Here is a 144,179-nt window from a genome sequence, read left to right on the forward strand (position 1 = left end):
GCAGCTGTGCCAGGGCCTCACTGCTCTCTGAGTAGAGTTTCCTCTTAACAGCCATTCTGAATTCCCCCTCTCTTAGTTCTTTCTTGCATTCAGAACAAGAATTATGTCTTTGTTGCATTTTCATGGGAATACATTGCACTTCCATGTGTGTTTCTGGTCAGGAATCTGGAGACAGTACTCAGAACACCTCTGAGTGTGCAGCACAGAAATTCTTTCACCTCACATCATCCATCACTGTCTGAAAGCTAAACATCTAATCTGAGTCATTGGTGGTCACCTGTGATGGTCAGACAGACTCAGAGACCAGTTCACCTCATCTCAAAACAGTTGTCTTACCACAGCTAAGGTTAATTGCCCTTCATGCTATTAACTGAACCTAACACAACTTTTAGCAAGAACTGAATTGGGATATGTTTGATCCTCTACAGGTTCATGATTTTGATAGGAATGCTTGAACATCATCTGATAACAGTGTTATAATCTTTGTCGAGTTCAGGTGGTGGAAATGAAAACATGGTATTGCTCTACATTTGTAATGAGTGAATGTAATGTTCCAAAAGACGATGAAGTGGTGCAGGCTTTTAGACTAAGAAGCTTGTAAAGTAAATAGTACAGGCTTGTAAAGTAAATAATGCTGGCTCTGACGCTGATTTATGTTGCCCATCTCTAAAATTTTTATCCTGATTATATGACATAGTTATTGGCTTCAGGCTGTTTGAAGACTTTGGTTCAAAGCGATACAAAACCAAACAAAAACAGAAGGAGAGATAGAAGGAGAAGCAGTTACCCGGTAGAACATCACCATATCACTTGCTGCTAAGTTTGTTCATTTTCTACCTGGAATGCACATTTTCATGACAAGCATGCTAAAGAAGAAGCTGTCTTCAAATGAGCATTTAGGGCCATATTCTTACAGCGCTGTTCCTCATTCTCCTGCCACTTCCCTTAAAGAAAATGAGATAGTTCACAGAAGTGTGTGCTTCACACTGCAGAAGAGGATGAGGAATATAAAGCTCTTTTCTTACTATGTTGTATGCATTCATTAGGGGTGAACAAATGATGAAAGGAAACCTCTTCAGCTTGTAAGAGGTGTCAAGAAGTAATACAGAAGTGGTGTAGCAGTTTGGGGTTTTTTTTTGGCTGAGGCCAGAGAACGAATGTGTGAAGTTATGTTTTTTCTGACACCACAGCAGCAGGGAACAGCACCGTACAACTAAATTACAGACTTACCACTACTTGAAGAAACTGTGGTGTTTTAAAACACTAATCAACCAGTCCTAAGGCAGCAAGTGGATATATTCTTCCATGAAGGGCAATGAAGTTAAACAAATCTAAGCAACAAGACTGACAACCTCCTTCTGTTAATGAGATCAGCTTCTTTGGCAGATAATTCCTTCCTGGTGACTCTATGGCTCTATGATACGCGCGGATCCCGCCGTGCCGGCAGCCCGCAGGGGTCGCTGCTCCCTGGGAAATAAGCGCAGCCCGGCCCTCAGCAGCCGCGCCCGCTGCACCCAAATCGGCCGCTACTTGGGCGACGGCGGCGCCCAGTCGCGGGCAGAGACAGCGTTCGCTGTTTATCCCGGGAGGGCTTCCTTGTGCATCAGCTAATTGGGCAGGTTATCGGCTGTCCTCGCTATTTAGGATTCAATCTTTATTATTATTAAATTATTTTAATTTTTATTATTATTTTTAATATTGAAAGCATATCAGCGTTTGTTTGTCGTACAGAAGCCGCGCAAGGAGAAGGCGGCGGGGGGCGAGGGGGTTTGTCAGTCTTTCCGAAACTCTCTGCTGCAAGCGGCAATTGCGCTGCTACAGGGAGAATTTTCCTCCCATCGCTCCGAGCTGCAACTTCAGTCACGAAGCGAGAGTTACCCGAAACACTTGAAAAACACGCACACATCCATCTCTACTGTTATAATGCGTAACTTCAGAGTAGTGAGAATGTCGTAGTGCCGAGCAGTGCTAGAGAGGGGCACGGGCGTCTGCCTGTCTCTTCTGGGACCCGTGAGCGAGCTCCGAGGGAACCGGGACAACTAAATACCTCCAGCACTTGCTTGGAGGGCATCCATCCTCTGTAAGCTCTCACCCTCTGAGTTTTACTTCGTTTGAGAGCGGCCAGGCAGGGGCTATCGGGGGGGAGCAGCGCGGAGACCCTGCTCGCCTCCGTCCTTCCTCTCGGTGCTGTCGGGACGGTGCCCCCCGCGCGGGCGGAGGGGCCGGGGGCGGACCGGGTCGTGCCGTCGGCAGGGCGTGATGGAGGGAGGGAGAGGGAGAGAGACGGAGGGAGGGGCTGCGCCCCGCCGCACACACCGCCCCTCGCCCGGCACAGCGGCACTGGGGACCCGGCGGCGGAGCGGCGGTACGCAGCGCCCACTCGGACGGGGAGGGCGCCCGCGGACAGGTAGGCAGCGGCGGCCCGGCCCTCCCGCAGGTGCGGAGCGGAGCGGTGCGGGCGTTAGACTGGCCGAGGCGCGTACTGAAGTGCCTCCGGTGCGCGGTGCCACCGCTATGCGCCGGGAGCAGGCGGCATCCCGTGCGCTGCGGTTGTGGGGTGAGCCGGGTCGTGGAGGGGCTCTGGTGCTCGGAGATGGGTTCTAACTCTCTCCCGAGTGGACGCTTCAGGGTGCGGTGCGAATTAGTAAGAAGAGCACCACGCTTCTCAGAATTCAGGCACACGCTCATGTGAGCGAAAGGGTGGTGATTTGTTTGTAAGGGTCATTGTAGTTTTCGTGGGAAGTTTCTGACAGTCCTGTACAGGGACTGAAACTGTGGCATCCACTGAGAGACGGAGGTGTTTGGCTATGTATGTAAATAAGCATGACCTGCACGTAGAAATGAGCACATCTGCTTAGCAGCTTGACTTCTTTCCAGCGTATGTCTTTCAGCACGAGCTGCCCAGAAAAAATGTTGTGTGGTGTCCTGTACATATTTTCCCTTGGCTGCATTCATAGCAGTGTAAATATTTCCTTTTTTTTCTTTTTTTTTTTTTTCTTCCTGTTTTGTTTGTTTGTTTCAGCCAAGAAACAGACGCAATCTAGAAATACAGGCACAAGTCAATTAGGGGAAAAAAACAACAAAAAAATCCACCCCAAAACAGCTGCTTTTCATAGAATGAGCCAGGAGTGCAGCCTTATTTGTAATCTTATGAATTACTTAAATGTTGCAGCCAATCACTGAGTATTTTCCTGTAGTCGAAGCAGACATGTAATCCCAATATCATTTAGATGCTCTGAAGTTTTTATTGGGTACCAACTTCTGATTACACAGTAATTAAATCCTCTGTTTTGGATATGCTTTCTCAGGTTTGTAACTAAGCTTTGGCAGCAGCAGTTTAGAAAGCAGATTAACATAATGACTCTATTTAGGAAAAGTGTTTTTATCCGGAAACTTAGAAGGAAAAAGTCTGGAGAGTGACGTTTATTTCCCAATAGATAAATTGCAGGCTGATGCTGGAGAGCTTTCTCAGACTGAGCAGAATGTCTGATAGGAGACTGAAATTGAAAGCTGGATTCAGGATCCAGTTTCCTTGTCAACACCCCTAAATGGCACTTGTGCTCAATAGCACAGTAAGGGAGGAAAGCATACATGATTATCTCTGTGTCTTTGATATGCAGCAGGGTGCAACTGGCCGAGCCAGAGTCAGAACTTAGGAGAATGGCAAACTGGATGGGTGAAAAAAAAAGGTGTTGGTTGAGATTCTGTGGTCCTGCAGATGAAACGCAATGATAAACGAGAACTAATATCATGTCAGAAATACCAGCTGGGCAGGTGTGCTCAGGAGTTTTTAATAATCTGGACAAACAATGCAATTTAGGCCTGTGTTCCTATTTGTTTATTCATATAACTCATGTGCCTGTACAGCTTTGGAACACAGAACCTCAACTTGTACAATCTATTTAATTTTTTCTTGCAAACGCAATTGCAATCACCATATGTCCTTGTCACACAAACAAATCTAAATGCAGATCGCTCCCACAGGAGGTAGATCAGTTGCATCATGTTAATATTGATTGTTAATAATGCTGTGCAGACTGCTCAACTTTGCATTTGACTTCTTCAGGTGATGTATTTGTTAGTCTGTAGTGTTATGGGTTTAAAGGTCTCTGGTAGGAGATGAGCACAGAGCTGGGAGTGAGTTTCCTGTGTCTTGCTTGCTAGTTCACATCACAATCTTGCAGAAGAAAAAAAGAAAATAAAATAAATCCCAGCTGCTTGCTGCTCAGTGACCTGTGTTGGTTGTGTCTGTTTAATTTTCCTGGAAGTCACCTTCCAGAGTTGCACTGTTCTCTAGAGGCAAAGCTGTGCTTACCAGTTTTGGCTCTCCAAAGCAGTACCAGTACCAGTACTGAAGCCATGCTGCCTTAGCACAAGTGATGTGGTTTCATCCCTTTGTGCCCCCTAAGTTTTGCCTTTAGCTGCTATAGCTGCAGCATGTGCGGCTAACGTGCATGCCTGAGCAGCAGCTGGGAGTGTGGTTTGTGTCTTCAGGTGCCCATGGGTCTCAGTGTTGAGCAAGCAGCCTTCTGTCTTGTAGACTAGCAGAGAAGTTTGGCTGATGAGCAGTCCACCAGCAGCCTTCGTAAATGTGTTTTCCACAAAAGGGCGTATTGTGCTATGTGGGAGCGTGCACCCAGGGAAGCAAAGGCACTTCAACAAGAGCAGTTAACTCAGCTATGCAAAGAGCACAGGAACTACCCATTAATGTACTTAAGTTTGATTAACATCTAATGGAGTTTGGAGTGTGTTTACTGCAGCTGGTGAAGGTCCCTTGAATTTACATTCAGATTACTTGGCAGCAGTTGCACCCTGTCTCCACATACCTATTTGTTGTCTAAGCACTTCTACTTCTCATTAGGGAAAGTAAGTGGCATTTGAGGAAGGAAAAAAATGGACAGATTATCTTCCTACAATTTTAGTCAAGATTAGGGTAGGTTGATTCTTACATGGAAAGTGCTGTGACACAGATGTAATCCAATGCATTATTATTATTTAAAACAGAATCTAGTACAGAACAATAAAAATCCAATGTGAGTCTCTCTTTAGGTATGGGGTGGTAAGGAGTAGTGATATTACAGTCAAGGTTCTCACACCCTTGTTCTCATTAAGCAGTGCCTTACTTGATGAATGAATGACACCTGTGCTACTGCAATCAAGTAAATAGAAGCTGTGTAACTGCATTATTTTTTTCATCTATTACAAGAATCTCTATCTTGCTATTCCAAATGTTTTCTTATGAAAAACGCATGCATGATCTGAAGCCATCTGTCAGAAAAATGGGAGGGGTGTTCTGGGCAGAGATTGCCTTTACTAGAATAGCTTTATTGATTGTGTCAGCATTCCTGTTAATTAATTAACCCATTTAAGCTGTCTGATCTTTAATTGATGTTTTGCTTCTGTAAGGATTTGTGGTTCATTCCTCTGGATGTATACATTAGGTTTATATTAAAATATAGACAGTCAGCTCTTTATGTCTTATCTGTGTTTTGTATCTGGTTGTCAGAGAAATTAGCCCATAGTCAGGAATGAAGTACTAATTCTGGGCCTTTTTAATGTACAAAACAATGGAAGAATATAGATTGGGAACTAAAAAGTGTAATTTTAAATTTGACATTGACATGTATGACCTCAGAGAACGTGTTGAATCTTTTTTTTCTTTCTTCTGCTGCAAAAGATCACTGCTTCTATGGCTATCAAATTATTTTTGGATATTCCAAATTGCAGGCTAATACTTGCAAAGTTACTTGAATATGAAGACCCAGTATGAAATTATATTTAAAGCAGAAACACTAGCACTGCTAACAGCTGTGGGCTATATGGCTCCAATAACAGGAACTGTACAACAACACAAAAACAATAGCAAAAGTGATGTTGCCTTTTACAGTCTGAGATCTAAGACAAAAGACAACAAAACTGAAGGAAGGACAATGAAATCATGAGAACAGCTGTCAGCCACAGTCAGATTATTATTCACAAAGTAATGAAAATGTGTAAAGGGATTAAAGTTAGTTTTTTCAAGTAGCAGTTCCTTCTAAGTGGAGATCTTCAAACAGGAGAGTGCTCAAAACTATTTATCTGAAGCGACAGAGCATTAACATGAAGGCTGGTACCATGGTTGTGCCAAAGAAGGGGTCAGCATTTTATGTAGCACAAGAATTGATGGGCATGGGGAAGGCATGAATTTTAAGAACAAGAAGCAATTGAGAAAGCATTTCTGTGAGTTATACAACATCTTCTTATGTGGAAATAGGGAAACATTCATTGTAGAAGGTTACTGAAGTTGTATGAAAAAGTATTAGTCAAATTTCTGATCCACCAAAAAAGGCTGCAGAGGTCAAGTGGATGTCAGAATGCATGATATTTTTTGAGTGGATGGAGAGCTGTAATTTGGACACTTGCAGGAGTCACCCAGAAAATTTCAGTTCTGAGCATCGGAGTACTTAGTGAATTACTTATGTCAAAGATGATTCACCAGTTATGATTAAGTAAAAGTAAGTAAAATAGCTGGAGACTGTATAGTGGCTCAGGAGTCATGGCTTTACGGAGAGAGGCAGAAGATGTTATCAGCCTGATCTGGAGAAGACCAGCAGAGCTTTGTGGTGCAGGTGCAGGTGTTTAGCCCTGTGATAGCACGATCTGTACTTGACCTACTGGTGTCTAACAAGGGCATTGCAGCTCTAGGAGGTTACGCCTGAAACAGTGAGGGAGAATGCTGAGAGCTGGGAGGCCTGCTCAAGGCATCTGAAGAAAGAAACATGAACAAGAGAGTGATAATATGGCTTTAGGGTCACTGACACATCTCTGAGCAACAGCAGGGTGAAATATGAAACCCAGAGTTAGCAGTGGTTATTTTGCTTTAAAGGACCCCAAAGGAAAGAAAAATGAACTGGACAGGAAACAGTAAGCAAGCTGGTAGTTTGTTGTTCCATGCATGCTCCCGCATCTTTTGGAAAGAAGCCATTGCTTTTTAAAGTTTTGCATACACTGCAAGCATTATGCTATGAGTTATTGCTGTGCTCTGCTTATCTCCTTCGGGGTAGATTCCTTAACCCCTCTTCAAAGCTAGTAGTACTGTTTTCTGTGACAGTATGAAACAAATAAGTGCAGCACAGAATTCTTCAAAGAAAGGAGGATGTAGTTTGTGGTATTTTCATGTTAGCCCTGTGAGAAGATTTTGCATGAATGAAAACTAAACCAGCTGTGTACAGTCTCAGTGAGTCTGGCATGTTCACGGCATCTTTTGAAGTTTCTTTTAGACTGTAATCTTGCTTATGTTATATTTTTCAGGGAATCTAGAGGTTTTGTATAACACGTAGTAACGCTGCCACCTAAGTTACTCAGATTTACTTTGTAGCATTATTTTGATATAAATTTTATCTTGTGGGCATTTTTCAAAGGCACGGGATTAAAATATTCAAAAAGAGATAGCTGTGACTTGGAGTTTTCCCTGTCTCCGGCAGTTATTTCAAACAAAACAGTCATCTAACAAAAGGGATCAGGTAAAGTCATGATGAGATCCTTATCCATAGTTTGCGGTCTCTGTGCAGTGTGATGCTGCTCACTGGCTGTGCTCTGCTGCAGTGCTAGCCCAGGGTGTGGGAGCTATCTGAGAGCTTCTCAGTCCTGGCTCAGCCTGTTTGCTGGGACTTCACATGGGGTGACAGCATGAGCTCAAGTAAGGCATATGCTGCAGTCTTGTTGTGGTGTGCAGTTGAGACATGTTCATAATTCATATCTAAAGATCAGGGCTAAAGGGTGCATCTGCCTTGTGTCATAGATGCAGGCAGGAACAATGAGGTTGTTAGCTGGTGGAACAAAGGGAAGGAATTTGCAGCTGTGACTCTGTGCTCATCTCCTAAACTGGATTTCAGGGGGATCCCACTGCTGTGGTGGCATAATAGGAGCTCACATACTGCAAAGGTGAACTAAATCAAATTTATTCATATGTTTTCACTTTGTTGGCCTCATTCAGATCTCTTGCACCATGACAGTCTGCTTCTTACTGGCCGCTTCAGTCTGGTTTTGATTCGTGCATAACGATTTAGGTCATGACTGTTTTTTTGTTACTTGCCCCTTTCTTTATGTGTGGAAGTTTTAGTTGATTTGGATGAGAGCTTTTGAATCCTTATTTTTAAAGTTGCAGAATTGCTAAACTGATTAACTGCAGGAGTGAAAGAGTCTTCATCACGAGGCTCTGCCAAAAAGAGACCCAAAGTGAACGTTTTGTGTGAAAGCATGCCTTGCAGTTTAAGCCCAGAGTGACAATAATTGTAACACAACACTGTTCATGTGACAGCTAGACAAAGAGGCCATTATGCATGGCTGGCTGGCATCAGATCCTCCCAAAGCCAATAGTCAAACTAAGCTTGGTAGCCTTGAGAATGTGAATATACTGGAAGCAGTTGCATGTTAAAAAAGAAGAAAGAGACATGTATGTGTGTGTGCGTACATGTGCGTGCCAAGGTCTGGTTAAACTGTACTGCAAAATGACATAACCGGTTTGTGAGAAAAAAAGAGAGAGAAAAAAGAGAGAAAAGAGAGAGAAAAAAAAGAGAGAAAAAAAAGTGGTGTAGAACTGAGAACAAACATGGTGGGAATCAGAGAAAATCCAGAGCTCAAACAGGTCTTTCAGCTGCTTTGCCCTGTGCTACGAGGTTGCTTACTACAGTGCACTTCAGAGCATGCATAATTGAGTTTCAGTTTCCTCTGAAGTGTTTGCAAAATTTTGTACAGCTCTAGTCTGTGTCAACACATACATGTTGTGGTTGGTAGAAGCTATGCATAAATAATGCTCATCTGTGTTTGTGGGAAGCATTTGTCTGGTGACTTAAAAATCCTCTTGAAAGTGTTCAAGACCAGCGGCAAGAATCAGAATAGTTGGTAAATGAAGAAATGCCCTTGACAACTTGTGAGCTGCAACAGCCTTGGCCCCAGAGGCAGCATACTTGCCTCAGCCATAGTAAATCTACTTAAAAAATAGGATACAGCAGCCAGTGTGGAAAGCTATTCAATTAGGCTTGTGCTTGTTTAAAAACAACTGTTCTGCCTGTGGAGCCCTGAGGTCTGGATTGTCTTCTCTAGCACACAGAAGGTGGAACATGATGCCAGCCAGACATGCTGGGGAGATGCGTTGCAGAGGTACTTCTGCCTCATTCCCTATGTACTGCCATACACCACCATTTTGTTTTGAGTTCTGATTGAGAACTCTACTAATAAACTGGTCTTTGATGCTTGCTCTTAGGCACCTACCTTGAGGGAAACATGATTTATAGAGTGGTCTTTGCCTGTTTGTTGGTATATTGGTACTAGTATAAAACCAAAGCACTATGAATTCGATATCTTTAATTTCCTGAAACTTTCAAATATGTGTTTCTCATTTATGACTAATAAATTTTTTTAATACAGAAATTCAAAACACAGAGAAATTCTGTCTTCTGATGTTTTGTTTTGCTTGGACTGTCACATCATTCCTACTTTGTTTCCACTTTCCCAGTGAATATTTTACTTCAGAAAAGCTTTTGAAGTACTAAGAGAAACAGAAAGCATTTTTTTTTTTTTTTCCCAACTTGTAACGGAGTTGCATTAAATAATACATCTTATTTATTTAGTGGTCTGTTATTAGGTTTTTCTGTGGAGTGTTTTTTGTCAATTCAATTGGAGGAGGCTATTAGCAAAATTGCTTATGCCTGTATTAAGAGTTTTATGTCAGCAGAAGTAAGCTGAAGAGGTTTAGGCTGCACTTTGTGTTTGGGGTACAAATGATAAATCAGAAAACATGATGTATCAATAGCTGTATTTTAATGAATAAGTGCCTGGGGAGCTGATGATTTTGCTTGCACTTAAACCAATGAGGATCCATTCCATATGTGCTCGCCCTGTGCACTCCATAGCAATGACTGTCAGGAGTTCTTGCAGGATCTGTATGGAGTCAGCACTTTTGCTCACACATTATTTTTTTCCCCAAGCTACTTGTGATTGAGGATCAAAATTAGAGAGCTTAATGATTTACTCTGCATTTTGTATGTGAATAAAAATCCCAGCTAATTTTGACCTGTTGCTTGGATGTTTTCTGCTGGTTGCTGCTTCTTTCTTTAAACTTTAGTGTACATGAAGGATACTAAAGAGTGTAATTGTTCCTGGTGAAATACTAAGAAATGTTTGTTTGAGGGAGCAACGTTGGCATAGTTAGTCTCCTGACCAGCTTCTTCTACCAGTATTTAAGATATGCATTGTAGTAAATGTTTTTAATAGAAAATAATATAGTGGGGATACAGCCCAGCTGTATTCAAGAGCATCCAAATTGCTGGTCTAAGATGTCCTTCCCACTGATAAAAGAATACTTCTGGAATAAGGGATCTCTGAGTGAGTCAAATGAATAAATTATTTTTGAGAGAAAAGCTGTGCTAGACAGGATACAAATATGTATATTTTCTCTTTCTTTTTTTTTTTTTTTTTTTTTTTTTTTTCCTCTTTCAAGAAAAAAGATCAGTGCTTCACAATTTTTTAAAAGCTTTTTAGGGGTATGCCAGCCTGCAAAGGATCCGGGCTTTCCTACTCTCCTGGAAGCACTATGGAAATGATGCTTGTGATGTCTGTCTGTGCTGCCACTAAAGGATGTAGGCCACAGCTATTTTACTGTAGTGCATTTTAATTATCCATATAATTACTTTTTTTGTGCATAAAAGTCTCTTCAATTATAATGTCACTGCTAATGTCTTAAGAGCGCGCATCACAAGAAACAGGAAATTGTCCTTTAGAAAAAGGACAGCAAAGCATGCAGCCTCTTAGAGACTGAAATCTGTTTTCTCATGTGGACTTTAGTCTCAGTGAGAGGAAACTGCTTACAGATACTAACATTTGAATTTGTACAAATGAACTCATGTCCAAAGCATGTTTTTCTGTTTAGATCACATCTGCTTGTACCGTGTTTATTTTTGAGGCCAGAGAAGACAAAGACATTTGAGTATTTTAAAAATTATGAGAATGGCATAATGCTGAAATGGTGCTGTATGATCCTTCCCTGTCACATACAGTTTAGTATAGGTGTCTCTGTTTCTCACAGCATAAACTGCCATGATTCTGCTCAATGCCGTCAGGTTCTACTCATCCTTTTGGTATTTTCTGTTGCACTGGAAGTCTCTAAATTACTGTACTTGGTGATTCTTATTTCACTATATATATATATATCAAGACATGCACATATGTAAGTATATATAGATATAAAATTATACAATATATATAAAATACAAACTTGTTCTTTACATGAACAACCATAAGCCAAACTTTTGTTTCATCAAGCTGTTCTCTTATGTGTGCTTTTCTTTGTCAGAGTTTAAGACAAGATTATCACTGAGAAAAATAAATGAAAAAGCAGACAGATAAGAGGACATTATCAGTCTCTTCAGAAATGACCAAATAATATATGTTGCTATGATTGTACTTATTATGATATACTTGGTTGTGATGATCATTGTTGTAATTGAGCAGTCCAGATAGCAAAATGATTGTTCCAAGTACCAATTAAGAAATAGTTTCTTCTGGCACCTGTGGCCAGATTGGTGCTGCTGCTGCTCTGTGCCTGGGGTTGCCTTCCTGGCATGGACTGAAAGAAAGAAAAAGCACTGAAGACTACAGTTTCCCAGTGCTGTGTTTACGAGCAGAACTAGAAGCCAAAATCCAGCCCCCTTGGCCTGCTCAGACTGTGCTAAGTTCTCCACAGAGCTGGAAGTGGATGGCCTGTACAGGCAGCGCACTCATCAGTGACACCCAGCCTGCAGGGCCGTGTTGCAAACTGTGGCCCTGCTCTGTGCCTGGCACTGGTGGCGGCCCTCCCTCATTGACTCCACAATCAAGAGAAATCTGAGAAAAATCAGTTCAGTCCCCTCTGCCCCTGCACCCTCACCATGGGCAGCACTGGGGCTGTTGGTCCAGAGCTCCCTTTCACCCGCAGCGCTTCCTGCCATGCCATAGCACTGCCCAGGCCCATAATGCATAAGAGTGGGTGACCCGAGCAAACCCTGTGGGGAGACAGAAGCCCTGTTGTCTGTTTGCAGAGCAGTTGCTCAGAAGCTGGTGTACAGCTGTGGCCAGGCTTGTTTGGAAGCGAAGAGTAACTCGATCTTTTAATCTTTTTTCTTTTTTTTTTTTTTTTTTTTTTTTTTTTTTTTTTTTTTTCCTTTTTCCTCCAGACTGATATTGTAAATAACAACTGTTGCTGAAGAATGTCTGCCAGAGAGTCTGAAGTGCATATTCGAAACTGAGGAGTAGATGTCATGAAAAATTATGCTATCTGCAAACATATGTGTTTTGAATTTTGTTTCCCTTCTTCTCAAATAAAAGGTCCGAGAGAAGAGGCTGAGGGCCTGATGTTCCCACTTGCACCAAATAAACAGCCATTGCTCAAGTGAAATCAGTGGTGGCAGGGGTAGCTGAGGTGAAGTGTGCAAACACACATCCTCCTGCTTTGCTTGGGTAATGTGCTGTTGTGTGTGTGAGCATATGGAGATCCAGCGCTGCCTCTACACACAGGACAACTAGTCTCTTAACGGATTACTAATTTTTCTTTTAGGGAAAAGATGAATTGACAGGTCAGTGATGAACTCTACTGAGAAGGCATAGCATCATTAATGCCCCCTGTGCTTCAAAGTCACTTTGGATCCAGAGCACTAGGTATTGTAAATGTTCCTCTACAGGTATGCTGTGGAGCTTCACCACTTTAAGACAGAAGATAGCTGTGAATAGAAGTGCATTTCACTTGTTCTGGGCGAGCTACCTAAACCGTGAACTCACAAAAGAATGCACTTTAAATTATTGAGTAAAAAGACTGGTTGACTAGGAGTTGTAAAGCAAACCAAAATCATTGCAAGGGACATAGTTCTTCACTGTAAGTATTCCTGTTGCTCTCTGTAGAATTTTCCATTTTCCATCTTTATAACCCACTTCAGAGAGCCAGGAGACCTGGTTACATGTCTGAAAAGATACTGTTCTGCAAGTTTAATATACTCTTAAGATGTGCTCCATTCTTTCTTTCTTGATGCTAGTTTACATCAATTTGCATCATGTATGTATAACAACAGCAAGAAGTTGAACCTCAAAGGATGCAGTGATTGCATCCCAGGTAGTAAGTGAGCATCAAAAGAAGCAGTGATTTGAATAAACACCCCAATCTGCTGCTCTTGTTGTTATCACTAAGAGTAAAAATATTTTCTTTTTCTTTGAAGATTGTCAAGCTCTCTATGCAAACCCCACCCGTTTTCAAGATGACTTCTATTTTGATGGTGAATCAACTTCAGCAAATGGATTTTTGTTTAGTTTGGTTTGCTAAAGTAGTATTGGGATCCAGGGAGGAAATGCCCTTTCTCCTCTGGCAGTGGCAGAAGATGTAATTGATAGCTTTCTGCCTCTTGTTATTCATTAGGAATTTTTTGGAATGAAATAGAAGTCCGCTGCAGTCACTCCAAAATGTTTAGTGGCATTCAGAAATATCTCTGGAGGCTGCATGTTAAGATGTACTTGAAGCTTCCTCTTCCTCTCCCATGGGAGTCTCTTACTAGACTTCTAAAAATTGCTTTCTGCTGTATTGCTTATCTCTTGAGAAATACCTAAGTTTTAGTACATGAAGCTTTTTTCTTAGGCATGTATGTGTATTTTTCTTCATGGTAGTTTACAAAAGGAATGCCCATGGGAAAAATAAATGAAAAAACAGACAGATAACAAGGCATTATCAGCTTCTACTGACATGACCCAAATCTATTAAAAAAAACAACAAAACTGTCATGAAACTCTGTGTGAGAATACGTTGTGAAAATCTAAGACCCCAAAATCTGTCTTTTATGATTATAAGAATGATGCTACAGCTAAGGTAAGCACAATGTGGCAAAATAGTGAACTGGGAGCACTGAATCCTAAGGGTACACTGACAACATGGATAAGGACACCCTTCTATTTTCCACTCTGCTGTTGACTTGTTTTATGAAATTAAATAGAAAATCTAGATGGGAATCTTAACACTTTACACATATACTGTGGCTCTTGATAGTAGCCTTATGAACAAAACGCCTTGCAGTACTGGAAAAAATGTTGTAGCTCTTGAAGAGAGTTATCTTGAAAAAATTATAGTATGTGAGATAATTTAATGGCATGTACCTAGAAGTAAGTGTGCTTAAGTAAATGAAATCCTATCTTTTGTTAAATTAAAGAGGTTAAGAGAGATAGCACTTCTATTTGGCACTATTTGCAAGAGTCATATAAGAGACTCCTAAGGTGGGGAACCATTCAGGAACTTACTAGAACATCTTATAGCCTGGAGCAGCCTCAGGCTTCTGAGAGCACAGCAAAGACCTTCAGATAGTGAGAGAACATCTGCCCTGGCTCATCTCACCAGGCGGGGAGTAGTCTTTCCAAAAACTGGTCATTCCTGGAGGGAGTAAATCTGAGTGTCTCAGTCTGCTCTCCAGAGAGAAGAAAGATTTATTCATGGATTAGTTCACAAGGCAGCTGATAGATTGGGTTGGACAAAGTGCCTATCTTTTGCCTCAGCTTATAGTAGGCAGCTTTACTTTAGCTTTTAACACAAGGGCATCCTTCTGCCTTTGAGGAGCGGATGCAATGGATATCAGTAGAGTTTTCATTCTTCCATGTGTTCCTACCTTTCTTTTCAGTCTCTAGAGCGGTACAGGAAAATCAGTACAGAAAGTCAAATGATCCTTTGCTCCTTTCTGTATGAAGTGGAATAAAAGAAGTAATTTCAAGCAATTTGACAGGTGGGCTGTCCATCTCCCTTGCTAACAATAGCAACATTTATTTATGTGCATTTAGTAAAATGGTGTGAAGTTGAAAAAGAACAGTTAGTCAAGGGAATATGCCTTAGCAAGTTCAGAGTCATTTTGCTACTACATCAAGACTGATTTGAATCACATGGATTTTAGATCCAACAGGAGATCAGCTTGTAGTACAAACAGTGCAATAATGGTCATGCTCCAGCTGCATATGGGTTTTTCTCCAGGTGTAATTACCATGAATCTGAGTCTTCAGTCATCAGAAGTCAGCTGTCAGCATCATGCAGTGTATTTCCATGGGCTTCTTCCCAGCATTGGTGTGTCTCCTCTCATTGCCTGCTCTTAAATGGGCTTTGGTTTTCCCCACCTGTGAAGTTGCAGGCTGATTTGCTACTCCTATACAAAGCACTTGGTTAAGCTGCCTGGGTGTTCCCTACTGCAGCCAGTGAAGTGGTCTGGCAGGTGACAGTGGCTTTGAGCTGTTGGGCTTGTCAGGATCTCAGGGAACAAGTAGAGTTAGTTAAGGTTTCATCCCCAGTTTCTACACTGATCAGAATCACTGTCCATGTCATTGCTGTCCTACCCAGATGCTCCCTGTCTGTGACTGTCCAGTCCCTCTGCAAATTCTGCACTGTTTTTTACTGTTCTATCAGCTGGCTGCTCATCTGTTAGCAAACTTAAAAGCATATGTATTACTTAGTATGAAATTTTGGCCTGTCTGTTTCTATGGATTGTTTAATTAATTAATGAGAGATGACATTCCTGCATTCAGGTGACCATCACATTTCTTTCTGAACATTGTGAATGCATTATATTTCTATTAAAAAAAACAAAACAAAACAAAACACAACTCTTTTTTTTCTTTTTCCTGATGAATGTCTGAACCAAAGCCAGTGTTCCTGTAATTTTAACTGAGTGGCAGCAGGAGATGTAACAGAGATGCTGCTAACACCACTTGGGCTATAACTTATAAGTCTACTTACAAAGTTTGCTTGTTTTCTGGCACAATCTCTGGCACATTCGCTCCAGTCAATCACAGTAAAGTGGCTAATAACAGATGTGGCAATTAAGCTGAAGAATTCTGTCTCTCTTTTAATTTTTATTACAGAGAATAACAAAGTACCTCATTAAACCCACCACCACAGAGGTTTTTTGAATTTGGCATACAAATCTCTGCAAAAATTAGATCTCTGAATAGGATGCCTTGTCACTAAAGGTGGTTTATCAGAGAATGCTATCGACAAACCATTTTCGTAATGACAAATATGTGCTCATGCTACTGTTGTCCTTTTGAAACCCATACTGTAAAGAGGTACAGATTTAAAGAATGCAACATGTGTCCTAAAGGATAACAATTTGAGGGATTTGGGACCTTGTGCTCAAGTTAATAAAAATGCAGTCTTGATTCTTCTAGCTTCAAATTACACTGCTTCTGGCTGGAATTAGCAGCAGACATTTTTAGGAAGGTTTCAGATAACCTGGAACCAAAGTAAATTAACATATTTTAATAAGAAAAATTATCTTAAAAAATATTAATTAAAATCAAAAAGGTCTTCTTTTGATTGCTAGAGCTTCTAAGGCACTTCCCTTCATTAGTTTCTTTTAATGATGAACCAGGCACTCTTTTCAAAGGAGTCTGGTTCATCATTAAAATAAATGAATTTAAGAATTTAATGATTTGGGATGTCTTCAGAATTGAGGTGAGAGGAAACTGAAATTGATATTAATCACTACTGGAAACTTTTTGATATGAAATGACTCATTATCAAAGTGTTTTTATGCATAAAGTGCACAGCTGTTTACTTTGTCATTCAGGGGAAGAACATGTTTTGTTACTACCAATCACTATTGTTGGTAGCATTTTAATTGCCCCAAGGTGGTATTTATTCTTTAATAAAGAGCACCTTGTTTTTTAGCTTCAGCTATGGAACTAGAAGTATACGGAACCTGTGCAAGTCTGTGTGTATTTATCTGTGTGTATACACAGGCACCAGTGTTCACAAATGTGTGCACACTAAAACTTACAGAATAGAGATCCCTTCTATGCCCTCCCTCAGGCAACTGACAAGCTGAATTTATCTCCAGGAATATATTTTCTTCTCTTTTGACAATCTGGGAGACTAAGCACTAAAACTGTGTGACTGCAAACATGTTTGTTTGTTTGTTTGTTTGTTTGTTTGTTTTAAGTTTGCAATGCTTTTTGTTTGTTTATTTTAAGAATGAAGTGTTGAGTTTAGGTGTCTTGAATGCCCAGCTGTTTCATAACTGCTTGCTTATATGTCTGCAGATATTACACGCCAGATGGGACACTAATCCAGGTTGTCACCCTGTAACATCAAGGAGCAGTGGAAGTCAAATAAGTTAGTAAGCAAAGGACAGAGATTCTTTAAATAGAAGGTTCACAGATACAAGCACTATTTTCATAACTGCTTTTTTAACTGGAGAACAGGCAATGAAGTAGAGCAACCGCCACTATAAATGGACATAATGTGATCACATGACAGCATCTCATTAGGGACTTCAGATGTAGTAAATTAGCTGTAGTGGAGGAAAATAAGTGAGAAGTGAAATGACTGGTTGGGAAAATGGGTCTGGTCTTGCATATGTTAGTTTATAGATTCTGTTCCATTTATTCTGTCCAGTAGCTACTCCAAAAGAGCTCACACTGTTGATCTTAACATGTTCCTCGCTCTGTAAAATGGCCTCAGCAGTTTATCCTGTAGTGTCACTGAAAGCTCTTTAGAGCGGAATTGCCTTTGACTTCAAGATAACGTGATTTGCTCCTTTAACTATGGTTTTGTTAAATAGAATTATCTAGGCTCTTTTGGTTTGCATTATAGTCTTCAATTTTCCCCTTTGAGGAAAGAATGGAGGAGTGCTGTGTCCATTCTAACTCTTGCAGAGCCAAAATAAAAGATAGAAGAAAATGAATGAATGAAATGTGAGCTAAATGTGGGTTCCCCATTCTTCTCTCAGGATGTTTTAGGTTTGCACTGTTGTGAGAAGGGAGATCTTATGCAGTGAATCATGGACACTTTGAACTGGATCGCTGAAGGTGGAAGACAAAACCTAGTAAATAATGCACTGAAATGTTCCAGAGCTACTCAGACTGTTAAAATGAGATGACAGTTTTTTGTTTGTTTGTTTGTTTGTTTTTCTTTGAAAATTAAAGACTTACAACAATTTCTTGTTAGCAACAAGAAATGAGTATGTTTATACATATGATGTTCGTAAAGAAGGAGTCCAGTGAAAGGCTGTCTGAAGTGTGGGGAACTGCAGACTGAAGATTTTTGTCAGTGCTGACAGAGGCTGTGTCTGGGAAGGAGAAGAATCTGATGTATGTGGAAGTGTATGTGGAAAAAGAGAATGTGCATGTAATTGGGGAAGGAAAAAACAGAGGAGGTCTTTGAAGAGAGCTGATACAAGAAAGCAAAAGACTTTTATAGAAGGGCAGACACATTTGAAATGGATCCTGAATGAATAGGAAGCCAAAGGGATTGTCTGGGTCCTGTGGTTGTACTCTTTTATGCACTAGCAAAATGTTGGATACAGTGTCTGGAAGGCTGGTGCTTGAGATAATAGGAAAATAAAGTTCACAAAAGCTACGGTCAAGAGAGGGTAAAACTATGAATGAGAGTTTCCGCATAAGTGGAACCAGGGAATTGGTTTATTTAGGCAACCACAGGATTGTCCCAGGCAACTTGTCAGCAACCACAAAGTTTTCACAGTTGCATCCATGAATATAACATCCTTAGGAAAAAAAAAGTATCAGATCTCAGATGATGTTATCTGATTATGGGACGGTGCTAAACATTCAGTATAGATTTCTTACCAAATTTTTCTGTTAAAATAGAGCTTTCATACATGGCAGCAACATCTAGCCTGAGAAATAGTTTTCCCTAAACACATGCATCTAAGCTCTCTAGCCTTCACCTGTACAATTAAACAACACTGGGATTAATACACAGACTGATGATCCAGTGAGGACTACATTTTTTGATAAAAAGTAGGAAAAGGGAGGGGAAAAGACTGGATATGGTTTCTAGACCAAGTCCTGGACTGTATTGCCTTTCTTTAAAAGTATGGTATCTGCTTTCATTACTACTATCCATCAGCAGCTATCCTGGGAAGGATGCCCAGTGCTGACAGGTGCCATCTGTGTACAGACCGAAAGCCACTGGTGCATCGCTGCATAGCCCCGTGCCTGCTGGCCCTTCAGGCTTGTGCCTGGTGCCTGTCCCCAGACCACAACGGTTCCCTGTGCTGGTGGCCTTGTCCCAGCTGGGGGGAAGGCACCAGCTAGATCCTTGCTCTTGCACATTCCTCTGTCCAGTCACTGTTTACTTCCAAAATGTGGCTGGTGGCTTTCCCCAGGAGCAGCTGGCCAGCCCTGGGGCCGTCAGCAGCTGTGGAGAGGGACTGGAAGGGAGGACAACCGTGAACCTCTGTGCAGACCACAAACAGCTGCACTAGCTTGCACAGAAACAGTAATGTCTGAAAATCCACAGAAAACTTAGCAGAAAGATATGGCAATTGAAGCTGGTCTTTCTAAAGCCAGCCTTCTGCATGCCCTTCACTTGGAAGCGTAGACTACTCTTAGCCTTGAGTTCTTCCCTGGTAAAAAGCCATGGGTTGTGATTACCCAAAAATTTGAGCCTGAGATAATGCTACTATCGAGTATGGACACAGACTGTGAACATTTCTCAATTTATTTATTATTATTATTATTATTATTATTTTCATCTATTTACCAAACTGGTTAGGTATAAATTATTCTCAGAAGTAATTTCCTTTTCTCTGTCCTTCCTCATCTCACATACAGCTTCTTTAACCATCTCTTACTCTTGTTACATTATTTGGCATGGGGTGAAAGAATATTAAACATCTTGAGGAGCTTGTGTTTCTATCTATCTATCTATCTATCTATCTATCTATCTATCTATCTATCTATCTATCTATCTATCTATCTATCTATCTATCTTAAATAGGAGCTGAATGTTAATAAATCATTCTTCAGTGATACCCAGACTAAAAACAGATACAAAGTACACCTTCTTGATGTAATTTTATATAGTCCACTTAATGCTTCTTGTGTAAAAGAAGTTCTGTCAGGATTTATGCTCTAGCTACAGTTCATCATCTGAAGTTGCACTTTTCAGATACTTTGTCTTGGATTCTAGACAGCCTTAATAAAGACAACTGTCTTTATTGGGTATTTTTTCATCCAGTTGAAAAATAGCTGGACAGCACTTTTAGCTGAAAGATTTATTTGTTAACAGTTCATCTGTGCAGCTTCTTGTGTGAATAATCTTCAGACATGCTCCATATGCTAATCACACATGTGCAACAGGTAACAATGATCACGACTTTGCATGCTCAAGATCTATATTGTTATATTCCTGAAAATAATGTAAAATCCTTTAATGTCAACAGTGCTCTAGTTTAGTGCACAATGACATACAGTGAAAGGACCCCATGCTTGTGATGTTTGGCAGCCTGCCCCATAGGAATAATAATGAGTCCATCTGCAAAGGATCTGGCGTGATGGCATTTGTTCTTTTCTGTGCCTCCTTGCCCCATGCAAACTTGACTTCCACTGAACTTTATTTTCCTCTCCTTTTAACACGGGTATGTGGGAGGAGAGGGGATTGATAAATGGATATGCCATCCTTAACAGTTTAGTTCTTGTGGTTCTTTTGTCTATATAGTGAAAATGCTGCATAATTTTAAGTGAATTTGGTGGTCCAAAGAGAACCTTATTTTTTTTTCCAGAATCCAGAAATTTTAATTTTATCTTCTACAGTAAGAATATATCTTGAAAAAGATACTGATGAGTGACTTGCAGCAAAGTACTGAGTCCCATAAAATGCAGTTCATGATAGTGATGGAATAGCTCTGTTTTGGGCTTGTACAGAAGGTGAAGCTGGGCAGGAAATGCTGCAGTTTCCAGTTGTCTGGGACTCTGCTGAAACACTGGGAAAGCATAGCTAATATAGAGCTGAAAGCTATCTGAGAGTTGAGGATTTCTGAATCTTCCAATCTGCATATTACCTTCTTTTGTTCTTTTAATTCCAGTTTGACAATTACATTGAATCATAGTATAATGGAAAGGCTTGGGACCTAAAAGCCCACTCAGCCCCAACCCCATGCCATTGCAGGGCTGCTGCCACCAGCTCATCTGCCCAGGGCCCCATCCAGCCTGGCTTTGAGTGTCCCCAGGGATGGGGCACCACAGCTTATCTGGGCAGCTGTGCCAGGGCCTCACCCTCTGAGTAAAAAGTTTCCTCCTAACACCTGATCTCCTAAGTCTCCGCTCTTTTTGTTTAAAACCATTCCCCATTGTACTGTATCAGAGAAAAATTCTGTCTTCAGGATACCCTGTTCTTCACTGAAAGAGAACTATGGGATATTGTTCATTGCCTTGTAGGCAATTGACATAAATGACTGCCATCCCAAGGGACTTCTGTTGTGAAAGAGTTTGCAGATGAGTAAATGAGTGTGAAGCTGAATCCTGGAGGGACTGTTGCTTTGGTGTACTAAGATGTGAAATCAGAAAATTAATATCTTCTCTTGTGGAGTGAGCTTAGTGATTGGATTGCTGCATTTTATGGCTAGTCATATACTTGGCATACTCAGCAAGCAAGTCGATAGTTGGTATATTGTTGAAGTGGCTTGAAGAACACACTTGTCTCTGCATTAACATTTTAAAGAAGCACAAGGTGAGAGGGTTATGTTTTTTAACCTGCACCAAGACAGGGCCTTGTCATCTCTAAACGTCAGGGTGTGAAAGAGACATTCAGTTTAGGCTCTTCTTGAATTATCATGTAGCAAAGTGTCCAAATTCCACATGTTCTGTCAAGAAAAATCTCAGCTTTGAAGATGAATGGTAGTTCGGTCTCTTCTGTGCTCCCCTAACTAGCAATGATGTCTTTGGAGTGACATATTTTGAGCATTCAAGAAGAGATGGTCCCTTACAGTGAGACAGTGAGATTGTTGTTTCGTTTTGTTTTTAAGTTTCCTTTTCCCAGCCATGTAGGGCCAATGTGATAATGTTGCTATTCAGGTTAGTTCGTATTTATTTTATGAGTGAGGTTTCATGTGACATTATCCAACTGATTTCCAAAGGATAACCGCTTCCTGCTCTTCCATCTATTAATTTTCTAAGGCAATCAATGAAAGCAATCAGATTTTCTTCACAGAAGTTAACATGGGACTAATCATTATTGACAAGATTAGGTCAGGCTCGATTTTGCATCATGTGACATCAGTTGTATAAGAGATGATTTTATAAACAAATTGTGGATCTGGTAGAGGATCTGAAACTTGGGAGTGAGAATATAAGGGTATCAGAAACACTAAATAGGAACCGAAGAACCAAAAAATTCACAAGAGGATCTTTACAAAATGTATTTATCTCATTTGGAGCTGCAATTGCTACATGCTGGTAGCAGTCTGTTATGGGCCTCTTGCTTTTTTCATGGCCCGGAGATCATAAGGACAGAGCTATCAGCAACAGGATCTATGTAGTTTACAAATTCAGTCTGAGAGTTGATCTGCGATGGACAGAATGAAAATTTTTCAAAATAGGATTTGCTGTACACACAGGATAATGCAGAGTAAGTGCAATTTAAAACAACACACTGAAGTGCAGCCCAGAGAACACTGTTTAACATACCCATGCTGCGCCACTGTGAAGACAGACATACGTGTTGGAGAATTTTACAGATATCATGACAGAGTATAGAAAGATCTTAATGTCCCGAAGTTCATCCTCTAAATAAATTGCATTTTTTATATTGCAGTGGTAAAAATGCTTTTGCAACGCTAATGAGAAAGCTGACTCAGCATTTCCCTCAGTCTTGGGGCCATTATGTCATGTTAGCAACTGTGTCATCGTATTCTTTGTTGCCAATGCAGTTCTAATCCTGCTTGATTCACCAGTAGTGTTTGATTTTGCTGACCATAAAAAATTTGTTAACAGCCTTGAGCAACCTTCAGTTTTTGCTTTGCACTGCTTTATCTTCCCCTTCTCCCCCAGTTCCACCCATTTACCTTTTGTGCAGACCAGTCTAAGGGATAGCTGTGTCCTCTGTGTTATGGCTCTGCTCGGAGAAGGCAGAGAAACTCATCTGAAATCACATCTCAGCTTTCAGTAGTCAGAGGAAAATAATTTGTTTTTCTTTTTTTGTTGTTACTTATTCTAGTTTTGATCCTGCACTGTGTAGGAAATCATTAATAAAACAGAATGTGTGCAGCGTATCAACACTACTGGTATTTACAGAGAAAGTGCCTAAATATCTCAGATGTCAGCACTTGTTAACTTTGATATGCCATATAAATACAGGCTTTTTCATTTGCCTGCTGGTGGGATTAAAGTAATTCATGTAGTTGCTCACATTAAAAGTGTTTCAGGTGAGTATCTATAATTTTGGGGAGTATATCTTTAGGATACACCCGTTATTCCATCTTAAAAATGATCTTGTTAGTAATTACAGTATGCCTCGGGATGTTCCATTCATTAAGATGACTATCACTGATGGCTATTAATATCTTGATTTGATACAGTAGACATATCATGAGCTAAACTCATTTTAAATTATTTTATTTAATAGGAGTACAGAAGTAAATGGGAGTAATCTACGGATGCTTCATGCAGCTAGATTGCTTTCTAGTTCACATTTTAAAACTGTGTGACTGTATTAAAGCCCATGGAAACAGAGGTATATCTGATCTAAACAGACTGTGACCTCATTGCACAGGACTTACCTTAAAGATCCCTCTTGAATGCAAGTGAAGTTGGCTTTTACTCCAAGTTTTAGGATAATCAGATTTTGAAGTTTTCTGTAGATGCCTGGTAGAAAGTGTTTATGTTCTGGGGACATGAATTACACAATATTGTGTAGTAGGCCAGAGGAGCTTTCAGTTTTAGTGTTTGTTATTATTTCCCTCTCACTTCTACTAATCAATGATTTACAGAGATGAGGCATCCTGTAGCATGGACATTTTTATTGCTTAAATCAAGGTACAATGTATATGGATGGTGAGAACAGTGATGAATTATTGGCTGAGATGGTTTAAGCAAAATGTAAGAAGAAAATGGAATTTCTGAAAAGGGTATCTCAGTGCTAACTGCAGACATCAAGAGTTAAATCAGTCATCTGCGTTTTTTATTGCTAATATAAACACTTTAGCAATGCTAATCAGTGGTGCTGATTTTCTGTTTTGATTTTCCTTAATAATTAAGCAAAAGATTGGGAATGCAATCAAGTTTTACACTAGGGGGTTCATGCAAATGTTTGTTTTTTTTTTTAATTTTATTTTATTAATTTTATACTTTGTTAAATGTATCCAAAAGTAAAATTACTGAAGTTGAAAAGAAGAAGAAGAAAAAAAAAAAGAAATACAATTTATAGTCTGCATAATCAAAGTGACTATTTCAAATGAGGGAAATCACCACTTTGTTGAAATTATTAACTGAAAATACAGCTGCTTTTATTTCTTTTTAAACAAGTGCACATTGGCTACTCCGCTATGCAGAGAAACTGTTGTAGACTATGAAATGCTCTTCAGCAGCAGCCATGATTTTTCAAGAGAGGTTTAGAAAAATGGGATCATCTCTGTGTTCTCAAATATCCTAAATATAGTATTGTCTTTCTGTGAGCTTTTTTGTGTCAATTTCAGAAGAGGGTCTTGTAAAGTAAGACTATTTCACCTCCTCATTTTCATGGATTTGTAGCTTTTTTTTCTCTTAAAATAAGTTATTGGTGTGTTTTGCTCTTATCTGTTCCATAATATTTAGAATAATAAATGTCTGTTTTCAGTTATTTTACTTTGTTGGAAGTATTTGTAATATTTGAAAGGAAGTACATCAAGCAGAAGTTACTTTCTTATTTTCTTATTATCCTGCAGATTAGACTCAATTATCTCTTTTTATTTTTATTTATTTTTGGTATGATCTCAGGTGCAATATTGTGTTAAAATTTGTTCAAAAATTAAGGTGTAAGGTCAAAGGTTTCCCAGAAGAGGAAGCAGGGTAGTTAGAGCCATTACAGATTACATTCTGCCAGCTTTCATTCTGGCATTTATGAATTCAAGGTAAATCAAATTCTGAATGTTTTGGTGTGCAAATTAAAACTGTGTTCTTGAAATCTGAGATAGACTCTGTGAAAGTACTGGGATAATCTTTTAGACTTTTATGTTATAAGGGCAATTCATTTTTGAGCAGAATGCTTTTTCTGTTTGGGAATTGTACAACTGGTAATGGAGAGGATATTTATGCAGACTATGCAGTAACACTAGAATAGAATGTGATGCTGTCTTTTAACAATTTGAAGCAAAGTGATCAAAACTCTTCCCCTGATGAATTAATTTGCTTGCATAGGAATTGTTGGTTAGTTAGTAAAGGGCACTGTAACATTTTTTGCAAATCATGAACTAACATGGCACCTACTCGTAGTGTTGTCTAACATCTTGAAGAACTAATAAAAAAATGTATGACAGCTTTCCCTATCCTCTGTGCGGAGGTGTTTTGTGGATGAGCACAAATCAAGGAAGCACCAGGTGCAGAGATGCAGACTTTCCTGAGTGGACACTGGGCACTGCCCCCTTGCTGGCCCAGCTTCTCAGTGCTTGGGCATCCTTAGAGAGGCTGTATTGTGAAACTGGTTCCTAATTTCGGGATACGAAATCACATCGACTGAAGCTGCTTAAGGTGCTTTATCTGTGGTTTTGAGAAAGTTGGTGCTGCTGTCCATCAATGGCGTAGCACAAGCCACTTTTTTGAGTAAGTCAAGTTCAGGCTTTTTGATCCATACCTTTAATGAGGGTATTTTTATTTTTGTGGTCTTCAGGAGGCTCTAGTCTTTCCTTTAAATTACAGCTATCTGTATCTGTTATCTGGCAGGGACAACCACCATGAAACGGTCTGAGCCTCACTGACTGCAATTTGGTGATGGGTTAGTACTGCTTGCCAGCTGGCTGCCCAGCCACTTGCAGAAACTACTCCATTTGTCTTCTTCTACCAAAATGGACATGTATTTACTGCTGCTGGGCAGGCATCACATGTTTCTTGAAGTACCCATTGGTTTGCACGTTGACTTGATTATGTATTTCCAAGTAAAATGAATAATTAGTTCTGTCTCTTTTATCATTTCTACAATATTCTTCATAAATCATAAATATGTATACATTTTTACAGGCTACCTTTTCGAAAAGATGGTTCTTCATTTGAACTCCCTTTGTGGATTCCCTGTTATACTCCTGTACCATTGGCTGGGGACAACTTTATCTTTGAATCTTGAAGATCCAAATGTGTGTAGCCACTGGGAAAGGTAATAGTTTCTTTAACAGAAAACTTGATACAAATGCTGATTCTAATAATGCTAGTGTGTTTTATGTAACACGTTTTAAATGATTTAAAGCTTTCAATCAAATAATGAACTCAGAATAAAATTTTATGCTAACACAAGGGCCCAGTAAGTTCAGGGTAAGTAAAGGCTTTCATGCTGGGATGAAATGCAGCCATCTTTGTGGTAGTAGTAAGAATGCAAAAACCATGACAGTTGCACAGGCAAAGTTACAGAACCATCCAGGGACAAGAAAGGAATCAAGAAAAAGCTTTCTTTGATTTAAGTGAAAAGAAGCTTTTACATATGCAAAATGTAATTAGCCATATTGGAGTTTGGCCAAATTTGATTATGCTGATTCTTTCCTTTTCAACATTCTTGGAATCTAAATTAAGATTTGTTGTTTAATTTTTTTTGATGAGGTTCATAAATTTGTAACATACAGCTATAAATTCATCCATTTCGTTAATCAATTTGTTCACCAATTTCATGTTAATTGCAAGTAGAATGCTCACAGTGGGTAGGAGAGGTTGAACTGCAAGCATTTGTTGTACTTTTCTTGAGTGAAGATTATAGTAGTGAAACCAGGCCTGACTGTCTCACTGATATTATTTTATTAAGGCCATGGCTGATCAGCTATTTCCTGAGATAGTGCAAGTGTTCATTTCAAAACATAAGTATTGTCTTCACTGGAGGTAAGTTGTTTTTTATACTGGAAATGCTGCTGAGCCACTGTACATTTATGTGCAAATTGGTATGGCTAAGTCTTTGCAGAGACAGTTGAAACTTTTATTTAATTTTTTATAAAGTCTGCATATAAAAAAAATGCACTTAAGGTCTTTCCTCAGCATCTCAGCTTGTGTTAAGCAAGGGTAGGAGCAGATACTTTGCATGAGATCTGGTGTATACAAAATTTAGTTTATGAAGCAGTTGTCATGTCTGTCTACAACATTCAGATACAAGTTGAGGTTGTTACTTGATGCTACTCCACTCCTTTACTTTCTATTTATATCCATAAAAGAGGTTTTCAGTGAACATATATAGTAGTGAAAACAAAATGGCAAAAACCAGTCGTGTTTACAGAGCATAACGCGTTTTAAAATGATGAAAGTCTGCAGAAGAAAAAATATTCATCAAGCACATCCAGCTTTTGAATGAATACAGCTACAGCAGAGTAAAGCCCCCAGATATAAGTTTGTTGCTGCTGCTGTCACTGGCAGCACTATAAATCTATCAGCCCTGTTTTAAAACAGTCTTCACAGATGAGCTCTGATCACACCAAGAATGGATGAGCTGGATGTGGTGTTCAGCAGCAAGCAGGCACAGACATTTTGTCAGGCTTTGTCTTACAGCTGGACGAATTAGAGATGCTTGCCTTTTTAGGGCATAGCAAAAACAGGCAGCAAGTTCTGGGCAGTGAAGAGTGAATGGATCTGGATGTGTTTTCTCTCAGTATAGGTGATGACAGCAGTAGGAGGAGATTGTGGTTGTTACCCTGTAGTAGGTGCTGAGGGGTCAGAGGTGGCGTGAGTGAAATCCAGATGGGCTGTTCACTCAGCAAGTGTTTTGACTGCTCCTGGGAACCAGTGCTACAAGAGGGAGAGACCACGCATTCCCATATTTTCTAACCCTTTTACGCAACCAGGGACTGACAGGCTGCCAGCACAAACAGTCTGCACAAGAGTTTTCTGGGGTGATTCAATATTTTTCACTTCTGCAGCAGAGATCTCTTCCTCTGGCCCCGCTGACAACTCTGGAGGGTCTGGATTTCAGAGCACAGATTCATTTGTAGGACACCACACTCATAATTTGGCAGAAAACAGTACAAGAACTCCAGCAAAATGCTTCTGAAAAAAAGTTTCTCCGTTCAAAGTTAAACAGAAAACAAGCAAACGAAAAGTGTGGACTTAAATATAATTTCTGACTGCTGAACAGACTTGGTTGCCACAATTGTTTTATTTGTTTCAAAAATTATTAACTCTGTGTATTTCTGTAATAACACCCACCTTCATATCGAAGTAAATTCTTTCCACTACTGTGTCAGTGTTTTATTGCTTTTTAACTTGAATTTTCTGGTGAGTTCATTTGCATGTGAATATTTTTTTTAATTATTTTTTTTTTTACCATTATATTATATATAATATATTATATTATTTTTTTGAGGATTTTTTGATAAATATCTTATTACTACATTAAAAGGGAAATTAAGAACTACTGGCTTTTAGATTGGTGATAAAAGTGGTAGCAGACTACTTGTAGGTCATTGGTAACAGATAGATATTAGGCTGAAACTGACTATGCATTTTTGCTTGTGAGGTTATATGGTGAACTATTTTAGCAGACACTCCTCACTGGAATGCAAAAACATTTATGTCAGGGTCATGGTTGTCTGTATGCTATGAATGTGTGAGCCTCCAGGAGCTACAGAGTATGCTTAAACATATGACTTCTTATCACTTTTATCTACAAGCTACTTGTCAGGACTTTATAAAAGAATTAAATCAGACTGTACTGGAAAACACTTGCTCAATAATGTTTGCCTTCTCTCTGTCTCTCCGCAGTTATTCAGTTACAGTGCAAGAGTCATATCCACATCCTTTTGATCAGATTTACTACACCAGTTGTACTGACATCCTAAACTGGTTTAAGTGCACACGACACAGGTGATGTATAATTGCTAATATGTCAAAATGTTGGTATTGTATGTATTTGCAAAGATCTTATGTCTGTTGAAATAAAGCATTATATAGTGACTTATTTGTGTAATACATAAGGTATCTGATAACCGAAAAATGCCTAGTCCAAGCAAAGCTACATAGATTTTATTAGCAGGTCAGGGGTCAGGGTATAGCATCCTGTAGATATCTAATAGAAAAAGAACAGGTTAGAAAAAAGAAGTATGCAGTACATTAAATTAATTTCTGCAGATCCTGACAGATGTATTTGTTCCAAAATATCTTGAGGCACCTTGCTGCTTTGAACCTTGTTTTCTGGGGAAAATGTATGTTGCTTGAAAGGGAAGTAGAAGTACCATGCAATGATATCTAGAAGTCATCTGGCCCAATTCTTCTGCTCAAGCAGAGCCACCTAGAACAGGTTGTCCTGCACTACATCCTGATGGCTTTTGAATATCTCTAAGGAGCAATTCCAGATACCTTAAAGTGCATTAACCAGTACTTAACTAGTGCAGTGTCTCTGTCCCTGTAGAAATCAACTCACTCTTGTAAAGATAAACACCAAAATCTTTACCTTGGAAGCTGATTCTGTTAGTGATACAGCAAATGGATTTGTTTTGCTAGTCTTTAATGTTCTTTGGGGTGCTAGTAGTGAAGGTTGTGATACTCCTGTTTGTGCATTGCTTAAGTAGTTAGAATGCTACTAGAAAACTGCTGTCTGGTCACCCATGGAAATAAGTTTTTCTGGGGGAACCACAAAGACTCTTGAACAGCAGATAAATACTTCTTGGAGTGTTGTTTTTTTTTTTCCTTTTACTAGAGGCTGTAGATTTTTGAAGAAAAATAACAATATAAATTGTTCAGTTTTCTAACTGAAATGTATGCAACAACCATTCATTCTTTCCTTTAGAATCAGCTACCGTACTGCCTACAGACATGGTGAAAAAACGATGTACAGGCGTAAATCCCAGTGCTGCCCTGGATTTTATGAAAGCCGGGAAATGTGTGTCCGTAAGTCTAGGTTTCTTATTTGCTTTGATAGTCTGTGTGGTTATTGCCTTGCTTGCTCCCTTTTGGTGGGTGACTTATTGGAGGTGAGGTGCCAGAGCATCAGTTATTCGGAGACAGTCTGGTGAATATGCTGTCATTTGCTATATTGTGTATGTGCCTATACTTTTATTTATCTTAGGGAACAGAATGGGAAGGCACTGTATGGGAAAACAGCTAACTCCATTCCTTAGTTTCCAACTGTTCCTAGTAGTGCCTCCTCCAGCCAAGACCTGGACAGACTGGCCTACGCAGCCCTGAGCAAGTCCCTGGCCAAGGTCACCACCATGTCCATTACCTCCAGCCTAACCTCCTGCATTATGCTGCTTTACCTAGTGTTTATATCTCAAGATTGTGAGAAATGGAGACTCATTCATTGCTTTATCATCTCCCTTACTGCTGCAATGACAGTGGTGAACTTCCTCCAGTGTTTGGAGGAGCAAAGCCTCCTCCAGCAAAACCTGCAAAATCATGGATGATGAGAGATATGTTTTTGCCACTGGATTTTGCTGCCAAGCTTAGGAGAACACAGTGCAGCAGATAAGTCTTTAGTCTGAAAATTAGATAAAAGTATGTACTCTGAATTTATGTATTCAACATAAATGTGAGTTTCTTAATTTGTTCTGTCTGATTCATATTTAAAATTACGTAAGAATTAAAATTCTCCTGTGGAGCTAACTTTGCATTTATTTGATTCTGCAATCATTGACCATGAATGAGCATGAGGGTCCTTCACTCCTCGTGATCACCAGTTGGAGTGAGAACTCAGGGAAAATGGAGGAGCTCAGTATTTAAAAGAGTAAGGCAAACATTTTGTGCTTTACGTTGTTTCAGCTAGTTTTTTTCACTTACATGTTCTGGAGTAGATGTTACCTTCATACAGTGTGATATGGCTGGTTGTTCATTTTAACTTGGAAAGTACGTGCAGTGATTCTAACTGGAATCAGCTTGTAAGGAATAGTCACATGAGGAAGACTCTTCTGCTGTGTCACTGAAGCAGAAATATCACTGTCAAAAAACCAACACCAATTGTTTCTCCAGAAGAAAATGATGACCCTATTGAAAAACACACACACAGAGTTCTCTTTTTTGTATGTAAAGACAAAAGAGAATAAGACAAAAGTGTTGTATCTCCTGTCACTGCTGTCCCACAATGCAGGCAGGATTTATGTTAGAGTTGTTTCCATAGTGTGGATTATTTTTTTACTTTGGGGAGGATGTAGAGTGCATTTGTAAAACAGTAAAATGTGCTGTTGATAAATTGTTCTGTATTTGCTCCTTTATTTGACTTCCCAATTTAAAAAGCTCAATTAGAAAATTCTACTGGTAGATGATTTGGGTATTAGTCAACACTCCACTGCATACAGTGATGAACGGAAATCCTCTGGCTTCCTTTTAGAAATACTAATTGGGAATTTACAGCATGAACACTCATGATTTGCTATTCCTCTAGAGTAACTGCTTACTAATGGTAGTGCTAATGCACTGCTTATTATGGGAAGAAAATTGCTTATCACTGTATAAAGCCATTATAAAAATGTGGTAGTCTACAGTGCTGAAGGCTCTAGATGTTGTATTCACATAGGAAGAGAATGACCAACAGTCAGACAAAAGCACAGTCTGAATTTTATGTGTTATACATACATACTTTTCAGAATCTTTCTGAGTCCAGACTGAATAGATTAATTTGAATTAATCTTAGGTTAAGATTTCTGTGGAGTTGTGACTCTAGCTTTAATACTAGTTCCTGAACACTTTCAGTAGATGAGACTTGTGGCTTCCTATCTCCTCAAACAATCTTTGATCCAGTAAGAAATGTGATTTTCAGAAGGCACTTACAGATGACTTCCCTAAAGTCTGTAGTGAAGCTGTCTTTAACTGGTACTGTAGGAGCAGGATCAGCATCTGCTTAGAGTACCAAACATACAGAAGTGATAAATAAGCTGCAAAAAAAAAAGTCTGATAAGCAACTCAGATATCCATTCTTATGTTGTTTCTGAGTTTGTGGAAATGGTAAGATATTCACAACACTATTACTAAGCAGTAAAGTAACACCAAAAGTCAGCCTCCATCTGTAACCTGTGGAAGCTTTTTTGGAACCTCTTGAGAAAGCTCAGTATTTTAAATTATGTTAGCAAATGTCACAAAACTGTTCTTTCTATGTAACATCACCCTTTAGTAGTTGTGCCACCTAAACGTGCTTTCAGGTGGATAGAAGTCCAGTATTTTTACTTAAATTCTGGCACTGCGTTAGGCATCAGTATTAGAATGTCTATGAGCAGGAGGATATCAGCACTTCTGCTGTTGCACTGTTCTGTGAACTCATTGCATAACTTCTGTTAAAAAAGGAGACGGAGTTTCTGATTTCTGGCTTCACTACTGACAGCTGCAGAAGGGCAAGCCAACTGTAGCTTTTTTTTGCTTTTTTTTTTTTTTTCCCCCTTTATTTATTTATTTTAATGATTGCCGTGCATTTTTCAGTATATTTTCATAAGTGTCCTTCAGATATAGCATGAAAGTAGTTCATGGGTAGACCTGTTGGACTTCCTGCAGTGATCTGAATTCTGCAGGCAGATTCAAAGGTAGATTCGTTTTATTAAGTTCTATAAAGCAGTTCACTCTTAGACTTTAAAACTCCATGCTAGGCAGTGAAAAGACTTAGTCTTTTATTTATTCCAAATAATTTACTGTTTCTTTTTTCCTGATATTACGTGCTGTCAAGATTTGTCATGTGGATGCTAGGCCGGGCTCCACACTGGGATGGTTTTACAAAAAGCATAATCATCTCTTTTTTTTACATTTACAAAATCCATCCAATTTTTTACCATCTTTCTGAAATGAAGGAGTTCAGGCATTATGATATCTGCTGATTTGTTGTGTGTTGACAAAGTAGATTAATCCTTGCAGCATTTTGGTAGCATGAGCATTAACTTTACATACAGTTTCTATGGTGTAACAGATTCCTAAGAATACTAAAGAAGGATTAAGCCTGTTGAATTTCCATAAGGCAGGAAATGGAAAATGGGGAGAATTAAGAATCTGTCTTGATGTATGTAGCTGAATACCACTCACCTTAACAAAAAAAGCAGACATCAAGCACGGGAAAAAAGAGTTGACCAAAACGTATGTTCCAGCATGCAGTGTAGAAGGGAGGACTTCATTTGAAAATGCACATTTATAATGCAGTTTAAAACGTACAGGTGTTTCATCTTGCGCAGAAAGTGCTGATGGACCATACTTTAATTAAGGTAAAGGAAGTAAAAGTTAATTTTTGTGCAATATCTAAGAGTTCTTTTCCATTTAGAGTATAAATTATTTATGCACTCAAACATCACTCTCAACATTTTGAGAACTTTAACAGGTAAAGAAGCTTATTTTTTCTCAAAAGATGGGATGTAGCTCTTCAAATTATTTTTTCTGAACACTGTAGGTATCCAAATATAGTTAGAATGGTATTAGCAGAAATGGCAAAGCATGGAGTCATGCATTTGTTATGACTTCTTTTGTTGGAAATCATTTCTGTGAATAAATAATATGCAGATGCACTTAACACCAAAAGTAGACCTCATTCAATTATCACTCTGTTTGTTCTAACATTAATTCTCCTTGAAGTTGATCAGAATTTCTCTTAATAGGAGATTTCAGATATGAAATCAGGTGTGACTTCAGGGAACTGTTTATTTGATTATGTGACTCATTTGTTTGAAAGCTGGAAGTCTAATCTGGGGGCTGTAGTGGATTCTCCTGCTCATTTACCGATGTGCACAATTGCAATCAAAATATTTCAAGCTTTTGTTCATTTTAATAGATTTATATCTGTCTTTTTAAAGGGAATAAATGACAGATATAAAAATGCATGCATGAACTTTAATTAAAGGCAAGAATAGTCTTTTTCACATCCTATTATTGGAAATACCTTTCTATCTTTTTACATTAGGTATTGCAATGCACAGCTGTCTAAATGTTGTCAGTGGTGACTTTTGATTAAATAATTACATAGCAATTTCTTAATCATAGAGAACAGAATCATAAAATGCTATTCAGAAATTTGAAGTTTTATGTTCCACTCTTCACATATGCTCCAACTCAGAAGTGGTATGAGACACTAGAGTTACTCCTCTCAGCTGTGACACTTAAAGTAGTAGCAGCAGCAGTCTGCATCTTCACTGCAGGTGGTACGCTGGAGCCCATGAGCATATATGTAGGTGTTTGAACTGCAATCTTCTCTTGAGCTGAACACTATCTCCCTGATATCTTTGGTATCAGTATGAGCCATGTGATAAATATTAGCTCCCTTGGTATAAGCATCCCTTCCAATACTGTGTTGAAGCCCTCGCCTCACTTCATTTTCATCTTGCTGTAATTGTGGTGTTGATGGTCTTTGTACTTAAGACAAATCTTTCCAATTTGATTCATGTTGCTGAGTTTCCTCAGCAGGGCGCTTTTATTTGGCTGGTGTCAGAAACACAAGTGAGCCAGGAAGAGAACTTGAGAAGCCAGGTGACCCTCTGTCTGGGGAACTGGGCAGGATATTTTACGGATGCTTTAAGTTGGCTGATGATGCTATGTAGTCAGGAAAAGCAAATCTTCCTCCTGTGCTTAAGAAAATGTAAAGATGTGATCTGCTGAAATATAGATAGGAGTTCGACAAGGCAAAATTTTAGGGACGATTTTGAAAGAAACAATAAGACATAGAAGCATGGGCAAAATAAGATGAAAAAGCAAATAAGCAACTGCAATCTCTGATTGCTTTTCATATGATAACTGATTTTTGCTTAGAAAGGAAAAAGGCATGACTTAGGCAATTTACTGCTGTCAGTGAATTTTTGCTTCTTTGCACTGCTCAGTTTCAAAGAGATTCAGAATATGTTTTTCATTAGCTTTTGCACATAAGTGTTTTTTTACAGCTTGTGTAACAGAAATCAGAAAATTCTCTCTGTTCCTGATGCCACTTAGGCCTTTTCAGCTTGTTTGCTAGTACTCTTTACATTGCTTGTGCCTTGCACATTTTTCAGATCATGCAGTAAATCGTAGTTCTCTTGTCCACGTATTCATTGCAAAAATTTTGGTATAGACAATCTCTTAGGAATGTAATCTATAGTTCTGTTAACAAGAATCAGTCAGACTAGTTAGTGTATACAGAATAATTCTTTTGGTTACAGAATAGGTTTTTATGTATGTCTGGAATACAGAGGGAAACTGTTCCTTGTGTGGATATATTTTTTGCATTAAGAATCTTAGAAAAGCAGGATTTAAAAAATACATATACTTTTAGCATTTTTGAAACATCTTGGCTTTAGTTCAACCTCTTCAAAGTAAAGAATTACATGCTACTCTACTTTCAGAAAGAAGTTCATGCATTTGTATGCCACATATTTTAAGTGTTTTTGAGTTTGTTTGGAAGCAATATTTTATAAGGTTCATCAGTGTTCCTTATCCACATGTTCTTATTCCTAGAGTCAGCAGACTAATGTGTATATTAGTAATGATGTTGGGCTTTGTGTGTTGATAATTCATAAAGATTTTCATACGTGCACACACAGAGAGACATATGTTTGCTGTGGTACCTCGTACTGTCTTATGGTTTACTGGGAAGATTTTTCACACAATTGGCTCTGAGAAATCTTCAGCGCCAAAGGCAGCACTTATTATGCAAGAACCTTCAAAGATGCAATTCATGTCTAGTTGTAAAAGATGGAAGTGTGTGATGTATTGTTTAGTAACTATCTCCATAATAGGTAGGGAACAATGAAATAGTTTTGTGCTTTATGTTACTGGACAGTTACAAATATTCTCCTTGTTAATTTCTAGTGAAGGTCATTTTAATGCACATCTGAAAAGTGGCTTGTAAGGCACAAAGGTTAAGAAGGAAACTTTAAGGTTGTTGTATGTAGTTAATGTCTGGGATCCCAAATAACCAATGATTTTAGTGATATATATTGTTTATTGCTTTGTGGCTTTCACAGGATATTTTGCAGGTATTTTTCCTAGTTACTGAGTAGTGTTTTCAATCCTTTCAGAATGTAAATAATTTGCATATAATCTCGTTAATCTTCTTGTAAACACGAGCCTTGTTTTTTTTTGTACTGTTCACTTCGTATTCATCAGCACACCAGTCAGATTCCTGTCATAGCTTTCCTGGAAATTAGGGTATAAGAAAATTCTCATCCTTTGCACATTTTTGAAGTTTTATTGCTGTTTGAACTGGATGGAAATTATTACACTGTATATACTTTGGAAAGCTGAGAGCATTTCTTTATGAGTATGATGCCAGCAACTTGCCGATTGCCAATTCTTTAGTGTCTTGTACTCTGAGTGAGTTATATTGGTGCGCTGGGTATTGGAGCCATTTCAAGTTTTGTTTAAGTTTCAAATGAAAGCCTTATTTCGAAATAAGCCATAACTGTAGAAACACACACATATGTGCCTGCAAACCATAGTGAGTAATGACAGTGAAAAGTTTCAAGCAGCTCCACTTAGCACTTATCATAAAGGTTGCAATGATTCATAAAATGTATACCTTGTGGCTTACCTTAATTGTCATCAGTGTTTTGAACTGTGCAACAGTTAAAAAAAAAATCAGTGTTAAGATCTTGATATGCTGCAAATCATATTTATCCACGCTGTTTTTGCTAGCAGAGGTTTCCATCTCTCTTGGCATAAGAGCTGGGCTCACAAAATTGTTAACAGAGTGGGTTGAGATTGGCAGTCCTTCTGATCCAACAGTCTGCTCAAGCAGAGACACTTAAAGCAAATTGCCCCTTACCATGGCCAGACAGCTTTCCAAACTGTGTTATGATATGACTATTGTTTTGACTAGATATGGAGGATTTTCTCTTTTCTACATGTAGACATATTTGAATGATACCAACATAGTTTAGCTGGAGCCTTCAAAACATGAAAAAATGGAAGAGAGAGAAGTCAGGAAATGTATTTTTAAGGGAGCCCATCAAACATTAATATGTTATTATTTGTTTTGCTTTTAAACAATGTTGGAGGCATAAAACATCTTGACTGGGGTAAGTTTTGAATATTTTTCTTAGTACCAGGAGCTGTAATTTATAATTATTATTTTTCTGTTTCCTTCACTGACAGCTCACTGTGCTGACAAATGTGTCCATGGTCGTTGTATTGCTCCAAACACCTGTCAGTGTGAGCCTGGCTGGGGAGGACCCAACTGCTCCAGTGGTGAGTTTTCACCTGTTTCTGCCTATCTTGTGTTCTTTTCACTGTATTGTCCCCTCTTTGGGGCAGATTATCACTGATCCTGTGCTTGGTTTCCTGCTTTCTGGTCAGGGTGTTTGTTTTGAGTTATCAAGTTACTATGTGCGGTCTGATGTTTCTCCGTTTACTTGCAAACTTTTCCCTGTACCAGCACTAAATGTGATGAGATATTAAATGCTCAGAAATATGCCAAATAGTATAGAATTTTGTTTTTGCAGTAGGTAAATAACATGATATTTTAATGATAAAGTCTCCATTTTTAAAATTTTCTTGATGAATGAAGAACAATGGGGCAAGGTCACATTTAAAAGCTCTGAGCTTTTAAACCACAGCTTTTTAAACTAAGCTGTGTTCCCCTCTTGCATTAATAGATCTACCCTGTTTGCTCAGTCCCTTTCCATTTTTCTCACTTTAGTGATCCTTCTCCAGATCTTTTCTTCTTCCCTTTTGCTTTAAGAGTGTGTACAGAAGAGAAGGGCAGCAAGAGAGGAGTATCAGGGACACATATGGGAGGAAGGCAGATCAGCACCATCACTGCTTGGTGTATGACTGTACTCACATGCCAGTCAGCTGGTGGTCATGCTTAATAAAAAATTATGAAGGTAGAGACTGTCACACATTTGATAATACTTACAGCAAAATATCAAATCCATGAAGTACTGAAGTAATAGCATCTGATGACTGTTTTAGTCACTGCCACTTTCTGTACCCCCTGACTGTAAAACCATGTGCTGCAGCCAAGGAGCCAGGCTGCATTAAGACTGAGTGTGCTGACAGAGGACAGAAAGTCCTCCACAGCAGGAGTGGCATCTTTGTGTGCTGTCTCTTCCTCTGTCAGAGGCAATCATTTGTGCAGACCATGAATTGTTTTGGTTTTTTTTTCTGCACTTTACCCAAAACAGAGGTTCTCAGAGTAATTCTGGACTTTGACTCATGATAGTAGGTTATGTATTCCTTCTTTCCTCTCCCTTCACAAGGTGCTAGGAAATGTCATGTTTAGGCTGACACTACAGCCATTTACTTCATTACAGTCACGTTCAAGGAAGGTCACTATTGTTAATCATCCACTTGAAAGGAACGTATATTTTTAGTCATTAATAAAAGATGAATAAATGTTTATAATTTAAATTTCACAGACATGAAAATCTTATTCATAAAACAGAGCTGATGTCTTGCAAAGATATTATGCTACGAGTTTACTTAGTAGGAGATTCTTGTGAAAACAGTAACTGTGGAAAAACCTAGATCTAAAGTGAGTCAAAAGCAATTTTGGATATATTTTCACTCTCCTTTTTTCCCCACTTAATAAAAATAGGGAAATGTGTTTTGTTCCGCTTTTCAGGCAAGGTGCTAATGTTACTCTTTCTGGAACTGATTAGTTTTGAAGGCAGCTTATTTTGTAAAATATTAATGAATTACATGAAGAAAAACTTGTTATAGCTGGTCATTGTAAGATTATTTGGTGTTTTGTCTTTGTAAACACAAGTTATTCTTTTCATAAACAAAGAAGCACAGTTTTGCTCCAGGCATAAAATAGTTGGCAACACAGTATGCAGATCTTGATCTATGCAGATGCAGAATTGTCAAAGGAAATTGTTGAAAAATGGTAACTTTATGCCTTGTGAACTTTATGCCTTTAACTTTAAGCCTTATGAATTGAGATTCTCTGTAACTACTCAGATTTACAAAAGCAAGCATTGCTATGCAACATAGAATGAGGAAATACCGTTATTTACTGAGATTTCCAATTCTGAAACTCACTGAAAAGGCAATTTACGTGGGTCAGGAATCTCTAAATCTCTCTCTGGAAATAATTCTTCCTCTCTCAGGATTTGCTAGAGTCCATTTCCCTTACCTGCCTGCTATAATTCATTTTGAATACACGTACAGCTATTTTCCCATGCTTTTGCATCAGTTCACTGCTTTTGACTGCTTGTCATGAGTCTCAATACAAAAACCAGTTTCTCAGGTGAATACATAACAGGTTGAAACTGAAAGAGCCTTCGTGCACCTTTGAACAGTGCAATCTCTGGAGAGTTTTGCGATCCTCTGAAGACTTTTGCAGTATCCTAATGCTAACTGGATCTGCAGATATTTATTTCAGATTGCTGGCCTAGCCCAGGAAGAAGTGCTAAGGAGATGAAAGGGTTTTGTTCATATGTTGCTGGGAGATTTGGCTTGGTATTTGTCCTGTTCCATATTGACAAATTTAAGTAAGATGTTGGTTTCACTATATTGTCCTTTTGAGTGTTGCTCTTTGTTGCTAGCCATGTGTAATTTCCTTGTCCATGTGTCCGAGAGCTACAGTGCAGATCACATCAACTTGAAGAGCAGAGAGTACTCTTGGAAAGAGAACAAGTCTTTGGATCTCTGGCACTGAATTTTGTTGCTTGCCCTGCGTAGAAGATCTTTACATTTTGCCTCTAACTGCATTTTTTGCCTGATCTTTGACTTGATTAATTTTAGTGACACAAAAGCACAATAAGGTAACATAAATAGCAACTTTATTTTTATAATCATTTCCCTTGATACAGTAAGTTATTAATTGAAAGCAAAATACATGCAAATTGCCATAGTGTGTTTATATGTGTCATATAAACACCTGACTGCTCAATTGAATAATAGAGAAGGAACAGTGATTATGGCATGTTAGTACTTTTATAGGGCAGATGTTCAGGGATGTAGTTGTTTACTGATGACCAAATAAGATACTGTGATAAAAAGGGGGAGATTATTCTCAGGGTTTGTGGTATGAAACAAACACTCAGATTGGAGTTGTTGATTCATTTCCATGGACACAAGTACACTGGAAGCAACTGTTCTACATTTGCAAAAAAACTTTTCATAGAACTGCAGGACTGAACTCCTGAACTCCCTCCCCCCCTCCAACATCCCCTCCCAAAAATACAATCCTTTCTCTATTAGTTTTGATTATTCTCCTTACACTGTCTTTTCATCTGTAGGTATCTGAGAACAGAGTAAGGCCTGTAGCAGTTTCTGTCCATCTGCCAAACCACACATGCCACAATTAATTTTACCTGTTGTTTCCCAGTTCTATTTACCCACATCGCTTAAAATATTTTTTTTAAACCATATGCTGTGGCTTCTTTGGTGCAGTGGATTCCTGGGAGGTAATTGCAGTTAATTAACACTTTAATGTTCTCTCTAAAAGTGACTGCATGGACTAATTGGAGCACTGTACAGTAAAAGCTGAATAAGCAAGCTTCCTCCTGATCTTTGCATACCAGTGTGTGCTATGGCCTAATCACTTTTTCAGGGACTAAACTTCTAGGAGACTCATTTCTTTTTGTGGCAACCATTACTTCCTAATGTCAGTGCTTTCAATTGAGGGGAAAAGGATGAAGATTTAAGCAGAGTACTCAAGCATTATTCTTTCTCTGGGACTGTCCTTGTTCACTGCCTATTTCTAAACCAACTCTTTAACTTTTCCCTGGTTCGCATTCTCTGCCTTACTGAACACCACACATCCTACTTGAGAGGAAAATTTGAATGGATGTTTTCTTCTATGAGTAAAAACTGAGATGTGTTTTCCAAATTTGACTCATTAAATAATATCTCCCTGGAGAATGTTGTCTGTGTGAAATGTATTTTTTCTTGAGGCCTTTTCATTTTAGTTAATAGTACTGCAGTCTATTACTCAGTGTTTGCTTGCAGTGAGTTTTGGTGGGAAATGATGGAGGAGATGATGCTAACATGCATATATCTGAAGGGAAAAATGAGCTGTATTGGGTGGTCACTCTTTTACGGAACCCTTCCATTCTAGTACAAAGAATGAAGCTCATGCAAGACAAGTTATTCTAATAATAGTTTACTGACTAAGCACAGTAGATGAATGACAAATGAGTGGGTAGAAGACATGCTGAACATAAGGGTACATGTCTGTACCCTCGATCAAGTGAGTCAGCACAACTTGCACATTGTCAGCAACACTTTGAAGAAATGTTTATGAACTTCAGGGGCACAGATTAATTAATTCTAGTCTGAGGAGAGGGGAAAGCTTTAGAAAGGATAAGGTGGTACACATAGCCTTCCTTGTATGTTAAAAACATGAACAAATAGATTTTATAAAAAAAAAAAAAAATATGACAGCAAACCAACAAATCAACCAAACCCACTTATTTTAGATTATTTTTTCTATTGGATTTTTAAATTGCATGTGTCAAGTTGGTTGTTGTGTGGGAACATTTTTGACAGCAGGCTGTGTATAAAGCAGTCTTGCATAGAAGTTGCTATATACAGTGATAACTGACTATCTAGATGTCTAGTGCTGATCAGACTGTCTTTTCCATTTGTAAATTACTTCTGCCCATTTTCTATTCTCAGCAGTAGAACAGTATTTGCTGTAAAACATAAAATATGGACCTGATTGTCAGGTTTTTTTAGGTACACGTGCAGTCTAATGTGGGCCCCAGTAAACAATCAGGACATTCCCTTTGTTTTTCTTCTCATGCCTAGTAGTCCACAAATAATTCCATCAGAATCAATAGGACAGTTTCTGCATAAGCTTGTAGCAGGGGCAAAAGGCCAAATCGATATTACACTGGCTTGACTGCAAACGATATAGCATTCCTGGTCCCCAGCTGGCCTGAGTAATAGAGGGAAAAAGGAATGACATGTATTCTGTTCTGCTTTATGATAAGTATGTTAGAGCTGCCTGTGGAAACATGAATAGGCACTTTGTATTTGATTATTTAATCTCAGATTTGTGTGAATTGCTGTAGTTTCACCTGTAATTTAATTCTGATGGGGATTAATAGTAAATCATTGGGACTATAGTCTGAGGGCATGGAGGTAGGACAAGTGGCATTGAGGCATAATTTGGCTCCATGGTTTTATAAACCATAAGAAGAGAAGCACTGACTTTTTCTTTGATATTTCAAGCAGTGTTTTTAAAGCTGGAATCTCAGAAAACGGTCTTTTAAGCTATAAATACACTTGTCAAGGAAACTTCTGAGGTACAGTAGCTCTGCTACAGTTAGATTTTACTTACTGTTGCGGAGGTTCGTTAAGTTTTCAAATCTTACTGTTTTCTTCATGATACTTGGCAGATGCAGAATATGGCAGAAACTGGATCACTTGGCACAGCTTGTGTGAGACACTCACGTGAGTTGCAGGCGCTGCCAGTTTCTCAGTGGAGCTTGTAATATCCATTAACCCTTATGAAGTGGATGCGTGAATGTTTTCTGCAGGCACCTTTGCACCCCAAACGAAGCAGCCTCTTAAGTGCAGGCACCTGGCGAGGTGCCCAGGAGCATCTCATATGTTCAATAGCACAGCTTGTGAATCTCAAATGCTGGCACTGCTTTCTGATTTTGTTTCTCAAAAGCATTCTGACTGAGAGCTTACAGGATATGCATAGAGAACTAGCTCTTGCTTAAGTTTACTAAGCTGTAGCAGTCTTAGATTCTGACTTTAAACACATGCTCAAGCTGCAGAAGTTTAATTCACAGAACTTAGAAATAGCTAAACACACTAGTGAAACTGCAGTGTCTTGATACAGAGCTGTTTGCTTTTATGGAATGTAGAGAAGTAGCTCATTCAAGTAATGTAGAATTTTTCCTTCCAAATCCTGAATGGCCACATGTGCAAACAAATCCTGTTAGCAAAAGTGACAACACACCATAAGCAGTTTAAATTTAAACTTCTCCTATTATACGTAACACTCCCATGTCCTTTGCTGGAATGTCTGTGGTCCTCCTGACTGACTTACCAATTTACCCAGCTGAACATCTATTTTCGCCTCAAAGAAGACTAGTATCTTTGGTCTCAGAAACTAACCCAATAACAAGTCAGATCAGGTGCTAAGCGGGAAAAGAGACATTACTGGAAGTTGCTATCACCTTCATTGTCAGTGTGGTCACTACAAGAAATTATGAGTAAAAATAAATATATTTTCTGCAAAACTCAGTTATCGGTTACAGAATTTACTTAAGCTGAGATTTACAGAAGGAAGGCATTGCAGTAAATGGTAATAATTTTATTTATTTGCAAAAAAATTCTGTATCAGAGAAACACATCATTTTTTGTCTTTGATCATTTTTTTGAGCTCAGTGTATTTGTGGTTACCCAAGTTGATCAGTTGGATAAGCTCTGTGTCATCTTTCTTTTTCTTTTCCCCCAGTAACAATGCAAACATGTTTTCAGTATTGGTTTTGTTTTAGTCTGTCTTATGTATTTAGTCACTGACTAAATACACAGGATGATATTTTTGACCAATTTAAAAATTAAAGTGACCTTCAAGATGTTAGAAAGTATTACAAAAAGAAGAAAGGATAAAAACTAATCTACAAGGAGATTATGGAGAACAGTCAATTTTAAAAAATACAATTGGACATAGATATAATTTCATAACTTTTCCAGTAATTGTGATTATTTTTAACTCATTTTATCTCAGTACCAATATAAATTGAACACCAAGAGCCGTCTGTATGTGTTTTCCTTAGCAATTATCTAGCGTTGTGTTCCAATGTCTAAAGCACTTTAAGGAGTCTTCTGAAATTTATGGCATGTGAAAGGCTTATAGTTCCAGCCTTTCATAGGATCTGAAAAACACATTTTTATTGTTCTTCCACTTCACGGGTCAAAAAGCTTTTACAAAGTAAAAATTGAAAAAAAAAAAAAAAAAATCCCTAAATTAAATTAAAGCTTAGCATTTTGAATAAAACCCTTTCTTTTGCACAAAACAAAAAGCAAGAATGAAAAATATGCCACAGGGTAAAAAGCCTCCAGTATAACAAGTGAAATCAGAGAGAAGCAAAAGACTCAAAGGAAATCCAAAGGAAATCCAGATTTAACAGAATGTGTATTTTGGAAAAAAAAAAAACAAAAACAAAAACCAACACTGTGCATTGCTGTGTCTGGGATGTAGGTGAAATGTCTTTTACTACAATGCACTGATAGTTTATAATTACCACAAGTTACTGTCTGCAGGAAAAGATTTGTGTTCTGTTATGTATGTGCATGAATTTTCATAGTATCTCAAGGTGACTATATCCAACAGTGTATGGAGAATAATTTCACGTTTTTATTCAATAAGACTCTGATTTTTTATTTTTTTTTTCCTGAAGGATATTTTAATTCTAATATACATATTACAATACATAAATAATTTTTTTCCATTGTTTTCTGGCTTTTTAGACCCATTTCTGAAATTTTTGTTTGTTCTGTTCTACATTTACTGTCGTGAAATCTGTGCTGACACACAGGTTGACAGCAGTAGGGGTTTATGCATTTTGTTAAATTTGGAGTATTTATTAATTTAAGAATCTGCAGGACTTGACTTTTACTTGGTTTTAGTTTCACTTTGTAAAATAATTATCTGTTCCCTACTCTGCAGGAGTATCTTAAGGGAAACAAATGCCATGAATTTAGACAAATAACTAACCATATTATAGTTATCAGAGAACTGTTAAATTTCCAGTGTAAGGATGACCTGGAATTAGATTTGTGACAAGTTCTGTACCTTTATTATGGCTTTTTCTTAGTGAATCAATAAATGTTTTGAACAGAGACAAGCTTAGAAATTAAGATCACTAAGAATAACATCTGTGTGGCTATGACTTTTCCTGTCCATCTCAGCAAAGAGTAACCGAGAACCCACACAGTATCATTCACATTTAGTTCTGTGCAGACTGATGTACATAATGCATTTCTGTAAAATGGGATCTAGGTGACTCTTGTTTTCTAAGTGAAATATTCTCTTTCCTGTCAAGAAGGATATTGATCCTTTTCTGATAAGATTTTGATCTGAAGCATGATGTATGTTATGTCTACGTGCAACTGGATATCTAAAATACTAGTTCTATTATTGTGGATTAATGCTAGGCAGGTTTCTGACTTCTGGAGCTGAGAGGAGATCCAAATTCTAAAATACAGACAGCCTTAGGGCAGTTTATCACAGCAAGCTTGTTAGTGGGTTATTCCTTTGGATAAACTAGCATTTTCTCAGTATTTTCTAGTATTGGCTCTACTTAGCTATTAGTAGTTGTTATTCCCTGATAATCATTGCATGACAGAATTATTTGAATTGGAAGGGATCTTAGGAGTCAGCTTGTCCCAACTGTTTTGCCATGGACAGAGGCTTCCCCACCAGCTCAGCTGCCCAGGGCCCCATCCAGCCTGGCCTTGAGCACCTCCAGGGATGGGGCACCACAGCTTCTCTGAGCAGCCGTGCCAGGGCCTCACTGCTCTCTGAGTGAAGAATTTCTTCCTAATATCTAAGTCTACCCACTTTCTTCATAGGAGGAGTGCTCCAGCCCTCAGGACCCAATCCAACAGCTCTATGCTTTACTTGTGATAGGAGGCTAGGCCTGAACTCGGTATTCCAGGTCCTAATGAAAGTGGAGTACAGGATGGCAATCACTTCCCTGAATCTGATGTTAATACTTATGTTGCAGGTTGGGATATGGTTGACCTTCTGCAAGTAAAAATATAGAATGGAAAGTTGCCTCTTATCTAGAGAGCCTATAATTGATGGCAAACAACAGATAAAAACAATGTTCAAAACACGTAAGAGATGAGGGAAGAAGCAAACAACACTGGCAGGTAGCAATTTCAGCATATTTGCCCCAGAGTTTGTGTTAACTTTTTGTAGACTTCACAGAAAGGTAGGGGCATGGAGAAGGACAATTTAGCAATTTTATAGCTTGTGGTTTGGAGAGCTGTGCCAAATTGTAAGGGCTACTTGAGGAGAAGCAAGGAAGACAACAGTCTCAAAATATAACAAGGGGCCTAATGTCATGGACAGTGTAAGCGTGATGGTTGATATTTGTACACAGAATGAGAAAGATAGATGAGGGCTAGACAAAGGCCATGAAAGTAAGGACGAACCAATAGATATCTGAGAGTCAAAGAAACGATGCCAAGGAAGGGGCAAAGATTTAGAATTATCCTTGACATGACAACTTAAAACAAAGAAAAAATGATGTGAGCTAATGTTGAAGTTACAAGCAGCTTCAATTTATTTTACATGCTGGAGCAAAGAAAATTGTCTTTCACTTAATATTGGCTGTGATGTACCTGAGGAAATTATGTTGAAGTTTTGAAGAGACTGAGAGGAATTCTGTGTATTTGCTACTGTTTATTTATTTTAGATTCGTTCTTGACAATATTGCATTCCAGGAGAGGGAGTGGTTCACTTTTATCTGCTTTTTGGAGATGGAGATTTTGTTCATAGTTGTTTTAAAACAGTACTATAGCCCAGTACTCCAATAAGAGTCTCCTACTGTTTTGGTGACAATGTTATATAATTCCAGAAATTATAAAACAGTGTTTTCTAGTAAAAAGGAAGAAAGACATGCCAAAAAAAGACAGAAAGAGAAAGAAGTCAGATCTTAAAAACGTAAACCAACCAACCAATAATAAAAAAAATACATACACAAAAAAAAAAAAAAAAAATATCACCATCTGTCTTGAAAAAAGTGAACTGTAGCATTCTTATAAGGCAGTTGTAAGTCAGAGTTTCTAAGTATAAGTTTGCTGAAATGTTCTTTGACCTGATTTGATTGCCTTATTTTGTTCTCATTATAGGCCATTCTTTACAGAAGTATAGAATTGCAGGTGATCAAGATGCGTTTGTCAGAATAAACTTATTCATTTTTTTCTTTTTTTTTTTTCTTTTTGCCTTTCAATAAAATCAACTAAAAAAACAAAAAAGCAACAAAAAAAATCCACCAAATAAGCAAGGTCATTTTGTTAAAAATATATTTGTTTATACAGAATAAGAAAGAAGTCACCAAATCTTTCAGAGACTTCTAAATCATTATAGAAATCAATATTTTGTGCTATAAATGATCAAGTTTCCCTATGCTGCAATTTGCAAATTACCAGCAGTTCAAAAACCATTTGCAACGAAACACATCTAGATTCACATAATGACGGTGTGCATTGAAGCTATGGGAAATGCAGTACATTAAACTTTCACAAATACTGCAAAAGACCAAAAAAACCCACAAAACCCAAAAACAAACAAACAAACAAACAAACAAAAACCCCCAAAAACAAAAACCAAAACATCAACAACAACAAAAAGTGATGGCAATTTACATCATGGTTTTTTGTATCTTTTTTTTTTTTTTTTTTTTTCGTGAAATTGTTTTCTTCATGCTTGAATCCTTAAGATTCTGCAAGTTCCTAAAATCAACATTTGGCACTCAGTTTCACAGTGCGTTTTGGTGTGTTGGTAGACTTGTACTGTCTTGAAGTTCTATGCCATACCTGCTCATTTAATTGAGGGTTTATACAATGTGGTACCCTTTTTCCCAGAGCCTTTTGCTTTCACTAAGCGGCCTTTTGAAATAAAAGTTTCCCACCTGGTATTTGTAGCATTGTGTAAAGCAAAGACAAACAGAAAGTACAAAAGCAAAAATGGCAACAAGATAGGGCATCAACACCACCATGCTGTTAAGCATTTCCTTTGAAATCTTTTTTTCCCAGCAGTGTAAGATGAACGTAGGAAGGACCTCAGGAGTCTCCTATGAAAGCTGATAGTGAGCACTGCAGTGCAGTTAGATAATGTCTGCTTAAAACAAATGAAACAAACAAACAACTGGCGATGAATACAATATATATGAAAAAAAGGAAGGAAGGAAGGAAGGAAGGAAGGAAGGAAGGAAGGAAGGAAGGAAGGAAGGAAGGAAGGAAGGAAGGAAGGAAGGGAGGAAGGGAGGAAGGGAGGAAGGGAGGAAGGGAGGAAGGGAGGAAGGGAGGAAGGGAGGAAGGGAGGAAGGGAGGAAGGAATTTTGTTCATCTTTGCAAGACTAGTGCTCTGCATAAAACAGCAGTATTTGGCTATTCCTTTATGATAAATACAGAAAATGGTGCACAGACTGGGTTTTTTCTGAACACAGGACTCTTGTTTCTCTACTTCGCTTCTCTTTCATGCACATCCTGTGCTGAGACAGATGATGTACAACCTCAGCTCTGTTCAGCAGCCAGTAGCTGGCATTTCGGTGTGTGTGCACATGTAGCGTTAGCATATGTGCATGTGTCTGTGACCTTGGTGCAGTCAGGACAGCAGAGCAGCTATTCTGATTAAACTCCAGCTGACAGTCTGTAATCTGACGGTAGCTATTAATGCAAAGAGTATCCATTCCACCAGATCAGCAACTGTGCAACTTCCAGCTCAGCTTTCTCAGTTTCTGAATTCTAGGAAGCATTAGAAGCAGACTGGTATAATAGTTGGTAAATTCAGCTTTCAGTGCTAATTAAAAATAAACTCACCATAGAAAACATTTTTACTCTTTGCCTTTTTATGTCTTTAGTGGTAAACGGAGTATCAGTTTCTGACAAACCATTCTAATTTCCTATGGGGAATGTTGTTGATTAGCAGACATTAGATGTAGAGGTAAAGCACACTATTTACATGTCTCATTCACAAATATAAGGTTTTTCTTCCCATTAATTCTGCAGATTTCTCCACAGCTCTGCCCATAGCTCACAGATGCTAGGCTGGTGACAGGCCTTGCATAATGGACTGTGCATCCATACTATGGTACAGCCATCGCTGTCCTGGTGGGATACTTCACTGTTGTGCTGTAATGAAGAATCACGTACTCAACATTTGTTACCTACCTGGCCACTGCCAGAAAAATGGTCATGAGACTGGAAATCCTATTAGCAGCCATATGTTGCTTTTTAATGATTTCCTGCAAATACAATGTGAAGATCACGTCAGGAAGCTAATAAATTATTTTATTCTGTGCAGTGCATGCTCTTGCAGTAAAATAGTCTAGAAAGGTTCAAGTTCATCAGCACAGCACATTCATCCTATATGTCAGTAAATCCCCAGGAGTCAGCAAAATGCATCTCAGGGAGAGGCAGCAGACTGGGAATGGGTCTGTAAAAGGAGCAAAGGGAGTGCAAGGCTCTGCTGCTTCACAAGTGAGTAGCAAGGTAGTCTCTGTGCCTGGGTGTCTGTGCAGTGGTAGATGTGCAGTGTGGGTTTGGTCTGCATGGCTCTGAAACTAATTAAACCAGTTCTCCAAGCAGGCATGTGAATATTGTTGGACAATGCTTACCAGCTAAAGGGAAAAGAGCACAAACTGGAATTTGTGAACCAAGCATAGTCTGCCATGTCTTTATATCTAAGGGTGCGTTTAGGCCATATTCATCCTTGACTGAATTTTGCACTGGAACAGACATGTTCGGTTGGCCAATCTGGGTTCTTCTGCTTATCAGATGTCCCTAACTTCTTTTTGGTTTTAATTATTATTCCATGAGGAATAACTGAAATTGAAATTGTATATTTTATCTGGGAGCAGAAGAATGAGTGCAATCTGAATCCATACTGATGTGTTAAGAAAAAAACAAACAAGTGTAGAGGTGTCTGTTCAGTCATGAGATAACTTGCATCTGTCTCAGAAGTTCTGCTGGTCTTACATGTATAATGTATATATGTATCCCAAAATATCTAGCTGTCTGAGGACAATCACCTGCTCAGTAACCAGATTACATGTGAGTGTGCTGAAAATAAGTAGGTAGAAACTGAGAATGAATATGTGTTACCATGGCTAAGGGCATCCTGTGATGAGCTGTATGCCATAGGCCATGTGTGCAGTGCTGTGTGTGTAGTCCTGAGCAGAAAATAAATATCATCAAGTACATAAATGGGGAAGCCACAGTGACAATAAGGTGGGTAGTCATTCTGTCAGTTTGACAGCATTGCTAGGCATTTTTAACGCATACAGTATTTTCTGTTGCTCTGCATTTTGCTGTAAGTGTTCTCGATGTCTCCATTAAGTGTACAGATTCTTCTGATCTTTATTGGGAAAAAAATCTTAAAAGGCTCTAATCCCTTTTCATTTGTGTAGCCTAAGTGAACAGCTCCCATAGCAGAACAATTCCTACCCTGAGGATGTGTTTTGAATTACTTTGCTGTACTTCAGGAAAGTGTGCCTGTTCTCTGCCTGCCTTTTTTGCCCCGGGAGAAGACTGAGAGAACAATGGTTGTCAGTCACTGAGGGGAGACCAGACTTCCAGTAGCTGCAACTGACGCTTTTCTGTTGCAGTGCTGTTACTGATAGAACACAAAAATAAAACCAGGTCATTTGACCATATGATTAGCACATTCCTGTTGAACTCTAAGTGACCTTAACCTTCCGGCTCTTCACAGAATTCCCATGTTTCTCACTTCAGAAAAATTTCCTCCTAAACTGTAGGTTTTTTCTTTTGATTCTGAGATATGCCTAGTGGTTACTTATGAGGTTCTCATGGACTACATTGGCAGAAACAAGAAAAGATGCACTTGAGTGATTGTGAAGACACACTGTGTAACCAAATCTGTTAATATATTAAGGAACTGAGGATGTGCCCAATAACAGCTTTGATGTATAACTTTTTCTTTCTTTTATCTTACGGTTGACTCATAGTTTCATCAGTGCTCTAGCATGAGCTGTTGTGAAAGTGGCTTACATTTTTCCTTCTGCCCTTCCAGCTTGTGACAGTGACCACTGGGGACCTCACTGCAGCAGCCGCTGTCAGTGCAAAAACGGAGCCTTGTGCAACCCCATCACTGGAGCCTGTCACTGTGCATCTGGTTTCAAAGGCTGGCGCTGCGAGGAGCGCTGTGACCAAGGGACGTATGGAAATGACTGCCATCAGAAATGTCAGTGTCAGAATGGAGCCACCTGTGACCATGTGACTGGAGAGTGCAGATGTCCTCCTGGATACACTGGAGCCTTGTAAGTAGAGGGCACATGGTACACAGGCGGGAAATGCAGAGTATAAAGAGTGCTAACAGGGGAAATCGAGTTTGGGTTAACTTCTGTTGGTTACAGAAGGTAACCCCTAGTTGTGTCACCTTCTGTTACCTCCTAGGTCTGTTCCCTTAGGTGTGTTGCATGGACGCTATGCGAAATTCATTTTGCTTCTCTTGTGAACTGCTTTCTGTTGCCTACTTTTGACCACAAACAAATGATAGCACTAGCAACATAGCGGTAGCTGGAGAGCGAGCCTTGTGCCAAAGTAACAGTTGTGTCTACTGTGTACCACCTCTGCAGCTGTGAGGATCTCTGCCCCCCGGGGAAGCACGGACCGCAGTGCGAGGAGAGATGCCCCTGCCAGAATGGAGGCATCTGCCACCATGTGACTGGGGAGTGTGCGTGCCCACCAGGATGGATGGTAAAAACACTTTCTGAAATCAACAGTGCCCTGCAAAATTTCCGAATTTCTAGATTTCAGACAGCATCAGAAAAGAGCAGTGAATTAGAACATAAAATGCAGTCCGCCTGTAGCCAGGAGTAAAAAGAAGTGTATTTCAGCATAAAGAACTGGAATCAAATACTTGAAAAACCATCTGTTGCTGAAAATCCTCCAGTTCTGAACCACTGTTTTAAACATGTAAGGTCCTGGGAAGCAAGAGATGTGAATTATACAAGCACTAGCCCTTAAATTTTGCCTAGAAAGCATTCACTTCCAGATAGAAATCAATACTCTAGGGTGCTGATACCTCCTTAGAGAGACACTGTATTTTTCATGGAGGATTTTGCATCATTTTCAAATGTATAGTATGCATTAAAATAAATAAATAAATAAAGCCTAAACTTTGAGGTTTGTGATGCTAACAGAAACAAGACATCAGAACTTGACCATTATCTCTTGACTTTCTACCCTCTGGTTAGTGGGTAGGGAAAGAAGCTACAAATGAAATTCCTTATTTGCTTGTAGGCTCCCTTACCAGACTGCCAGTTCTGAGTTAGGAAGTGGGGAAGTGATCAAAAGGATTGAAAGTGATGAAAGCCCAAAAGTTTCCTTATAAAACATTTGTAGATAATATTTACAATCATATTTATTCATTTTTTTTCGATGCCCATGATGGGTGAAAATCCACATTAATTGAACTTCTAATTATCTCATGGTACGTGAGGAGTTCAGTGGTCACATGAGCTCTTCACCAGGTAGGGTACATCACTGTGAGGAAATGATGTCTCACTGTGTGAGCATTGCTCACCCATCAGCCTAACTTGGATAATGGTAATTTTAACGTTTATTCTGTTTTATGATGGAAGAACATAAATTATTGATCACAGGATACAAGTGTTTGCATTTCGTCTTTACATCCTCTATCGGCCTCAATGCCACTAATATAAAGACATATATGATGAAGTAGTGAGTATTTTGTGCCAGTGTGTATCTCAACTAATAACCTACTATTTAGCTTTTAGATTAATTATCCATTCCAAATAGTTATTTAAGCATAATTTGATATTAGTTTTAGATTTTTCAATTTTGTTTGACACAATTTTTTTAACCTTTTTTGCTTTCTGTGTCAAATACCACCTCTAAAGTGTCTCATGTTAGCTAAAACTCCTGTGAATCTTTTGCCTGATGAGATACTTGTAAATCTGCTCCTCTTGAATTGGCTTCTTGAAGGTCTTAAGGTCTGATACTTCTGTCAGTGCATAACTGCAGTAAATTCCAAATATGTAATTAGCAGTGCAGATATTGAAATACTGTGGAAAAGAAGCTTTTAAGGTATTTCACTGCTTTCAGTGAAATTAGGGAGCTTTTCCTTTCATCAGAAATATCAACAAGAGATTGTGAAGTTGTATAGTTGGGGCATTACAGCAATTGTGGATTTCTGTGCTTTGACTCGCTAGTGGGCTTTTCTAGACATCTTGAAATATATGACTGCTGAAATTGGGAAGAGTTTGACATCAATTAGTCTTAAATGTTTTTTAATTTTCAGTGTTGCTTAGAAGTAGTATTTTCCTGGAGGATGGCTGCCATTTACTGCTGAAGCATAGAGTGTGAGATAGAGATGAGCCTTTCATTTCCGGGATCTGCACTAGATGAGTGACATGATCTTGATCTCCATTACAAACATTTCTTCTTTGTCCATTCAATCTGAAATCAAAATGTAAGATTATTATTTTTTTTTTCCCTGCATACACAGGGCATGGTCTGTGGTCAGCCTTGTCCTGAGGGTCGTTATGGGAAAAACTGTTCCCAGGAGTGTCAGTGCCACAATGGAGGGATCTGCGACTCAGCCACTGGTCAATGCCATTGCAGCCCAGGCTACACAGGGGAAAGGTAAGAAAAAAATCATTTTTGCCAGACTGCTGAACCTGTGAGGGATCTGCTACAACAGAGAAAGTAGAGAAGTGATAGAAAGACCATAATGAAAAGAAAATGCCCATGATATCGATAAAAGTTCTGTGATGTGTTTTCCATGTCACTTATCTGATACTGAATCTCATGTTAAAAGTGATCACTGTTCTCTGAAGAGTTACACGGTTTCCAGTTTTTTATGCTGTGGCCCACACACTGCCAGTGTCCTGTGGGTCTTCATTTGAGTGCTGCACAGAATGATGTAGATAGGGCAGTGGGGTAAGGAGAGAAGGTCTTGGTTTTCTCCAGATGTTTGGCAGTGGCTGTAGCAAGGAAGGCTCCACCAGTTCCTCTTCAAAGTGTGAGGGTTGGGGAGTTGCCTCCTAAAGTGTTCCACTCAGACAAAGAAGTGAAACTTTGGCATTTTCTAATTTGTTGCAAAAAAATTTTCCTTGGTAGATTTCAGAGGAAAGAGAATGGCAAATTTTGAGGCAGGGTAAAGTGGTGAAAGAAATGCTTTCCTGCATACATTCTAAACAGCGCACAACTCAGTTGCTGAAGTCAGCAGTGTCTTAATCACTGTGGTCAGTACAGGGGATCTCTGCCAACAATAGTAAGTATTATAACCATATGCTCTTCCCACACGAGCTTCACAGGGCATAGAGGAAGCTGTGTCAGGCATTAGGGGAAAAAAAAAAATAAAAAAATGAAGAAGAGACACAATTAGTACAGAGCCATTTGCCTGCAAATGTTATGAGGGCTGATATGAAAGGAATGCCTCCTATTTTATTATCTTGGCCCGGAATTTATATTTAGAGTAGCCCTGTTGAGAAGGACTTAATGGCCCTGGTAGATGAAAAACTTAACATGAGCCAGCAGTGTGTGCTTGCAGCCCAGAAGGCCAGAAGTATCCTGGGCTGCACAAAAGAGGTGTGGCTGATAGGACAAAGGAGGCGATTCTCCCCTCTCTATTCTGCCCTGGTGAGACCCCAGCTGGAGTACTGTGTCTGTGTCTGGGACCCCCAACACAGGAAGGATGTCAAGCTTTTGGAGAGGGTCTGGAGGAGGGCCATGAAAGTGATCCAAGGGTAGAAGCACCTCTCCTATACAGACATGCTGGGATGGTTCAGTTTGGAGAAGAAAAAGCTATGAGCAGACGTCACTGTGGCCTTCCAGTATTTAAAGGAGATTGTAAACATGAAGGAAATTAACTTTTCACATGGGTAGATAGTGGTAGGACAAGGGGGTGTGGTTTTAAGCTAAAGGATGGAAGATTTAGATATCAGGGGGAAAATTTCCACTGAGAAGGTGGTAAGGTGCTGAAACAGATTGCCCAGAGAGGTTGTTTATGCCCTGTCCCTGGAGGTCTTCAAGGTCAGGTTGGATGGGGGCCTGGGCAGCCAGATCTAATACTTAATCTAGTGGCTGGCAACCCTACCTGTGGCATGGGAGTTGGAGCACGATGATTCTTGAGGGTGCTTCCAACTCAAGCCATTCTGTGATTCTATGAAAGCTTGTGCCCAGTAGGGTCCCATGAATGTTTGCACAGGAACAGAAAGAATATCATATGCAAGTTTGTCAGGACCTATTGAACTAATACAAGGCTGAAGGTGACAGTTTCCTGGATCACATCATTACTGGTGACAAGATGTGGTGTGACCACTATGAGCTGGAGTCAAAACAACAATCCATGGAGCGGAAATGTAAATTCCTCATCAAAGAAAATCTTTAGACACATCCCTTGGCAGGTAAGGTGATCCTTCTGCATCTCATGGAACTCAGACAAACCACTGCAACACTGACTAAGCTGAAGGCTCAAACTTCAGAGTCAGGACAGAGAAGAAGACAACTTTTCTCTTGTAACACTTTGACTCCAGGCCCCAAATCAGTTTGAAGACAGTGGAGCACATTGCCAATCTTGTCTGGATCATCCTACCGTACCCACCATATATTCTTTATTTTGTGCCTTCTGACTTCTCTCTGGACTGATGAAAGATGCAGTGCATGGGAAACATTTTCCTAGCAACAGTGCTGTCATAGCAGCTGCGAAACAGTGGGTCACCTCTGCTGGTGCAACCTTTTGCATGCTCTTAGTTAATCACTGGCAAAAATGCATAGCTAATGGTGTTGACTTTGTTGAAACAGAGTGTTTTGTAGCTGAGAATTTGCTCTATCAAATAGCATTATTTTACTGTTTGTATCTGTTGTAGATTCTATTGGAATAAGTAGGAGGCATTTCTTTTGGAATGATCTATGCGAATTTGCCTCTGAGGAAACAGTGCAGTGATTGGTAGATGCATTTAAAGAGACACATTTCAGCAGGGAAATCAATAGAATATTCATGTGAGAATCCACATGTCACTCTCTGGTCTTTCTTAAAGCAAATTTTTTTTTTTGTCTTAGAATATAAATCTGACTGTAGTCTGAAATTCCTTGCAGACTGCAGTATTTTGATTCATTTTGCAAGTCTGAGCTCCCTCTTTCCTGCTGAATAGAGTGGATTTGTTAATCTTTTGTTTTTCAAGATACTCTAAGGGCAGGAATGGGTAAGAACCAAGACTGCAGACAGCCAGTTATTATGGCTGTAGGTTTGGCAAGGGTTGGAAGTATTACAAGAAACGCATGGACATTGGCTGAGCTAGGATGGACATGCCAGCAGCAAAAATGATATTTAAAGGTTCTAAACTCTTCTCAGCTTTTGTTTTTAACTTACTAGTGTCTGCCTGAGATTTCAGTCAGGTTAGCTGCTCCTGAAACTTGGTCATACAGCAAGAAAAAAAGAATTGTTGGAGTAAAATCACAGTTTCTAGGTGATCTAATTTAACACAAGAGAGCCTAGTTTAAAGTTCAACTCTTCAAAACTAATGAATATGCTATTAAAAAGAAACTGGACATATAAATATTGTCTAATTTTTCTGGGGATGCTGGTTGTTATTTAGAGAAATTTCATTCTCAGCTTTATTTGTATAACTTTATTAGGAAAGATTTAGTTAGATTCCACTTTGTTGTAATGCTAACCCTTTGAAATAAAAGAGATTTTATTACTGACTCTGGTCAGAGCTGTTAAAAACACCTTAAAATTTCCAGATTGAGGTATGTACCACAGAAGCATGAAATGAATGTGCCTTCCCATTCTACCTCAGAGGGCTCTGCTGAACATGTTGCAGTGTCTTGTACTATACTAGTCTTTGAAATTTTCCTGAAGTAAACCATCAGTCATACAGTTTTATTATGAAATGCTAACTGTATAAGAAGAGTGGAAAGAAACTACCACTTAGGTTATTTATATGACCAGTGAAATCAGCAAGTTTTGAGCTTATAAAAGCACTAACAGTATGTCATATTATCAGGTAATCTGTAACTTTTTTATATAAAATTTATATTTTATATTTTTAAATATAAGGGTACAGAAATTCTTGGTCTACTTATGACAAATTTAAGACCTGAAGCAGAGATTCCTCATAAATAGTATTTTCCTCAAAACCCCTGAAAGCTGTAGTTTACTTAAAGTAAAACTAATGGCTTTCTCCTTTGTTTTTCTCACAGATGTCAAGATGAGTGTCCAGTGGGCACTTACGGAGTACGGTGTGCTGAGACCTGCCAGTGCATGAATGGTGGGAAATGCTACCATATCAGTGGTGCTTGCCTCTGTGAACCAGGATATACTGGAGAGCACTGTGAAACAAGGCTTTGCCCTGAGGGAGTTTATGGTCTCAAATGTGACAGAAAGTGTCCCTGCCACGTGCATAATACCTGGAGGTAGGCTTTACACCCTATAGCCTGTTCTCTTTTTCTGTGTAGGGCATAGAAATCAGAATATAATGTGAAAAGAAATACTTACTGATACAGAAGGGCTTCCTGATATACTTTCATGCAGATGGAAGCAACTAAAGTTTTCTGGAAGTATTTAGCATTTTCTAGCCATAAGAAGAAAGAAAATAGTAACTCTAGAGAGCTTCTTATTGTTGGTACTCATATGTGTATTTATTCTTAATATTAACCTCTACATTCAGTTACTGATACATGATATAAATGTTATGACAAAGTGTGAACTATTGCTACATTTACCACATGAGTGAACCTTTATATTCCCCTGTGCATGAAGTCCATTCTATGGGATACTTAAATGTGAACCCAATTGAAATCAATGGATATAAAGACTTAAGATTGAGTCTGGAAAGGGAGGAGAATCCATTTTTCTCTCTCCTCTCTCCCTCACCCTCCCCTCTGTATTTATAGAAGAATTAGAGCAGGTGAGTATTCTAATCCAAATTTCTGAAGCCTTACCAATCGTAAATCTAGATTTCTTTTTTCTTTTTTAGTTTTAATTGTCACATAAACACTAGAAAGCTCTTAAAATCTTATCCCTATAAACCAACTAAAAGCAGTTTTTCACTTGTCTTGCCTTTTCCCATCTCTCCTTTCTCAGACATAGTCTTATTCTTTGTGTCTTTGTGGGCTCCTCTCTGAATATAATTGTTATGAAAATCTGCAGGCTTAACTATTTGGAGACAGTCTTTCAGCTGTGAAGGAGGAATGTCAGCTGAAGCAAGTCAGTGTATTTAGAGAACAATTCTTATTACAAAACTGTTCTTTTGATGAAATACTTTGGTTGGTGTGCATTTACTTACATGTACCTTTGTTAGTTAGTAGTTATGGTACTTTATACAACTTTTGTGAGTATATGATGAATTTAGCTGTTGAAAACTGTAGTCAGAGAAGTTTTGCAGAAATTATTATGCTGTTGTACTTTGTATACAGATTAAAAAAGAAAAAAAAAAGGCCTTTAGTCAGAGTTTAGAAGTGATGTTAAAGCACTCAAGCACTTACGTGGAAATGACCTGTTAAGGCTCTGTGAAAAATTGTTTTGTGGATTGCCTGAGTTGCTGAACATACCATTCATTGGCAAGCAGTGTGACAGCAAGCTGAATTTGCCTTCCATTCATGTGCTTGCATAGTCGTGTACTTGTGCTTCTGTTTATCCCATTTACTTGAGATGTCTTTTGAAAAAAACTACTGTGTTTTTGACATAAAATCAAGCCACTCTGGGCAATGCATTCAAGAATAAATGGAATCGTAATGTCGACCTGTTTAGCTCTCAAATTATGTTGGGAGACCCCATATTATTGCGTTATGAATAATGCTAGCTACTTTCCTGCAGATTTGTCTGTAGACTGTTGCAGAAGCTTTGTTGGACAGGAACGCATTACAATGTATAGTGTTTCTGATATTACAGGGATTATTTCTGGTTCATGTTCAACAACAGCTGTTTCTTCATTTATACTGTACAGGATAGCTTGTCGTCAGTTCAGATCACAAATGTTCACATGTAAACAGTAACATATGGTTGACTGGTCTTTTGAACATTTTCACCTCCACATGACAAATAAGAAGACTAATAGCATTGTAGGTGTGGTGCATATTTGCAAGGGCATAGTAACCAGTGAGGAAAATAAAAATTTTCATGACTTTCAAAGTGTATTAGTCATACTTAGGTTTCATCCCTTGAGTTCAGGAGGTGAATAATACCACCAAATAACAGAAATCAAAGGCTAAAAGGCTATTTGAGTAATCATTGGAAGGAACTGGGGTGAAAGGCACATCAAAGCCCACCCAGCCCCAACCCCATGCCATGGTAGGGCTGCCCCCCACCAGCTCAGGCTGCCCAGGGCCCATCCAGCCTGCCCTTGAGTGCCTCCAGAGATGGGGCACCACAGCTTCTCTGGGCAGTCGTGCCAGGGCCTCAGTGGCCTTTGAGTAAAGATTTTATTCCTAATATCTGAGCTTATTTCCCCTCTTTTACTTTAAAGGCTTTCCCTTTTTCTCGTGACTGTCTGCAACAATAAGAAGCTCTCTAGAGTTAGTACTCTTTTTCTTCTTATGGCTAGAAAATTTTTTGTTTTCCTCATTGGTTGTTATGCTCTTGCAAACATGCTCCCAACCCTACAGTGCTGTAGAGTTCCTTTCAATTTGTCATGTGGAGGTTATAAAGGTTAAAAATAACCATGAAAAAAACAGAAAACCACTGTTTATGTGTGAGTATTTGTGATTTGTAGGTAAGCTGCAATATATAAAAAGGTGTCTAGCCTTCTTCAAATGCTTAAAGATAAAAAAAAAAACAAAACCAAAACAAACACTGTGATGTATTATAGTTTAAAAATGTTGTGTACACATTTCTATTGCTATATTATGACTGAGGAAATTGCATCAAAACAACTCTGCCAATAACTCATTTATTTATTTATTTATTTATTTAATGAAGTCAATTTACACATAGGGTAGGTAAGCTAAAGGTATTTCGCTGTTGCTGTTGGTTAATGGAGCTTCTGAGTGTGAAAGGCATGTACATTGTTGTTGTAGCTATGAACAGTAGCAGCCAAAATAGCCATACACCCCACACAGGATTAGATATAGATGTATTCCAGGCGTTTTGTTCTGTTTGGACAGCATCAGATAACAACCTTCTTCACTCAGGTGATGGTTCTTCTCTGTTACATGTTTTCATAGGTATGAGATAGAATGAAAATGAGACACAGACTTCTGTTCCCTGATTGAGTGACACTATTGATATGCCCCTCTTTAGTAGATAGCTAAGAATAAATCCAGAGTGAGTCAGCTGGCTGAAAATTAAAGCATTCATCTAAATTGCTATAATATATATTATCACAGATATATTTCATGTCAGTGTAAGGTTGTAGTTCTTGAAAGTGTGAACAAAAGATTGCAAATAAGAGTGACTGTACTAGCAGCATTTCTCAGCATCTCTTTATTTCCCTATCTTAACATAAATCTTATTGGCAATTAAGCTAACTGCATGAGAACCCTTCAAAAAGCTTTAGAACAGCTCTAGCTTCCTACATCTAATTACAAATTATGGAATACTAATTTTGGTGTCAATCAATATATGTGCAAGTGTGCCTTGTAACACTCACTGGGGGGCACAGAATATCGATGCCTCTGCTTCATACCTAATGCTTGCTCATGCATGTAGTCTCCCTCTCTTCTGAAAGGAAAAGAACCAACAACAAATAAAGCTAGGATTTACTCATATGTCTTAAAATGACAGTACTATTAATTTTACATTTAAAATATTCTAATTCATATTCTAATGGCTATTCAGTTATGGATTAAACAACCCTTTCATATTCCCTGACCTGTGTTCCTCCATGGGTAAGAAACCTGGGGACTGGATCCAAAATGTCACTGGGAGCCTACAGGAAAGAGTTAAGAATAGGGTACAAATCTGATTCTCCCATCATGTGTTTTCTTAGTCTAGCATTTTGTTTTCCATGAGAATAGTTCTTTTCCAAGTTATTTCATTGGTAAGTATACTTATAACTGAATAAATAACCGGAAGTGTTGACTATGAATAACATGAATTTGAATCAATTTTGCATGCATCATTTAACTAAAACAACTTTTCCTCTTGGCTGTATGTAAGCTAGCTTAATACTTTTAAAAAGCGATTTTAATTCTTCATGACCCTCAAATTCTTGTAGTGTTACTGTGAATATAATTGTAAATACAGAACTGACTGTATAATAACATGCCTTTATAATTCATTCTTTCCTTGAACAGCACAACATTCTGTTTTGCAATAGGAAACTTAGGTTTTGAAAGAATGTATCTCGAGACTAAGAGCAATTAATACCCGTTTTCCTTGTTATGCAACTTTTTCAGAGCACACGATTATTACTTATGTTATAGTACTTAAAAGCGTGGTAGGTGTTTTTCTAAACTTTCCAGTGGTTAGGAAAATACTTTATTTCATAGACACCGCACACCCCCACGCAAACTGTCAGCAAATCTCGCAGAATCGGTCTCATGTCATGGGTAATTTAATGTGCCTGGACAAAGGCACATTTTTCCAGCACTCTTAAAGAAAGTTCAATCAGTGGCAAACAAACATCTTTAAACAGTCTTCCCATTGTAAATATACTGGATTTGGATTTTAAGACTTTCTTTTTGGTGAGAATTAAGCAAGTGCTTTGTCTGCCAGAGTCCTACAGAGTACCCCATTGTGTCCACTTTTCCAGCACATACATCTTAGCACAGCTGATGATGTCCATTTGTTATGAGGCAACAGCTGTCTGACTGGCTCTTCAATGGAACTGCTGTTCCAGGTAGGGACAGATGGTCTGCCACCAGGTATGGCCAACACAGGGGAGATATTCTCCAAAAGATTCCTGATCTGGTGGTATATCTGACTTCTGCCCAATGCAAATGATTTTGTAGCATTCCAGGAAAGATGCCTCTTGTTCTCTTTTAAACCAAAGGTTTGAAAAGAGCGTGGTTGGGACTCATTCAGTGTTTTGTTACTGTTTTAGGATTAGTTGTTGCATTGTTATTTTAGTGTAGCATCATTTCTCAGACAAATTGCTGCTGAATTTGGTCAGCCTTATGTAAAGGATCCTATTCCAGTTAAAACAAACATCGACTGATAAATTTTGGTGATTTTAAAGCTTTCACTACTTTAATATCTGTAACCATAGATATGTATTTAATAGTAAAAACTATGTTTTAGGAGAGAAGTTTGTCTTCAACAAGATGCAGAAAAATGATGTATCTTCTTTTCTCTTCATGTCCTCCAAAAATGTCTATGTGATATGTAATACTGATTTTTCTTATCTTAATTGGCATGCATTTATACAAGTAGAGACAGAGCCCTTTGCTCTGTGGTTTGGGTAGGAAACCCATCTCTATGTGTAGAATGCAAGATGTTTTATACAACCTATCTATAACAGCATTTTGTTCTCTGAAAAAAAAAATAATAAAAATACTGGTGTCACATTTAGCCCTGAATTATTTATCCTTTCATCCCTTCTTGGCAGCTGTCACCCTATGTCTGGAGAATGCTCCTGCAAGCCTGGCTGGTCTGGGCTCTACTGCAACGAGACATGTTCTCCGGGGTTCTATGGCAAGTCTTGTCAGCAGATTTGCAGCTGCCAAAATGGTGCTGACTGTGACAGCGTGACTGGAAAATGCACCTGTGCCTCTGGATTTAAGGTAAGTATGTTTCACTTTCTTTATTGAAGTACAGAAAGGTTAAAGATGCCAGAGTGCCCTATCTCTACCATAGTAAATGAGAGGTAAGAATATTTGGCTATCACAGGGTGCGTTTCAGAATAAGACCCTGGAAAGGCAGACCTTGTGATTAGCTCTAAGTACTGGAATGTAACCACTTTATGAAAGAGAAGTTTACTGCTTTATAAGACTTTGAAATACAAACGAGGAAGTGCTCCTGAGATGTAAATGAAGGAATTAACTATAGGCTTCAGTTGTTATCTTACTATATTGATTCCTTGTGCTCCATTCAGAGAAACTCTAGACAAAGACATTTGTTTTTACAGTTTAAGATACATTATTCAGTAGCTTTTACACATTTGCTGTTCTTTGTGCATTGGATGTTAATAATCTAACACAGAAAACATTTTACAGTACGACTGTTCTAGGAGTAATGTTTCAACTAAATTAATTCTTAAAAGAATATTTTACATATCCACAGTATTAAACTACTATCTGATTGTGTTTTGGTTTTGCAAAGGACTTGTTCGTTACTAAAAACACCATCTATTGATCTCACCATGTGCTTGTTCATTAGCTATGTGACATGAGCCCTCATTGCAACTAATAGAAAACTAATGTTTATTGTAGACCTAAAAATCATGAAAAACTCAGTGCAAAAGACTCCTTTTCTCTTACACTCAGAATGAATTAGTGACAACCTAAGATAGTCATGGGTTGTGTGTTTTCTGACTTGTGTGGCACCTGATTCAGTCATCGGAATCAGGCTTTCCATGTCCAGGTAGTTTGTTACAGATACAGTTATATTGTCTGAACTTTCTGTAAGAGATTTTAGACTCTGTTTTTGTGTAATTCAGGGTGCTGATTGTGGTACTCCTTGTCTTCCGGGTACATATGGAGTAAATTGTTCTTCGGTCTGCAACTGTAAAAATGAAGCCATCTGTTCACCAGTTGATGGTTCTTGTACCTGCAAAGCAGGTAAGTGTGTCTTCAGATTAATATTCTGTGCTTGATAAAATCAAGTTGAGTTTTTGAAGTTGAGAAGAAGCGATGCATTTAATAAACTGTAGACCAACTGTAAGGGCATATATGTTATTCTCTGTGCTTCTGCTGCAGTGGAAGGTGAAAAATGGGAGAGCATCTTCTCAGAGAAGAGGACACATACTTTGTATTCATCTGAAAGATCTGGATATTGTGGCTGGATGAATTACTGATATTTATTTACTCTGAGAGTTGCCACTTGTCTCTTTGTAGCAGGGCTAAGATTTGCTAGAATGACTCCCGGTATGCAGTTTATTTGTTCTTAGGCTTCCTAGCCAAAGCAGCCCTATTTTTGCTCTATTTGGATGAGCATCAGCTCTGTCTACCAAACTCTTTGTACCACAGAGACACAGTTATTTTTCTGCCTTTTTAACACTGATCTTGGTATTTCCCAGTAAGTTTTTCATTGGAATGTTATTTTTCTCAGCATTTCCCTTAGAAAACATTGCCTTACTCCTCTCCCAACCTCAGGACACCATTGGCAGTGCAGCCTACTTTTCCCTGCTTCCATGTGTAATTTTCTGCATCTCCCAGAGAGATTGTGAGAGGACTCACAGGGCTCTTCAGCCCCTCTGGCCAACACTTTCCTGCCAACAGTAATTTTGATGGACAGCATACCTGCAACAGAAGCTGTGCCTGTCCACCTCTACATCTCCCAGCAGCATGTAGCTTTGGCAGGAACAGAAATACGTCAGACACCCAGAGAAAAGTTCTGCAGAGATCTTTTAACATGTAAAGATATCTGGGTCTACATGAGTTCCTGTTCAACACAAAATATAAGACTAAGCTCCATTTAAAGATCCCTTCCTGAAATACACACTGAATGCTCCCAAGGAAATCCTGTGCCCAGCTTACATTTTCTCTCACTCTTAAAATGTTGGAGGGGACATCAAAGCCCACCCAGCCGCAACTCCATGCTGTGGGCAGGGCTGCCCCTCACCAGCTCAGCTGCCCAGGGCCCCATCCAGCTCGGCCTTGAGCACCTCCAGGGATGGGGCACCACAGCTTCTCTGGGCAGCTGTGCCAGGGCCTCACTTTTACACTTTTAGTGTAAAAGTGTTCCCTGTTGTCCTATTGCTATCATACTGTTTAAAAAAGTCACTCTCCTCCCTATTTTTAAGCCTCCTTTAAGTGCTGGAAGGACATTATGAGGTCTCCCCAGGGCGTTCCCCAGGCTGAACAAGACCAGCTCCCTCCACCGCTTTTGATAGGAGAGGTGCTCCAGATCTCTGATCATGTCTCTTTACATCCTTTCCCTATTAACTGAAGACATTTTCTGCAAGTTTCATAACTCAGGTGCCCATTGCTTTGGAGTCTGGTTTGAGACAAGTAAGACAATGATGAAAATCCCATAGATTTCAATGAAATGAGAATACATTCCAGTTTTCACATGTTGCATATAACTACAACTTCCTACTTTGCTCCTTCTATGAGAATTCTTCCTCTACTTTTTGAATTAGTAGTCATGTTTCTTTCCAGTCGTGATATTTAGAAACGAGGCAGCTCTGTAGCTCTGAGGAAAGCAGGTTAGTGTGGGTGGATCGGCATGCATTTGGAAAATGTAACCTGTCTGCCACTGAAGATTCCAAATCTGACATTATTTGCCTCTTCTAACTGTGCTTGTGCTATGGGAAGCTCTTTAAGGGGACAGAGAAGGAAACTTTAAAAAAGCCTTGAAAAACACTGGAGAGAAAGGGTCTCGGTTTTCTAGTATTACAGTGTAACATTTTTTTCCTGAAATGACCCCTAAACTCTGCAGTTAACAATCAAGGACACGAGGCAGCTCTATTTCAATACATTTGTTTTGCATAGTCTATTGATTGTACTCTCTGCTGAATTATTTTTCCCTTCACTTACTGTAAACAAGGTACAAAATTAGAAACTTGGCTTGTGTCATTGCTGATGATAACATATGACTGGCTCACTCGGTTTCTGTTATACCCAGTAGTTGATCACATTTTTGAAAATCTATTTACATTTCTGTTTATCCAGTGCACAATCTGAATCATTCCTATCAGACATAATCAGTGGTGAATGCTGCATTTCAGAGACACTTTCCATTATATTCTGTTCTGTGTTTGAAGAGAAGTGCAGAAATCATCTACAAGGTCTTCTGTGTATCCATGGAGAAATCCAACTTGTGCACTACTTTACTGTTGTGCTTTCTCTACTTTATATGTTTTCTTTTTTCTTTTTCTTGGGGGGTGGGGGCGGTGAAATGGGGGGTGCAGTTGGGAGGAGAACCCAAGATTTCTGTTAAAACCGCATTGCAGAACTGTCTATATTTAGTTTTGGTGCAAGAACTGTGAAAGCAGCAGCTTAAGTGAAAAGATTATGATTTATTTTTTTTACAGGCTATCCCTTAGAACATTCAATATAGTTGGTGCTTCTCAGCAAAATTTCAAGGTGTCCGTGTTTTCCTTTCAAATCTCTCATCAATAGCTCCTGTATGTTGGCACTGTCTGCAAAGTATATGTTGTGCACAGATGTTACAAGGTGCCCTTCTGCATCTTTGTTCAAATCCTGACAAACTCTCAGCTGAAATAGTAATACTGTCCTATAGCAATTTTGTGCATTCCAAATGGGAGGTGGACGGAAATGCATGCTCTGTGAGGAGTTGGGGAAAAACCTGACTAATTTCTCCCTTTAATTCTTGTTTATGGTAGGTTGGCATGGTGTAGACTGTTCAATCAATTGTCCCAGCGGTACCTGGGGACTTGGCTGTAACTTAACTTGCCAGTGTCTTAATGGAGGGGCTTGCAATGCTCTGGATGGAACCTGTACCTGCGCCCCGGGCTGGAGAGGAGAAAAGTGTGAACTCCCTTGCCAGGTAGTTCAATCATTTTGCTCAATATGGCATTGTGTTAATGTCAGGCAGGGGCACACTACTGTAATTCTTCTCACTTCATGGAAATAAATCCCTAAGAAGCACTGCACCTAACAGTCATCCCATGTTTACCCAGATTAGGGACATACATCATAAAATCTTCTGGAAGAACTCTGCTGCACATCACACTGAAGCACAGAGTAGAATGACTAGGCTGATAAAGGTTGGAAAAGACTTCTGAGATCATCAAGTCCAGCAGTGATGACTGTCCAAGAAATGCCTACACAACACAGAGATGCACAGATGAACATTTTTTCTGCTTTCACACCTGAAACTTTAACCTGAGGCTTTTCCCATGCTCTTTTAGGACTTATTGAAAAACACAGTACCAACTTTTTCCTGTTTTTCAGCATGAAGTGCCATCAAAACTGCTTCTATCAGACTATTTCAAGGCCAAACAATGACAGAAAAGTGCTGCAAAGATATATTCCACATTTAGCAACATAATTTTAATTACATTAGTCATATCTGTGGTAAGGTGTGAATGAAGAACTTCCTTTCTCAGTCAGGCATTCTTACCATGCAATCTCATGACAGACCTTTGCCTTTCTATCAGGACTGTGGCTTCTATTATACCTGAGACAGAAATCACTCTGTAGACAGACACGTGTATACAGAGTAATAGTGTAGTAGAGTACTACAGTGCACATAGTTCTGTTCTACACCATAAGAAGCCATAAAAATCCTTAATACCAAAACACAGATGGATGGAAAATGCAAAAAATTTGTTTTTCTGTTCAACTATTCCAAATGCATTTCATAAGCAAAACAAAAATAATATTTTGGTGAAAAAAAATGTATTTTTGCAGAAGCCTTTTTTTTTTTTTTTCCTTATGACAGATTTCAGTTTTTTTTGGAAATTTTAAGCAATATTTAAAAACAAAACAAAACAAAACAACTCTGTGCTCTCTTGATCCTGTCTTTGTCCTCCTTTCATTTCTACAGTGCCATTTCCCTAGTAGGCTGGTGGCATAATGTAAAAGTAAAGGAATCACCTGAATTCAATATGAACCATCTAAATTCCCTGTGCACATCATTTTCAAGCTTCTGTCAGTTTGGATTACCTCTGTTTAGCAGTAACACGATGAAAGTAGCTGAATTACAGCATGTAACTGGAAGCAACACCTTTGTTTTGAATGAACTGCTCTAGAGCATTCTGAAATATTTTTGGGGGGATTGTTTTTGTTTTGTTTTGTTTTGTTTTAGATGTAGTTTAGATTAGCGTATACTCATTCTGATATAGTAAATAAAATGACACACAGATTCTAAAATATCCTGGAAAGCTGATTAGAGTGCTTCCTGTGTGTGTTTATGCAACATTTCCAACAAATGCATTTCAGTAAGAAGACTAATTTTTGTTTTTCTGAAGAAGCTTTGCTTATCACTTAGTGTCTAATTCTGAAAGATGTTAGTAAGTATCTCCTAAGTTCCATTAGCACTTCTAAAAGTGACTCATTAAAAAAGACCAGTGTTGTTTCATGCCATTTGTTCCATTGTTTCAAATATAGCAAGCAAAGTGCTCAAAAGCAATTCTCAAATTTACAATTCCCAACCAACTTACAGTCACCTACTTTCTCAACTCTCCACCCACCTTCTTTTACTTTTGTGTCAAATACTGTCCAGAATCATTTCCATATGCAAATACTTGTCAGTGAATTTTATTTTATTTTATTTTTTTCATTAAATTTAGAAAATCAATACCACAGTTCAGACTGTTAATCAAAACTGACTGAAGTTTGGACAAAACACATAGCAGACTAAAATTACCCTTTTTCAGCAATATATTATAGAATTTCCTTTATATCCAAATCTGATTACATGCAAAGGAAGTGCCTTCCTTAATCTTTTCTTTTTCTCCCAATAAAAATGGATTCTTAAGAAAAGCAAAACACTCCTTATTCTCAAGTAATGCACGATTTTTTCTACTTCAGACTTGAAAGACTGGGAATTAAGTATCCATATTCTGTGGAACTCTACAGAAAAAACAAACAAACAAACAAACCAGATGAATTCTGATATGTTTTATTCCAGTTTTTAATGTAACTTTGACTAATTTTTAACCTTGAGTGTAAATGACTGTCTTTTAAACCTGACATATCTTAATTTCCTTTGGTGTGAGTAGCCCCAGAAGTATTACTCAAAAATATCATTTCTTTTTCCTTGTTTTTGATGCTGTATCTACATTTTCTATTTGCTGATGTATTTTAGCCTTCTTTTGAGGAAGCCATTGTAAAAACATTATTTTTTGTTTCTAAGATTGACCTTATATGAAATTACTGTCTAAAAATATGTGCCACCTTCTACTCTAGAAACAGGAAGTCAAATTCATATATTCTGACACAGTTCCACGAAAATCAGCTGTGTCTTTTTGGCACAGTTGAACACACTGAGAAAGTTATTTAACTTGTAATGTTAACCTTTTGATAACCTTATTTGTTGGTTCAAAAATGTTCAGCAGCCAAAACAGTAATGTGTAATAGCCAGAAGGCTTCCTTTCCAATATATTCTGTGCTGTTATGCAGAGGAAAACATTATCAGTTGAAACAAGGAAAGTGAATTAATTTCCCATCTCCAGGATTCCTGGGTCCTAGACAAGGGTCTCAGCTATAAGAGAAATTAAAGGGACGGTACAAGAAACTTCCATTGCCACCACTGATAGCGTATGCTTCTGAATATTTATCCAGACAATTTAATTCTTTATCTTCCCCACTCAAATAAAAGAATGGAAATGTAGAACATCAACATTTTCCAATAGCCAAAAGCATTTTATACTAAGTAAGCTGATTACAGGCTTAGAAGAGATCTGAGGTTTCCTTTTTTTTGAGGCAGGACTGACCAGAACTTGTTCTTGTCTAACTCTCAGTTCTCATCATCTCTGTTTTGTTTTGTTTTCCTGGCCGCAGGATGGCACATATGGCATGGATTGTGCTGAACGCTGTGACTGCAGCCATGCAGATGGTTGTCATCCTACCACGGGTTACTGCCGCTGTCTACCAGGATGGTCAGGTACAAAAGGGACCATTGCAAAATACACTGAGTGTTTCCTGTATGATGGGAGTTGGTCATTTTTCTTTTTATTTTTGTGGGTAGAAGAGCAGTATGTGGGCTTGGAAGGAGAAGGGGCCGGTTCTGTGGCTGCTGTGTCCCTTCCTGTGATTCACAGGCACGGAAACTTTGTTGGCTGTGGTTTTTAAGAAAACTGGGAATAGAAGATGGAATCTTACAACCTGTGTAGCTCCACACTATGACTCCTCACAGAACTGGTGAACAGCTGTTGATCTTGTGCTACCAGTTTTGATATAAGTTGTGCAGAAGCTGTATTGCCAGTGGAGTTTCTCATACTTCTGGGGAAAAAACAAAACAAAACAGATTCTCTGTATATGTTTTGTCCTGAGTTAAAAGAGTAGCACTTCTTTTTTGTTTGTTTTTGGTTTTTTTCCCTTCATCTTTGTTGTTGTGGTGTTTGGGAAAATATATAATTATTCATCAGAATTGTGTTTCATGTATTGTCAACCGTTGTTTCTGTTGTTTATGGAAAGCAGGGTTTTTGAAAACAGGATGAAACTATGGGGAAGGTTGAACCATCATGAAATTAATGTTTCCTTTAGGAGATTTAATTCTCACGCAGATCTTTATTCTGTAAATGTTGGAAAAGCTCATTCATCTTCAATTACGATTAGCTGGCATGAGTTTGTCTTGTAGAATGTTCTGCACTTTGTGTCTCGCTGTGAGATACTCACTGCTGCTGCAGTGCAAGGATCTAATTTCAAGTATGGACTCATTCCACTTAATAATGAAAAGCCAGCAAGAAAAACATACCTTTTAACTTCTGCTGTTGTGATTTCAGGTGTAGTATAGTATTGTTTAATATCACCTCACCCATTCATAAGTTAATATTTTTCCTACTTGACCATTATACTGTTGTTTTCTTTTTTTCTCTGGTGCTTCTAGGCATACTAGGTGGAGGTGAGTGGGTAATCTGCAACAAGTAATAGATTCGAAATGGTTAGCAAATTATTCTGCTCATAAAAGTTTGCGTAGAGCTTATGACCTCTCATATATACGATCTCTGTTGATTTTTCTTCCAAATTTTATGTGTTTTTATTTCTTTCAACTCTGTAGGTGGATCACAGGCATTTTGTGCAAAAGTCTCTGTCTGCAGTTCAGGTTGATTAGCTGCAGTTGAATACGGCTTACCCACTTATTTGTGTGATTTGTCTGAAGGCTTCTGCCAAGTTCTTTGAAGAGGCTTTTTCCTTATTGTACTGTCCTGCAACTGGTTTCAGTGTGAAAGACAGAGGTTTCCAGAGCCAGCACTTACCTTTGTGCTGGGCTTTCACTGAATTTGTTCTCCCACAAGCTGCAGTGTAACTTGCTGTCAGCCACTCAGATACCTCTGGGAAATGACTACCACAAGAATGCAAAAACAACACAAGTGATTTGAGGGGGCTGTTAAAACAAAAACCACAAATTAAGCAAACAAAACAAACAAGCAAGGGTACAAACCAAAAAAAACAAAACAAAAAAGACAACCCAACCCCATACAAACAAACAAACATTATTCCACTTTTTTCTAGAGATGCTGCTTTGTGTTATGGGTTATATTAATGGCCTCTGATGTTCTTATTTGCAGATTAACCTTTGAATTGCATTTATGTCTTTGAATATTCTTTCTTAAAACTTTTTTGAACTGTTCAAAATATGGTATATTAAGTTAATAAATCTATGAAAGCATACAGACACTGAAAGATATACGAACAGTTGCAGATCATGAATGACTTTGGTGTGGACTGATAGAGATGTTCACAATCTCTGGGTGTACCATCCAAATTCAGTGTTAGGAGGTTTTTAAAACTGGGGCAAATCATCATAGACCAAAAGTACGTAAATGAATAAAGCCAAATTAAAACTAGTAGTCCTGAAAGGCCGTAGCAAAAATCATAACTTTTTCTAACAAATTTAAAAAAATAATAAATAGCAACCAGTGGGATATAACCAACATAGGAAGTGACAAGAACTTCAAGCACGGTACAAATCTTAGCAGTGCTGGAATTCAAATACTGAAAAGGACAAAATATTTTTGCCTTCAGAAAAAACTTGCTTCTTCTGCACAGTTAGACTGTATGTGTGATTGTAGAGATAACTGGGTATCCATCCCTGGATGATGTCATCTCAGTAGTGTGTGTAAGACTAGTTTCAACAAGTTGGTGATGTCTAGACATACAACATGACATAAATGGGATAGCTTGCTTCATACTCAGTGTCTGGAAAAATCCTCCTCCCACACTTCACATGTTAGAGCTGTACCCAGGAGGAATCTGTTCTTTGTGTAGACATTTATATTTAGCATAATTTAAAAAAGGAGAGAATATTTTAGAAACAGGTTCTCAAATAGCTGTAATGTAGTGTTACATTGCGGGGAGTAGCATTAGACCTCAGGATTAAGAAGGGTTGTTGTGTACGTATATGTGTGCGTAATAGGTGGAGAAACAGGTGGAGAATTTGTAAAAAAAACAAAACCAAAAACAAACAAAACCAACAACAACAACAAAAGCAACCCAAAACTCTAACAGGAAACCAATTTGGGATCAGTCTGATGCTAAAACAAATGATGGTTATTGCTGTTGAACAAACATCGAGGGGAGTGTTAAAAAAGCACATTTAAACAAACTTATGAATATGAAATCAGTGTTGTTTTTTTTTTTTTAAATTATCTTTTTTTAATAAGAATAAATGAATCCAAGTCAAATTTCTCAGAATGTTCTGATGCTTCCAGATTTATGTAAAGCTTCAGAGAAGATACTTTAATCGCAGTCTTTTTCCCATCCCTCCAAGTAGAGCATTTTTCTACAGTTTCCCCAGGGAAAGAGAGAAGAGTTTATATAACTCTGCAGAAACAAATCAGGACTGGAAGATTTTTCCCTTGCTGGGTGACACAGTTGTGCCATAGCACTGGGGCAGAGGAAGCGCACTGCCCTGGGATGCATGCACCTCAGATAGCCAGGGTAGTCTTGCTCACATGCATCCTGTGCTTTGGTCCCAAGACAGAACTGTAGCTGAGCAATCTGTCAGCAGTAAGATGCTAGATAGCTCAGTTTCTTAAATAAGCTTTATTTTTGAACACGCCTGTTGTATAATCTGGAAATGGTAGCTATGAGTGAATCAGTAAGTTCTGTTTTTGACTACTGCAGTGTCAGGAGTTGTGGCAAAACTCTAGAAATAATTGAAATTGTTTAAATAACCTTTATGTTTTTAATCTAGTTTCTTTTATCTGTGCTGATAAATTCTGAATTCTAAACAAAAGTCCCTTTCTACATAGGACTCCTGTTAGAGATTGCACTGCCTAAGTGCTTGGTCTATAGCAGATTAATTCTGTTGAGAGAAGCAAGAGTTAAGGGTGATGTTTTTTTCCAGGCACTCTTGCCATTCCCTCACATTCCAGGAGCCACATGACATGATGGTACAAATGAGAAACATCCGCCCACACTGAAGATGATGTCTGCCCCAAACACTCTCATCCCTTGACATTTTCACTGTGACTTATAAATAACCTTCCTTCATCTGGAGAGAGTGCAATAGCTAGTCAGTGGAAAAGAGTAAGAAGGATTAAAATAAAAAGCCAAAAGGTAAAGACAGAAAACATACCTCCTCAGCAGGTAATGATCATTAAGCCTCCTAATAATTTATACCAAAACCCAAAGTTAACTTCTGTGAAAGAGACACTTCTACCACCTCCCTGAATAACCGCACAATCCAGCAAGCACCATGGTGCCTGCTAACTTCATTCCTTAAAGTTAACCTGTCTTACAAGCCACTGCCAAGAACACAGATGTTCCCAATTGCCTAAAATAATCCGTATTCTTGCAAACTGATTTTTTTTTCATTAGAGATTTATAAAAGAGGCTAAGGTTTTCTTCCAGACAGTCTGCTTACAGCAGTACAGTGTGGGTGTCAGTGGTAAAGCATTGCTGTTGTGCTCTCTTGGATGTAGTTCTCGTGGAGATCTCTGTTTATGAAGAAATGTCGTGTCATACCACACTTGTTGTTTTAAAAATCAGTTTAAAGACTGTGTTGTGCCAGGGATTGTGCAATACCAGTAGTCTGCTATCTGAACCAAAACAATAGCATGGGTTTATGGAAAAGACAGATGCAGAAATATCAGCCTACATTCTACCAGCACGCCTGGTGTTTATTCACATGCTGTGTCAGATAGGATATTGGTGACTTTGCTGTGCTGGACACCTGCTGACGCTAGTCAGATTGTCTATCACCAGATGTGTTGTTGCTGTGAGGAAGTGCTGTGTCTTTTCCATGTGCTCGCGGTGTTGCTATTAAGAGGCGCATTTGTTGCTGGATTAGAGCAGACAGGGTTGTCATTTGACACCCTCTCCACCAATGCAAATAGCTAGGTCCCCAGGGAAGCACCAGCTAGACCTCTCCCGTGCTCCTTAGCTTTAAGTGTGTACAGAGTTTTCTTTTTTCTACTACACAGAAGAAAAAGACATAAAAGAGTACTGTCATAGCCCTTTCTCACATTCAGACTGAGAAATGAGATGCTACCGAGAGTATGCGTAGTGCCGGCGCCCTGGTGCACCCCAGCCAGGAGCCTCTTCCAAGACGGTTTTTCCTCCATGCCGGCCAACTTCTCTCTGTTTCTGAAGCGCAAGTGTCTGTTGTTGCAAATATTCTGTGCAGCACATACTGAAGCTGTATGTGTGCATGGTGTCATGACAAACAGTGTACTTTACTCTCCAAACCTCAGTTAAGGGACACCCTAATTGTGCCATTGTGCCTGCATCTCTTTTGCATCTGCATTGCGGTGAGTCGTTGTGTGAAGTAAATATCACTTTTTTAAAAGAAAAACTTTAGATCAGTACATTAAGTACATTCATTTTCTACCTGCCGAGAAGGTCAGAAAGGGAGAAATGATGTTTTCTGTTACTTTCCTGTGGCTACCAGAAATGTTGTGGATGACAAGTGAAGCATCACTGGGTTGGGTGACAGTGTGCAGCAACAATATGGCTTTGAGAAAGATACCAGGGTTATCTCAGAAGTGGTTCTTCCACTAAAAGTTACAGTTACTGATATTTGCTTTCAGTTTGATACAGAACTGCTGTACAGAAGCTTTTGTACCTGGCTTCCTACCAGAACTCCCAGGCACAAACTTCTGTGAAGAAGCAGCAGTGACTCCTAGAGAAAAGTCTGTAATCCTTTCCGTAGCTGCTTAAGGAGGCACTTCCTTCAGCTATTGATCAAGGTCTTCCCTTCTGTTAGGTACAATGAGGGTACCTCTAAGCAGTGTCTCTGAAATTTTCCATCATTTTCCTGTGTTGTTGCTTCCTTGTTTGGGCTGCACATCCATTTGACAGAGAAGCAGGGCAGCAATTCTGACCCAGTTTTCTCACATCATAAGTCTCCGATTGATTAAACAGCAGTAATTTAAACGGTTTTTCTCAAATAATTAAATATGAAAGGTGATATCTTGCACCACAATGGAAGTTAATCATTAGCCTTGATAGAATCAAGATTTCCTCACGTTTTGAAAGCTCAATGCTGTTTATACTGTATATTAAGCTTAGTTCTGAGCAATGGAAAGTAAAGCACCGTCCAAATAAGGTTTAATTCTGAGCCTATCCTTGAAAATTCCACGTGTTGTAAAGATAAATTGTATAGCAAATACATGAAAAACAAAACAAAACAAAACAAAACAAAAAACGTTTGCTTATTAATATTTGGAAAACTTTTATCAGACTAATTGAAACAAAATAAGCTGAGAAAAAGTAGTTAGTCCAATAATTACCTTGGAAGATCATAAGAAATTGTTGGACTTTTTCCCTTTAAGTGCTAAAACAAATAAACTCTATGTTGAAATGATCTGGATGGATCATCAGGTCTCAGAATATTAAAAGTACAGTATGGAGGGTATGTAAACACGCTGCTAGCATGGGCAGAAACATTCCTATCCTTAAATAATTGTTTTCTTTATTCATGCAATTACAAATGCTGGGGGAGTGCTGATTTAAATGTGGGGCCCCCAACATAAAGCACTGGATATAAAATGCATGAGCATTTCTTCAGAGCAGCTTAGCTGAAGTTTATCATGACCATTCAGCTATTGCCTAGCAACTTGTGAAGGCCATCAAAGAGTTCTTTGTCTGTTGTTCTGGCAAAAACATTTCCTCACAGATATCCTTATCAGTATTAAGATCAGCACAAAAACTGATCAAAACCAATTTTGTTGCATACAAAGGTAATACTCACTTAAGTTTGCGGCAGTTGTAAGCCTGCTGATACCAGTGTTGTGAAAACTGAGGGTAGTCATGTTTCCAGCTTCTAGCAAAAGTGTTGTTTTCTTCTCCTTCATTTCTAGCTTTTCTATAAAAGCATAGCACAGAAAGCATCAGATGTTGTGAAATTCTTATTTTCCTTTTCAACTTCCGATATTTCTTTCCTATCCTTTCTCAGAAATATTTGTATTTAATTTTGTAAAAATCTGAAACTCAGTTTCTCATTTATCTTATCTTTCTCATCTAATTATGAGCTATTGAGCAAGACTTAAAAGTACTTTTACTTACAGAGAGGTAGTCAGTGAATCAATTTCTGTTTCTTCTGCTGCAGTCGTTCTTAACACTCTTGGACACAAAAGTGCAATTGATTTTGTTTCTGATCAGCAGCAAATGTAATAAAATTGCTTTTATAGTGAAACAGATGTCATAATCAGCATTCTTTCAGTATGCTAAATTGTCATAACTGTTATTCAGTGATGTGCTTTTGCTGAGTAGGGGGGATATCATTCTGACCACCTTCTTGTATGTGCTGAAAAGAGGGAACAACGAGTAAATTTTAGTTTCCCAAATGGATCGTTTTCCCTGATGTGCACTGGAGGAACTTGTTTCTTTTTTATTTTTAATCATGCTGCTTTGCTCTTGGACATCTGGTGGATCTGTGTTGTATGTATTCCTCCTCTTTTCTGTCCCAGTATGTCCAGTATCACCCTTTGACACCATGCTGTCATAAAGCATCCTCTGTGCACCGATCAAGACGATATAATTGAGCCTGGTGTTATTGTATGTCACTGGTCTACATAACCGCACATAATGCACTGTGGTAACTCTTGGCAACCACTGACTTGTTAACAGTGAGCATTGTATACTGAACACCACTGAAACCCACTAAGACTCTGTGAAAAATGTCTTTTCTCTATTGGGGTTTGCTGAGCAGAGCTCTGTATGATATGACAGATAACACTCAAGTGAACAGAATGTCAGGCTCAGCGCTGAAAGCCCCTGCATGTGTCTGCTTGTGCTTTCACAGACACAAACCCAACTTTTCAGATTTCGGAGCCTCAAGCAGAGAAGACCTAAGCGCCTGAAATAAGTGGTCTTGTTTCTAAAAAATGCAGTGATCTCATCCTGCCTGTGTGCATCAGCATCCCTCAGAATCAAACCCCTCTTTTATGTCTGTTCACGCACAAGTAGAGACTTTATGAAAAAGTTGACCCAGATGCTGAGAAGCCAGCTTATGCTCTCTGCCTCTCAAATGTAGTAGATAAAACCAGCAGAATGGCATTGCTTGTGCAAGCAAAAGTAAAAAAGTTAGTCGTGGTGGAAGAAGGCTTTTATTTCGGGGGGTTCCTTTCATTTGTCAGGTTGGTACTCACCAAGTGATCACTGGGCTCTCAGGTGCTGGTGTGCTGTCTCATGGTGGTTAGTACCTGGCTTCTAAAAATCAAGTGTTTTCTGTCCTGATAGTGGTAGTTGGTGCAATCTGTTGAACCACAGATTTGATTATCCAGACTGTTGATCGTCTTGCAAAGAAACAAACAATTTAAGCGTCTGCAGTTTCACCTTTCCTTTAATTAGAGAGTTGGTCTTTGGATGTAGGCAGTGTTACACAGTCCATGCCATGGGGGTTGGGGAATTACCTCTGTGTCTGATCTGTGCATAAACAAACACTGTAACTATTTTTCAGTGTTGCTGCGAACACTGCATTTTGCTCTTCAGATTTTTTCTTGTCACATGTGAAACTGGTTTTGCTTTATTAGAACTCTGGCAGCCCACGAACCTGTGACATATTTTTCTGGAAATACTTACAAAGCAAGACATACTTGTGGTTGGATGCCGTCCACTTTTCCCTTAGTGAAGGGTTTGTTCAGTAGAGGCGCTACAATAATACTTAATTGTTAATGCAAAGTACTGTAGACACAATACGGTCTGAGTCCCGCAGCGGTGGTGCCTGCTGGCATGTAGCGTGCTTTCTGAAGGCAGATAGCATTGAAAGGAACTAGGAAAGTTATATTTAATGTTTCTGTGCTGCAACAGAAAAAAAAAAGCAACACCAAACATGTGATGAAGCGTGATTATAATGAGCAGTTTGCGTTACAGCTTATGTATGGGGGTTCACCACTTCTAATCAATTTTATGCCAGAAATGGTTAGACAAAACAACTGACTGACCAGCATCCTTAACAGAGCTGCAGCTAAGCATTTTGGAATGCTCATGTGTTGTGTTTTGAAACTCTTTTCCATTTGGTATGAGGCTTAGCGGTAATCAGCTCACTACTAATTAGAAATCATTCTGTGTTCTGCGCTGCATTATTACACCAAATTATCTCAGACCTTAAGAATTTTTACATTCAGGGGGAAAAGCTGCTGCAGTGCCTTTTGTCATGTATTTCCCTAACATTAAATTTGAAAATAAGATTTTGCTGTTTTAAAGCAGCCATTGTGGAGGAAGCAAAAGCCTTTATTTTGTTGCATTTAAATTTCTTTCTACTTTCATTTCTCTTTATTGATACAATTGGTGAAAGTGAGAGAAAAAAAAAGAATTTTTATCCTGGAAAATGATGGAGCTCTTTATAATACCAAGGGATTTGCATTTGTCTTTGTAGTAGATCTTAAAGTGCTAGTGGGAAGGAAGCCTGAAGGTAGCATCCCATGGAGCTCTTATGTTCCATGTGAATTGGCTACGGAAGTACTTGTTACAGAGCTCGGGATCAGCTTCTAAGTACATCTAGAATGCACTACTACTAGAATATAAAAGAAACTCACTACTCAGGGGCCTGGGGAATGCAGGCACAGAGATGCAAGTTTCCCTTGTTTTTGTTCTATTCTCCTGATGTTAGTGATATTTTCATAAACGGTTTTTGCTATTGGTATTTTGAAAAATGGGTCCTCTGAGAATCAAAAGTTTTAAATAACTGTGCAGAAAAGCTCCTTATATTTACGTGCTGACAATCTTGCTTATGGTTGCAGGTATACACTGTGACAGCGTGTGTGCTGAGGGACAGTGGGGACCAAATTGCTCACTGTCTTGTTACTGCAAAAATGGGGCGTCATGCTCTCCAGATGATGGAATCTGTGAGTGTGCACCAGGATACCGAGGCACCACCTGTCAAAGAAGTAAGGACAAAGTAAAACTTTCTATAACTAAAACTGCATTGCAACTTCTGTTTCTTTCTCTCTCACGTGGAATGAGTAAGATATAATACCTCGTTAGCTTTGTTAGTTGCACTAGGAAATACAGTGCAACAGTCCTCAGTGGGATCTTTCAGTTGTAAAAGTGTATGAATAAACAGAAGGGTTATCTGAAATAAACAAATCTTTCCATCTAGTAGTGCTCTTCGTTTTGTGGTATAACTGACATACCAGAAGACTGTGCTGCCATTTAACAAAATCTGGTCAGGCTGGACAGTTAGGCAGACAGGAGCCTGAGGAAGTTCATCAAGAGCAAGTGTAGGATCCTGCACATGTGGATGAATAACCTTACACATCTGTGTTGACTCAAGTCTGACCTGTTGAAGAAGTGCTCTGTTCAAAAGGACCTTGGTGTCTTGGTGGATTACAAGTCGGTCATGAGCCCACAATGTGCCTTTGTGGCCAAGAAGGTTGATGGTATCCTAGGCTGCGTTATAAAGAGCGTGGCCAAACGGTCTAGGGAGATGATCCGTCCCCTGGTGGGGAGATGATGCCCTTCCCCTGTGAGGCCAAATCTGGAGTACTGTGTCCAGTTCTGTGCTCCCCAGTTCATGGATGGGGCCAAGCTCTTTTCAGTGAAGTGAGGAAATAGAACAAGGGGCAACAGGCACTAACTGGAACCTAAGATGTTTCATACAAACGTGGAAGAACTCCTTTCCTGTGAGGGTGACATAGCACAGGAACAGGCTGCCCAGGGAGGTTGTGGAGTCTCCTCTGGAGAAATTCAAGACCTGCCTGGATGCTTTCCTGTGCAACCTGCTGTAGGGAGCCTGCTCTAGCAGGGGACTGGACATGATGATCTCCAGAGGTCCCTACCGACACTTAGAATTCTGTGATTCTGCGATAGATTTACTTTTATTCACATTTTGTTGTGTGCATGACTTTTTGAGAAACAAACAAGGTAGGAGCCTCAGCTGTAAGGTAAGCATTTTCAAATGTGATTGACAGTTAATAATTTTATAATGCATATTTTGGCATCTATGAGTTTCAAAAGCTCAAAAATTTAGCTTCCCACTGAATCTGATAGGAATCATTAGCTTAACTACTGCTTTTTTAAGCTTTAATTTGAAGCAGTGGTAAATAGCCAATAGCATCAGGCATAAGTAAAGATCATAGCATCATAGATATGCATATTTGTATTTGAAAAAATATGCTCCTATAGAGTTTAAATGCTCCAAGAGAAGAGATGCAGATAGAATGAGGCAATTCATATCAGAAACAGGGAGGCAAAAATATGACATACAAGTATCTACCCACAAGAAAATATGTGGCAGCTTTCTAGCAGCTTAGCTTTTCTTCAGTTTACGTAGTTCTAGTTCTGTGTCAGAGGTGCTCAGTGCAGAGAAATGCAAATCCTCTGCAATTGGAGATAGCCCTACTTCCACAGGGTCAAGAGGCGGGGGAAATAAGGCCAAGAAGTGGTGCTACTAGGTCCTCTCCAAAAGAGGTGGAAAAGAAAGAAGGTGTCATGAAGTTAGTATTATATATTACACAAGTTATTTTACGTGATAAGTTATATTAAGTATAAATATGTAAGTAATAATAAGTACTTATAAATAAGTTATATTATGTAATAAGTTAGTATTATACTTACCTGGCAGGGGAGACACCATGATCAGGCAGGTGGTTTTCCCGGGGCAAGGCTCATCCCTTGCGCTCTGGGTGTGCTGACCCCTGATTTCCCCAAATGCGGGAAACTCGACTGCATCATTTGTGGTAGTGGGGGACTGCATTTGCAGAGATATGATTTAGCAGAGGGTTGTTAAGAGTTATGGTACTATGGTTAGACTGTGGTTGGACTTGATGGTCTTTGAGGTCTTTTCCAACCTGGGTAATTCTGTGATTCTATGATTCTGTTACCAAAAGTCAGGGAAACCAGAAGATGAACAGTCCACAAATGGAAAGAAAGATTTCATGCTGAAGGATGTGTTAGCCTCTGTTACTACCAAATCCCACATCAGTAGAGCATTAGTATTCCTTAAGCGTTTCTAAGTAAGCTCAGTAATTATTCTCGCTATCTAATCTGTAGAGACCTTACAGTTAATCGGATAACCCAAAGGTAGAGTAAATATAAGATTACTTGTAAAAGTATTCCTTGTGTTTTGGAACTATGCCTAAAACCAGGACAAACAGCTTCCATGCCAGGGGCTCCCAGAGCCCTTCTCTGATGCATGGTCTGGAGGCTGGGAAGACAAAGGTCATATGAATAATTTGGACTCCAATCAGAAAGTGCCTTTTCAGTAAACAGGAAGACCTTTTGGCTCTGGTTCATTTGGAAAAGTTAGCCTCTCTGGAGAGATCTGGCCACATAAGTTGTACCAAGTGTGCAACTGAAAGACTTCAATGAATCTGAAATACTGAAAAGATTCTGAGTGAGTTTTTGTCAGTGCTGATTGCTGCTGTGCAACAATTATTTCTCTTGATGCATCACATAATATTATAGTTTACCAGGGGAAAAAAAAAAAAAAAAAAAAAAAAAAAAAAAAAAAAAAAAAGGTGAAAAGGAGAGAAACAGAGGAAACAATTTCAAGTAAAAAGTTTTTTTATTTTTCTTTTTAAAAAATAATTTTTAGAGTACTTTTGGCTAGAGAATTAATAGAACTCTGTATTTCTAATATCAAGCTCTATTAGAATTAGCTGATGTGCAGTTTGTATGTACCCTGTAATGAGTACAATGAATAACTGAGTGAAACGATGACCAGAAAACATTTGTACATTGTTCTCTGTGAAGTGATGGCAATTTGCCCTTCAAGTTAGGAAATGTGGAAGTCACGGTTTAAGTTGACTGTACTCATCTGTTGATAAAACTAAATCTGTTTTTAAGGTACCGTTCTTAGAATACACATAAAGGCCATTCACATTCATGTATGTGGAGAACATATCACATATGGCCAAATATGTATATAAAATATACATGCATTTCAAACGTAACACAAGTGAAATGTGGCCTGACAAGTTACAGAATGTCACATACATAGTTACTGACTAGAGCACAGTAAGCTCCCGAGAAAGATGAGAAAATCTTACATGAGGGCACAGCGCTGAGCTGTGTGAATACTAACAACCACTGTTGCAACCCTTGCATATTTAGGAAGCAGAGCTAATTGGTAGTTAGGAACAAGTGCACTGAAGAACTCTTGTAGAAAGCACAGGAATCAATGATAGTTTGTCCTTTCTGATTCCAGTTTGTTCTCCTGGGTTTTATGGACACCGGTGCAGCCAGACATGTCCACAGTGTGTACACAGCAGTGGCCCCTGCCACCATATTACTGGATTATGTGACTGTTTACCTGGATTTACTGGAGCCCTGTGTAATGAAGGTACAAGCTATAGTAAAGACTCTGTGGGATGCAAAGACCAAGCACTGTAATAATTCTAATTCTGTTTACTGAAAGTATAAGAACAAAAATGCTGCATGCAGCAGTATGGGCAGTTTATAAATGTAGAATCTTAAGAAGTTTCTAAGCTCTTTAAAATTTGATCCTTAAGTACAAAAAATACCTTTCTCCAGAACACTATACCATATTCTTATATACAGTACTTGAATGACAAGTACATGTAATGGGCTTATCAGAATTCATAACGTGTCACTGTTCTATTATACTAACTTTTCTTAATCCAAGTATAAATTGATTATTCTTGAACTAATAAAAATATATTATGTTGATTATTAAGGAATTCTAATATTGAAATTTGTTCTTAGTATGTCCCAGTGGAAGATTTGGCAAGAACTGCATTGGAATATGCACCTGCACCAATAATGGAACATGCAATCCTATCGACAGATCCTGTCAGTGTTATCCTGGGTGGATTGGTAGTGACTGCTCTCAGCGTAAGGATCAACATTTTTTCCTTTATTTTTAATTAAAGGTTTATCTGTGTAAATTAATTAATGTTTTATCTGTGTACGTTCTCTGTTTGTTGGTAAACAGATACTGCGTAAGCCAGAAATTAGGGCTCCATGGTGTATTAGAAAGAGACCCTGCAGTTTTCTGCATTCCATTTGCATGCAATTGGAGAATCCACTTGCAGCCTTCCGCTGCCCAAAGAGGAGCTGTAGAAAAAATATGCCATAATTGTCTCAGAAAGGCGCTGTGAAAAGTGGCAGTGCTCACAGGTTGTAGCAAGGGCAACTCAAACTGGATTCATGAAGAAAATTCCTTGGTTTGATTGGTCAAACACAGCAACTGCCCAGAGAGTCTCCAAAGTTCTCACCCTGGAAGAGGCTGTGAAATTCTCATTGTTGAAAGTCGTTATATGAGATTGGACTAGGTGGCGCCAGAGGTCTCTACCAACTTGACACAGTCTTTGACAAGATGAATCTTTGTTAGATAGAGGGTTCATAAGCTATCTCCTTGACTGTGTAACTATGTAGCCATATCCCAATAGTGTTGTGTACATCCTGTGGTTTATTATCCCCAGGACAGTGATATGAATATCCGTGGCATTTAAACAAACAAACAAAAGAACAAATAAACCCTAAAGCCAACAACAAACTAGCACTGCATAGACAGCTACAAGCAAGACTTTGAACAACATGCAAAAATTTCAATCAATTTTTATGAAGAAAAGGAACGGTATAGGTCCCCAATATATCAACATTTAAAAAATATTGTGCTGGAATTTCCAAGGAAGTGCGTTCCTAATAGCATGCCTCATAGGTTTATTGCATTTATGGTTTGATTCACCTAAGATAGCTGTATCTGTACCAGAACACATTTGCTGGTTATATTCTGAGAAGAGATTAGCATCTACAACTCAGTATGATACCAAAATAAATGTGGGGCCTGTACTTGTGGAAGATGGTAGCGAGACAGCTCTCTGTTTTTTATGGTAAAATAAGCAGGTACTTGGTAGAGTGTCCAAAAGAGGGCATTTAGGAGGAGAGATGTACTTAGTGGATCAATAACAAGAAAATGGTGCTAGCAGTATGCGTGGATGTGACTGTTGAGGCTGGGCTCATGGACTAAGACAGAGTATTTGCTTTGTATGGAAGCCTTTCGTTCACATGTAAAATAATAATTTCATTAATTTCTTTTGGAATTAATGACTTCTTTATAATGTCTAACCTTGCACCTGTGTGTGATTTAAGTTCTTTCTTGGCTGTCCACTAATTTCAGATGATCAAGTCATAAAATTGGTCAACAGGAATGTGTTATTCTTAGAACACTCTTTATGCTTCGTAATGTTCTGATGTGAAGAAAATTTTCTTCTCTGCCATCTCAATAGTCCTTAGCATTTTTTAGACACTTCACTATTTTAATGGCAGTATCTGATATAAAATTCATTCATCACAACATTTTCAAAACAACCAGTAAAACCGTATTGGTTGATGGAAATATATAAGCAGCACTCCAGTCATGAGTACCAGAGATCATTGTCACTTGAGACTGATTACTTGCTCTGTGTTTTTTCAGCATGCCCACCTTCTCACTGGGGACCAAACTGCATCCACACATGCAACTGCCATAATGGAGCTTACTGCAGTGCCTACGATGGAGAGTGCAAATGTACCCCAGGATGGACTGGCCTTTACTGTACACAACGTAAGTGATCCTAGTTGTCTGTTCACAGTCTTACAGGGCTACAAACCAGTGGCAGAATTTTCCTTTGGTACTTTCATACTTTGTTCCTCAGTTTCTCTACCTGCTGAACCTTTTTGACCCAGAAATGCAAGACATAATCTCTGTGGTTGCAGGGGAAGCCCCTGTAAAAGCACTGGCAGAGTGCTGTTGCATTTGGGCTCCCTTTAGAGCCTTCTTCAGAGGAAACAATATTTTGCTGCAGGCAGATATCCCAGTGGACTTGTCTGTCATTTGCACATGCAGAATGAATGGCTGACATTCAGGTGCTACCACTGCATATGCATGCTTATGGCTGCAGACCACAGCGTGGTTACTGTTAGCTATACAGGTGTTCCTCATCAGGCAGGGTGATGGCACCATGTTAACCATTTCCCTCTCCACAACCCCCCTAATAAATATTTTGACTATTGAGACCCAGCAGTTAACATAATAACATAGCAGCACAATTGCTGGCAGAAGCCATGAGAGTAGCTTCTGGCTTATCTGTGGCTGTGATAGATGTCTGCTGATTCCAGTTAGAAGCATTGCAGTCACTGAGCCTAGGTGAGTGGCACAGACTATCTGTCTGATATTTGAGAGGGAAATATTAGATATCAATAAACTCATCTTCTTTATCGTTAATAGTTATGGCTTCAGTCGGATTTATCTTCAATACAGGTACCCCTACTTTCTGCAATCTGCGCAAAACCATTTTTAACCTAAGGACTGTTTTCAATTTAGTGTCTAAATGCATGTTTTTCATTAAATCAGAACTTACCTTTTTCTGCAGAATAATTTTACAGTGGCAGGAAGGAACACATGCATTACAGCGCCATAGGGATGCAGCTCTGGAAGACATTCAGTCTTGGTTCAGTTGTCAGCTATCGTGGTTATTTTGCTTCCTGCTGGTGAATAATGATCTCTATGCAGCGATATGTCTTTGTCACATTGAAATGATATCTTTGTGAGGAGCTGTGTTACAATATGTTATTATTTTTATTCTTGTATGCTTCAACATCAGCTGTGAACACTGGATAACATGTCCAAAGGTTCATCCATCACTAAACAGACTCCCTGCTCTGGTTCATAGAGTACCTCTTTCTCCTTAAAGCATGAAGTCCTTCATGCTACCTTTTCTGATTGTCTGCTATTTTCACCATTTACAATCTCATTTTAATGTACTTGCTGCCCAACTAGTATTCTAAATCCCTTAAAACAGGATAGGTCATCATCTGCTGTGTTGACAGAGTGTCACATTGAAATGACTTTTCAATAATATAATTAATCAGAATATTCAAATTTTATTTCTGGAGCGCCTATCACTCCTTTTTTCTCTCCCCCTCCTCGTATTGCAGGATGTCCCCTTGGATTTTATGGGAAGGACTGTGCACTGACATGCCAGTGCAAGAACGGAGCCGACTGCGACCACATCAGTGGGCAGTGTACCTGCCGCACGGGATTCATGGGGAAGCACTGTGAGCAGAGTGAGTAGAAGCCCCAGTTGTCTTGATAAAAAATAGCAAACCCTGCAGCTGAACTTCTGTTGTTTTGCTGGTCTTGTGATGCAATCATTCGGCTTCAGTGGGCATTTCAACTGGGCAGGAGCTTCAGGAGTCAGACCAAGGCTTTTTCCAAATAGATAAATACCCACAGAACTGATAACTATGAAGACTGATTGTGATAGTGGTGCTTGTTTCCTTCAATTTGTAACAGTATTTGAGAGGTATTTGTACTACATTCTAGGTGCGTTGGACATAATGCTAAAATAACCCCACAGTTCTGAATGTAAAAGTAACAAATGAATCTGATTAACAGTTATTAGCATGAAGCACAATGAAAATTATTAGATGGGAAACAAAAGATAAGTAGTACCACATCAATCCTAGTGGATACAATTAATCTCTGCTGTGTGTTTTTACACTCAAATGGATTATAAAAGCATAATAAATGGTATTTTATTTTCTTACATGCATGATTCTTTACCCAAGAAAATTAAGAGTAACACCACTGACATCAGTGGTGGTATAATGTCGTGCAACATAATGTTGTGCAACATTAAAAGAATAATTGAGCTCATAAGCACAGAACTCTATCACTGTAACTCTAGCTAATGTTACAGAGTGAGTGGTGTTCCAGTATTTCATGCATTACTGCAGTGAAAAGCAACACATTCAACACAAGGTCCTACATACATTTAATTACTGTTTTGAAGGTTTAAACTTGCGTTTGGCATCAGCACTGTGCACAGGACTTTTTGATAGGTGAAGTTCTAGTCTTGTTTTTTGGAATGTAACCAAGTGAAAGAGGAGGTATATTGAACATGAAATTACACTTTTATCTGCCTTTATCAAGACTGCAAGATGGTTATCTGGCATCTGTTATCCCCATGAATTATTATAAACCAGGAATGCATAAAAGATGAGTTAGATTATCTTAAAAAGACAAATGAATTAATGCATTTAAAAGATTCCTGAGAGACTGAGAAAACTGTGTCTCAGGAGGAGGAATACCACCCTTCTTCAAACCATCAGTACTACACTAATACAACAGTCTGCCCCATAACAGAGATGGGTGTAAAAAATAAGTAATTATTAGCAGTGTATGATAATTTAAATGCAGTTTTTTTCTCCCTCTAACTGTGCGCATATGTACACATGCACACAGATATGCAGACAGTTCCTCTTAAGAAAATCGTTTCAGTGTAAGTGTACCACATATCCTAAATAATAAGAGATTGCCATCTGCTGGCCATGTACACAAACATGGTCAGAGAGAAGCGACGGGTAGCAGGTACGGTGCTGTAGGTCTGTAATACTGAAACATTTCAGAAGCGCTAACTGCATCTGCTTTTTCTTCTCACTTGTGTTGTCTCCTTTTGTACAGAATGCCCTCAAGGTACCTACGGGTATGGATGTCGGCAGATATGTGACTGTCTGAACAACTCAACCTGCGACCACATCACAGGAACGTGTTACTGTAGCCCAGGCTGGAAAGGGGCCAGGTGTGATCAAGGTAGAGCCTAGATGCAGTCAAGTTATTATAAGTGTTTGCTGTAAAACATAGTCAACCCATTACATGTCATTTATGTATCAGCCATTAAATTATTTTTATGTGTTTAATATGTAGCCTGTTATTGAACGATACGTATATTCAATAGATTTGTAAGTATTAGATGCCTCGGTGATAATTTATTGGATCAAAGCACTCAAGTGCAGATTGCATGAAATGTTTTATACTGCTGCACTGTACAAAGCTGCTGATAGGGCATATATTTACTCTGTACTTCTGCCTACAAGATGTTCTCATTTTTCAGCTCTTTGTATGAATCACAGAGTCATAGCAATGACTTGGGTTGGATGGGATCCCAAGGATCCTCAAGTTCCAGCTCCTCTGTCACAGGCAAGATTGACAGCTGCTAGATCATCTACTAGACAAGGCTGACCTGGGCCCCATCCAAACTGGCCTTAAACACTTCCAGGGATGGGGCATCCCCAGCTTGTCTGGACAGCCTGGTCCAGCACCTCACCACTCTCTCAGTAAAAAACTTCCCCCTGATATCTGATCTAAACCTCCCTTCCTTTAGTTTAAAACCATTCCCCCTTGTCCTGTCAGTATCAACCCATGTAAAAAGCTGACTTCCCTCATGTTTATAAACTCCTTTTAAATATTTGAAGGCCAAAATAAGATCTCTCCACGAACTTCCCTGGGCTGAGCAAGCCCAGTTCATTCACCCTGTCTTCAAAGGATAGGTATTCTTGCCCTTGGATCATCTCTGTGGTCCTCCTCTGGATCCTCCCCAAAAAGAAGATTAATGCTTTTCCTGAAGGCTAAGGTTGCTTTTGCATTGTTTTTGGATGTGGTTCTTCTTTGGCATTACAAAATACAGTTAAAATGATCAGGTACAGAAGTGAAATGACATCTTCTGCTCCTGACACATAACCCTCCGAATTTATGCAATATATTTTCATCTCTTTTTGTATTTCAGCTGGCGTAATTATAGTGGGAAACCTGAACAGTTTAAGCCGTACCAGTACTGCCATTCCTGCGGACTCTTACCAGATTGGGGCTATAGCAGGCATCATCATTCTTGTCCTGATTGTGCTGTTCCTGCTAGTGCTGTTCATCATTTACAGACAGAAGCAAAAAGGGAAAGAAACAAACATGCCTGCTGTGACTTATACTCCTGCGATGAGGGTCATCAATGCAGATTACACCATTTCAGGTAAGTGAGATTTGAAATAGGTTTTTCCCTCTGTCTCTTGACTTTGAGTTTTCATCCACGTTCTGAAGGAGTTCAGATCTGCTCTTAAAAGGGCTTCAATATGCATCTCATCTTTTTGTGTCAGTGAAGGCTGCACTGAGCAGGAAAATACTTGTTCCCAGAGTGTGTCTGAAAGTCTGTTTTGGAAGACTACCTAGAAAGACAGACTGGGGAGCATTTCCTTCTTAGGGAAGGAGACTGCTACTCAGTGTCCCCTATGGCCCTTTGCCAGCAGAGCAGCGCCTAGGATGACATGCTGCTGGTAGATCACAACACTGGAATACTGGATTGCAGTGGTAGGCTGGTGAGACCTTCCTGCTGCTGCCAGAGATGGGGTTCAGAGCCCAGCCCAGCATCTGCAGACAGTTAATTTGTTGTGTATTATAGTCTTTTAATCTGTGCATTTAGTACTAGAAAAGCTGGCATACATAGGTAAAAGAGGTTAATTGCTGAATGAAGGACCAAGAGACCATATACCTTGCTTTACTGTACAGTGTTTTTCTATGTTAACCAGTGGAAGTATAGGTTTTACTGCTTCTCTGTGCATAGCTTTAAACTGCCTTGGAAAGTGTGGTAAAATATGGCTTCTGCTAAGACATTAAATTTGATGCCGATGACTAGAAATATGGAAAGACTGCTGTAGCTAGCTGTGGTTCTCTAAAGAGGCAGAGAACAGAGCGCTCAAGTTCGAGGCAGATGAAGGGAAGGAGCAATGCTTCTGAAACAGAACAGTTGTTTTCAAGCTATCAAAGTCCACGTAAGTTGGCATTAAATAGGTAAATGAAAATGCAGGCAGTGCAGTCTTTTGCAAACAACTGTAAAGGAAACTGGCAGGCAGAGATGCCAGTAGAAGCAGCTATCAGAGAAGAGAAGGATGTACCACCATAGGTAATGGTGCAGTATAAGCACAAAAAACCCAACTTGCTGTAAAGTCTAAGGTAAAAGTGTCCATAATTAGGACAGTGCCATAGTTACAGTTGAAAAGGAAAGACGGGTGAACTCTTAATATCTGAGAATGCTCTTTGGGGAAGGAAGGACACAGCTAGTCACTTACTGCTCTGTATCTAATTTATTCAGAGGTATGCCAAAATTTTATTCAAGAAATGCTAGACTAGTTTCTGAAATCAGTGCAGCACTATGAAGAAGAAGAAAGATACGACACATTATTTTAAGTTATTCATTTTTCTTTCTTTTCCTTTTCAGAAACCATCCCTCACAGCAATGGTGGAAACGCTAACAGTCACTATTTCTCTAACCCCAGTTATCATACTCTAACACAGTGCACTACACCACCTCATGTCAACAACATGGACAGGCTGACCCTGGCGAAGGTAAAGGAGAAAAATCTAAAAGCTTCTTTGTGGGTTAGCCACTGAATTATGTTACTGCATTTCTTGTGTCTCTCATTGGATTTATTTTACTTTCCTTGATTATCACCTGGTGGGATTCAGAAGCCCTCACGTTAGTTTCAGGTTCCATCATCTATCTTTCTTTGAAATAGGCAAAAAACAATCAGCTATTTGTGAACCTTAAAAATGTGGAACCTGGAAAGCGAGGCACCGTCATGGACTACACTGGTACACTGCCTGCTGATTGGAAACACGGTGGCTATCTCAATGAGCTTGGTAAGAAAAAAAAAAAAAAAAAGAAGAGAAAATGTTGGTATGGAATAGAAAGCAGAAATTTTCTTCAATGTAGGAAGTGTTCTTCAGCCTCTGAGTACCAGAATGGTTCATTTGTGACACTAGTAAATCCTGTTTGTTACGCCAGGCTTGTCAGATTATGTGAAGTTCAGGGTTATGGATTTGTCCATCCTTTAAGCAATACCTTCACAGACGAAAAAAATTACACAGGAAGGTGTAACTGTACTAGCACACTAAGCTATGCTCAACCTACTGCAGTGTACCATCAGTAATATACCGAGGACTGGAGGACTGGGTGAGCGCTGGTATTGTGTCTGCTTTCTACCTGTACAGATGAGATGACTTGGGTAACTGCTGGCTGGTGACCAGAACATCAGTCTTAGCAAAAACAGCTAAAATGAGAAGTAGTTAGTAAAATATGGGATAGGAATACAATTTGTGGTTTAAAGATTTCTCAAATAGCGTAATTCTGTTCTTCAGAATTATTTGTTTTGCTTATAGAGATACTCTGTAGGTAATTTGGGACTTGTGAACTTTCTAGCATAGAAAAGAAGTCTCTGAATGGATTAACAACCGGTTGTCAGATCCAGCCCTAGACACTACAAGTTCAGGCCATTCCCACAGGTCAAGGAACTGTAACAAGGTGACCTTGGATAATGCAGTGGACCTTGGAATCACAATACTGAAAACTGGGGTGAAACTTCTGTGCTCTGAGGGTTTCAGGACAAGATGGAGTGTTACTGCGGTAGATACGGTAAACCAAGACAAAAAATATGCTTTAATCAAACAGGAATTATTAGGTTCACTGAGGAGTAGCTGCACAAAATGTCATGGCCTGTGTCATACGTGATGTCAGAGTAGATAATTTAAAAGTCTCTTGTGACCTTCCTTATTCAGGGAACTACTGAAAGCATGCAAGCATGCTTTGCAACAATGCTTTTGTAACCAAAGCTGTAGAAGCTGTTATATAATCACTTTTATTTTACTTTAAATCTGTTATGTTTTTTATATCATTTTCCCCAGGTGCTTTTGGACTTGACAGGGGGTATTTGGGAAAATCTCTGAAAGGTGAGGTTTTTTCCTGATGCTTCTAGATGAAACGACGTTGATATTCAATTAACTCTTCTAAATTGTCTTTGGTTACAAGCCTGCAGTACCATAGTCTTCATGTTTACTGCAGGCATTTGGAAAGCTTATCAAAGTACAGCACAGAGGGGAATTAAAAGCTTAGTAAATTCAGGGCTGTAATTATTATTTTCATCTTTCAAGTTATCCAGTTTTCTCTTCAGATTTTAAGTGGGAATATATTAGTTTGCATCACTTCTTGTTACATGGTTAAGATGTGACAAGAGTGACTAGAATTTCTGGATATCCAAACAAGGAAAAAAGTGTAACCAAATAAATACGCAGAAAAGAGCATCTTACAGGACAAATAAGCTCAAGGAGTGCTTAATTAAACATCGTTGTGATATACAGATGTTATACATATTCTGTTGTTTTGCAGGACTCAGGGAAGCCTAATTTAACTTCACATAAATGAGGCACAAGTTAATGAGCACATATCATCTGACAGGCTTAGCTTTAAATTGAAGTTGCTCAGACATTTTGCTGATAGCAAGATTAAGCCCATGAAAGAGTGGAACAGTAGAGATATTTTCACTAATTGCTTTATAAAGATTTTAGAGTGTTCTGTCTGGTTTCAATTTAAATACTTGTTTATAAGTGACTTTTTAAAACTTGGAATAGAAGAACATCTGTGCAGTGGCAGATCTTTGTAACAGTGAAAATGCATTTTGCTCTGCTTAATAGCAAAATCTATCCCATGTAGAGTGTTTGCGAGAATAGTATGTTCTTCTTCTTTCAGATCTAGTTAAGAATTCAGAATACAATTTAAGCAATTGCTCCTTAAGTAGCTCTGAAAACCCATATGCTACTATAAAAGACCCACCAGCTCTTGTACCAAAAAGTTCAGAATGTGGATATGTTGAAATGAAGTCACCAGCGCGCAGGGACTCCCCGTATGCTGAGATCGCCAGCTCTGCTTCAGCCAATAAGAACGTTTATGAAGTTGGTAAGTAGGAAATCTGCTTTCAGATTTTGAAGGTTTAAAATAGGGAGCACAGGACACTTTTCCTTCCAGTAAGCTTAAGGGAGACATATGAGAAAACACTCACACAAAAAAAGATGGCTATCCAGTTCTGTTTTCTGCTCAAAAACTGTAACAACAGACTCATAAGTGATGTAATTCACATGACCACCATTTGAAGTATCGTCGGCTCTGTTCTATAACCTAGACCTACATCTGATTTTTCTTAGTTTGAATGCTTTTCTGTAAAGAACAGCAGAACATATGCCTAACATTTAACTGCAATATAATTCAGCCCTGGATTAGGCTGGTAAATACTGAATACAGCTTGATTAAGCGTAAGGGAAGGAGGAAAAGGTCTGTTCCATGCTCTTGGTAAGAAAAATAAAGCATATTCATCCACAGAAGTGGTATTTTACTAATATGGGTTCCAGGTAGTTGCTGTGTTACTGATGCTGAAGAAAATTTTGGAGTTTTGTTATAACAGTATAACAGTTGTTATCATAATGATTTTGCAACTGGAACGATGTATATGTCACACACTGTAAGACACCACTGACCATTTCTGTCCCCAGCTAGAGATTATTCTGAAATCCAGCAACATCTTCACTGCACTGATAAGGATTTTTATAAGATCTGGGTTATAATCCCTGTATTTTTGTTTTGTTTTTTTGTTTGTCCACACACAAATATCAGAAGTTGTCGTAAATTTACTCATAGTGGGGCTCTGATGCAAGCTTGGAGGTGTTTAGTGCAAAGCTAAACGATTCTAATACCAACTTTTGTTTTAGTACCTTCAGTTCAGTGCACAGCATGACAAAGAATCTTTACACTGAAGCAGAAAGAAAAGAGCATTTTATAACACAAACTAAAATGAATTGCAGTATCTTCTGTTTGCCATTTCTGACACTGTGTGTGTGTGCTCTCTTTTATCACAGAACCAACAGTGAGCGTTGTCCAAGGAGCATTCAGCAGCAGTGGACGTTTCAGCCAGGATCCCTATGACCTTCCAAAAAACAGCCACATTCCGTGTCACTATGACTTGCTACCAGTTCGAGACAGCCCCACATCCTCTACAAAGGAGGTTGGCAGCGAATGACTCCAAATGCTGAGGTGTAGCACAGTGGGACTCTCAGTGGGACAAGTGGTATAGTTGTGCTCCTTCCTTAGTTTACAAACGTATTTGGTTCCTAATCTGTCCATCAGGAAATTGTCTTACATCAAAAAGGAATCTCAACATGAGGTTTGTATCACGTATAGAAGTGGCACATGGACAGATGCCACACTTGGGAGACCCTGATTGTTCTTCTTTTGGTGGCAGTTAATTTTACAGAAGCAAGTATGCAACACATTTATACTGTAATACACAGGAGTGAAAATCTTAGTTTGTAGATCAGTTTTGATAACAGATCCCACTTCAGCTACTTTGAATATGGACTTCATATTTGTCATGTTTCAAATACTCCCAGGACAGCATAATTTACCAAATGCCACTTCATACAGGTTATTAGATATGTGGAACAAAAGACGTATTGCCAAATTTTACCTTTCATTCTGCTCTTTGGTCAAGATATACATAGTAAGAAACGAGAGCAGAAAAAGAATGCACAATGCTGCAGTTGTTTGGGAAGTCCATCATTGGACTTTTTTGTCCATTAATGTTGATGGGAAAACTTTGTTTGAAGCTTACAAGATGATAACAGCATTGCATACATCAATATTATATAATGCCTCAAGATCACTGGGTACTCCAGACCCAGCACCAGTCCTCAAAATATATTTGCTACACTTCATCTCCATATGTCGCTGTTCTGACCACTATTTCTGCCAAACGCAATTAATAATCCATAACATATCAGAAATTATTTCATAAAGTATGTAAATTAAATCAGTTTATTTTTGTCAGTGTGGACTGAGTGTGTAAGGAGTGGAAAAAGGTGATGATTTATGTAAACCTGACCTGCAAGGAAAGGTTTACGTTTTATAAACAGGTAGTAATAATTACTGTAATATAGTAGGGTAAAAACAGTAAAACGTTGTGATTTTTTTTTCTTTCTTAGGAGTAACTAAGCAATCTCTGTGCATACTTGTTAAAAGGCACCTTTTTTTTTATAGCTGATGTATGGAAAAAACATGCTTAAGCTGGTCTTTTGCATTGCTAATAACATGACACATGTACCCTCATTCTTCATTAACTTCTGTCTCTATTTTTAAGCTGTATGTATGCGTTCCTAGTGATCTAGCTTGTAATTCCAGAAGTATTCTACTGTGTGTCCATTTTTTTTTTCCTCGCATTTTTGCCAAGTGGCCTTTATTTTGTCTGGTTAAAGAGTCCTCTGGGCAGAGGAAGAGGATAAAATAAGGGTAATGTCATGCTGATTCTCCAAGAGGCTGTTAGCAATTATGTAATAGATTACGAATTGATTTAATTGGAAAAATAAAATATCAAGGTGCTTTCATTGGGGATAATTATAAGAATGCAAAAAAAGTGAAAGATGAGACTTCTCTCTTTGAAGTTTAGATTACTCTGTTGACTATGTGGATGGAGGCCAACGTTCCAGAAGACTCCTTTCTCTGTGACCTACACAATTCATCAGATTTACCAGCGTATCCATCCACTGAAACAAAAACTCTTTTAACATTTTTGGCAGTTTGAAAATAGAATGCTCTTGATTTTCTAGTTGATACAGACTAGACATTTTCTTTCAGTGGAAAGATACCTTTAGAAACCTAAAAATCATATTCTCAGCTATAGAAGTATTATTTCTAGCCGGTGTTATTTTCTAGTTTGCAGTGATGCCATCAGCTAATGTGCTGGTCACATAACCCCAGCAGTCTCCACCCTCCCTTGCTTCTAGCTCTGCAGTTTGTTGTAAGGATTTTTCTCCATGGATTGGTGCTTCCCTTGGGAGAAGAATGTAGGTGGTTGCATCATATGACATACAGTGGGAAGCATAAAGTCCTTCTAGTCTTCTTTCTGCACTGGGGCCACATTTTGGCATGTGAGACCTGTGATGTGAACAGGAGTTGATAGATTAAGAGTAAAAACAACTTTTGGAAATGTTTTTTGAAAAAGACCCTCTGATTTGAAGTGGAAAAAAATTCTTTTATCTCACCAATTCTTGTATTTGTTGTCAGTTATCAAAGTATTGATAAGTGATAACTCTGCATTCAAGATGATGTTGCAAGTGTTCTCCAGACTGAGAAAGTATATGCCTGTTTGCAGTGCCCCTTAATGTTTCTGCTTCTTACTGACTATATGCACTGTTTTTCAACTCCTTGCACATTGCTGGTCCTTGCCAGCACAAAGATTAAATGCAAGGTTTCAAAAGCCAGTTACCATTTAATCCCTCCATATTGACTGGATTTGTGTGCGTGTCGGCACGTGTGGCACTACTGGTACATACACGTGTTTGTACTGTGGGAAACAGACTTTAAAATAGAATGATTTTGAAGCCATGAATAGAAAATGCTGTGTTTGGCGACTGTGAGCTCACAGAAATTAATTTTCTTACTCTGTGTAAAATTTGGAGACCCTTAGATAGATAAATTCTCATCATATAAACAGTTGGTTTTTTTCATGTGCAACAGTGAGTAGCTCAATACATGATTTTTGATGTTTGAAAATTTCCAGTACGTCACGTATCCTCGAGTGATATACTGAGCCAAACATTCATGAGAAGAGATGAATTTCTGATAATACTGCCTTTGGCATACGTTCTAAATATACACATAGTCAAAAACAGCCTTTCTGTATGTGGGTAAAACTCCTGCTGTGGCATCAGCTTAAGCTGATAGAGCTGTATTTGCAGTGACTCTAGATCAGGTAAATGACTCGTTAATTTAATTCATCAGATGATACTCGGCAGATGCAGAAAAGAGGATTACCAGCAAGGGTAATACATTTCTACTAAATTGCTATCTATGTAGCATTCATTTGAAAGGAAAAAAACAAAAAACAAAACAGAAGGAAACACATGCAACTTATGTTAACAGTCCTGTCTCCTTTTCTAGTGTTAGGGATTGCTCCAGAGTGCATGCTGCTGTCAATGTAATGGGGATTCACAACTCAGTCCTTCTGATTATCATGGTCCCCTTTGCAGACTCAGCTGCACTCTTTAAAAAACCTAAATACATTTGAACACCTATGCTATATTTGAACACCTATACTATATTCTGGTGGGAACTTAATGAGGAAGTTGATATAATAATTTTGCAAATACTGACTACACAGAGAATTGGCTTCAACCACAGGTAAGAGTGGAAAGAGATGCATTATCTCTACATGTTCACATTGTAAGAGTGAGAACTACAGCACTGAAAATGGAGGTGGCTCACCTCTACAAACTGATTTACTGGTTGAATAAGGTGCAAAGTTCTGCACAAGGTTAATAGCTGATTTTAAAGCGTGTAGAAGTATAAACATTAGGTTTTAAGTAGTAAAGGTGTGTTAATTCTAGTCACTTAGAAACACGGTGAACCTCAATGGCTTTTTACTTCATCAAAAACTGTTAGTCTCAACACACTGTTACACACAAATGTTGTCCTCATCTTTCTCTACCCAGAGAATTCTCATTAGTTTTAATTGGAGATGCATATGCAGATTACAGAGGAACAAAGATGGTGTTGTACTTTCTGCTGAGACAATCTGCAAAATCAAGTTCATACTGAAATTAAATAAAGAATTAGAAGTGGGGATGCGCTATTTAAAATACATCGAGTTTTCAAAGTACTGTGAATATAACTGGATATTTTAATTAGGTATTTCCAAATTGTAATTCTTACACCGAAGCTCTAAAATCCAGACTGACGAATACAGAGCTAATTTTGACAAAAATGCTTTATATTAAAGACTGTATATATAGTAGTTTAAATGACTGAAAACAAATGTGTGCATGTTTCTTAATTACTGTATAGAAAATCCGTTTTTGGTACACTTAAAGTAGTGCTAGAGCACTGAACCTAACCCTTCTATTTTCAGTTTTTTAGCCCACAAGACTTCACTTTGAGAAGACTGAACTGTAATATATTTTTAAAGAATACCTATTGAGTATGTCTGGCTTCTTTTTCTTAGTTGTAACAACAACAACATAAAAAGTGTTTTGTTGTTAAAATATATCTATTTTCCAAAGATGACTGATGTTCATCATTTTGCCCTTCACTACCATTTATTTCACTTCACATATTTGTAGGTTGACATAATAAAGTTTCTAATGAAAGATGGAAAATGGTTGTTTTTTTCCTTTTCTTTTTTTCTTTAGGATGGCTCTTAAATTGAACGGGAAACGATGTTATCTTTGCAGAGCAGCAAGGCTGATTTTGGATTTTAAACCACTGAGCTTTTCTAACTGTTCATACAGAAATTAATTCATAGAATCATAGAATGGCCTGCATTGAAAAGGACCACACTGGTCATCCATTTTCAACCCCACTGCCATACACAGGGCCACCAACCACCAGAGCAGGCTGCCCAGAGCCACATCCAGCCTGGCCTTGAGTGCCTCCAGGGATGGGGCATCCACAGCCTCCTTGAGCAACCTGTTCTAGTGCATCACCACCCTCTGTGTGAAAAACTTCTTCATAATCTCTACCTAAACCTCTCCTATCTTAGTTTAAAACCATTCCCCCTTCTCCTATAGCTATCCACCCTTGTAAACAGGCGTTCCCCCTCCTGTTTAAATGCTCCCTTCAAGTACTGGAAGACCACAGTGAGGTTTCCCCAGAGCCTTTTCTTCTCCAGTTCCCTCAACCTTTCCTCATAGGAGAGGTGCTCCAGCCCTCTGGTGCACCTGTTGCAGCCTGTTCCATGCCTACCGCCCTCTGGTGCAGACCCTTTTCCTGTCCCCCAGCTGCTCCTCCCCTGACACCCACATGCTGTTCCCTCAAGCCCTGTTGCTGTCACACAGAGCAGAGCCAGTGCTGCCCTCCACTCCCTGTGAGGAGCTGCAGCCGCCATGAGGGCTCCCTTCTGCTCCTCTGCACTGGGCACACCCAGGGACCAGACACTCATACGTCTTGCCCTTCAGATGCTACTTAATAACTTAGTGCCCCTCTTACATTGTGCTTGAGATGGAGCTTCACAATACAGAGCAAAGGGGACAATGCATCCCCTTGCCCAGTGGCAGTGATAAATGCCTTATCCTCTGCAGTGCTCTGCTGCCACATGTGCAGTCAGTGTTAGAGCTGCATGCAGTCAACTCATGAAAAATACTGCCAAAAATCAGATAATATTGTTAAAAGTTTATGATCAAGTGGGGCTATGCTACTAGCTGTCCTGGGCTGAATGCAGCCCACAGGCAGCAGGATCAACACACCTGTTTTGGTGGTAGGCCCAGCAGCACTACATTAAAGGTTGTCCTTGATGACCTCAGAGGTCTTTCCCAATCCATATGGTGTCACCAAGCAATGGGCTGTGACATCACTGGATGACAGATTGTGAGTGTGCAGACCCCACTGCTCACACTGGGGTGCTGGCAGAGCCTGGACAAGTCCAGGCTGCTCCTGGAGCCTGCTGAAAACCTCTGCGAGGCTTGGAGGTCGAGCAAGGCTTTGGCTGTGCTGTGCTGGGTCGTGCCTGGGGCTGCTCGCAGCATCTCAGTGCCTGACCCTGCAGTGTTGCTTCTGTTTCCCTGGCCCTGCATAGAGCAGGCAGCCAGGGCCCTGCAAAGTGTACCTGCAGCAGTGGAAGTAGAGTGGTGCAGGAACACATGGGGCCCTCAGGGCAGCCATGGGGAGCCTGGCCCTGTGCCAGCGGGGAGCACAGCCCAGTCATGGGCTTGGGAGGGATTCCTGCTGAGGACTTTCACACCCTGGGACAGCGAGTGACTGTGACCTTGTGGGGGAAGATGTAACTGGGAGCAAGTCACCAAAGAGCTTATCAGACTCTTTGATAGACCCTGTCACTGTGAAACCCTGGGAGACCAGAGTGTGAGACAAAGAGCTGTTTGCATCTGAGGGTAGACAGGAGGTTCTTTTGATAAGCATTGATAATCCTGTTACTTTTCAGAAACCCTTCATCCATTATCACTGTTGCTTTGGAGAAGCTAGTACCAATTAAATGACTAGAAGAACTATTAGAGGAACAAGGAATTTCTATTTGAAGTGAACAGTATCTAAGATGTTGAACACAATAAAGGAGAACCATTCTGATACAAGAAAGTAGGAGAGCTCCCTAAGTTGACTGAGTGCTGACATGACCTCTCTTCCTCTCGCAGAGTAAGACACCACTGCTGCATCTCTGGTGAAGGAGAACAGCTCATCCTCAGTTCTCCCAGTCCCTGCAGCAAGAAGGCCATGGCTGCAGAAGAGCCATGGACATGCTCCATCTGCTGCCATGTGCGACAGGACGTCACCTATGTGATTCCATGCAATCACATGTTCTGCCTTGGCTGCATCCAGCGCTGGGCGAGGCTGAGGGACAGCTGCCTGCTGTGCAGGACGGCCATGCAGACCATCCGGGTCTCTGTGCAAGGAGTCGATGAGGACATGGAGCGCATCATCTCTCCGCCTGCATTGCTAGCGCCCGTCGGCTTTGGCACCACCACTGCCACTGATCCTGACAGTGCTGAGGCATCTTTTGCACACACTCCATTACCATCCATTGAGCTGATGGCTGCACAGCCAGTGAGGGTGGGCGGCCTCCTGCCAGAGGAGCGGGCAGCACTTTTCAGGGAAAGACAAGACATCCTCAGTGCGGTGCTGCCCTGGCTGCAGCAGAAATTGTCAAACATCCAGCTGCTGCACCGCTGGCAATTCAACTGGCTGAACCATATGTTAGTGTTACACCTGTGCCAGGCTGGGCTGGTCAGGAACGCCCAGGTGCAGATCTTAGGGTGTGCTGGGATCCATCACCACACTACACTGACATCGTCATCGAAGCCATCCAAGACTGTGTGGCCAGGAGGCCTGGAGGCTGCTGGGCCTTGAAGACCCCAGAGCTTCCCAGAACAGGAGGACGGCCCCACAGCTCCGTCTGGTCCTGCTGCCACCCACCAGGGGACTTTTGGCCCCAGCGCCGCATCCTCTGGCAGCTTTGCAGGTACGGATGTGGAGGAGCTCCCCGGCACATCCAGTGGAGCCCTCGGTGGGGGTGTTGGCGAGCTCCCCGCTGTACCCAGCCCCAGAAGTGGGGGCAGGAGGCAACTGGTCCCTCTGAGCAGGGCCTCAGCCGAGGCAGGAAGCTCTCAGCTGGGGAGCCCCAGTGCCCCACAGAGAGAAGGGCCCACAGCACCCAGGGCACCCCTCAGCCCCACAAGAGGGCTGTCTCACTTTATCAGAGAGGGGAGATTCTTCGCTGAACCTGGAACACAACTGAGACACAAGTCACAAGCAGCACCTGCCTGGGCATCCAGATTTTCTGTATGGTTCCCTCTCTAGAAATGTGCCCTCAAAAGGCTGCCCATCGGCCATTCAGCAGCTGCTTATCTCTAGCAGGTGTTTATCTCTCTTTGCCCCTGGCCTTCACATCTTCACACTAAAGACTTATGGATTTGCCCATCTGTTGCAGTTGTCCAACAGCAAGCTTTGCGACAGGATCTTCTGAAACTCTTCCATCAAAAGTGATGAAGACAGGCTACTCCTCTGGCTGAGACAGGCAACCCATCGTGTCACTGTGCTTGGGTCACCCGTCTTACCAACATGGGTCAGATCTTTCACCCACCCCCAAATTGGCAAGATTGTCTTAACTATAACTTCATCTGCTTGGGTTACTGGCTCTACTGCTTGTAATGCAGGGTAGGCAGCCAGTAACTCTTTTTCAATCACATTATACTTCTTTTCTGCTCCATGCCAGACCTGAGACCAGAACCCAACTGGGGTTCAAACGGAATTCTAGCACTGCCGTAGGCCCCAGCCTAACTTGTCCTGAGGCACATGGAGATACAGTTTGGCTGGAGGGTGCCTGGGCCTGTTTAACGGCTAGTTTTGCTTTCTAGGAGGCCTCTTGTTCCATTCTTCCCCAGTCCCATTTTTGGCCTTTCTTGGAGTCAGTATAAAGGCCTCAGCTCCTGCACTAAGTGGAGTATAAAGGAGCTCCAGTATCCCTGTATACCCCAAAATTCTTGCTGCTGCCCTGGCACAGTAGGGATTGGGAATGCCTAAACCTTCCTGTTATCGCATGGGATAGTACGCTGGTCTTTCCTGACCAAAATACACCCAGGAATTTCATCGACAGGTCTGATCCTCACACCTTCTGTGGGTTTATAGTCCACCCTTTCTGTTGTAGATAGGTAGTCAATGAATCTACTGCCTTTCCTAATGCCTCCAGCAAGTAAGTCAGATGTTGGCATCAAAGCAATTGAAAAAACCCGACTAAGCAAAATTAAGAATTACATTTCCATGGTAGAAATTGTTTCCTGAACATGCTATTAATTAACCTGCCTACCAACGAGTCGGTGGAAGCCAGACAGGAATCAATAAAATTAAACATTTACGAATCGTCTCCTAGGAAAATCTCAGTTTAGGAAAATTAATGTCACTCAGTGATCCCAGCAGTGTCACGGTGAACACTGAACAGTTTATGCTTAACACAATGAGAGAAGCAGTGCCAGAGAGCCCTTAAAACATATGTGAGAAAGGAAGATCCCAGTGCAAGCTTTAAAGCAGGGGGGAGGGAACTGTCAGCCGAGCCAACACTACAGGACTTTGCATGTAATACTTGTAGGAAAAACGACATCTTTGCATCCTCTTTTCCAGCAGACGTTTGATTCAGATCAAAAAGGGAAGCAGTCGAGGAACAGACAAAATTCAGCTCCACTGAAGCACGCGGCTGGTGATTTTCTCAGCACCTTATACAGAAGTAGCAGCGACGGTTCCCAAGTTTCATTCAGTTCAGTAGTTAACGATTCCTCAGTGAATTCCTTACTGGCAATTTACAGTTTTCTTTTGAGATTCAGGCCGGTGTTTTTCTCAAATCTCCAACTCGCTATGCTGCTCTTATACAAAATCCTACTAAAGCGCGGCCTAACCAGCAGAGCTCATCGCTCAGCTGCTCCCGTCCTCCCGCAGCTCGCTGTGGAGGGCCAGCACGCTGCTGAGCGCAGTTAGTGACACAGAGGCTGGTGAACATTTGAGCTGCAGCGCCAAGGAGCTGAACGACGGAACGCTTCAGGCGGTGGCTCAGCATCCCTTCGCGAAACGATTCCCCGGCCGTTCATGGCTTTATTTTGCCACAGCGACCGCGAATAAATACGGCATTACCGCCACGAGAACCCCCGGAGAGAAAAGCCTCCCGGCTGGAGGTTCCCCCGGCACGGACGGCCGAACGGCCCCGCGAACGTGGCAGTAGGAGCGCCCGCCTCCGCGCCGCCATTTCACACCAGAAGGCCGCCCCCCCCCCCCCGGGCGCCCCGCAGGAGACGTGGCGACGCGTGGCGGGGGCGGCACCGCAGAGCGGCGCGGCTCTGCGCATGCGCCTCGCCGCAGGGGCTGCCGGGAGTCGTAGTCGGCAGCGGGGTCGGCGGGCGCCCGCTTCGTCGCCGGCGGGGCTCGGGTCGCCCCTTCCCCGCCGGGCCGGCTGGGCTGGTCCAGCCCGCGGTGCTCGGAGGGGCCGACCCAGCGGCGCCGGCTGCTCGGCGGACGCCTGTCGTCGCGCCGACGGGACGGCGCCGCGTAGTCCCCCGTCGTCCCCGGCGGCGGGAGGGAGTGGCCGGAGGGCCGGGCCGGGCGGCGGAGCCGGAGCGCAGCCGTCGCCGCCCTAGCTTGCCGGTCCGACTGCGGCGGTGCGGGCCCGGAGCGTCTGGGGCAGGTGTGGGGCTCGGGGCGCTGCGGGAGGCCGGGACCCGCGGGGTGGACGCGGAGGTGAGAGCCGGTGGGGTCGGGAGGAGCCGGCAGAGAATCGAGCCGGCCGCCTAGGCCGCGCCGCGGCCCCTCGGTGCCACGCGTGAGGGTGGGCAGAGGCTGCGGGCCGAAGCCCCGGCAACCTCGCTCCGTGCGGGGTCCCCCGGCAGCGCTGCGGCTAACAGGCCGGGCCGGCACGCCGTGAGTTTCCTTTTGGCTGCTGCTTGCGCGTTCCTGTGCGCGGTGAGTCACCGGCTGCCCTGCCCGACTGCCTCCGGACGGTCCGGATGCCCGGCTCCGACCTGGGGAACCTGTGCGGTTCCGGTGTCACAGCGACTGTGGGCTGTGACCGTCCTCCCCTCGGGGACCGGCTTTTGTCTTGACAGGCGGTGCTGCGGCGGCAGATCAGGCACTGGAGGCACTGCTGAAGTGAACTGCCCTTGATTTTAGCGATTCACGATATCTCACAAAAAGAGCGGTTGTTTTTTTGAAAAGAGGAAAAAAAATGAGCATCAGCAACAAAAAAAAACACCCAACAAAGCAGCATCTGGAAGTGCAGGAGCTGTTGCATCTCAGCATATCTTCAACTCCTCGCTTACTACTGTTTTTGTTATTAGTATGAAATAACTGTGGGAGGGTTCTGTTCTTTCTTCCTTTATTTTTGCACATTATGTGCCTCTTTTTGGACTTGAAGACGATCATTCTATACTTGATTATTAGATTCACGATCCCTGTGTGCCCTTCCTTTGGCTTCCATGAGGCTTTGTGTGCCCTCTGGCACCTGCCTGCAGGCTATGAAGGAAGTTTTATGCCTGGCCTTCTCTCCCAATTCTAACACAGAATAAACCAATGCGAGAAATGCTTTGAATGAAGGTTTTGTAGTTCGTGTACTTAGAGAACAAATGGTGTGTTTTTGATTGAGGTCAGCTTCACTTCATCTTCAGTAGGATGCAGTTCTTCTTTATCTTTTGCTTTTTTTTTGTGTTCATCTTGTTTTGTTTTTAACATCTTTTTGTCAAACCTGTATGAGTTCTTGGGATCTTCTGTCCCCCTTGATCTCTTACATAGTTCAGTAGAATTCTGTGTCTGTAACTCAGTTAATGCAGCCTGGGCTGTAACATTTTATTTGAAGCGGTGGTTGTGTTGGTAATGGATCCTGGCTGTGGATAGACATAAGGAAAAACTTTTTCTCTCAGAGAGTGGTCAGGCACTGGAATGGCTGCCCAGGGAGGTGGTGGAGTCGCCATCCCTGGCAGTGTTCAGGAGGCATCTGGATGAGCAGCTACAAGGTATGGGTTAGTGGCTTGTGGTAGCAACAATGATTGGAGGACAGTTGGACCAGCTGTAGGTTTTTTCCAACCTTGTGATTCCGTGATTCTATGAAATAAGTAACTGACTGCTGCTTATTCTGGCAAGCTGCTAACGTGTGTAGCCATCACTGGTGTGTGTGACCATTACTCTGCTTCACGCGTTTAAGTGAAATAGATACGCATATTATGATTTAAACATGAGAAGTTTAATAGCATTTGAGATCAGTATTCCTACTACGTTTTTCATTTCAGGCTCTGCTTAAAAAAAAACAAAACAAAACACAACATTGCCCCTTCAGGCTCTTAAGTATATTGTGGTTTTTTGTGTTTTTTTTTTTTTTTCTTTTATTAGCAGGAGTGTCTACTGAAAGGCAAGAAGGGGTTAATCAAGAATGGCATCAGATATGACCTAGCGTAAATTCTGAAGCCTGTCTGATTTCTGGATAACGTGTTCTTATCCACTGACTGTCAATTTCTGTATTTTAGAGTAATAACCCAAATAACAGTTTTGAAGTATGGTCATGTCATTGAGATTATTGCAAAACAGTGAAACAAACGCAGTCACTTCCTATTAAACTCAGGTAAAGAAAATGATTAACTTGCTAGCTCAATCTCCAATTCACTTGCTTCCTGCTTTTGACATGAGCTCTGGAGCCCATTATTCCCCTCAGTGCATACAGACCTTGCCTTTGGGAATTTGGCTTAGGCTGAGGTTTGACTGGTGAGAATATGTATGGTTACTTCTCAGCTACAGAGTGGCCTTTGAGTATGGCCATCTTTTTTAAACCAGGTAACTGTTGGGAACTCAATATGATTCGTGCTGCTTCTTAAAGGGGTTATTTTAAGGATAACTGAAAGTTGGGCACACGGGGTTGTTTTTTTGTGTGTGTTTGTTTTTTTTCCTCTCTGTATTTATTTTTTTCCTGCATCCCTTGTTTTGATTTCATAAAAGTATAAATAAAGATTTTCTTACATGTGGTGAGATTATCAAGTTTCTGCGATCAGCTTCTGGTCACGAATCAGTAGATGGCAGTACTGCTGTAATTTTTGCCTCTTTGTACATGCTTCAGTTTGCTTGTTTCAGAATTTTTCTTTTGTGCCTTCAGTTTACTAATACAGAGTGCTCCAGTTTGCAAGAAGGAGAAAAAGTCTTTTTTTTTTTTAAATTATTTTTCTACATAATTTTTCCATTTACTTCTGTTTCATTGTGTGGCTATGTTTGAAAAATCACTGTTGACCATAAAGCAACACTAGAGGAAAGGGGAGAAACAAGTAATTGGGTGTAGTTGACATTTCGTGCACGTGTCTTTTGTCTAAGCAGCCTAACCTGCAGATGTGCAGCACGGCTGGCTGTGTTGAACAGTTTTTCATAGAAAGTTAGATCCATTAAAAACACACCTGTGTAAAAGCAGAAGGTCTCACTGTAGCTTTCTGTAAAGATTTACATTCCTGAGAAATTAAACTGAATTTTCAAGAGCTCTTGGCAGTTAATTGTGTTGGTGGCCTGGAGTGTAAATAATGATTTTTTTAAATCACTAAAATATTAACAAGGATTTTTGGAATTTACAGAATCCTGGAATTTCTGGAGCTTTTACCCTTCATCTTCTTTGAGGGAAGTTGGAAACCCTTGCTGGAAAGTTTGTTGAGGACTGAATACTGTTGAAGTCTTTGGTTTCCTTGTTTTTTTCTTGTTTCCATTCTTCCATGTCTCTTATATACTGCTCACTTCCCAGTATCTTGTATACAGCTGTATTCAGGCAGGCCATTTATATTCAAGTGCTAATCCATGTGTGCTGCAGAATTAGTTTTAATTATGTACCATGGTGGATTCTTTTGACATGATGAGCTATTATGTCCCAATTACATCTGTTATGCCTTTTTATTTCCTTGCCTTTTCTTCTTTCTTCTTAACCATTTAAAAGAAGAAAGAAAAGTTCATGCAGCACATGCAAACTACTACTGGCTTATGTTGAGAACTCAGTGTTTAGAGTGCTGCTATTTATGCAGGCTGCAAGGTCAGAACTTCGCAATGAGTTTGATTGTAATGTGGCATTTCTCAGTCCTGTGTTGTCTGTAGCTTGCTCCATTTCCCTTTTGAGGCTGCTTAGACAAGTCTGGAAGAGCATCTTGGGGTGGAGGGAACTCAGGAAATAGGAATAGATGGAAAATGTGAGGAGATGGATGAGCCACAAGAAGAAGACTGTGGGAGCATTTAGGTTTCAAAGTTCTCTCATTAGTACAGGGATGGAAAGGTGGAAAGGAGAAGAATGAAGGATTGAGGGCGTGGAGCAAAATATTGCAGGCCATTGTTGTTGTATGTTATGTGTGAGAATTAAGGAGTTTGCCTTTCCACCCAACCAAACATAGTAGACAACACATGAGGCTGTGGTGTGTACTTGGGTCAGAGGACCATTGGGAGCTCACTGCTCTGCTTCCCTTCTGCTGATATTGCTCAGAGGGCATCCAGCTTGTTGAAAACAGTGCCTATCAGTGAATACTCAGAACCATAAGGCCTAGGGTAGGGAAGCAAGTCCTACAGCTGTAGGACTCCCCTCTCATGCTGTCTGCTGACCATGCTGCATTCCTGGCTTATTGGCTGTCTCAGAGTTGGACAAATGAGGAGAGAAAATGTGAAAACAATAGCATTTTTGTTTGTTTGAATTATAACTTTTAAGTTTCTTGTGGAGATCTTGAAAAGAGATTACCTGGAACCTCACTGTACATGCCCTCAATATTGAACTATGTTATTAGCTGAAATCAAGCAGCAGATGAGCAGAGACTTGATAAAACAAAATGTTTTTAGGAGATTTTGGCCAGTGATTACTTGAGCTGCACAGTGGAAAATTCTTTTGTGATTTGCAGTGTGTAGTTGGAAGAAGAATTAATTTGGAAATGCTTTTACGGGAGGGGTAAACTCATTTAACTTGATTAAAATGCAGAATCTTATCAGTATGAACTCTTCTACATTGTGAAGTTTAACAGAAGGCTGTGTGCAGTTCCTTTCTAAAGGATGATAAGGCAGATGTACTAATTTTGTACAGACCGCCTGGACTCCACCAATTACTGTCCTGCCCATCCTGTCTAAAGAGAGGCTCTTAAGTGAATTAAAGAGTTGTTGTTTCCATTTTTTAATGCTATTTTGTCATTATTTCTTTGCGAGGAAGAGGGAAAATAGTATTTTTGCAAGTGGAATTCTTTTTATATGTGTGAGTTTTCTTAATCACATTACCTAATCCTTTTCCTCTACAAATTGTTAAGGGAATAAGCTGGCGTTCCTCAGTAGCTTCTGACATAATGGATATTGTTTAAAATGCCTGAATGTCTCAAATTTTCCTACATACAATTACTTTATGTAGGATTTTTCTTCTATTAAAATTTCCTAAGGAAAATCTCAGGGAGTAAGTTGTTGCTTTGCAGCTTACCAAGGTAAGGGCCTCTGCAAGGATGCAAGTATTGCTCTTTTTAACCATTGCCTTTTCTTCTTCTGTAAGTTTATACTTCCATTTATTTATTTATTTTTAAATAAACATATGGCTTTACTTTTTTGGAAGTGGTATATTTAAAAGTCTACTCAAAGGAGCTACAAAGAAATCGCAGTGTAACTTGGCCTTCCAAATACAGGCACATTTTTTCATTTACTTTCATTGCTGTCATTATCATGGTCTGATTTTTGGGTGGTGCTGTGTGGAGCCAGGAATTGAACTTGATGATCCTTATGGGTCCCTTCCAACTTGCGATACTCTATGACTCTATTGTTATCAGAATAGTGTGATACTTGGGTTTTTCAGGAATTTTCTGCACTGGGAATCTTATTCAGTGTAGTATTCGTAACTCTTTGTGCCTTGATTGATTTCAGTGTATTCATATTTTAGGTAAATTTCATCTGATTACCTCTGTAGGAGGTAATTTAGCTGACCCTAAAGCACTTCTTTAATGCAAACAAGGAAACTGCTTGTTGGCAAACTGCTAGACCTTAGGTCACAGACTCAGGAACTTCTGGGCTGGCTTCTAGCTGTTGGCAGCCGTGCTGGTGCTTTTCACAGTGTCTAGCAAAGTGCTTTGGCTCAGATATGCTGAGGAGCATCTGCTGAAATGCCTAAACCAGAGTAAGGTGGCTACAACTTCTTGGTTTATTGTGGTTTGCTGCTGCCAGAACAGGAGAGGCTTTGGTCCTCTCTCTTTCCCTTTGTAATGTTTTGCATCCTTCCCCGCACCAGCTCTGAAAATATCAAGTTCTTGATTGAATTGCTACCACTCAGTAGTGCAGCAAAATGATACCTGATAGTACAAGGGGTTTTTTTACAGTGGGATGAGGGATTTGAGATAGTTAACCACTTCTGAAGTTTTACTCATCTAAACACTCTCAGCATGTATTAGAAATAGTAACTGAGCATGCATGGTAGGATTTTTAGGAGGAGACTTGGAGTCTGACGTATTGCAGTGCTAAAAGTAAGGATAGAGCATAGGAGAATAGAGACAATTACGTACCTGAGATTAGTCTTTTTCTTCCCCCTAGAGCTGGAATTTAAATTACCTTCTCTGTAGGATAATGTAAATCACTGTGTTGTGGCCCTCATATTTTAGTTGAAAAATCTTTGTAATCTTTCTGAAGGTATGCTTATTCATGTTTTGTTTTTTTTTTTTTTTTTTTTTTTCTGACAGGTTTTTGTAGCTGAAGGAAAATGATGGAAGAGAGTGGAATAGAGACAACTCCACCTGGTACACCCCCACCAAGCACAGCAGTACCTACTGCTGTCTCTGCAATGCCTGACTCATCAGGTAAAGAAACTTATTTGGCAAGCTGATCACATTTATTCATGTGTTTTGAAGTACAGCAATTCATCCCAAAATGTTGTGTTGCAATCAGCACAATTACAGTGCTCTTTGGGCTAATTTGGAGAATTTAAATTATTTTTTAGTCACGGAAGTCTGCTTATCTGGCATACATTTGACATACAGAATATTTTAAACGTATTTTTGCACTTGAATTTTTTTTCTTAAGTTATGCATGTACACTTAGGGTTTTTAAGGATATAAGTCCAGAAAAATTGTAACTTACACTGCAGTGCACAATTAGGATATCAGTGTAGAAAGGAGTTAAAAAACAAATTTACACTCTTGTAGGGAATAGCAGTAAACTCAGATAATCATTTTTTTTAATACTGTAGGTGGGAAATAAGCCATGTGTGCATTATATCTGATTCTTTTCAAGAACCCGAGTACCAAATATTTCATTTTTTCTGGTACATCTGTTTTGTGCAGTGACCTTCAAAGTGCTGTGTGCTTACCCTATGGGGGTGTAAGGCAATCCACTACATAGTGGGAAGAAAACATTAGAACTTCTGTTGATATATATATTTATCCCTTCCAGTCCCTGCAATTCACCGAAGTAAGGAAACAAGCTTTATGAGTAATATTTGCCTTAGCCCTGTAGCATTTACTCAACTGGTCCGTGTGTCAGTGACATGTTGTACAAGAGATGTCCTGATGAAAGAGTGGGTGTTCTGTAACACAGAGGCCTTCAACTTGCTCTTGCTTGCTCACTTGCCATGTTTTGCATTGTTGTCTGTGAGGTTTAGAGGATTTATGAATTATGTTATCCAGTTTTAACCAAACTGACCCTCATAACATGGTCATGTGGCCTAGAAATATTGCAATGAAGAGATCACAGACTGATGATAGTGTTAGCAATGTGAATGTCAGTGAGCAGCAAGGAAATGACAGAGCTGATACTTCTGCTCCTCATAAGAGCTATTTGTCAGATCTAGGAAGAAGTTGGCCAGAAAAAAATACAAGAAGTATGTTGGAAACATGGATCTGTGTCTCCCACTGTTAATGATAAACCTTACCCTATAATTATATACTGTGCCTTTTGATATTAGTTAGGGATAGTATGAAGCCATTGTGGATAAGCAGGGCATTTAAAAATCAAACCTTTGTAGCATCATAGAATCACCAAGATTGGAAAAGACCTCCAAGATCATCCAGTCCAACCATCCACCTACCACCAGTATAACCCCATTAACCACGTGTCCTTTAGTACCACATCTGAACTGTTCTTGAACAACTCTAGGAATGGTGACTCATCCACCTCCCTGGGCAGGGGAGCCAGAAATGCAAAAAGTGCTAGAGGATGTTACTGATGTGGTGAATTTTCTACAAACAACTTCTAAACAGTAGAATCTTTACAGTACTTTGAGATGAGGGTTTGCCATGAATGTCCTTTGTACCACACAGAGGTTTGCTGGTAGCTTTGTGGCAAGGTTGTTGAGCTCAAAGATGAGTTAGAATCATAGAATTGCTTAGGTTGGAAAAGACCTTCAAGATCATCAAGTCCAACCACAACCTAGCCATACTTCCCTAACTAACAACCCTCTGCTAAATCATGTCTCTGAGCATCGCATCCAAATGGTTTTTAACACATCCATGGATGGTAACTTAACCACCTCCCTGGGGAGCCTATTCCAGTGCTTAACATCTCGTTCTGTACAGAAGTGTTTCCTGAGCTGCATATTTTCCTTTTCTAAAAAGATACATTTTCCAAATTTTCTGACCTTTTCTATAATGACAGTGCCAGCAGTGTGTTACCTAGCAGACATTTTCAAGAAAGGTTGTTTGGAAATGTTTCCATTATTATGTAATGCTTTTGCTGAAAATGACACAAGTATATTACCTATACAAACTAATATCTGTACACTTGGATAGCTTCTTTAAAAGTCTTCGAAAGAATTATTTTGTGGATTTTGAGTGGATTTTGAATCCACATACTGATAGTGTTTAGATGAGTGACGTTACGTTTCAGGAAGAATGGTGCTAGCTATAAATTTCTGAGGCAACCTTCAGCATCTGTTAATTCAGAAGACTAGTGCTAACTCATCTTCCTAGCTTAAGGCAGATAGGTTAATGCACAGCTACATGGCTTACATAGTACTGTAACTACGTTGATTCAAGTCAGTGTTTTTTTGGAAATTTAGTTAGAACTAAAATTCCTGTTGAAGGGCAAAAAGCGGACAGCTTCAAAACTTGCTTGTAAAGACCTAACCAAGTCTCTAACTGTATCAGGTTAAGTCTCAGTATGTCTAAAATGTCCTTTTTTTTTTTTTTTTTTTTTTTTTCCTTCTCAGCTTTATCCAGTCCCCTTGCTACACCAAGCATGTCATCTCCATTATCCAGTCCCCTTGCTACACCAAGCATGTCATCTCCAGCGTACTCACCACCTTTGCCAGCTGCAGTGGCTCCACTTCCTCCTCCTATAATGACTTCAGCTACTCCCCCGTTTGTGCCTTCTGCGGCAGTTTCTACTATTGCTCCACCTCTGGCTCCTGCCCCAGCTCCTGTTACCTCTTCAACTTTTAGTACCTCTCTGCCCCAGTTCTCTACACCTCCTCCTTTCAGCTCTACAACTGTTTCTGGTCCTTCTGTACCTCCCACCGGTCCACCCATTTCAGGATTTTCTCTGTCTTCAACCTATGACATTACCAGAGGTCATGCTGGGCGAGCACCACAAAGCCCACTGATGCCGTCATATTCTGCACCTCCAGTCACAGGTAACGTTCTTTTTATTTTTTATTTTTTTAACCTTTTTGTTTGTATGCTTTTATATTGATGAGACAGAATGAGGGGTCTCGTGTGGCTTTTTCCGCCACTCTGCTAGAGTTCTGCAAATTCAAATTCTTACTATTCCAAGTATACTTACTGTAGATGCACATGGCAGAATGGAGAGTAGCCTTTAGAACACAGACATGGTCTGGAACAGAGTTCCCTTTTGCTGAGTTCCACTAGCATCATCACTTGCAGAAAAACTTTTTTTTGAGAGCTGTGGTTTTTGTTATTTTGCACAGGAAAGTCCACCTGACCATGAGTAGAGAATCAAGTTCAGCCGTTGTAGCAGTATCTCAGGCTGTAATCTCATGTATAATTTATCTATAGTAAACTGCTCATCCCATGAGACCAGCTTCTATTTTCTTGTTTCCAGTCACTAAATTGCATTTGGACAGCTAAAAATAAACATCTTTCTTGCAAATGGTTGCTGTAGTTGCTGAACTGATGTCATGTTTTGCTAGAGGAATGGAAACTTGGCTGTTGACTATCAGGCCATGCCTTTACTTTTGCTGGTGATATCTCTTTTAAGTGGTCTGTATGAAGAAAATGTTTTAAAAGACCAGTCTGTTGGGCAAGATTTCTAAGATTTTGTAAGGTAAAAATAACTCTTGATTAAGTCTCGTGTTGGAAAATCATTAAAACAGGCCTCTGTTGTAGGGTGAAGGTTCATTCTGAATTTTTCTTTTCTTTTCTTTTTTTTTCTTTTTTTTTTTAATCTTCTTTTAAAATACATAAAGCTTTTTGGTTATTTGCTCCTTTTTCTACTGCTACTGATTTCTGGCTCTCAGGGTTAGAAAATTTCTTACCTCTCCTTTTATTATGTATGAGAACATTTCTGTCTCTTTGTTCAAAGAGCAACACCCATTTCTCTTTTTCCTCCTCAGAGGTCTTCTAATAAAAATCTGAGTACAGCTGAAAGCACCGCTATTAAACTAACCTGCTTAAAAAAAAACATTATTTGATTTTACAGATAATATACTGGCATTCTCAATTCTATTGGTAGACATCGTTGAACTCGTTTATAGGTGTTATATCTGCTAACCTTTAACAAGCAGAATTGCTCTGGGACCTTCAAGAAGTGAAGCAAAACTACCCAGTATTCTTTTACTCTTCCTGCTCATTTTCCTATTAGACTACCGCAGCAAGCTGCTGCAGTATAACAAATTAAGTACAGGAAACTGAATGAACATTTGTGTTTATTTCTCCTTACTAGGTGTTCTGGCAGATCCTATTACTCAACAAGCATCTTTCTCATCACCCTTGGCTTCTGGAACGGGAAGTGGTTCTTCAATCACTTTTCCTGAGGAGCATGAAGACCCCCGAGCATCTACTGCCCAGAGTGGAGCACCTGCTGGAGGCCTGTGGGGGTTTATAAAGGTAAGTTGTTTGTTGGTTTGTTTGTTTGTTTTTTTAACTTTTACACTACACAAGGAGTTGTGACTTCTTACTGACTGTAGTCAAAGATGTATGTAGTTCAGAGAATGAGGAATTGTTAATTATGATTATGCCATAATGTTCTCAGTGTGTCAGCGCTCTTGTTTTTTAAAGATCAGGTAGAATCTGGAAGGCTAATAAATAATGACTGCAGAAATACATCCTGGATTCCCTGCTAAAGAACTAGCATCATAGTTGCTGCAGTTATCCTTATTTCTATTCTGGAAATAGTCTTAATTATGTTGTTTTTTTTTCCCAAGTGTTTTTAACAAACCATTTACCTTTCTTGCAGATTTCCTTCAAATTAGACAGTGCTTAAAAGAATCTAAAACTGACAAATTGATGGATTGGAATAGAGTGAGACTGTTTCAGTTCCCCGAATCTGTCTAAGATGGCAGTCTTACAGATGAGTTCTGAGACTGGTTGCATATAGTGTATTAGAAACAAAGTTTGATACTAATGTAATCACTACACCTCACAGCTTGAGTACTTGCCTGTTTGATCAATTCAGGTTAGTACCTGAATTTTCAAGAGACTCTCATTTGCCAGTATGGAAGATTCTCCATTTCTTTGGATTTCTGTTGACTTAGCATTGACTTGATAGAAATTCCAAATCTAATTGCATTATGGTTCACAGTGTTGTGATAACTTTGTGTTCTACATTGATACAAAAATGTGGCTTATTGATAGACCTGCTTTGTGATAGACCTGTGACCATAAAGGCAGTCTGTGCAGGCAGAAACAACTCCATGTTTTCAGCAACCTGATAATCCGCAGGGGCTGTGTATCATAGTTATTAGTTAGGCAGCCAGGCTGGAAGTATTTGGAGAAGTACTGCTTGACTCCAGACCTAGAACATGTTACTGCAGATGTTTCTGAGGATCTCATAGCCTTCCCTCCATTCTTATTAAAACAACAGTCAAGCTTTCAAACTATGAGGGAACTAAGGAGAAATAATTCTGGTCTTGTCCTTAAAGGCATCCTGTGGGTGAGTGAGAAATCGCAAGAGCTTACATATTAGCAGATGGGGGCTACCATTCAGAAATGTTGCTGGAGTTGTGCGCATTGACTGGGAAGCGGCTACTGTGGGCTCTGGCTCCAAAACTTTCACTACGCTAGCACGAGTAATTGTTTAATTTTCTTTACCAAATTCTCTAACCAGACTTAGTGTTCTGCTCAGTGATGAGAAAAGCACATGAACTCAATAGTGAACTATTTCATTGTGTGATGTGAGGAAATTAATCATTATTAGTCATTCTGTAATATCTCAGTAGATGTAGGATTGTGATTTTTTTTCTCTCTGTGTTAAGCTTGCAACAGAGGAATAGAGTTCATATTGATGGGAAAGAAGCCTTGCTGAACAGAAGTTATTCTGGGATAATTAACTCCAGAATTAGAGAAGTTTTAATACCAATATGTATATTAAGCAAGCACTTGTCAAAGAGAATGTATGCATGGTGTTAGCATGTGTAATGCTTGATTGTAGTGAAGCAAATGTAATCATATGCAGTTTATGTTAGACTTAAAAGAGTCAGCCTACCAAAGAAATTTTATAAAAGGTTTCAATAAATTAGTTTTCAGGCTTTATCTCTGAGTTACTCAGCAATTGTATCTTTCTTTCACCCTGTGATCTTATCTGACTTTAAATAAACTTGTGAAGAGATGCAGACAATCATCGAGGCTATTTGCAAGACACAGTGTAGCGTATGTATTTTTATTTAATCAGCTTCAAAGTCTGTCAGCAGCTCCACCTATGATTTGGCTGGAGAGTACAGAGCGTTTTTTCCAGTATTGTTTAGAATCTATTTATAAGCTTTCGGCTTAATTGCCCTAGAAGTATTTTTTTAGTAATGGATCATTCAAAAATAGATCCTATTGTCTTTAGGAAGGATAGTAAAGAGACTGTTTGGCATAAGTTAGCACAACCTAAATCTAGCTGTGTGGTCTTACCACATCTGTAGTTGGCTTTGGAATCGTACAACCTTAGTAAATGTTCAGGGATTCTGGTCCCAGAACAGGACTAGATCAAATGTGTTGCCCATTACTGCTGTTGAAGATGTTTCTTTTTAAGTCATCTGAATAATGCTTTAACGCAGAAGAGGATGGTAAAAATGATATCAGCTGTGTGTTGTACCCACAGTATTGTGCAGTGATAGTCTTATTCCGTAGCATTATATACTGATGAGTGAGATACAGCAGTTGTTAAAAAAGGTAAATGTGATAAGAAAATGGCAAGACAACGTTTGGAGAGAGTTGTTTGTTTTTTAATTATAACATGGAAGTCTGTCTGTTTAAATGTAGGGTGTAGCTGAGAATCCCATGGTAAAGTCTGTTCTTGATAAAACCAAACATTCAGTGGAGTCCATGATCACAACACTGGATCCTGGCATGGTTCCATATATCAGTAAGTATTTGTGACAAACCATTACATAATACATGTAAAATAGTAGGTTAATTTAATAGCTTGTTGCTTGTGCATTTGAAGATCCTGTATGCAGTATGCTAATTCAAAGACAGAATATTGTATGGATTTCTCGAGTGTATTGTCCAGTGAACCACTTTCTCTGGAGGCTGGTTTCTTTTATTTTCGTCTTCACCTTCATTTGGCTTCAGTTTTTCACTGTAGTTCATTTACTGGGATAGTAATGCCTTTTTAATACAAATTGTGAATGATAAATTAAAAAGAAAATAATAAATTAAACAAACAAACAGTGAAGCAGACTTTTGTGTAATTTTTTTGTTCTATACTTTTTCTCCCACTGTGTCTCTATTTAAGTGTTATGTATTTTAATTAAAGTACATTCTGTGCTTCAGTCTTCTTGGATCACCTATTTTAACTTTGGTAAAATGGTGCATTAAAATTAAAACAAGTCAAAAGATGGGCAGACTCAGGGAGGTAAAATAAAAGTATTTATATGACTGTAGAGGCTTTCTTCCAATTCTGACCTGTTTTACTTCTCCAGCTGCAATTTCAAACAAATTTTAGATTCCTCATCCAAAGCCTGGGAGTGCCAGAGCCTATGGATGAAGTAGTTAAGAATATTTTCACATGTACAAATACTATTCCAGTAATCTCTTACTGGAAAACCACTGAACTGTTTCACTGGTTCATTGTAAATATCTCAGTCTATAGGGCAAGCACATGGAATGGAATTTTTCTGTCTGCATAGTAAATGTTTTGTCACATTACAAGCATAAAAAATCAATATTTTTATAACAAAAATTGACAAGAAATTTTTAATTTTCTGTGGAACTGATGTTTCAGTTTATAGCATGAAAGATGCAGTGCAGTTTCCTGTACAGGGACTACAGTTTAACTTGATGTGGCAGTTCTGTTTCTGAATCAATGCAATTCTTACATTTTAGGTTTTAATGTTTTTGTATTGTTACGCATGGCAGGTGCAGTTCTGAACTATTTCATTTATTGCTTTAATGCCTTTACTTCCTTCCTGTAGCATCTGTGTTGAATAAGGATATACTTTTGGTACATGATGATCATAATCTAAATTATACTTGTGTGGAGCCTTAAAAGCTCGTCAGCAGATTTTCTATCCTGAGGGCATGCAAACGATGAATTTCAGCCAAAGCAACTTTACTTAGCTTGATCTCTTTGAAGAAGAAGTCAGTGAAAAAAATATTTATTTATTTATTTCCTTGATGTAAGTGGTTTTTCTTGTTTAAAATAACTGCACTGGAAATCAATGATGTGTACTTCCAATTCCATTGGAATTCACTAAATTAATGGATATGTAAAAAAAAATACAAAAAACCAGAAAGTCACCAACCAACCCTAAAAGGAAGTTACACGTTTGACTACTATTTTGACATTTCTGGTGATTCTTAATAGAAAGAAGATATTTCCTCTGATCAAGTCTGCTGAGTAGTATGAGCCAGTGAATGAAATATTCTATTCTTCTCTTCTTTGAAATTTAAGCTTCAGACTTTTTCTTGTTCCTTTTTCTTTGGAGGAGGGATGTGGGGGTAGGATTTTTTTCTTCGCTTGAGGACTGTGGACCCCTCAGCAGGTGTGATGAGGTAAAATTCAGTGTTCAGTAAAACCACTGGGCTTTGCTCTTTTTTTTCTTTTGGGTGTAGTTTAACTGGGTTTTGTACAGACACGGAGCCTCGGTAATGACAGGTTAAAAGTCTATTTCTTTATTACTTTGCTGCTTTTGTTGAAAAGATGCACCTTTGGGTGATAAAATCAGAGTGTTGAACTTCTGGAGGTCTTTCCATCCATCCCGTCTGCTCAAAAAGGGACCATTAGAGCCATGTGCCAAGAACTGTGTCCCAGTGGGTTTTGAAGGTCTCCAAAGAGGGAGGTTCCATGACATCTCTGGGTAACCTTTGCCAGTGCTCACACATTCACACACAGAAAAAAATTTGCTGATGTTCAGAAGGAAACATTAGTGTTTTACTTTGTGCACATTGTCTCTTGTCCTGGCACTGAATGCCTCTGAAAAGAGCCTCACTCTTGTACCTTTCCTTCATTTATTTGTATGCATCAATGAGGTGTCTTGTGAGCGCAATTTATTCCTTGTCTTCTCCATGCTGAAGAGTCACTGCTTGTTAGCCTTGCCCTGTGGGAGAGATACCCCAGACCCTGAGGCATTTGTGTCAGACCAGTGGTTCAACTAGCCCAGTTTTCTGTTTTAGCAGAAGCTACAGGAGATGCTGCTTAATAAAGGACCATAGAGTTGGTCACTTACTGTTGTCTGTTCCCTTTGGACTTAATTTTATCATTCACAGCCAGTGGACTGAAAATGAAAAAAGGACGGTGAGCAACAAGAAAATGTTTAAATTTGCAGTCCAAGCACAACTAGGAAATAATGTGATCACTTGCTTAAAAGATCGTGAAATTTGGCAGTTGTTCTCTGGATTCTGTTAACTGAATCTGTGTGCTTGGTTGCTTTCATAAGAAAGAATTCCCATATCACACCAACATTTCTTACTGCTTCCCAATACATCCTTAGAAATGAACACTTTGAGTTATTCTCTCAAATCCATTAGCTGTCACTCAAGGTTCCCATTTTTATTTTTTTTTTCAGGGTACTGAACATCTCTAAGTTTGTATTGTCTGTTTGTTTGTTTGTTTAATCCATAAATCTCTTAGCTCATCATCCTACTCTTCCTAATTTGTTTGCTTCATAAAATAAATCCTGTGTGGTGTATTAGAAAGAGAATACTATATGAGGCATATGCTTCAGATTTAGAATGTATTTGAGCTACTTGAATACAAATGTAGAGAAATACATATGTACACTAAATATGTGTTTTTTGTTTTGTTTTAAAGAAACTGGTGGAGAACTGGACATTGTGGTTACTTCTAATAAAGAAGTAAAAGTTGCAGCAATTAGAGATGCCTTTCAAGAAGTCTTTGGGATGGCTGTTGTTACTGGAGAGGCTGCACAGTCTAACATCGCACCCCAGCCTGTGGGCTATGCTGCAGGTTTAAAAGTAAGTTAATGTGTAATAATGCTGAAGTACCTGCAATGAAAAGTGAGATTGTAGAAACGTTCCCCTTTAAGAATCTGATTTTCCTTAAAGGGAGATCAACTTGTAAGGTAAGTGAGCCTTTGCTTTTTGTTATCATTGGATCTTGTGAAGTGGCTTGCTGAAACAAGTTTTCATTTCTTGCTATAAATACATTTACAGCAGGTGAAGAATAGTTTTGTCAACTTATAATTTCATTGGTTGCCTCATTTGTTCAGCAGATGAAAGTTAGCTTGATCAACACTTGCCACAGGAGTCTTCCCAAACAGATAATAATGAGGATAATTAAGAATAATGATCCTTAAAAGATGAAAATTCACTGTGCAGAAAGGGTTAGCAGAGCGTGTTTCACGAGATTTGAAAATATCCAGAATATAAATATGTGTAAGGTGTATACGTGGAACCACCTCCTGACCAATAACCAAAAATGCTGCAAAAAACTATTTAGCGTCTTGTTTCTTAAATATGAGAAAATTGTTTGCTTGTTAATAATGAAGTAATTTCTCTTAACTGATGCAGCATTCTTCACAATGGAGCTAAGCTGTATGTTTTCTCTGCCTATTTGTCTACTGCTGTGTAATGGTAGTATTTTTATTGCAGCCTCAGAGTGATTTTTTTTTTTTTCAATGCTGTTTTATTTTTCCAAATCTCTCATATTTTAACTTGAAAAATACATTCAGTTGTTCTTTGCATTTGTCTGCAAGTATTGTGCTGTGCTTCACAGGGGGCCCAAGAAAGGATAGACAGCTTGCGTCGGACAGGAGTGATACATGAAAAACAGCCTGCTGTGTCAGTGGAAAGCTTCATTGAGGAACTGCTTCCTGACAAGTGAGAACTTTAAATGTGTATTCCTTCTGAGAGGAAGAAAGAAAGCAGAATGCTCTTTATAGACTTGCAAGTGCCTCTGATGAGCTATTTAGCAGTACCATTTTCAGCAGAAGACAGGAATGTCTGTGTGTTCATGCTTTGTCAGACTTTATTTTGGTGATGTTGTTACAGCTTTTTGTCCATCCATCTTGAGAGCTGAATAGACAAACTCCTTGTCTATTTCTTTCATGCTACAAAAGTGCAGAGCTGGCGATATTAACTAATTGTTGTAAAACCTGGAATTTGGCTAGTAGCTTGCTTGCTTTTGTGAGCGAGCTCTCCTCTCTTTCCCTGAAATTGTGTTTTATTCAGAGAGTACATTTGGAGATGTTCTGGCATCTGTAGTAATAAGACTTTTTCAGATGCCAGATTATCAATTTCCTTTCAGTGAGAATGTACAGTTTGTGGTGTTGTTTTTTTTTTCCCCACAAACATAACCATTATGCTTTCACATATATTCTAACCCGAGTTTCATAACATTCTTTTTGACAGACATTTTTTATTTAATAGTTTTGCCATTAGCCTCCAAAACATTAAACAGTTGTGTTTTTTTCTGTTTTTCTTTTTTTTTTTTTCTTTTTTTCTTTTTCCATCTTTGCATTTTTCTTCAAGCAATGGAGTCTTGATTCATTCGTTTTCAACATGGTCTGCTCTTGCTTCATTTTTAAAGTTACATTTAGTATCCTTAGTGGAAGATGGATAGTGAAGTTTCTAAAGTAAATATAATTAGGAAGTGTGTTCGTTTTTGTTTAGCGTTCACTTCCACCTAGTCCAATTGAGCTGTTTTATCATGTACACGAAGGTGTAACTCTGACAACCAGATTTCTTTTTCAGAATAATTGCTGTTCTTTTCCTTTGAATTTTACTCCTTATTTATTCCTTAGCCAGAGATTTTTTTTATTTGTTTGTAAAATAATCAACATGAATAAGCTGGCTTAGGACTGCGAGTAGTTGTAAGGAATGCTCACTTTTCTGCCCACGCTTTACAGGCCCCACAAACATCTTAGTCTTCAACATCAGTTACAGTGGAAACAAAGAATAACTTAATGCATGCTTTAATTCATACTGAACAAGTGATTCTGAAAGTTTCCGTGCATAGTCTTATGAAAAACATTTGAACTATTTTTGACCTGTTTTTTGTTTTTTTTCTGCAGTTAAATGATAGCTCATGGTGATAATAATTGATTAATAATGATTGTGAAGTGGGCATTGTGGCATTACAGTTCCAGTATGAGGGATCTGGTTTGTGTTTGGCTGATATCCTTTCCACACTTAGACATATCTGAAAGAAAGAGGTATTTCCAAGTAACCACCATGTTCTCAGTTGTCACTGAGAGAGCAGAAAGACATTAGTTCCCTTCCAACTGCATATGCTGGATACTATCTGCAGAAAATATTTCAGTGTTCTTTTTCTGTTATGTTTCCCTTCAAATTCAAACTGCTTTATAAACTGGGAGCAATTTATTTTTAACAATGAAGCTGTCTCAGCTGTCTTTCATAGTTGGAAGTAGGAGTAGTGCTCTATCAGAAGTGCAAAAGACTGCAATATTTTACTTTCTGAATCGTCTGTGATTCTTGGCATTGCTTTTGTATTTTTGCTTTCCCCCGAGTGTTTCTCCTCTGGCATCTCAACTGTACGACTGTTTTGGGAATTGTATACAGTGAGTCAGTGATGTATTGCTCTTAGTTTTGTTTGGATCTTATCAGTGTTGTCAGTTTGTTGATAGGGAGAAATGATTCAATGTTTTGCAAACTAGATACAGAAGCATTTTAAGTACTGTTTTGGTAACCACTACTGGTTGTTTTTTTTTTTGAGTGATGCCAAACTGTTCCTGTGACTAAATTGCATAAATGGTCATAGTAAGGTTAGACATGCCACAGCAATCTTTTATATATACAACATGAATGAGAAATCAGGTTTTTAATTGCTAGGGAAGGTTATATTAATGAGAAGCACTCTAGCAAGAATGGTGTCAAAAACGCTCCCCACTCTCCCTACTTTCTTGTTGTCTTAAGTATTTCTCTTTTACATACATGGGCTGTAATTACATATGAATAAAAATGCTTTATACAAATTTTACTTTAAAATTACAACATCTTAATGAAACTTTATTACAAATAACCACGTAGTGGAGTTTATAAAATGGCTGAGTTGTAATTTGAGTATTTACATGCTTTTCAACTGAGTGATATTCAATACTCAAAAGTGAAATAACTTGCATGTTATTGCAGGTGGTTTGACATTGGATGTCTGATCATTGAGGACCCAGTTCATGGGATTCATCTGGAAGCTTTTACCCAAGCAACACCAGTTCCTCTACAATATGTACAGCAGGTGAGTTTTCAGATTTGTGTTTTTGTTTTTTTTTAAAAAAAAAAAAACAATGGCAGATGAACAGTTTAGACATAAGACTTCAGTCTTAATTACATTTGCGATGTCAGTTCTTACTGTTGCTCCACTTGAATCTTTCAGTTTATGAAATGAAGATAAAACATGCTTCTTAGTCATGTGTATGTACTACCTGAAGTCATTATTCTTTTGTGGCAAAGTAATTGTTCTTTGAGAGTCTCGTTCTGCACTATTTGGCATATGGAAGTATCAGTTTTACTTTTCCGTTAATCAAAAAAGTGTTCTGAAAAGAAATAAACTGATAGGAAATAATAGGAAAAAATATATATCCAAGAAGAAATAAACCCTCCAGAATGGAATGTAATTTTATCGTTCTGTTTCCATCTCTCTGTCTCAGTGACTAAAAATAAACCTTACCAATCTTTAAATAGGAAAAATAAGTATACTCTCACTTCCTCAGGTGAGAAGGGAAAGCTTTGCAGCGCAAATGATGCACTAAACAAGTGCACCAGGTGCTTGAGGTAAGCGCTCTTACCCATCCAAAGATGTGCTTTCCTTTTCTTAACTTACTTCACGTAAGTTTTGGAGTCTTATCTGATCTCAGCAAAATTATGTGATAATGAAGTGTCTGTGTGCATACAGGCATGTTTTACCAACTCACTGAAATAGCTAACGTTCCATTTAGGCATGAGCTGAGGTCACTCAGGTTGTAGTAAGCATTTGTAATACCTAAGTATTATGTGGTTAATTGCAAGCAAGCTGATAGCATACTGTATTGGCTAGTGCTCCTAAAGCTCATCCCTAGTAGGTAATTATCTATAACTGTGCACAAACCTAATGCTACTGTGAACTCATACCTAAAAAGCAATTCAGATGTCCTGTTCTGTCTGTGCTATTCTGACAAAGGTGTATTTTCGGAAATACAGAGACTGAAATCTTGGAAAGTTCTGGTTCATCCTGTTGAAAATAGTGAGCGCTGTGTAATTCTTAAGCACTGCTGGTAGCTTTTTTTCATGAGATAACTTACATTTCCTGGGCTTGCACTGGGAATTACTCCAAACTTTGCCCACTACATGTTGCCTGGCAGCAGATATGAGCCATACATTAGTTCTGATATTTATTTTTATTGATTCTGTACAGAATTTAAAAAAAAATAAAATAAAAAAATTAAAAAGACAAAAAAACCAAAGCAAAAATAATAATAATAATCACACCTGTTTGGTGTTTGATGCACTGGGAGCTGTTTGGAGAAAACAAATAGCAGTTGTCCTTTTTGTTTGTTTGGTAATACCAAATCCAGCTGAGTGATCATTTGTTTGGTTGGCTTCAGTTCTCATTTTTCAGAGCTCTTAGAACTATGAAAAGCTGATGCGTGACAGCAGAAGAAATACTGCTCTGTTTAGTTTTCCATAATGTTCTCAGAAAGGGTGTAGAAAGACATGAAGCTTCAGAAAAATTGCTAATTAGGCAAATACAGCTTCACGGAGGGAAGTGAGCTCCCTATCTGAAAATAAGCACAGCTGTGTGAAGTTACTGCATAAATTGTCACAATGTCTACAGATCACTGATACAAACTAAGCTGTTTTTAACACAGACCACAAAGCTGACCTTTGCTTTTGTCTTGTATTTTTTTTGTTATTTAAAAGCAGTTGTTAATAGCTTAACTTTTAGAGTAATTTTTTCATTGAATCACAGAACGATTTGGGTTGGAAAGGATCTTAAAGCCCACTCCATCCCAACCGAATGCCATGGGCAGGGCTGCTGCCCACCAGCTCGTCTGCACAGGGCCCAATCCAGCCTGGCCTTGAGCACCTCCAGGGATGGGGCACCACAGCTTATCTGGGCAGCTGTGCCAGGGCCTCACTGCTCTTTGAATAAAGAATTCTTTTGTAATATGTAACCTAAATCTCCCCTTTTTTAGTATAGAACCATTCTGCCTTGTCCTACCACCATCAGGCTGTATAAAACTCAATCTCCCATTTTTCAAAACCCCCTTCAAATACTTGAAGGCCACATTAGGTCTCCTTAGAGCCTTTTCCTCTCCGGGCTGAACAAGCCCAGCTCCCTCAGCCTGTCTTGATAGGACAAGTGCTCCAGCCCTCTGATCATCCTTATGGCCTCTTATGGACTCTAACAACTCCACATTCTTCTTTTGTTGGGATTCCCAGGCCTGTACCTTGAGACTTGTAATAGCAAGACTAGCAAAAATTTGTAATTACATTAATTATGATGTGTGGCAAATCATTGCCCTTTTGATTTTTTTTTGCCTGCTGCAGATGTGTTTGTTACCTTTATTCCTGTTACAAATTTTCTGGAATCAATGTTTCTCTCAGGAAACTTGTATAAATCCAGTCCAATATCTTTAAATAAAATATTAATCACAAAGGGGAAAAAAAACAATCACAGTCATTTTATAGTTGTATTTCTGACTATGAACAGAGAAAAGCAGTTACGTTGCTCTTAGTTCTCACTGACGGTGTGTTTAATTCTTTTATGTATTGGGAATAGTGATAAAAGCTTCTATATAGAATGTATATAGGATGTAACTTTTCAGAGTTAGACCATTATGTGTACCCTAATGGAGATGGTGTAATTAGGTATTCGTTCCTTACTTGCAGGCAGATCATTTGCTTCTTACCGACAGTGTGTTCTGACTAATTAGAACTCAGTATTGAATTTACTGTTCCCTTTCAGAGGAGTCTGCTTCTTGTGTACTTTGTGGTAACGGATCATTTCTATATTGGAGCAGACTAGACATTCTTACAAACTTATATATGCTGTTATTTTACAAGGCAGTAAATGGACTTTGGTCTGCTGTGCATCCAGTAGAGACAGGGTAACTCAGTTATTTGTCAGAGAAAACCTGCATGAAGAAATGTGGCCAGTTGTGCAACGCTATGAAGAAATAAATAATACTCAGTACAGTCCTACTGAAGCTGGAAGCCTTCTGCTCATTGTAATAAGGGAGAGTGGCCAGAGGTCGGTGCCTGGGATGAGCATGAGAAGTGTGAAATGCAGTGATGCTTACAGCACTGTTTTTCTTCTGCATCCAGCATCAGGGAATTAGAGAATGTGCTCCTCAGTGATCTCATGTGTATAGCTCTGTACTCATTTGCTGCCAGACTCAGGTGTCTCCTTACTGATCTCTTCTGAAGGGGCCAATTTAACCATCTTGGGAAGGTAACAGTTACCTTTTAAAAAAACACGTAGCTATTGATTCCATTTGTTGGATTCCTCAAAAAAGAAAACTATTTGAGACTAATGGTGGAATTTCTTTTATCATCTTGAATATGTTATTTTAGCTTTGAACTGTTTAGATGACATTTGGGTTATGGTACACAGATCTCAAAAGTCTAATTGCTGTTCTGAATGATGGGGCGGTATCAATAGCTGATATTCTTTTATTTGCCATGTAACCCTGCTGATGTGAGAAGGGTTGCTTCTGAAAGTTGGTAGTGGGGAAGACAGAGACAAAACTTCTGATTTCATACCCTTTCAATAACCACTATCTCAAAACATTATGCAGGCGAAGAGTCTCACGCCTCAGGATTACAATCTGAGATGGTCAGGCCTGTTGGTGACAGTGGGTGAAGTGATCGAGAAGAATCTACTGAACGTCAACAGGACTGATTGGCACGTGGTGTTCACTGGCATGTCCCGCCGGCAGATGATCTACAGCGCAGCCAAGGCTCTGGCAGGGATGTACAAACAACATTTGCCACCTCGGACCATTTGAAAGAAGATTGACCCATGACAGTAAAGAATACCGGTTATAATTCTGGAATTGTAAACGTTAGATACTCTTGATTCTAAGTGGGGATACAGCACAGGTTTATAATCTACTTGTAAACTGTATTTTACTTTTTGAGAAGTGAAGGTGGTTTCCAGTAGTGTAAATGAGTAATTCCGATTTTTAATAACTGTGTGATTTCCAATATGATTCATAAAAGAGGAAATCAGAACAAACGTATTTATAGCTGGGATAATAGCATTACAGTTTATAAAGTGGAATGTGCTATTACTTGACACCTTAATAGGCATTTGCCGCAACGTTTAGTATTTTAGTTACTCGGTAACTTTTTTTACAGATGGGGATTGTTGTTTAGCTACTTTTCGTATGTTAGTGATTTGAACATGTTGACAGCATAATGTGTATGTTTTATGTGCATTTCAGAGTAGGGAGGCAACTTCTGTACTGGATGTTCCTTAAGGCCTGTGCTGAAGTGGTACTTGGCACCATTTGGTGTATGTAAGTAAGTTCTCAGGACTGAAGCTGAGTAGTTTTAATAACACGTAACAGTGAATTGCTGAAGGAGAGCACAGGTCCATGCCGAAGTAGTTGAAGTCTGGACTAATGAATTTTTGAAATATTATTTTCCAAAGTGCATCTTTTTCCTTTTTCTTTTTTTCCCCTCATTCTTTTTTTTTCTTTTTTCTTTTATGTATATCTTTTCTATAGCAGAGACGCAGTTCATCTCCATTTAAAACACTAGGCAGATTTATTGTTGCTTCCATGGCTTTTAGATCAGAAACCATATACACATGAAATTATTTCAGCATTGCATTTCAACAACAGAATTTACTACACCGTTTCCAAACCTCAAATTTTATATGTAATAATTAAGTTTCCTCTGTTAAGTTACAATTGTCAATGATTTGATCTGGTAAATGGTGGGATGTAAATCACTTGCTTTGCTATCCTGCATTCTCTATACATTTGTAAGTCTTAAATACATTATCAATGTCATGGGCTGTTTTTTATAAAAGTTTTTTGTCTTGTCTGATTCTTTTTTCATGGCTATGAATATCTTCTGTCCATGCTCATACAATCTGAACTCTTCATTCAGAAATATGGAAGTAATTGTGAAGAAAATATTTTATTAATAATACTTTTTTAAGAAACGAAGAATAAATAAATACTTTGTTTGCCTTAAGCAGTTTTTCAGCTTGTATTCTTCTGCTTTGACTTTTCTTAGATGCTTTCAGAGGACATTTTCATACATAATATACTCTTAAGTCAGCTAATATTTGTACTCAGTGCAAGCATGTCTCTTTCCAGATATTATGTTTTGCCTTAATTGGCTCACTCAGTAAATTCATTGAATAAATTTTCCTAGAGGACTGTATCTATTTCAAAAGTGATTATTTTTTTTTTTTTTTTGGTGTTGTTGATCACAGAATCACAGAGTTTTAGGGGTTGGAAGGGAACTCCAGAGATCATCCAGTCCAACCCCCCTGCCAAAGCAGGCTCCCTACACCAGGTCTCACAGGTAGGTGTCCAGGCAGGTCTTGAATATCTTCAGAGAAGGAGACTCCACCACCTCCCTGGGCAGCCTGTTCCAGTGCTCCGTCACCCTCACTGTAAAGAAGTTCTTGCGCACATTTGTGCAGAACTTCCTATGCTCCATTTTCTGGCCGTTTCCCCTTGTCCTGTCCCACACACTGCTGAAAAGAGTCTGACCTCGTCACTTTGCCCCCCACACCTCAGATATTTATAGACCTGGATCAGGTCCCCTCTCAGCCTTCTTTTCTCAAGGCTAATCAGACCCAGTTCACTTAAGGCCAAGTCAAAAAATGTTGGGGAACATTCATCAGCTCAGCTGTTCGCCTGAACAGTTGCTGCTTTTGTGTAGCCCCTTTAATGCTAAGTGTTAAAATGCACTGCTTAATACATGTTAAGGTAGAGATTCTAAGTCACCCGCAGGTTGCACGGTGGCAGCATTTTAATTGTTCTGGAGAATAGTAATGAGCTGTGATAAATTCAGGTTGAACTTGAGAGGATCTCTACATGCCAGTAAGAGATGGATCAGTCAGTCTTGGGAAGAAAAACAGCTCAAGGATCTCTATAGGAGAAAAACTGGATTATTATTATTATTTCCTAAGACTGAAAAACAGGTTCAGGGCTTAGTGAAATGGTTTGAAGAATAAGATCTGTTGCTGCTGCTGGTGAGTAGAGGACTGAAATTCCTTTGTTATGGGTATGTGATGCTAAGAGCCAGTTGAAGATTGTTTTCTGCTCCACCAATACAATTTTAGTGGGTGAAACTAAATATATTTCCTCTAGTTTGTGTGCCTCCGGTGGCGCAGCGGTAGAATTCCCGTTTGCAACACCAGGGGGCCCGGGTTCGAATCCCCCCCTGTGGAGCAGGGGGTAGAAGTGCCGCTCTGCTACACAGAGGGCTCGAATCCCGGGAGTTGGACTCGATGATCTCTAAGGTCCCTTCCAACTCGCACAATACTATGATACTATGATGATACTATGATAGTTTCTTTATTCTTACTAACATTCCTGAGGTGGGAAAAAAATAACCTGCTGTGTCAAGAGCTGTCTTGTTAAGATGACACCGTATCTCTTCAATATTTTCCATATCAAATTACTCTTACTGGCCGTTCGTATTGAGCTTTTCTATTCACAGGAGGTGTTTGGGGATGATTATTAGCAGTGGGCTTAGGGAATGTACGATTTTGTTTTCTTTAAGTAAATACGCTGTCTGTTTGCTCCAAATCCTCAAGAAGCAGTCCTCCCAAGAAGATGATGTTTACATAAACCAAGCAGAGAATCTAAAATGATGGCTCAGATAAGAAATGTGCCCATAAATATCCACATGTGGCAATGAAGCTGATAGTTTTAATGGGCCGAGAGGTTCCCTGGGGCAGAATGAACGAACCGAAAGTTTTACCACACTGTGTAACCAAAAAAATGGGAAGCTAGAGCTGAGAAAGGAACTGCAGTGCAAACATTGTGTTTGCCTAAAGGTGTGGGCTGGAAGTGGGACTGTCCAAATAAGACTGAGGCAAGCTGAGGGTTCAGGAGAGAATGAAATACTAAGAGTTAGTTTTCTTTCTTATTCCCTATACTCAAGAGATTGTGTTTCCGCAGTTGCTCTTATTCATTCAGTACAGAAGCAGAATAACCCATCCTTTTGGAAATACCTGTAGCCTGCCTGGCAGGTTTTCCTGCAGCATCCAAGCGGAAAGCTTTGTGGAGGGAAGCTGGATACTCAGCAGCATCAGTCAGAAAGAGGAACTTGTGCCTCCCTTATTACAAAGGTAACAAAGAAACTTGTGCCTCCCTTATTACAAAGGTAACAAAGTGCAGATGAGGTGTAGCAGAAATGGGCTTACATGCGCTAACCTCATTCCAGGGGGTGATGATGACAACAGAAGGAAAAACAGTAGAACAAGTTTAGTCTCTGAGTCCATTCAAGACAGTTGTTATTCTGTGGTGAAGCCCTTGGCACTGCCTTTTCAAACACTTGTTAGTTGTGTCAAGCTACAGATGACTGAAGTGGTTGCTGGCTCTGCCTTTTCTCTTGTATCACGCTATGCTGATCTCCTAGGGCAGATCACGATTATATATGCAGTCTGCCAATACATATTACTGGCAGACTGCAAAAGTCAAAGTGAGTTGCATGCTTCACATAGGTGCTGGGGTCAGATTCAGTCCTCCTGTGGTTGAATTGATTTTATAAAGTTACAGAAGCCACGAGTAAGAGCAACTAATTAAATAAATAAAATTATCCATTTGAATCAGACATTGATCTATATTATGTAGTATTCCTAGTAGAATAAGCTCTCTTTTTGTTCACAATCATCTGAAGGTACCTGGGGTTGCTCTCCCAGACTGTTCTGGCTGCATCTGCTTTGTCAGTGCATCACCATTCAGAACCGAACCGCTGTAGAGCACCGCACTCAGCCACTGAAACAGGTCTGGATAACTTCTACCCAGCTCTTCAGATTTGCCCTAGATGTCTGTGGAGAAAGAGTAGGACACGAGAGCAGGGGCTGCTAAGACAGCAGACATCATTTGTTTTCATGGAACATCAGTTTACAAGCTTACGAGTTGCCCTGTTTATCCTTGCACATAACATACAGTAGGTTTTCCAGCATGTGTTTAATATTTGACCAAGCAATTATTATTATTATTTTTTTTAAACATTTCTTCTTCATGTTAATGGACTTCGGCATAAATAGCAAAATGGGAACATTCTGCATCACATCAATAGTTGTTAACACTTAAAAAAATAGAATAAAATGTCTTCAACCTAGGTTAATTTTTCAGCATATATTTTGACTGCCATAGTTAAGCCTGTCTGTAATCTATCAAAAACTCACATTTTGACATCCTGAACCTTGGAGCCATTTGGCTTTGACTTTATGGCTCTGTTCCATCCATAGTTACACAATTAAGGAAAAAACTATTCACATAAAAGTAATGGTGTATAGAGCTGCAGTTCCTAAAAGGAAAAAAATGTCAGTTGTTTTGATTTATCATCTCATTGTGCAGAATTCTGTCAAAGCTTTTAGATATTCCAGCAAGTTGACTTTGTAAAGCAGCCAGACTATGACCCGGTAATTAAACTGTGAATACACAGTGCTGCAATTGAATGACAGGTCCAAAAACACTCAGCTGCTTCTGAAATAATGCAGTCATTTTTCATACACTGGAAAAAGAGAAAATACAGCTTTAAAAAGGTTACAGGAAAATTTAAATATCTCTCATTGGGAAAGTGATTTATGTTTATTTTGGCATTCAGAATTCAAGTGTGAGTGAATGTAGCCGTGGGCTTGCCTGTAAAATGGGGAAGTACCTCATGTAGTTGAGGAGGCAGCATCTGAGTTCATTGTCTGATACCGAATGCTGGCTTTTTTCAATGCAATAATAAATAGAATCCTGTTTTATGTCTAGGCTTCCTGGTTCTTAATCACAAAAATATGGTTTATGTAAAGGTATCCTCTGAACAGAATGAGTGTGATTTCTTTATTTTCATTTTAAACCTGTGCTATTAATGATGCTCTCAGACTTTCAAATTTGTTGTCACAGAATCATGAAGTCATAAAATCATTTGAGTTGGAAGAGACCTTTAGAGGCCATCTGGTCCAACTCCCTGCACTGAAGAGGGAGGCCTGCAGCTCCAGCAGGAGCTCAGAGCCCCATCCAGCCTGACCATGAGTGTCTACAGGGATGGGGCATCCACCACACTACAGGGCAACCCTCGCTTTAAAAGCCTCTTTTCTTATATTTAACCTAAGTCTACCTTCTTTAAGCTTGAAACCATTTCTGTTTTTCTGTAACCACAGACCCTGCTAAAGAATCTGTCTCCTTCCTTGTACCTCCACTTTAGATCTTTAGATACTGAAAGGCCACTATCAGACCACTTTGCAGCCTTCTCTTCTCCATGCTGAACAGCCCCAGCTCCCACAGCCTGTCCTCGTAGGAGAGGTGTTCCATCCCTTGGATCATTTCTGTGTCCCTCCTCTGGATGTGCTCCAACAGGTCCACACCTCTCCTGTACTGAGGACTCCACACCTGTTTGCAGCACTACAGGTGAGGCCTCACCAGCGCAGAGCAGAGGGGCAAGATCACCTCACTGACCCACTGCAGCCCAGGATAGGGTTGGCCATGAGGGTCCATTGCTGGCTCATGTGCAGCTGCCATCCATCAGCTGCCATCCATCAGTACCCTGAGCCTATTTTAATCTGTTTTTGAAAGGTGAAGGGAAACAGCATGTATTTGATAAAGATCAAGCTTAAAATTAAGTAATCCAGAAGTTATGCAGTGAACAATGAATTAGACAACTGAGCCAAATTCATTCTTCAGATTTCCCTTGAATTCTATTATGAATTCTCTGAGGTTAAAACTTGCACTGGAAGAAGCTCGAATATCTGTAAGTTCGTGCTCTACATCTTGCTTAGTTGAGCCTGTTCCACTCTGAATTTTTAGAGCTATTTCCTAATGGAAGAAAACTCTTCTCTCATCTAAGAGGGTTCTAGAAGGAATTTCTTAAAAAAAAAAAAAAAAAAGAAAGAAAAAAAAGAAAAAAAACAGTAAAAAAAAACATATACTCCAGAGATGCAGATTTAGAAACTCTGCCCATATAGGTCAGGTTGTGTCCTGCAAATTCAGCACAAGAGATTCACCCTAGAGTACTCAGAGAGCTGCCTGATGCCTTTGCAAGATCTGTCCCTGTTATTTTTCCAAGGCTGTGGGAATTTGGAGAGATCCAGTCAAGTAGTGGCTGGCAAATTCTGTCCTGATTTTCAGGAAAGGAAGAAACAAAAGAAGACTAGCTGTTAAACGATGCATGAGAAGCAGTGCTAGCAAAGTCCATGCAATACTTGCATACAGTCGGGTGTGAATGCATGACTGTAATTTGCTTTGCTAATTTCAGTTACCCGTCACTGCATCCAATTTATTCCCAATAGTTTGTTCTGTTTTCTTGGAGCAGAAATCCATTTTTCTCCCATTTCTGTTGGATGAAAACATAGCAGTTTTTAGTCAGTCTAGATCCCTTGCTAGCATACATCAGTTTTGTTTTATTAACATAAGTGGAAGCAGAAGTCCGTGCAGGCCCCATGTAGGTAGCTAGATTTCACTTGTAAATATATAAGTCATAAGTCAAGGTCATATGATACCTTTTGGAATTCTGCAAAACTGGAAAATTTAATGTTATACAATAGAAAGATCATTTCTTCTTTCCATATTGTTTTGACTTTCAAGCTCTGGCAAAAACCAAGACAAAGTGAGTTTGAATCCACAGACACAAGAGTTGAATAAAACATAAAATCTAAACTTGCAAATGCCTTGCAAATGCCTGATAGGGTTTGGAAACTGAGGAGTTCATATGCTGTTCAGTGTTTTGTAGCCCCAGAAATGAATCTTGCTGCTACTCATTGGCTGTGATCAAAACCACCCTCCTAGTCTGGGCTAACTGAACTCATCTGGTATTAAAGAGAAGGGCTGAATAAACTCTGTTTTGTCAGAGCAGATCTCTCTAGTCAAAGCTGACACATGTTTTCAGGACGAAGCTGAGCAGAACATCTCACCTCTGCCAACATAGCATCCTTCTAATTGCAGAATTGCCTGATTGCCTATGAGTGTACTTTTTAAAAGAAAGACCTATTTTTTCACGAATTTTCTTCAATTTTCAAGGAATTGAAAGCTGTTATTCAGAAATTTTCTACTTGGGTTGCAACTTCTACCAAATTCAATATATTGGAATAAATTAAACAATTACAGTACAATAGTTTATTGTTATATAGCACACCCTTTGATTTACTTAACTCTGTGTGGTGCACTGCAAGTTGCTGGTAAATAATGCCATTATATATTCTATGCATTTTCATGCAGTAAGCATTGCAGGCAAATGGGTTCAAGGGAGAAATCTTAACAGTCCTTGGGAAACTTTATGCTTTTGTAAGCACTCACAAATGCCATATGGTTTTTCACGCTCCAGGCATCTGCATGAAAGGAATTGTTACTCAGTTGTCTCAGAACAAAGACAAGTATTTGTACACATATTTATGTACTATCATTTATTATCGTAAAGCACTGAAGATGTTCCTTCTTTAACACTGAATTCAGTGAAAACAAACGATTTGTGAGTGAGTTCAGTTAAAATAATCCAAAGATTTGACATTTTTCTGATGAACTACTGAGACACTCACCATGCTAGCGCAATCACTTGTACATGCAACGGCATTCCCTTTCAGTTTCGCTATAGCAGTATGCTGATGGCAAGTTCCCATGGAGTAAATGCATACATTCCCTTCATTCTTTACATACATTTACCACTGTTTGCATGACAGCCTGAGTGCTGTACTTCTATGTGAATTTGTCAGGTAGTAGAAATGAGGTCACCAGTGCACTTACGAGGTTAACACGCATCCATACTCAAAACCTGTTTGTGATTTTGGGTCAAAGTGAAGTGTCTCTCAGTCTTCAGAGGTCTGTATTGAGCAGCATATGGCGGGTACTGGACAGAAAGCATTTGCCATTTTAAATGCTGGATGTGTAATCCATCACCATGTATTTTCTTCTGTGCACTCCTGTTAAGGAGAGATGAGATACTGTGAGAGCTGTCCTGTAATTACGCACTCCAGAGACAGCAGTGCCAAGGCTCTGGAAAACACAAGAGGTGCCAGTGATTGTTGCTAGTGCAGCTGTGTACCTGGCTGGCTGCTGGAAGTCAGTGCTGACTGCCCCCTGCCATGCTCTGCTCTGATGCCAAGGGCAGGAGGTGTTACAGCTTGTCTTGTGTGCGCACAGGAGCTATTTTGCAGGCACGTCTGATGAAAACTTTAAAATGAAGACCATGTAAGACATGATATATGAGAACATAATGTGGCCATACTTTCTCTGTGACTCGCAGCTGCCTTGCTCTGGTTACACTCTTTCCAAATTAAGCGTTGCTGGTTCTACTGTTTGTTTGAGTTGTGCTTGTTCTTGTTAACAGGAACATTTCTATAGCACTTTTCTTTGGTTGCAGTTTCAAACACTTATCTGCAGGCAGCTTTGACAAACAGCAGAGCATAAGAAAAAGAATAGTTGCTAGCATCCAACAAATTTGTTCCACTCTATTTTTAATTCTCATTTCCAAAGTTTTAACATTTCAGTCACCCTAATCTGCTTTATTTTAAATTTTCCCCAGCCTGCCTTGGTGCCCCCCAACCTTGATTTCATTCCTTCTTTTAATTCTCTTCACCTAGTTTTATTGATGTGAATTCATCTTAAGAAGTTTCACAGCTGTGATAAGCCTCTCATCCTCTTCCTGAGTGCCATTACATCTTACTTCCTCTCCGTGCTCCGACAATGCTTCGTTCCATCCTGAATCTAAAGAACAACTCAGCAGCTGTTTGTCAACACTGCTTATTCTTTTGGCACTTCAGCGCCTAACATCAGTGAGGTAGGCCGCATTGGCAGTCACAGATCTATCCTTAACTCTTCGGGTTGTATTCCTGCATGGTGCTTTCTTGTCTGCTATTCGAAGAGCTTTTCAAATACTGCAGGGAACTACTGCTGCTTAGAAGGCCTACAGAGAAAGTGCAGCAGCCGAGGAGCTGCCGATTTCCTACATAGGAGGGCAGTGTTGTACATGCAGTAAGCAGGAGGGTACAGCCTTCACGGCAAGCTGTACAGCACTCCTGTCTAGGAAATGTCTGACTTAAAGACTTTTGGAAATAAAATGATTATGTTCTCTCATTTTCCGCTGGCGCTTGGCTCCCACTTGACAAGCCTGCCGAGTGAACGAGAAGATGCAACCTGAGGATTTCCAGAGCAGATGCATGTAGGTCTTGGTTTAGATGCTTTTTGAAGAAAATTCTACCTGAAATTTGGTGCTTTCTGAATGATTTTTGTGTTCTACAGAAATAAGTGTGGGTGGAAATGTGAAACCTTTGTTCCATTTCGTTGCTGAATAGTGATGTGTCTCAAGTTACAGTGCGGCTCAGCAGCCAGCAGAACTGTGTTCTCATGTAGAGGGCAGCCTCTTCATAAAACTACAGTTCATCCATTCCCCTAAAAGAAGCAAAGCAAAGCAAAAATAGCTTTCTAAGTTCAATTTCGGCTATATAGTATTTTCAGTGTATGTGTATTTCTCATACAGCGAATATGAGCCTTCAAATGATACTCAGGATACTTCACTGTACAGCTTCTTGAGAAGGTATTGCAAGCTGCTAGTGGCTGTAAAGATGTGCTTGAAAACAGTGCTGAGAATCAAAATCAGCTCAGAAGCAGGCAGAGAATGCATAAATGCAGAGCATCAAGAACAATGGGTTAAAAGAGGGAAAACACGTGAAGCAGATGGAGAGATACACAGTGGAGAAGAGTTCAGCAAATAGAAATACTTTTCACTTTGTGCTGTGAAGATTTATTGAGTATACCCAAGCCTTTGGCAGGAAATTGCTGGAAGGTTAGGCTTCCCTCGTAACTGATGAATACAGGAGGACCTCAGAAAGAGTCCATGTTAGACTTCTACAGGGAGCATTTAAATTTCTGCAAGTTTAGGGGAAATCTTATTTTTTAATATTAGGTGCCTTTCTTGGTGGGTGAAGAATATTTCTAATGTGACTGGACCTGGGACCTGGACAAGCTTGAGAGATGGCCCATGACAACCTCATGAAGGCCAAGAAAAAGGTGCTGCATCTGGATCGAGGCAATCCCAAGCACAAATACTGGCTGGGAAGGGAATGGCTTGAGAGTAGCCCTGAGGAGAAGGATTTGGGAGTGTGGGTTGCTGAAAGACTCAACATGAGCTGGCAATGTGCGCTTGCAGCCCAGAAGGCCAACTGTATCCTGGGTTGCATTAAGAGAAGCGTGACCACCAGCAGGTCAAGGGATGTGATTCTGCCACTCTCCTCTCGTGAGACCCCACCTGGTGTACTGCGTCCAGTTCTGGGGCTGCCAGCACAGGAAGGATGCTGACCAGAGGAAAGCCAGAATAGTGATCAGAGGGCTGGAGCATCTCCCCTCTGAGAACAGGCTGAGGGAGCTGGGGCTGTTCAGCCTAGAGAAGAGAAGGCTCCGTGGAAACCTTATAGCAGCCTTCAGTACTGGAAGGGGACCTACAGGAAACCAGGGAGGGACTTTTTGTAAGGGCATGTAGTGACAGGATGAGGGAAATGGTTTTAAAGTGGAAGAGGGTAGATTTAGACTAGAAATTGGGAAGGAATTCTCTACTGTGAGGGTACTGAGACACAGAAACAGACTGCCCGGAGTGGTTGTGGATATCCCCTCCCTGGAAGCACTCAGGGCCAGGCTGGATGGGGCTTTGAGCAACCTGGTCCAGTGGGAGGTGTCCCTGCCTGTAGCAGGGGGGTGGAACTACCTGACCTGAAAGGTCCATTTCAACCCAGACCATTCTATGATTCTATGACTTCAACATATGTAGAATAGCAGAAGTACTTGGCAGCTTATTTATTTATCTATCATTTTTATTTTTATACACTGTAATCAACACAAGGATGATGAATGAGCAATAGGAGTTCATCACTGGCAGTAGTGTCAAGATGAGAGTGATGGTCCTATTCTGCTGACTGATTACTCCTGCCCAGTTACAGTCCATTTTCTACTGATATCACCAAGAATTTCCCAGTCTCTGAATTTCAGTTACCATCGTATCATGTTCCATGACAACTATACAGGAAGGCTGTTATCTACTGAGTACATTCCTAGAGCATGCTCTAAATTTGGATGAAAGAGCTGCATAGCCACAAAACTGGAAGAGGTGGTGCTTGAGGGCCATGCTGCCATCCATAGGGGTATCAACAGGCTGAAGAAATGGAATACTAAGAAACTTATGGCATTCAGCACACTTAAATGCAAAGAGCTGCACCTGGGGAGGAATAACTCCAAGCACTAGGACATGCTGGAGGCTATCCAACTGGAAAGCAGCTCTGTAGGAAAGGCCTGGGAGTCCCGGTGGACACCAACTTGAACGTGAGTCAGCAGTGTGTCCTTATCACAAAAAAGGCTCATACTGTTCTGAGTTATATTAGGCAGATACCACTAACAGGTAGACAGAAGTGATTCTTCCTCACTACTCAGTGTTAGTGAGGCTATACCTGAGATAAAGAGTCCAGTTCCTGGCTTTCCAGTGCAAGAGAGACAAGGACATAATGGAGAGAATCAGACAAAGGGCTGTGAAGATGGCTGAGGGAACTGGACTTCTCTGCTAACACTGAAAGACAAAGAGCTGGGAATGCTCAGCCTTGAGATAAGAAGACTGAGGAAGGTTTTATCAATGCATATAAATAACTAACAGGCTCGATGCAGCTAGGCTCTTTTCACACAGTGACAGGACAAGAGGCAGTGAGCACAAACTGCAACAAAGAATGTCCCTTCTGTACACCAGAAGAAAAACTTCTGTGCTGTTTGGGAGACACAGAAGCACAGAATTCCAGAATTTATAAGAATATAAATTCAACAATCCCTATTACACTTCCTAGAAAATGGGAAGCCTCAACATGAGAAGCACCATTGTGTGCTGAACTATTCCTGTGTTATTTCATATAGAGTCTGCTTCTGATCAATGTCAGAAATAGGACACAGAGCTAGAGGGAGTTTTGGCCAGATCCAGCATGGCTGTTTTGATTGTGTACTGCAAGAGAGCTGCTGACAAAATCCTCTCTTTCTCTCTACTGGTTGTAGAAGAAAATGGGCTTTCAAGTATTTGTCCACAGCTTTCTTAAAAACTAAGAATTCAGTATTCATCCAGCCTATATTCTAGCACCTATTACTTAGTAGCTAAGAAATGGGTGTTAATTTTCCTGCAACTCTACCACATTCTGCAGAGAGATATCTGTATTAACATGACCACATACTCTTGTGTCATTTCATTTCTTTCTTTCCTTCTTCCTGAAAACAAATGCCTCCTCAGCTTCCAGCTGTTTCTTTTCTCACGTTCACCACATTGGACTTCTATTATCTGTCATGGAGTTATCTAGATCAATCTATGTCTGTAACAGGGGGCAGTAGGCCCATGGGTCCCCTGGCCCCAGAAATGGGAAGGGAAAAGGGAAAGGGATAGGGAGATGGGAGATGGGCTCAGGGAAACAAACAGGGCAATGGCAATGATGTAAGGAGGAAAACTTATTTTACTATGATATCAGAATGCAAGATAATATAATACAATCTAATTGAAATTGAGGCTAATAAATCAAGAAAAATAAGAGAGAGAGAGAGAGAGAGAGGTTTCCAAAGACTGAGAAGCCTGCTTTGGAACTGAAGGTGCCACGGCTTGTAAGCACACCCACACCTGCTGCCAGGCAGTGAGAGAGAGCCAGCATAACTTCCGTGATGTGTTTCCCTCTCTGACCTGAGGTCCTCCGGGATGTGTAGTTCTTCTGTGTGCTCCACATGATGGTATGATGTGGAATACCAACAGCAAACATTACAAAACCGTGACACTATCAAATTCCTCTGTAATCACAGAATCATAGAGTCCTTAGAGTTGGAAAGGACCTTTAAAGAATTTGATTGGCCTTCTGGGCTGTGAGGGCACATCTCTGTCTTGTGTCTAGCTTCCCATCCATCAGCACCCCAAGGTATTTTTCTGCAGGGCTGCTCGCAATCCTTTCATCCCCCAGCTTGTATTGGTAAAAATACTTGATATAATTGTTGTGGGGCTTTTTTGTTTGTTTGTTTTTGTTTTTTTTCACCTTCTGTACCAAATACCCACATGCTTTCCTCTGATTCCTTTTCTAGGTTATCTGACAAGACAGCCAGACAGCAGCTACATGCAAGAGCAAATCTGAACCCCAAAGCAGACAATCTAAGTTGTGTCTGTTTTCCCTTGGGTCTCTGTTGACCTGTGGGGGGAGTTTCAGTGGGAAGCAGCCTTAGTTCAGGCCAAGAAATGGTTCCTGTTTTCAATGAGGCTTAGAATAATAGAATCATAGAATCACAAGGTTGGAAAGGACCTACAAGATCGTCTGGTACTACCACAAGCCACTAAACCATATCTTGTAGCTCCTCATCCAGATGCCTCCTGAACACTGCTAGGGATGGCAACTCCACCACCTCCCTGGGCAGCCATTCCAGTGCCTGGCCACTCACTGAGAGAAAAACCTTTTCCTTATGTGTAAAATTTTTCAGAATGAACTCTGAGAGGCAGCCCCACTCTGCTTATTTTATCATCAAGTGGAATTGTTGGAGCTGCTTTGTTGTTTTGCAAATCCATTTCTTGATTTTCAGTAGTGTCAGTTCTCCAAGCTGGACTAATTGGCAATCATTACAGACTTGTTTTAACTGTCAGTTACTCGCTTAGTAGGCAGATGAAAATATTCTCCAGATCTTTTAAATTATCACTGGAATAATGTGTGTGGGAACATATCCTTCGGACAGGATTCACAAAAGAAAAGGTATCAGCAAACATATGGAAGGTTTTGAAATGGATGAAATGAGTTACAGAATAAAAAATATATGGCTAAATGCAAGGCTGGTACTAAAGCACAGGCAAGCAGTCTGAATTTGGTGACTTGATAGCGAATTTATGGTTCAGGGAAGAAATGAGAACGAGAATGAAGACAATATGAAGAAGGTTCAAATGATTCTGGATGGGAGACGCCAGGTCAGGGACAGGATAGGAGCAGAATAAAAGACTATATTGCCTGCTTTTGCCATCACTGAAGTTTTATAGTACACCTCCTTTTGCATGTGTAAAAGCCAGTGAACAACTGTTAGAAGAGAGGAGGAAGGAGGGAAGGCTTTGAAATTCTGTGGCTGAAGGGCAGAGATGCAGAGAACTAGACAGAGACCCTGTTTGGAAGCTCACTGTGATGATCATGGCCGTTGTTTTGGTGCAACATAGGAATGTATAACTTGAAACTGTACTGGAGCTGCTAGATTCCATCCTCCATGATCATATTGCACAGTCCTCTTCACCTCTCAGCCCTAACGTAACTTCACAAGGCTTTCCCTGCCCCCACAAAGGTCACATTCAAAGTACCTCTAAAGTACCTCTTATTTCAGCCCTCAGTTATGCAGGTTACTAGTCCAGGCGTCATGGGGCAGAGCACAGTATGGACTATACCTGAGTGATGCCAGTGGCTGTGCTAGGGATTAAGTAAACAGTGCCTGAGCCCCTTCCTCAGTTCTGCTGCTTACTCATATACAGACATAGCCTAGAGGTCAGTTGGCTGATACTTACCTTGACAATGAATTCCCTTAGGCTATTCACCACTAACATAGCCCAGGTTAACCCAGGCTTTACACTTGCTCATTCTACACTTAATTAAAAGAACTTTTACTAAAGTCATGTGGCAAACTGTAGTTGCTTTTTGGGCATTTGACACTGAGTGAAACATAGCCATTACTTTATTTGGTTTATATCTTCAACCAATGCTTGAGCTTGATTAATGGGGGAGACCACAGGCTATCAGTGCAAATAGAGCTAATGTGCTGTGGCTACTGTTATGAGAAGAAAACCCCTCATGGATGCATTTTAAAGAAATACTGGTATCTTGCTTGTTTGAAGGTGATTTTGACCTCCTTCAAAGATTTGCTATGCAAAAGCCAGTTCTATATGTTCTCTGCCAGGAAACACGTAGCCAGAGCGAGTCAGTTCATAGCACTACCTGGCATTTGCTAATAGGAGTTTCAGCTGTCATCTGTATCTTCTAGCCATACACCTGCTCATCCCAACTTGTTCCTGTGCAAACACAGTGTACTTAGTATGCCTGAAGATTAAAAAATTGTCATATGTGTGCATAAGTCTCTCTATATACACGTGCATGTATATATGTGTGAATGAAAGATAACATCTTTTCTTGAGGAGGTACCTTGAGGAAAACCACTGGAAAGTATAATTCCCTGTAAGCTCCAGAGATGATTCTTTCACGCTGAACTGAAGCACGGGACCATTGGACAAATGTTGCAGTTCAGGCGTACGGACAGTAACAAGTTAATCTGCACAGGATGGCCTTGCCTGTCAAGTCCGGCCCTGTGAGGAACAAATGACCTTCATCAGTCATTTACAAGACAAACTGTGTAATATTTGGTGAATAAATGCTAACCATGCCCGAAAATCCTCAGTTTCTTTGTCACTCATGAATTGGAAAAGGAGGCCTCGGTGGTGATCATGAAAAAAATACATTTAGATTCTTTTAGCAATTCTGCTTTTTGGAAATTATTTCCCGCTGCAAATGCTTCCCTCGAAGCTACACCTTGAAGAGCAGTTCGGAATCTATTCACTTTTCTGGGGCTTGGAGCCATATCATCACTTGTAAAAAGTAACTATTGCAGTTTATGGGGGAATATAGTCAAATCATAACTGATTGTTTGCCTTAAATTGTTTGGAAATGTTTTGTTCAAAAAAAACTCAAAATACTGAAAATACTGCGGTAGAAAATTTTAACCTGTCCATGGATTTTAATCTGGTCTTTCGAGTAAAATTAGTTTTTAGATTTCATCAGCTAAGCAAATTTGAAAAACCCTCTAATTGAATATAAGTCAGAAGGATGATTCCCCTGAGATCACATATCTTTCCACCTGCAGGAAATATTTAAACTTTTTATCCTTCCTTCCTCAGGGGCATCGGTTTCCTGTAGATTTTTCTTTAACTTAAACATTCGGCTCTTTTTAAGTCTACAGAAAAGTTTAAACTTCCTTTTTTTCTTTTTTCTTTTCTTTTTTTTTCCTCGATTTTTTTTTTTTTTTTTTTTCATTTTGGTGGGGGAGGGGGGATTTTTTAGCACATGATTCCAGATTAAAAAGGGGGGAAAAAAAGTATCAGTAATAATAGGCAGGTACTTTTAAATAAAATATATTAATGCCATCTGTTTGTAATAACCCTCCTTATTTCAGATTCGTCCTAGTCCAGAGTACCAGTAGGTAGATTCTTAGATAGCTTAAATCCATATAAAATCAAGAAAGCATAACTAATCTATAACAACAGAGTGTTCAGTTTATTTCTTTAAACTCCTGCAGGAAAAAAGACCTATTTACTGGAAGGTCTTAAATAGAGTCTGTCCGGAGAAGATTCATCCCCATTGTTTCTTCTAGACATATTTGTGAATATCTCTTCTCCCTTTCCCCAACACTGAACTCAAACTGCCGCAATGTCAGCCTTGCTACGTTGACAGAGTTTCTCCTATGTCAGATAACATGAAAGTTTTCAAAACTCTTTGCTCTCCTGTCCAACAGGTCTCTTTTCTAAGATTTTGAACTGAACAGAAAAGAAAGTATCATCACCTTTTTAAGAATTATACACGGGAATAGGCACGTCTATTTGAAATCTCAGTGCTGTGGCTGTTTGCAAAGACATTTAGATAGACAAGCACTTAGCTTACTGATAGCCTGTTTTCACTTTAGTAGACGTATCTGGTCTGGTATTGTTGTTTAGGGCTTAGTCATAAGCCTAGCTAATTCTTTCTCTGTTAATGAAAAACTAAATGTCAGATTATTTTCTCTTCCTATTAACTCCATGCCTATTGCTGCCAAGAACTGTAAACCTTGATACAAACCTTCTATTTCCTTCATTGTTGACTCTTTGGAACACAGCACAAAACCGAGTGCTTTGGGTGCTGTCTGTGGCATTTACTCCCATCCTGTCACCGCCATGGAAATACAAGTCATAGTTAGCAAACAGTCACAATGCAGTCATCAAACAAGAGGAAACACCTGGATCCAAGCACAGCCGGCAAGGAAACACGTACCGCTTGCCTATTCCAGAGAAATGCTCAGAGGCTTTGTGATCACAAAGCAGTTGCAAGGAAACCCTATTTCTAACAGCATCCTTATGGGAAAAGTGCCAGCTGTCATGTACTTGAGAACTGATCTCTCCAGAGGGAGCACCCTGCCCATCACACACAGTATGGACACATGCCACATCTGTGCTTTTCACGTTTTAAAATTGGTCTGTGTTCCTATGTTGGCATGCAGAGGGCAGCTGCTGGGAGGGTGCGAGTCACATCATACCACAGTGTGCTTTCAGGTGTCAGAGCTTTAGGAGGTCCTGAGCAGGAATAAAAACTGGAGTCTGAAATACTTCATTGAGAGAGTGAGACATGGATGCTTGTTGACCTTTTTGCTTCTTCATTGTTTTCTCTCCAAGGAGAGAATTATTTCTCTTGAAGATAATCAGAATGTCCTCTCCCCATTTTCAGCAACACACTTGACACACCCTTCCTTATTAGTGGGGATTTAACAATATTCCTTATCAGAACATCAGTTTGTGTTGCAGCCTTTCTTGACCCTTTAACTGCTCAGTTCCTCTTTTCTTGGGCTCACATCTCTGCTTTTCCAGCATTTGTTTCCTTTCTTATATTCCTTGATACATCATTTTTCTGTCTGCTGAAGCTCCTTCTGGACACAGCAGCAAACTTCTTTACTTTTTTTTTTCTTCTATTTTCCTTTGACTTAATGATCACTTTTCTCTCTCTCTTTCCTGTTTACTGCTATGAGTCGAGTGCCAGCTGATGATGAAGTTGACCGTAGATACAATTATGATGCCTATATATCTACTCCATCATTTTTCTTTTTCATCATTTTTTCAAGGTCGTGTCTAGTTAACTCTTATTTCCAATTGTATTTATGAGCATAGATGAACCTATGACTGTGAAGAGGAAAGGGACCTGGGGGTGTTGGTCAGTGCTCAGCTGAACATGAACCAACACTGCGCACAGGTGGCCAAGAAGGCCAACAGCATCCTGGCCTGTATTAGAAATAGTGTGGCCAGCAGGAGCAGGGAGGTAATCATCCCTCTGTACTCAGCTCTGGTGAGTCTGCATCTCGAGTATTGTGTTCAGTTTTGGGCTTCTCACTACAAGAAAGACACTGACGCCTTGGAACGTGTCCAGAGAAGGGCAATGAAACTGGTGAGGGGTCTGGAGCACAAGTCTTATGAGGAGTGGCTCAGGGAGCTGGGATTGTTTAGCCTGGAGAAGAGGAGGCTCAGTGGAGACTTCATTGCACTTTACAACTTCCTGAAGGGAGGTTGTGATGAGGAG

The 144,179-nt window shown here is 39.6% G+C and overlaps 2 protein-coding genes and 1 non-coding gene across 6 annotated transcripts; all 3 read left to right on the forward strand.

Moving 5' to 3' along the window:
- Positions 1-1,943: 1,943 nt before the first annotated feature.
- On the forward strand, positions 1,944-97,348 carry MEGF10 (multiple EGF like domains 10). Of its 3 annotated transcripts, none has more exons than XM_072359551.1 (25): positions 1,944-2,080; positions 25,978-26,110; positions 28,687-28,788; positions 29,711-29,811; positions 36,943-37,035; positions 50,525-50,771; positions 51,090-51,210; positions 52,985-53,121; positions 56,686-56,898; positions 61,971-62,145; positions 63,021-63,141; positions 65,871-66,034; positions 68,995-69,097; positions 78,345-78,491; positions 81,752-81,886; positions 82,270-82,398; positions 83,984-84,112; positions 85,486-85,614; positions 87,014-87,142; positions 88,116-88,352; positions 89,595-89,722; positions 89,893-90,016; positions 91,058-91,102; positions 91,899-92,105; positions 93,059-97,348. In XM_072359551.1, the coding sequence occupies exons 2-25, from the start codon at positions 25,995-25,997 to the stop codon at positions 93,217-93,219; spliced, it is 3,393 nt and encodes a 1,130-aa protein (XP_072215652.1). In that variant the 5' UTR covers positions 1,944-2,080; positions 25,978-25,994; the 3' UTR covers positions 93,220-97,348. The 3 variants fall into 3 exon arrangements, with proteins under 3 accessions (XP_072215652.1, XP_072215650.1, XP_072215651.1); XM_072359549.1 differs by lacking the exon at positions 1,944-2,080 and adding an exon at positions 2,291-2,407; XM_072359550.1 differs by lacking the exon at positions 1,944-2,080 and adding an exon at positions 2,398-2,437.
- On the forward strand, positions 80,153-80,312 carry LOC140264696 (U1 spliceosomal RNA). The gene has a single exon (XR_011906084.1). It is a non-coding gene; the product is annotated as a U1 spliceosomal RNA (small nuclear RNA).
- Positions 97,349-102,752: 5,404 nt separating the features above from the next.
- PRRC1 (proline rich coiled-coil 1) lies at positions 102,753-127,078 on the forward strand. 2 transcript variants are annotated; one of them, XM_072359390.1, is made up of 9 exons: positions 102,753-102,864; positions 108,869-108,985; positions 111,331-111,753; positions 113,022-113,185; positions 115,544-115,646; positions 118,536-118,699; positions 119,460-119,563; positions 121,835-121,937; positions 125,479-127,078. In XM_072359390.1, the coding sequence occupies exons 2-9, from the start codon at positions 108,889-108,891 to the stop codon at positions 125,686-125,688; spliced, it is 1,368 nt and encodes a 455-aa protein (XP_072215491.1). In that variant the 5' UTR covers positions 102,753-102,864; positions 108,869-108,888; the 3' UTR covers positions 125,689-127,078. The 2 variants fall into 2 exon arrangements, with proteins under 2 accessions (XP_072215491.1, XP_072215490.1); XM_072359389.1 differs by having other exon boundaries at positions 102,780-102,917.
- Positions 127,079-144,179: the final 17,101 nt, after the last annotated feature.

The sequence above is a fragment of the Excalfactoria chinensis genome, chromosome Z (genome assembly GCF_039878825.1).
Source record: "Excalfactoria chinensis isolate bCotChi1 chromosome Z, bCotChi1.hap2, whole genome shotgun sequence".
Lineage (NCBI taxonomy): Eukaryota > Metazoa > Chordata > Aves > Galliformes > Phasianidae > Excalfactoria > Excalfactoria chinensis.

Coding starts and splice junctions, on each gene's coding strand:
- MEGF10 (XM_072359551.1), top strand. CDS start 25,995: ATGGTTCTTCATTTGAACTCCCTTTGTGGATTCCCTGTTATACTCCTG. Junction 26,111..28,686: donor GTGTGTAGCCACTGGGAAAG/GTAATAGTTTCT, acceptor GTCTCTCCGCAG/TTATTCAGTTACAGTGCAAG. Junction 69,098..78,344: donor CTGTCTACCAGGATGGTCAG/GTACAAAAGGGA, acceptor TTATGGTTGCAG/GTATACACTGTGACAGCGTG.
- PRRC1 (XM_072359390.1), top strand. CDS start 108,889: ATGATGGAAGAGAGTGGAATAGAGACAACTCCACCTGGTACACCCCCA. Junction 111,754..113,021: donor TTCTGCACCTCCAGTCACAG/GTAACGTTCTTT, acceptor TCTCCTTACTAG/GTGTTCTGGCAGATCCTATT. Junction 115,647..118,535: donor TGGCATGGTTCCATATATCA/GTAAGTATTTGT, acceptor TTTGTTTTAAAG/AAACTGGTGGAGAACTGGAC.